The sequence below is a fragment of the Ptychodera flava genome, chromosome 8 (assembly GCF_041260155.1).
Source record: "Ptychodera flava strain L36383 chromosome 8, AS_Pfla_20210202, whole genome shotgun sequence".
Taxonomy (NCBI): Eukaryota; Metazoa; Hemichordata; class Enteropneusta; family Ptychoderidae; genus Ptychodera; species Ptychodera flava.
This window is the reverse complement of record NC_091935.1, coordinates 39,331,658-39,475,836: the sequence shown is the minus strand read 5'-3', so window position 1 is coordinate 39,475,836 and position 144,179 is coordinate 39,331,658. Positions and strand designations below refer to the sequence as shown.

The window sequence follows — 144,179 nt, the reverse complement described above, 5'->3', positions numbered from 1 at the left end:
CTTCCAACCTCATGAAAGGTCCATTTGTTTTGCAGTATCTTTGCTGAAAAGTGAATTTTTGAATTGAAAGAATTCTGATATAAAGAATTATCTTGTAAACTATCAATGGCACCATGCTGTCAGAAAAATGTAAAAATTGAAGCAAAAAAATAAAACTTAGTTTGATTAAAAACTTCCACAAGTGATTCTGTGCAAGACACATTTTACTCATCAAACTTAATTCCTGAAAAATATAATAAATGAATGAATTTAAGACTTCCCTCTTTCATTATTTTGAATCAAAAGAAGCACACCCTGCCTGGTAAGATGATCTTTGGATGAATGGAATTACCATAATGGCTCTTGATCTGACTCTGCCTCACTGTGGGTTGTAAGAATGACCATGGTGAATGAATGAATGAGTGCTATTCTCTGTCTTCTATGCGTGATACTTTCAAATCAATAAAGCATGTATTTGCTACTGAGGTATCATATCGTGGTTTCACTGGCATGATTGTCATTAAGGTAGTATATGCCTGGAAATTGAAAAACTGAAACATTTGCTCAAACTTTCCACAATGAAAGTCAATCATTCCCTTTCGAAATCAAGGATAAAACTGAGTGGTCACAATCGCCCAATATTTACCAATACTTGAAATTCAAAATCATGGCCACCAACCCTTCACTTACTCTTTGAGGAAAAATCACTTTTTGGATTTTCACAAAACTAAGCCAATGGAATCTTTATTTACTCCATGAGCTTAAAGTATTGTAAACGATTGAGAGTCCAAATATCTATCTTCAGTAAGGACAGGCCTATTTTATGACTAGATACATTTTAATAGGTCTTTTGAAGTTTTTTCCAGTTATTAGCAATGGGAATGATATTTTTTTTCAATTTGCCATATGAATAGTTAAGTGAATTCTTATAACTCGTACATTCTGTCTGGAAAGGGAAGGTTTGTAAATATAGAAAGAAAACATAAATTCTCAGTACTGACATCTTGATGCTGATTTTCACATGCACAGAATAACCTAGCTGTGGAAACGCAGCTATCTGTGGTGGGTAGCCAGCGATGCTGAAGTTAGACTCGGTTTCGGATTCGGTTTCGGAATCGGTTTCGGATTCGGTTTCGGATTCGAGTGACTGAAAGAAATTTTATATTTTCAGCCGATTTAGTTATACTGTGGAATACTTTATTTTCACTTGGAATTTATTTTCTTTACTTTCGCCGGACCTGTTTTTCTGCTACAATAAAATCCAATCAGACTAAGCAAAGTGAAAATAAGACAGTGAAACAATGAAAATCTGTTTTCAGCTAATATAAATTTCAGTGAAAATAAAATAGTCTTCAGTACTTTCATATGAAAAGATAAATACTTGTCGTCAAGAACAAGTTTTTACTGGATTACCTACCGGCATATGTAGTATATATTTTAAAGCATAACTTGTGTGCATATGTTCACAATCAAAATGGTTAAAAAATAGAAATTACAGAAAACTTCGAAGCACTTTAATTCGAAATTGAAAGGAAGTGTCGAGCAAGGACAATGACATTTACAAAAACATTTATACTTTAATTTGTTTATATGTCACAATGTGTGTCACATGGTATAATGCTAATGTGCTGTATTACTTTGCTTTTTTGGTTGATGTTGTTCTGCATAGATTTCATTTTTAATGTACCATACCAAACCTGGACTAAACTATCAGTTAATATGTTGTATAATAAAGATTGCATTGAATGCTTTTCTTTGTATTGTGCGAAGTACTGTTAGCTTGAATAGTCTAAACTGCATAATACCCAAAATTGCTCATGAGTTGAAACTTTTGACTAATTTTCCAGCAGTTTTGTTTGGTTTATTCATGCACTACAGTTTCTTGCTCTACTGCCTAAAGTTTTTTGTATTTTAAACTGTATAAAGTATGATTATGTGCGAAACATTTATGTAATGAAATATATACTACATGTGCAGTAAGGTGATCTAGTTAAAAATATCTCCTTGTGTATATCAGTAGTTATCATATTTTCGAAAAAATAATAACATAAGCTGGAAATATAAAACTATTCTCAGTTATTCGAATCCGAAACCGAATCCGAAACCGAATCCGAAACCGAATCCGAAACCGAGTCCAACTTCAGCATCGTTGGGTAGCCAGCGTCTATGCGGGTCATCAAAAGGGCAACCCCGCCAGGGATATCCGTGGTCGGGTTGACCTTTTGAGGACTCCGCATAGACGCTGGCTACCCCGCCATAGATAGCTGCTTTTCCACAACCGAGAATCACTATGCGACCACAGCCGAGAATCACTATGCGAAAGCCTTGTGATGCAAGAAGTGTCACAGTACTTTTGCATACAATTGTTGATACCAATATTGTGTTTCGAAATGTTTATAAAGGAGCGTGTTCTCCATCACCTTTATTTCTAAACAAATCAGTTGTAAGACACAACTTTCCAGGGAGAAGAAAAAACTAACACTGCGTGAACAGTCACTGTCAACAGACCGTATCCGAGAAACGTGGAACGAGGACTCCCAGGCCAGGTGGCTTCAGATAAAAACAAAAGCATCAATCGCGTACACCACTGGAGGACACAAAACAAAATGGCGGTGACTAGGCTGTGAACGACACTGGTAAACAAACGCGATCATGCCATCGTAAATGTACACTTAACCTGGTGGCATCAAGCTACTGAAGTAGGACGTACTTGTAAAGGAGTAGACTACTGTCAATACGGCATATTGGCAAAATCTAAGTTGTGGAACACTTCGTCAATCCATTGGAATGATCTAATGCCATGAATCGACGTACGGAGACTGTCGTCGCAGCTCAACGCAACAAAGTTCTGTAGTCGGAAGCTTGCGTTTCCATATCAACAGCCGAGTACCAGCCTAAGGAACAATACGGATGTGTATTCGGTAAAGAATGAGTAGTCCAATATCCAGCTTAAAGAAATCTAAAAAGACTGCGTTGCCCGGCGGGCACGGGTGAGTTTCAGTGTCCATTTTACATGCAAAATGATTTTGCAATAACGTACTACATGTACCTTATTGATTACCAGTGGCACTGGCATGTCTGCCTGCAGTTAATACTGTGACGGACTACAGCCAGCGGTTTAATTCTACTGTCGTTGTGACCAGCTTGTACTAGTATAGGTATAAAATGTACCATATCGCGGACAACATGGTCTTCAAGAACTGTACAAATCATATTGCCAACAGGCATGACACATACTGTAAATATCACTCATCCTGTTGCCAGGATAATGACCCACTGTATCCCCCCCCCCCCCCCCAATATGTACCCCTTGGAGGTTTTAAGATCTGTACAACTTTCATCTATCAATAACTGTTTTGTTCCTTTATTTCAAGGCAAAGAGCAGTACCATTCCGCTTTCCGGACTACACAGGTAAGTTGAAATCACATGTTTTATATCTTCTGTCACACACAAGATACAAAACGTATTGTTTTCTTGCGTTGATGAGATTAATTAGCCATAAAGTTTTTCGTTTATTACCTCATCTTGCATTTCAAAATATCTGTAGATTGTTGGAGCTGATGTGAATGGAAAGGCAATCTACCCATTGCATATGCAACAATAAAACTTCCTGTAAAAATATTTCTGCTGCTATTCATGATGCATATTTGCAGATATGATGTCGAATCATGTAATGTATAGTACATGTTTCAGACAAGACAGGTAGATCACATCATTTCTACCTGACATACAGTCAGTAATAATAAAGTCTATAATGATAATAAAAACAATGATAATAATTAAATTTTCTTTTTGTCTAACATTCAAAAGACCTTTGCATTGATATTAGTTAGACTGTCACAACTGATTGATTTCATAATAGTTTCCATACTTTTAAACCCTTTCTTTATAAAGTATACTAACAAAACAGAAATAACTGTTTAAATCTATCAGCTGTACATACCTTTTCGTGTATATTCCACAATTTTTGTTGTTTCTAAAATACTGTGTTTTATTCTCAAATAATGTCAAAATGCTTGATGCTCAACTTTGACATGGAGCATGTGGTACATGTATGTATGTACAAGTATACTAACAAAACAGAAATAACTGTTTAAATCTATCAGCTGTACATACCTTTTCGTGTATATTCCACAATTTTTGTTGTTTCTAAAATACTGTGTTTTATTCTCAAATAATGTCAAAATGCTTGATGCTCAACTTTGACATGGAGCATGTGGTACATGTATGTATGTACAAGTCCAAGGTAATTTCGGACAAATTAATTTTAGTCCAGACTATAATCATAGACACTACTGTCTATGCTAGATTTCAGTTGTCAAATATGATAGACATCACATTTATATTTGTATATGTAATGTGTTTGCTTGCAGGGCTATTTCCCTTGATAGCCTTAATATGTTACATTAATTTATATTTATATTTATATTTCAGTCCATCATCCATAATTGTTTTAGAGAGATGATGATTTTATCAATCTCCATTTTTATGACATTCACTGCCAAGAATACTGTTTTCTTACATCTGCAATGGTCTGACAGTGACTTAGAATTTGTTCAAATTACATAAAACTCAAAGTAAAAATTAGTTGATGTAAAAAATTGAAATCAGTGCATGGTAATGAATACAGTACAGTAGTATGAATGTTTGTCACAATGAATCCTTCCAATAATATTGCAGTTACATATGCTGTTTTATCTTTCTAATGTTTTATGATTTGCCATGGTTAATGTGGATTTACCATGTTATGTTTTGTTCAATATTGCTAGAAGATGAAGAGAAATTGCTGACAGAGATGACGGGCCAAAGTCCAAGTTCAAGATTGAGTAACTACAGCCTCCTAAGTGAAAATACGAACAGAATGAGAGAGAGTCTACCAGGACTTCAGTTACCAAAGCTTAGTAACACATCATCCTCAAAATCAACCTCACGTAAGTATTGGCATCGCAGTAGAATGTAGGGGTGATGAGCAAATATTTCCTCTGAAGAGATTCTGACATTTGTCAGCATGGAGTGAATTTTACCAGATACAGTTGCAATCAAGTTTTAGAAAAATGTTCCAGTATATGTAAATGAGCATCAAGACAAAATGTGATCAGTACATGTACATTAGACAGTGTGAATGATCCAGTACAATGCATGAAACAGAAAACTTTATAAAAATACATTTCCCTTACAGCACCAAATGATTATGAATTAATGACAAGCATGATGAACAAAATTGCTCTCTTGGAGAAAAAAGTCACATTTTACAGCAAAGAAATCATAGAAAAAGTAAGTTATCATACATTTAATGCTATCTATTCGATGACATATCACAGTATTGGTTACTTTAGTTATGTTTTTCAGCCATATCTGTTCATCACAAAAGTTTCACAGCCTCAGAATAGAATTTAAGTTTCTGCAGCATACACCAGACTGCTAGGCATGTTCTGTTATATCATCTTTTGTTGACATTTAAGCAGACAAGATTGACATTTTTTGCTGCAAGTTCAAACCTATCGTACTGTTTATTTCTCAGAATGCCAATGTCAAGCAACATAACTACCACACATGGAATATCATCCAAATTCAAAAGTGAATAGTAGGTCTGATATGCTCATATTCACACACCATTGCCTACCTGAAGTACATACCTAGCTTTCTTTACACAGGATAGGAAAGGCTCCATAGTCAAGTCAAACATTAAGCAATGTAAATGTATATTCTTATGAGGAAGACAATGAAAAATCTTATCCATTGTCCATTTTGTTAATCTTTTAAATAGCCTGTCATTTATCCATAAATTTTCATTGTTGAATTTGTCAACTTTGATATTATAGGATAAAAAGATCAAAATTCTTGAAGAAAAGTGTCTTCTGCTTGGCAAATATAAAGGTGAGAGAAATAAAATTGTTGGTAATCATGGCAAACCTCACATGGGGAGCACAAACTTGGCCTGAGATCCCTTCACCTCAAAACACCTCTGGTGCAAGTCCTGCTTTTGAGCTACCGCCATACTTGTTCTCATCATGGAACTTTTTTAATTTAATCCCAAATTATCCCACAGTACTCTAGTAAGACAATGTCCCATAAAAATCTAACGTGGCTGCATTGACTTCTCTTCAGTGATAAATTTGAACAGTGAGCACCATGCATGCCTTATATCATAACCCAATAGGACAGTTGTTTCAGTCCCATAGGAATCACTGGAGATTTGTATGGGATATTTCTGTTAGGGATCTTTTTCAAATTAATGGTGAGACATTGCCATCTATGACTCTACATTTCTGTATAATCTAAGTAGTGCCAATTTATTGAAACCAGATAAACTTTTGAAAGGCAGGACACTTCATGAGTAACATTCATCACATAATGATTGCCATGTCTTTGGTGTGTAAAAATCCATGTGTGTATCAATACCTATGAGTTGCATCTGTGCCATAGGTCACACACATCACAAGCCTGACTTTGTACACATGTGACTTTTGATAGTACTACACTCATACTAGTTTCATTCTAATTTCATATAGGTAGTAATAGTGAAGAGAGTGCTCGCATCAAAGAATTGGAACAAAAATGTCTTGTTTTACAGAATCAAGTATATGAAATGGAGGTAAGTTTTCCCATAATATGTAACAATGATCAAAATGAGGAAACATCAAGTGTGTTTAGTTCATGTAGCTATTACTCATATTTATATATTCAAGTGATCTTTAAATAGTTGGATTTGTTTCCTTTGAATATCCAAATGTACACATTACATGTCAAAAGTGGATCATATCATTTCTGGTGGTTGGTTTGGAGGAACTTCAACAAGTAAAATTATTTTTTTCATGACAGCATTTGGAGACCAACTCTGAATATTTATTGAAAAATTTTTACATTTCTGTGTTATGAATAGATTGCATTTCTCTTTACTTTGGAATAAATGCTTGCTCTTGATAGGATTGAGAACGATAGTTTATGGTTTGTCCTTAGATTTAAGATCTCAAGCATGCCGGTACTTTGGTAATTCTGCACTATTGGCTGAAGGCCCAACTTTGTTTCAGAAAGATTGAATATGATTGACATAATGTGTTTTAAACATACTGATATTGTCATCTAGGCCAGTGTATTATTTATCATTATCAACTGCATTTGTAAGTGTGACTTTGTATGGTAGATATCACCTCTGGACTAGCACACTCCATTCTACTCAAACCTTTTGTGATGCATGCGATGATCTGGACAACCAGACAAATATTCTCTCCCTTGCTTTTGGCATCATGTCACAGCCGTTTGTGGTTAGGTACCATAGAACGCCCCTTGGACATCAGAGAGTCTTCACCCACAAGCAACTGTGACCCATATCTTCTATATCATGAAATGTCAATTGCTGGAAATCACTGCTGATTGCCTTTCCATACATTCTCTCCTTGTGTTTTTCCATTCTATCGATTGATCATTCAAAAGTAATAAATATAAGAAGCTATGACAATTATTGTTTGTCTTCTAAGTCTTTTCCTTTTCAGACTGATAGCCAGGACTGATAGTTATGACAAATAGTGTGCGCCTCAAATATATAATGCAACAGCTCTATTCAACATTTTTTGAGCATGAAGAGAAAAATGAAAACATGTCATGTGTGTGTGCATAAATTGTGAAATATAAATTAAGATAAATTGTTTCATTTCAGTCAAGTATTTCTTTGTATTCAAAACTGTAAACCCTGGCCTGGTACAAGAAATCTGTGTATGTCGAACAGTGAAACTCCAAAGTTAAATGACAAGCCCTGTATCATAATTAGTCTTAAGTTGATGGAAATTATACATCTCATTGAGTGTGGTCGTCTTTTTCAGCGATTTTTAACTCCTTGACATTTGTTCATTTTAGGAGTTCTTAGCAGATTACGGTATGGTGTGGGTCGGTGACAGCTCCAAGACAAATGAAGATAACAATAGATATGATGTGTTGACAGAATCTTCAGATGAAGAACATCAAGACACTGATGTATGGAGACCAGGTATGGGTACTGTAAAAGTCTTTGAATTAGCTGCATGCTTTTTTGCGATTTTGGACTTTCATTTCAATAGGTATGTTTATATTTAGTAGCTGAAAAGACATCTTGACCCTAGTAAATACCGGTATGTGGAAAATTTTGAATTAACAGTGTCTTAAGGTGGAGTTGCTCGCAAACAACAGGTTTTTTCACGGGAATATTTTTCATCTAAGATGACAAGGAAAACCCGTCATACTATATATTTTCAAAAAGCAGAGAATAAAAAGTTTAGTGTGGTAGCAATAGTTTACTAGAAGGATGAAGGGATATATATTTTGGGTAAAAAACCTCAATTTTGGTTAATGATAAAAATTAATTTAAGTCAAAAACTTGATTCTGTTTTATGAAATTTAATATTTCACTTGAAATGAGAGTATATGTAGTAAAAAACAACCATTTTATTTTGCATTGTCTATCCTCATTCTAAAATGGCAGGGGTTGGAAGACTGACACTCAAAAAAGTTATTAAGATCATGATAAGCAAAATTGAAATGCCTCTTGTTCAAAAGGATACTTACTAAAAATACTTGTTTTACAGTACAGGTGTGTCTTCATTGGAATCATGGGTCTTGCTGACAAGTAGCCTACTTAACTCACTCATCATTTTTAGCTCCCATAGCCATATGTATATATGGCAATGGAAGCTATTCTTATAGGCTAGGGAAATGTCTGTATGTATGTATGTCTGTATGTCTGTATGTCTGTACGTCTGTATGTCTGTATGTCTGTATGTCTGTATGTCTGTCCGTCAACATCAAAAACTCCAAAACCGCTGTACATTTCATCTTGATATTTTGTGTGTACATGGATGATGGGCTGTAGATGAGATTTTGTTCAAATGAAGTTGTCATTGCCAAAAATATGCAAATTAAGTGAAAAAATGTAAAAACAGTCAAAATTGAAAAAACTCAATAACCACTGAGCAGATTACATGAAAAATTAGCATGTAAGTACTTTGGGCTGACATGAAATGATTGTGCACATCTTGGGTCAGTATCTTGGACTTGCTATTTTTCATGAATTTTTTTGTAATTTTCTCCCATTTTTGGTCAAAAAATCTCCTGCTCTGAAACCACAAGTCCGATTGATTTGAAACTTGGTATGGAAGTGCATAGAAGTGACCTTTCCCAAATTTGGGCAAATAGTGGTGAAATTTGCATATTTTTAGTTTACACGTCCATAGACTCCCATGTATAAGGCAGATCTCCATAGACTCCCATGTATAAGGCCACGAAAAATAAAATTTAGTTTCTCATCGTATTCATATTGCAAAAAGGATGCAGTGAACAATTTTTAGTCCCCACGGATGAAGTCCAGTGAGCTTATAGATTGGGTCATGTCCGTCTGTTCGTCCATCCGTGAGTCCATCCGTTCACGCAGATATCTCGGATATTTTGACAAAATGTCATGTGACCTTGATGACCTTTGATCTCAAATATACATATTTGTCCATAACTCAGTAACCACAAGTGCTACCACCCTTCATATATGGTATGATGGGACACCTTATGACGCCACATATTGTACCTCATTAATTATGCGCATATCTAATTTTGAGCGAGCCAATAGAGCTAGAGGTCTGATTTTTGGTATATAGGGATAACTTAGCAATACAATATTTTTGACAAAATGTCACGTGACCTCGGTGACCTTTGACCTCAAATATACATATTTGTCCATAACTCAGTAACCACAAGTGCTACAGCCTTCATGTATGGTATGATGGGACACCTTATGACGCCACATATTGTACCTCATTAATTATGCACATATCTAATTTTGAGCGAGCCAATAGAGCTAGAGGTCTGATTTTTGGTATATAGGGATAACTTAGCAGTACAATTTTTTGACAAAATGTCACGTGACCTCGGTGACCTTTGACCTCAAATATACATATTTGTCCATAACTCAGTAACCACAAGTGCTACAGCCTTCATGTATGGTATGATGGGACACCTTATGACGCCACATATTGTACCTCATTAATTATGCACATATCTAATTTTGAGCGAGCCAATAGAGCTAGAGGTCTGATTTTTGGTATATAGGGATAACTTAGCAATACAATTTTTTTGACAAAATGTCACGTGACCTCGGTGACCTTTGACCTCAAATATACATATTTGTCCATAACTCAGTAACCACAAGTGCTACACCCTTCATGTATGGTATGATGGGACAGCTTATGACGCCACATATTGTACCTCATTAATTATGCACATATCTAATTTTGAGCGAGCCAATAGAGCTAGAGGTCGGATTTTTGGTATGTAGGGATAACTTAGCAAAATGTCACGTGCCTCGGTGACCTTTGACCTCAAATATACATATTTGTCCATAACTCGGTAACCACAAGTGCTACACCCTTCATGTTTGGTATGATTGGACACCTTATGACGCCACATATTGTACCTCAATAATTATGTGCATATCTCATTCTGAGCGAGCCAATAGAGCTGGATGTCTGATTTTTCGTATATAGGGATAACTATAGGAGAGAAATTTTTTGACCAAATGTCATGTGACCTCGATGACCTTTTACCTAAAATATATGTTTATGTCAATAAATAAGTAACCACAAGTGCTATGTCCTTTGTATTTAGTAGGATGGGAGACCTTATGACAACACACGCTTTACCTCATTAATTATGTACACATCTAATTCTGGGCAAGCGAATAGAGCTAGAGATCTGATTTTTTGGCATATAGGGATTAATTAGCAATATAATTTTTTTTTCTAAATGTCATGTGACCTCGATGACCTTTGACCTTGATTATACATATATATGCATATTTCAGTAACCACAAGTTCTATACCCTCCAATTTTGATAGTATATTAGACCTTAAGATGTCACATCTTGTACCTCATTTATAATGCGCATATGTATTTCTTGGCTGGCCAATACTGCTAGAGGTCTGATCTTTTTCCCGATTTAGAACCATAACGTAGACATGCCTCATGTGTTTTAAATTGGGAACAACGACATAGACCTATGTGCCCATAGATCTCAACATATACACTCCAGTGATACTTCTTAATGACCACATTTTCCTGCCCCATCAAGGACTAATACTCCTATTACAAGTGGGGACTATGTCATTGTAAATGACTTGTTGAGTTGATGGTTGTATCACAGTATTCGATATATCTAATTCTGTATTTTTCCATTTTATATTCTGAATAATTACATTAAACATATTTCACTGTCTCCAGTACATTCCATTTAAGTATTTTCACTTCATGCACTTTATCCCTTTCACACATGTTCAAATATCTGACCAGAGAACAAACACTAAATAGTCCAGGATGGGAGCTACAGTGTCATTGACGCTATTTTTTGGACAGTGTTTTCATGAGAAGCAGATGGCATGCAAAATTCGATTGATGTGGCAGAGTTTTCATATATTGAAACTTTTTTGTCCTTTTCAGCTACATCATTAGCTAAGCCAGCATTCCATGTAGATTTTAACAAAGTCATTGAGAATATCAAAGAGCTGAACATCCTTGCTGGTGAAGGTGTGCAAAGAATACAGAAGACCATTGGTGGGGCAAGGCTACGAGCCCCTGAACCAATAACTCTAACTTTGTATGCAAATGGTATCTTCATGTTTAATGGACCATTCAGATCCTATGAAGAGCCAGAAACACAGGTAGTAATATGATTTGAATTTTTTGTCAATCGGTTCTTTCATTGGAAACTTTGAAATGTAACATGGTTGATGTAATCACACACATTAATCCAGGAGTGTTTGCCAAGGGACACAAATAAATCATTATCATAATTAATTCTGCACAATTTTTCAACAAACTTAGAAGGGCCAGCAGCTGCAACTTTTATTTATTTTCTCTATTTTTGTTTTGTATGTTGATTGCAAGTTCTTGTTCTACTCCCCAAGCATGTCGAAACACCAACTATTTTATATCAGAGCTGTGTCTGTTAAGCTGAAAGATCCGTTGCTCGAGGACGCTCCTTGGGGGAGCGTAGAGAGTGCCGTTAAGTGACAGATCTTTCAGTCTAAGTGTGTATTTGCATAAAATGCACAGTTATATTGTTTTCATTTGAATTCTAGTTTGGACCAGAATTCCCACATCAGCAGTAAGAATGCTATTACCACTTGCATAGGCTGAGTTGACAAGCTGAATACTGTGTATGTCAACATGCTTTCGGGAGTAGAACAAGAAAATGTAGTTGACATTAAAGACAAATGAAAAAAATCATCAAAAGTCCTCCAAAGCCACACAATAAAATAATATTCATTACCTTTACTGTATCATCTTTGAAATATCCATCAGACACTATCAGTCATCCAACTTGACTTTGTTGAGCATAGACTGTGCCATTAAACATAAATGCCACTGAGTTGGCCACAAACTTCATCTTGGAGATATCATATTTGAGTTTCACAAGCAACCGACTCAAACATTGTCAATAACATGCATAAAGTACACAGTGTTGTGACTAAACTATTTCAATCAAAGTATATGCACCCAGTACAAAACATTCATTGTACCAATATTAATACAATGTGCTTGGCCTTCTTACAGCTATGTGTACAAGATTTAATGGATGGATATTTTCCATCAGAACTTCAAACAAGATATCCAGAGGGTATTCCAATGTTGGTAAGTACATTGCAGCATTTCCATAATCAATGACTTGCAGGTCTGGCATGATACATTTGATAGCTCACTATTTGGATAGATTAACTATATTATATGTATTTACTGGTATGTGTAACAGATGGTACTGTTCACTGTATAGCTAGAATTCCATGAGAAGATTACAGTACATGCTAGTAACAGTCCCTGATCAGTACCTGTTACAGGCTGGGTTTAACAATCCTTATTGCACTGTCTGTAATTTTGATACACTTAGGCCCATTTCATGGCTGTCAGTACATGTCTGTATAAAGTCGTGTAATTTCAGACTCTCTTCATGACCGTGACTACAGATCTAGAGAGTAGTGTACCATACACTGAGAACTGAATCCGTTGCTGAATATCAGAGCATGTGACAGGACCCATGTGTATATCTGTAAAATTTGGACTTTTTAACATTGTAAGCAAATGACACTGATAGAGTTATCATCTGACAGCACTCATATATATAGGAATATGTGTAAGACAGGTATAAATTTAAAACTGTGTCCCACATCTGTTGGTGTAAAGCTGTACAGAACTACATGTATATACAAATAGTGTGGGTCAAATTATACCAGTGTGAAATTCAGCCCTTATATTACACTTATATTCACAGCACTGTTAACATCAATGTCTGTACAGAACAGTTTCTATAGCCCTGTGTCACCTTTACAGATACAACTTGTATCACAGATTTGTGATATACTGAGCAAAATCTATTACAGTGTGATGTTTTCCTGTGAACCATTACTTTTTTCAAAATGCTTGTTATTGTGCACGTATTGTTAGGTCAGGACAAAATTTAACTCTGTGGCCAAAGAGCTTAATATCATTAAGAATACAAATTGTAACCTACTATGGAAACTTTCACAGAAAATGACATGTTTTTTTACTTTCCCTTCAGGTGACAGATAAGAGAGATGTGATATTTGAAGACAAAAGACACAAAGACCATTTTCCTGGCACTGGTCAAGTACTTGGAGGTGACCATAAACCCTCCGTGCTGCTACCAACTAACCTTGATAAATCAACAAACACAAAATATGAAAGTGACAAATCATCACATGTTACAAGTGATATACCAGGTAACCTAGCTTTGGTTTCTCTCATGTCTCTGCTAGACACTTTGACATAGATCTCAGGCACAATATATCCTGTGTTACATGTACATAATATCTACATGAAGTACAAGTACCTAGAGACTCCACAATTTTATTAAATGTATTTGATGTTGTCATTTTTCAAGAGGATCTTTCCATGAAAAGTAGGCAGCCCTTTTGCACCAAGGAAGATAGATTTAGTAGAAATTTATTTTCAGTGAAGAATTGGAGGTTTATGTCACAATACAATTGTTACATCATCATGTAATCATGTATCAGTTGAAAGGATTTCTGTATAAAATTTCATGAACGCAGTCTTTGCAATGGTGAAGTTTGACTTGTTATCAACAATGTCACAAGGGAGCCATACACTCACACACAGAGGATTAGAGATATAGGAAAGATAAAACAGTGCATGCCACACATTCTCAGAGCTGTGTTTTCATAACTTTGTTATGTTGAGGCAGCAGTGTACTCATCAGGTTATGCATTGTCATGACTATTATGCAAGAGTCTGTACAGACTTTATGGTCGTGTGAAGATAAGAATGGACAGTGAAATTGATCCAAATGTTATCACACTTGTGTAATGGTTTGTAAAGTTGTTCCAAAACTTGCTGCAGTATCAGTACTTGTAATTAACTTGAGGCAAAGAACAGCCGGATGATAGTGTTGTTTCACAGCAGGCTTCAGCTGTAATTGCTGAAGTAAAGCAATAAAACCTGTCGGCCGGTAGGAACTGATTAGTGTCTATGTGTGGGATAAATGTTTCCTACAAGTGAACACACACCACAGTCGCTCGAGAGTTATTCAGCTCTGGGACCACAGGGTCCTCGAGCTCCGGTGATGATGGTGATCAAACATTTAAAAATGAAGGAAAATGTATTTGACTCAGTAAAGTTGTTGCTGTTGTTGTTGTTATTGTTGTTGTTTTTGTAGTTGATAGTATTTTCAGAAAAGGACAAATTATGCGCTGCAAAATTCAATACAGCCTCACTGTACACATGGAGGTAAGCTGCCTCCATGCTATACACATGCGCTGCAAAATTCAATACAGCGATATTGATGTTGATGATGATTAAATATTTAAAAATGGAGAAACATAAAAATATATTGGACTCTGTAAATTTGTTGTTGTTGTTTTTATTATTGTTGTTGTTGTTGTTGATAGTATTTGCAGAAAAGAACAAAGTATGCGCTGCGAAATTCGATACAGCCTTACTATACTATGCGCTGCAAAATTCATTACAGCCTGTGCGTTGCCGCCCAACTATACTATGGCCTATGCGTTGCAAATTCAATACAGCCTAACTATACATGTGCGTTGCCGCCTAACTATACTATGCGTTGCAAATTCAATACAGCCTAACTATACATGTGCGTTGCCGCCTAACTATACTATGCGTTGCAAATTCAATACAGCCTAACTATACATGTGCGTTGCCGCCTAACTATACTATGCGTTGCAAATTCAATACAGCCTAACTATACATGTGCGTTGCCGCCTAACTATACTATGCGTTGCAAATTCAATACAGCCTAACATTACCCAAGGGTTGTCACTTCATTGCCACACACTTTTTTTCAATCGCCAAAAATGCACCTAGCAAGCATCGAAATCGGTAAAATTCGACGTAGGGTCAAAGCACATTGGTCCTTCTCAATCATACTCAAACATTTTTACCTCTTACCGATGAAAAGTCGAGAAATCAGCAGGTTTTTCGGCGCATCTGGTCGTCTCTTACATTCCAGATTTAAAAGACCGCGCGGTACATTAAGTCACATGGGCGCATTTCAAATCGAACCAATAGCAGAGCTGGATGGGCCCAGCGTGAAAACCTGGCAGTAACGTAAGTTTCTTACGTCTTTTGAAGACTATGGGTGACACTGTCTGCGTATGAAATTCTGGTAACTTTAACAGTTGCAGTTCACCCATAGCAAGAGAAAGTTCTTTCCAAAGACGTGAGAAACTTACGTTACTGCCGGTTTTCACGTCGGGCCCATTCATTCAGTACGGGCTCAGCTATTGGTTCGATTTGAAATGCGCCCACTTGACTTAATGTACCGCGCGGTCTTTTAAATCTGGAATGTGAGAGACGACAAGATGCGTTGAAAAACCTGCTGATTCTCGACTTTTCATCGGTAAGAGGTAAAAATGTTTGAGTATGATTGAGAAGGACCAATGTGCTTTGACCCTACGTCGAATTTTACCGATTTCGATGCTTGCTAGGTGCATTTTTGGCGATTGAAAAAAAAGTGTGTGGCAATGAAGTGACAACCCTTGGGTAATGTTAGGCTGTATTGAATTTGCAACGCATAGTATAGTTAGGCGGCAACGCACATGTATAGTTAGGCTGTATTGAATTTGCAACGCATAGTATAGTTAGGCTGCAACGCACATGTATAGTTAGGCTGTATTGAATTTTGCAGCGCATAGTATAGTAAGGCTGTATTGAATTTCGCAGCGCATACTTTGTTCTTTTCTGCAAATACTATCAACAACAACAACAACAACAATAATAAAACAACAACAACAACAACAAATTTACAGAGTCCAATAAATTTTTATTTTTCTCCCTTTTTAAATATTTAATCATCATCATCATCAATATCGCTGTATTGAATTTTGCAGCGCTTGTGTATAGCATGGAGGTAGCTTACCTCCATGTGTACAGTGAGGCTGTATTGAATTTTGCAGCGCATAATTTGTCATTTTCTGCAAATACTATCAACTACAACAACAATAACAACAACAACAACAACAACAACTTTACTGAGTCCAAATATATTTTTATTTTCTTCATTTTTAAATGTTTAATCACCATCATCATCGTAGCTCGAGGACCCTGTGCTGCGGCCTAGTCGCCCCATAGACGAGTATACAGAAGCGAGAAATACCTCAAGTCTGGAAACAGAATGGCTATTTCGTATAGGGATTGTGCCACCATGTCAACTTCGATGTTCGATTTACCGTGAAAAGTAGCAAGTTCATCTATCATGTAACCGTCGACCGTTCCCTAGTCATTCTCAAAATTAATACCTGGTACTTGATTTGCTTCACAAACGCTCGTTTCGTGTGATTTTCGGCCGAATTCGACGGACACCTCGCTAAAACATAAGCGTGAGCAACATTCCGGTCACCTCACAGTGGACGTTGGGCACCTCCACTTTACTGACGTTAGCGCCGCGTACCCATGAGGGGTGACTGGAAGGTTGTTCATGCCTTATGTTTTGGCGACGTGTCTTCTGAACTCGGCCGAAAATCACACGAAAATTTATACCTGATACTTCATCTGCTTACAAAATGCTCATTTCCTGTGATTTTCGGCTGAGTTCGAGAGAACCTGGCCAAAACATAAGCGTGAGCAACATTCCAGTCATCCCTCATGGGTAGGCGGCGCCAACGTCAGTAAAGTGGAGGTACCCAAGAGGTGACCGGAATGTTGCTCACCCCCAGGTTTTGGCGAGGTGTCCGTCGAATTCGGCGAAAATTACACGAAACGAGCGTTTTTGAATCAGATAAAGTATCAGGTATGAATTTTTAGAATGGTAGGGAACGATCGACGGTTGCATGATAGTTGAACTTGCTAATTTTCACAGTGAAATCGGACACGGAAGGTGACATGGCGTGGTTTTTATAGCCGTTCTGTTTCCAGACTTGAGGTATTTCTCGCTTCTGTATACTCGTCTATGGGGCGACTAGTCCCAGAGAGAGCTGAATAACTTCGAGCGACTGTGCACACACTTGTATTTCAGTAGTGGCCATGGCCGAGTATATGTTCAAAGTCGAGTTCTCGTACTATTCCCAAACACGGATAGTGCCCGTCTTCATTTCTGAGGATGACTTGCCAATGCTGTGGCTGTGACACTCAGGGCAGCGGTACGGAATGTAATATTTCTGCATATGTGAATTGCACCGCAGAGTGTACTCCCATGGTGTGTGTTATTAGGGGTCCATAAAAGCTCTCAGATTTTCACCGCAATTATAACAAGTCAGTGCAACTTCTAAGGCAAGTTTTGAAACAACTTACAAACCAATTACACAAGTTGATAACATTTAGATCAATTTCACTGTCCATTCTTATCTTCACACAACAGTAAAAATCACTGATTCAGATTGATTTACATGATTATCTCTGTACTATTCTTTTCCTGCAGTGCCTAAACTTACTGTTGATCAGTTTCTGTCCAAATTGCCAAAATCTGTCATCAAAGAAGGCAAGGTCATTGACATTAGGACATCTATTGGTGAAACTTTCAAGGTATGATAATTCCCTCACTTTACTGAATGTTACCCTCACTTAATTTTAGATGCAGACTTGCTCAGAACTTACGTTATCACCTTTATTCATTTTACAGTGTGCAAGATTGCAATAAGTGTTAAAGCAAAAATGCAGTGTTGCAGATATTAACAATGCAGAGATTATCTCATAATGCTTTGTTTCAAGTTATTTGATAAGCTATCTGTATATTTCTTTTTCTGAGTGTTTCTATATTTTCATTTTCGCTAGAAAATAATGTACTTGAATTGCTAGCAGCAAGTTTGCTTATATCTGGTACTAATAAAGTACACATCATTTTTTTCAAAGTATTTAAAGTACTTAATCATCCCTTGTAATTTTTTGTGTAATTCCATTAAATGCTTATTTCCACCTTTTTTGATGAAGAGTGACAAAGGACAAGCTAACATAACAGTAATTGATACACCGGTATTGAGAGAAATGAAAGAAAGAGTTGAGAAACCTTCAACAAAGAGACCCAAATCAGCCAGAGATGTAACAACACTGAGGATCAAGTCTGAGACTGGAGATAAAACATTCATACTCAGAATGAAATTTACTGATACAATTGGTGAACTTAGACAGTACTTGAATTCACAAAGGTGAGTGTTTTACTCTGATAGTGTCATACGTAAACAGTGTCTTTTAGCTCCCATTGATGAAGTCTTGAGCAACTAGTAGATTGGACACAGTCTGTCAGTCCGTCCATCCGTGCAGTCAATACTCAGCTGCAGCCATGACCAGACTGATTTCATTAAACTTAGGACAGTACACTGTGAGGTATTTTCAACACATTGTAGCAGCACTTTGCCATTAATATGGGTATTTTTCCAAGTTCATAGCCATTGCTCAGACATACATGAATAGATTCCATCAAACCTTCATATAAGGATATACATGTACATCAACTTATCACAGTATCAGAGCCAACATGGTTGCTGGATGGCCATTCAGCCATTATTTTTTTCTCGAGTCTTCTCTCCAACCATGAACATATCTTCATTATTGCAATGAATCTACATCACTAATTAAAACAAGTATAGTTTATGATATATTTTGTCATTCCTTAGCATATACAGGGAACACCACAATACCACACATAACAACATACCAACCCAAATATCACAAAAGAAAACCGACAAGTAGGTCACAGAATAACCAGCATGACAGTACACCGAATGAGATACCGTAGCCATGTGAAGTTTCTCACTTTAATGCTCAGATTATACATAAGTTACTACTACACAAGGACAACTCCATCATTTTGACAATAATTGCACCAATCACATGCAAAAAGTGTCACCTTCCAAAGTAGGATCAATAATCCCCAAAACAGTCTATCCAGCGGGAACTATGTCATCTTCAATGATGTACATATCATCATCTATAGACACAAAAGTGTTGTTTGCCAGTATGGCCCGTATGACGTTTGATTTACCAGTAAGTGTGGCATGTGGACAATTTGCCACAAAGAAAAGACCCACCTTCACCTTTGAATGACAGTACTTGAACCACAATGATGCTTTATGACTGAAACCTGCCCCTTTATGTCTGCATATTGACTGGATCTAGTCACTTGGCTTTCCTTGGGAGTACGCAGCAGTTACTGGCTGGCCAAATGACTGGTGCACCTTAGAAATGCCCTATCGTGTTACAAGTAGTCTGGTGTTCAATATAAGTGTACCATACGCATTGACTGAGATCAACCTTGGACGAATGATGTGATCAGATGCAATCGGTTTATCACAAGAACTAATCTTAATTTGCAGCAGGTAGTTCTCAAAGCTTGATGAGGGTGGTTTTCTTGTCATATTATGATATGAGACTGGCATGGGCATGCAGAAAACGATCAGGCCAGATGACGACATTGCACTCATACTACACAATACAGTGGTGAATCAACATATGCTTCTATCATAGACCTGCTGCCACGTTCCGACCAGTAGATACAGGATTTTTAGTCCAACTCAGTCAAGTTGATAATTTACCCAATTTGAAAAACAAAGGCCACAAAGTTGCTGCATTAAACATTCTTGAAATAGAACTTCCATGATTAGTGAAGAAAGAATAATGGCCCGTCATTCAATAGTTGTGAAAAATTTCTGAGAAACCTCTGCCTGCTTGCCCCGTCATGCAAATTTATATGACCTGAGTGTATGAGTAATATAATTATTTAGAGCAACCCAAATCCTGCAGGGTTCACAAGTCTGTTGGCCATTGTTATCATCCCACCATCTATGAAATAGTCTTCCCGAGTATATTGCGTTAATGTACTCTGTATTGATATTTATATGCCCATAGACTTTGCGCTGCTAGTCTAGACATATTCATTAACATGAATTAAATGATACATTTACCAGTTATAAAGCAATGTAGAGATTGTCAAAAGCTAATGTTATGTGTATTTCGGCATTCATTTCATCGCATTTGATTGCGAAAATGCCAATTCAAGTTCTTGTCTAGACTGAAAGATTCCGTCGCGTGCGGGCTGTGGCGTACTGCGACCTACGACCCTTTACCTAAAGTTTACCTTTTGGTAAAGGGTCGTAGGTCGCAGTGCGCCGGAGCACCCGCACGTGACAGAATCTTTCAGTCTAGTTCTTGTCCTACCCCAAGGCACACTGCAATGCCTACTGGTACTGTTTACTTTGTCAACATAGCATTTATTAGTGTACGGTATAATATATTCTAGTCTAGACCAAAATTCACTTGTCAACATTACTAATGCAGTGTACAGATGTGCAGGCTGAGTTGTCAAGTTGAATACTGTGTATCTCAACATGGTTTTTTAAGTAGTACTAAGAAACTGTAGTTGACTTAAATAAACAAAACCAGTGGAGAAATCAAAAGTTACAGCTTACAGTCCTTTAACAAAGAAGAATCAAATTTCAATAAAAAAAGGCATAATTGAAGTGCACTATGCTTGTTGTCATTTTATACATTGAGCAGTAACAAACACCATAGTGCTGAGTCAGTTTGGGATTGTCCTGTCTAGATTTGACTCTCACTTTTGAAAATGAAGAGTTTCTATCTCTCATACAAATTTAGAAAGTTGGTATTTTTCATCACCACGTCAAAGACATTGAACTTTAGTGATTGCTATGGCAATCCCTGCATGCAGATAAAGTAATTGAAATAATGTAATCCAAGTAGATGGTTCATGACAATTGTCATTGAGTAATCTCTCTTTCCGTCTACTAATTGTTTTCTTTCATTTATTTTTCAGAGCAAGTGCTACGTCTAAGTATGATATCCTTACAACGTTTCCTAACAGGACGTACAGTGACAACAATGCAACACTTGAAGACTGTGGTCTTGTTCCAAATGCCACACTACATCTTAAAGCTAAAAGATAGTTGCTTGGATTTTATTTTTACAGATTTTATTGTTTCTGTGGCTTGTCTGGAAATATCTGCAACAGATGAACTTGTCACTTGAAAATCCTAAAATATACAAACTGAAAATGTATGCATGAAGATAACGTTGTGGAAATGGCATGTATTTTATTTTAAACATATGCTTTCTGTTTGTAAAAACATGGACTGCATTTAAGATATCACACACATGAATTTATTGTTCATGGCAGAGACTTAGTGGAGTCAAGTGCTTTGCAAGTAATACAAAAACACAAGCATTTTCTTGCTTCCGTTTTATGGCGTGATCTTCAAATGTCATTGAAGTTTGCAAGATTTGACGTCAATAACTTGATGATGTTATCTGATTTTGAACAAATACAGCCTTTGTCGTGCATGTTTTACAATAATTTAATTAAGGTTGTACATGCCTTAAAATCAAAGGACTTAAACTTTTGCCCAAACTTCACATAAGTGAACTTACACTAATATTCCTTTTCGAAAACAAGAATAAAAATTAGGGGTCACTGTGCAAGATTTGGTACTAAAAAAACAAACTACCCAATAATTTGTGACCCTTGAAATTCAAAATGGCCACCACCCTTGTATTAATTCTTTGAGATATTAAATATTCGATATTCACTTAAAATAAGCCATTGATAATTTAATTACTCTGTGAGCTTCAAAATTATTCCCCACAACTGGTTGTCTCAATTCTCAGTCCCAAGGCACTTCTATCCTAAATCAACACAAATTTTCCACATCAGACTCCACACAATAAAACTTGATCATGCTTAGTGAAGCCCAAAATTGCTTCCAGCCTTAGTAAATTGGGTTCAGTAACATTTTACTGTACAAATTTGCATTTTCTGTTTTCACTTAATATCACTAGATGACTTCAAAAGTTGTGTAAGGAGAAAAGTCTGCCAACATGAGTAGGTTTAGTTTTAACTTAGTAGTCTTTTTTTTGGTTGGTTGAAAACTCAGCCTGCTCCTGCTTGGATTTACACATCTGTCACAAGGATTTCATTCACTGCATTGCCACAAAGGAAGCTTAAGTGAGTCAGTTTATGAATCAGTTTTGCAGATACAGAATCTCATTCCGGCAAAGCTAGTCACTTTGTCAAGAAACATTGGAGTTAGCTTCAATGTAAATACTAGTCAGCTGGATGAGCTAGTTCTACCGGTATACCTAGCTCAATCATTTCATTGCTTGCTGTGAGAATGTTGTGTAGTTAAAAGAGTGCCAATACTAGGAGTTAAGAGATTTTTAAAAATAAGATTTTATATTCATCATGTGTCCTGATGCTTGTCTTTGTCTTGAGAGCACTTTCTTTAAGACCAAGATTTGAAATGTAAATTCAAAACCAAGTTCATACTCAACAGGGATGGATTTATATTGATATTACCTTAAATAAAGATTGGTAAGCATGTTGAAAATATGTTGACGTGTCAAACTGTGTGCTTTTATCAAAAACAAACTTTAATCTAAGACAATGGAGAGTGGGCAACCCCCATATGAATACCAGTAGCTAGAGTCAAGATTTCAATGCAACTTGTTTCACAAATATAAGAATGATATTGACCAGGTATAGTTTCCATTGCTTGCCTTGGCTGTGAAGTGTTTAGTAGCATTGGCTTGTCCAGAAAATGTTTCAACAATGAAATCAAATGTACTTTTTAGCAAGTTTAAATTAAAAGATTCTAAAATGATTTCATTAATCTAGAATCTTCCATCCCACTCTTTCCATCAGACCACAGATACTGAAACTAATTAAGTTCTGAGCTGTAATAAAATTGAAATTTTCCTTCAGTTATTGAAAGTTCTCATTACATTGCTTGTAAATGTTTCTGTCATTTTTTCACCAGTGAATTAGAATATTGAGAATTTGTATTCATAAAAAGTCCCCAAAAGCCAACAAACTCATAGATTTTAATTTTAATATCTGCTGCTTTCAATTCACACATAACAAAACATCAATGCAGCATTCCCCTTCAATGATTGATCTTGTTGAGACCAGTGAAAATGTTCCTTGGTAAGGCGCTCGACCCTTTGAAGTCATAGGTAACCACAGCAAAATTGAGAAGTTTAAGTTCTACAGTTTTCTCAGTCTAGCTCAAGGAAGAAATGGTGGAAGACAAAATTATGCATCAGCAATAGCGGCCTAAGCCCTGATGGTACGTCCACTAAGCCCCGCCCCTTTACCATATATGGAATATGCAAATTTACGGTGACCGTGTCACAGTTTAGTTTAAGGCCCTAATATGTGCACTGTTAACATCCAGAGTACTGCTTTGCTCTGCTAACACTGTAAAAAGAAGACACATCTTGTAACGTTCACCATCTGCATTGTTTTCTAACAGACCTATTTCCAACTTTGATACAAAATTTTGTTGTACCAAGTGATACAGTGATACCAAATATCAAATCGTCATATTACATATATAAAGGTAAATATATCAGTATGAATTAAACAATGAATTTAATGTTACCAATACTTCTATGGAAATAACCTGTATAAATAGTCATATGGCCATTTAAGAACCGTTTTACGAAATTTAAAAACCAGAGAGAAAAACATTTCCCAAATTGAGATTATTCACCAAAATAAAATTATTCTGAAAATCACAATATCACCAGTTGTATTTAAATTAATATTGTACGAAAACTTTTAGTGATCCTTATATGTAAAATTCAAAATACTTCTTGCTATCAAAATGGTATAATGAATGGCTCTATTGAAATAAAAATTAAAAAATTAAAGCTACTACAAAATGAAAGTATGTGATTGTAATGTGAATAAACACAATACAACATAAATACAACATAGCAACAAATGAACTATCCAAGCAATGTGACCAGTTGTTGAGTTGTAGGCTGTACCATTGACACATTTATTTCAGGTTAATCTGCATATTTTTGGTAATCATATTTTCATTGAAAAAGGTGGAACCTTTTTAAGCCATGACGCATCTCCATGCTAAATGTTGCATTGTAACCTCCGCCATTTTCAAGATAAGACAGAGGACAGACAGCAAGACAGACATGCGTATACACAAGCACCTACATACATATCCTAGCACACATACCGGTATATGTACACCTAAATGTAAATGTGCAGGCATACAGACACTTGACATTCATCCATTCAATATGCAGCTGGGAAAATGGCAGGGGGTTGTTCAGGCTAAAAGTTTTCTGCTAGTCATGTGTAGATGTGACACATCAGCCCTGGTTCCTAGGTCTAAGCTGGGGGAAATCATCACTTGTATCATACTATTTATAATAAGTCACTTCATATACTGTTATCATCCTATCCAAATCATTGCATATGAAGTCAGAGACATTCCTATCATAGAACTTGGTGTCTTGAAGTTTTTAATTGCATTAAATCTACAAACTTGTTGACAGCAGAATTGTACAGTATTGGATTAACATATAAATGAATAAGGTTATATGGAAGTCCCTTCATATCATAACTATGATTATCATGATCAATGAGGAAGATTGTGCTGAGCCCTACCATAGTCTGATAAATTTCATCTGCATATTGGGATGTGGCGGGGATGGTTCACATCAGACCTAAAATTCTTCAGCTAATTATGTGTAGTATATACCAGCTCTGGTTCTTAGATCCCAGTTGACGTAATGCATCACTGTTATTGGACTATTCACTGATATCATCCTCTTTACATCATTGCATACCAGGGAAGTTGTAGTAAATTTATATTAAATGTACCGAAATGTGTATAGCAAATTCAGTACGCAGCAATATTCTACCATTAATATTGAGTTCTTTAATGGTGTAAGTAAAGATCTGCAGCAAACTTGAAGGCTTCCTTTTTCATAAGACAGTGGTGGAAATGTGCCAGAAAAATTAAGTTTGACTGTATGTAATTGTGCAAATGACAGCAAACCCCCCCAATGTTTTATAGTGTCCTGACTAGACAAAGGAATTGCCAAAGTGCTTTCAGTGTCATTGTTTTCTTATCACTGAGATACATGAAGCTTATATTGACAAAATGTTCTTCTCATTTAATGTCCTTTATGATTGTTCTGAAAAATCCAAACTTTTATGAAAGACTGTATCAAATGAAACAAAGCCATATGTCAAAACAATGTACGATAAATGTTTTGCTGATTTGTAATTTGTAAGTAAGGTTGGATTATGATGCATTATGTGTGAGGAGAGAGAGACTAGCTGACACTTATAGTCTGCCCTTACTAATCATAATACACTGCTCACAAGGATATACAAGCAGGACAATATGCTTAAGGTAAAGGGCGACGAATTCGGACGCGCACACGCTTGAGAACGTTTCTGCGCAGGTTTAACTCCCGCCTGCCGCAAATGTGTTATTTTGTAGCGCATGTATTTAACATCACCTGTCATTGTTGAAATTGTGCTTTACCTATTTTTTTACCCACTGTCTTAGACATACATGTGACCTATAACCTTGTCATATTTGGACCCCCTAGGAAGCTGGTTTTTATTCAATATGAGCGAAAAATAACATTTCTCTCCCATTTATATGGCGCAAATTACCCATTCACCTGGAGATATTGTAAAAACCCTTTTATTAAAAGTGTAAACTAAATGGCATTATGTCAGGAGTTTATTCGCCAAGTTTGGTCAAAATGACACCATTCAAAGCGACAGGAAGAAAGTTCGAAAATTATGTAGTGATATAATTTCGATATCGTCATTTGTAATCGATACTTATGTTAAAATTTCTTCACAAACATCATGAAAACTGTACATTCGATAGATATGGATCTTAAGTCTTGGTATTTATTAAAATTAACTCATTTGCTAAGCGTTTTATAATTGCTTTCTTTAGTTTAAGTGAATTATATCATTTTTATTTATTTCTAACGACGCCATTTTAACGTCCGTTTCCATGGAAACGAGCATGGTGACCCCCATTTTTTATTTCATTTTTGCACTTGCACAACTTCCAAGGATATTTGTGCAAAGTTTCAAATGACACCACAACTTAATTTTGACGTAATTCGTAGTACTTCAGCTTAATTTCTAATTTTATATCATCTGGGTTTGTGAAGAACACGATGGTACAGGGTGCACCACAATCATAGCTTATCCATCACTTTATGATTTATGGTGTGCAGGAATTCTCCTATACAGCAGAGCAAGTACTTTCAGATGATTACCTCAAGAGCTGTTTTAAGCTGTTTTATTACATTGTTACCAATGGTGATGAACATACAATTTTTATTTTGTTTGTATTCAAAATCTATGTTAAAGTTTTCAGCCTGCAATACACAATATCAAGTTCAAAAATGTCCTAACTCTGTCCAAAGATGATTCAGCCTACTATAAAAGCAGTTACTTGATGCAGAATCAGTCAGCTGATCACAATGTTGGGTCTTAGAGAACATACTGAACATATACAGACAACCCGAAACTACAAACTATGCATTAGGTGACATGGCTGTCTTGTAAATTTGTAGCATAGTCATTGAAGAGGTTTTCAATCCATAGATTTTTCATTATCAAAAGTTATATGTTGCTGGATACATATGTGTATCAGTAAAAATTTTCAATCAAACTTGAAAAGTTTCCATGTCATATCTATCAGCAATATATTATACTTCTTAATTGTAGTTCAGTATAAATGTACAGATACTTGAATGTCATAAGTAAATACTCAATCAGTACTAGGTAAATTGGTACATAGTAATCATGTTACAACAGAACAAGATAGGAGGCTTGAGATTGACATGATTCCTCGCATTGACTTGCCAGATGAAAACATTATCTTTGTTGGTTTTGGCATTTTGTTGGGGCACAATAATGTCTACATGTCACAAATGCTCCTGCCTTCGTGTACACTCTACAATAATAGTGGCAGATAAATTTCAAGCAGTCACAACCTATGACAGTGAACACTAGTACTGTAGATCACACATGACAAATGGTAATCAATATACTGATGTCATTCTAACTATACTGATTTGTATTTTAATGGTAAATGTTGTCTTACAATTTAGTCATGCTGGATAGTAAACTCATGAAACTTCCATAGAAGTAACAAGTGTCGAGAAATAATATATTGGTGCTGTATTTGTTGTGTTGATCAGCATATATGGTACATCAATATTGCAATGAAACCACTCTTTTCTTTTGAGACAGAATGCTATCTATGGTGTCGGTATTTTATCACGCAGGTACTGCAGCAATGCAAGAGTGCCTTTAGCAAGCACAGCTGGCCGAGGATTGCGGAATAGATTTCCATTAAGTTGAAGAGATCTGAAAAAGAACATAACACCGTAGTGAATACTTATCAACACAGGCCAATTTTAACTGTTCATTAAAGAGACTGCAATCTCACAGTTCCAGTTCATTATTAAGCTGTACATTTATTTAATCATGAAAGTACCAACAGATCCAAGCTACATAATTAACACATGTTAACCTAGCTGTGTGGGTGTACATACACATTTGAAAATTTGGTGTGGCAACAGGTGTGAACTTTTACCTTATAGACATTCAGTATTAATCATCACAAGACATCAGTCCATCATGCTTCATTGGTAAATTTTATTTGTTCTGTTATGTAACAGTTGACATTTACTGCCATCATGAACTAACGATACATGTTGCTGTGTTCAACATCATTGCTTTCTCTTTCCAATGGATATAGTTTACATTTCTGTAAGGAGTTCTGAATGTATCCAGGGCATTAATATCAAACAGTATCATTACGTGGAATTGCTTGCTAAACAAGAAATTTGATTGGCTGATGTAAATTTGAACAGTCAGATAGAATTGAGGGCTTCAGACATTGTGATCATGCTGGGCATAGCACTGGAATAAGTAACACTGATGAAAAATGAATTAATTTTACCTCAATGATGTCAGATTTCCAAGTTCAGGTGGAACTTGAGCAATGCTGTTATTTTGAACATCTAATGTTGCCAATGCTGGTAACCGTAGCAATCCTTGGACATCAAGATAGCTGACTTGGTTATCATTGATCAGTAGATTCTCCAATTTGTTGAACGTGTAGACTACAGGGGGTATTTCGGAGAAGCGATTACAGGATAGCACTATTTCACGGAGATTGGTCAATGTGTGCAGGTCTGGTGGTAGACTGGTTAACATATTAGTCCTAAATGAAAATAAACACATGACAGGCATACATTGTAAATGAAACTAATTAAAACTCATGAAAAGTACAGAATGTTTGAAAAACACAGGACCAAAGTGGGTCAATTTCTTGGTGGCACATTGTAACTGTTACAACTCAAACAAAAAAGACCATCGCAAACTTCTGAACTCGGAGCTAAAAATGTTCATAGTTTCTTGACTGACCCAAAATCCTCTACCACTGCAGTTTTAGCAGGAATTCTACGGGGACAGGGAAATACACTAGCAGGGATTAACACATTTTCAGCAGATTATGTTACGGTAGATGGTCACAATAGCTTATGCTCAATGCCATCATGTACTTTACCTGAGATCAAGATGGGTTAAGTTCACCATAATCTGTAATTCCTTTGGTATGCTGCTCAGTTTATTATTGCCAACATTCAGTTCAGTCACTGTCTTTGCAAGTACTGTAACACTGTAATAAAGTTATGATATGACATTGAAAATTGAGTGACATACTGGTACTCTGGCAAAATCTGAATAAGATTTTTTGAAATACAAGTGCAAGGGAAAAAAAATCATTGCCATTACAGGAAGAATGATACTTTTATCACAAATTACATATCTTTTGCTCTAATATTTGATTCAACTATTATTTTGAATATGCAAATGAGTCTTCCTATATAATAAAGAAATCCAGTTCAAACTTGGGCAGTTGAGGTAATATGCACCTTTTGGAGAAATTATTCGGACTCTCAAACTTTCACAAAACTCTTTTGGTTGACTACTTGTGTAGGTTCATTTTGTAGCTCATGGAGTGATGAAAGTTTTCACCAGCTTATTATGCGAAAATCTACAATTTAATTTTGTCCAATCCAGTTAACACTGGGATGACATCATTTTGAATTTCAAGAGCCTGTAAATAATGAATAATGTGTTCCTTGTACCAATTTTTTCTTGATTTCAAATGGGAATTTAAAGTTTTTTACCGAAAGTTTGCGCAAAAGTTTGTCTTTCAATTTCGAGATGTGTACTACCTTAACTCTCAGTACGGCTCACAAGGAATGATGATGTATAACTTCAAAAATTCTAGAAGGCCAATGATTTGGTGTTACAACTGTAGAAGTCTGGCAGGCAGGGTCAATTCTGCAGCCATTTTTGTTTTTGCTACACACTGTATTTTCAATACTCTTAGCCAACTATAATGGTATAGCAACTCTCTATGACAACTAACCTGTCAGTTTCACTCTATCAAAAACATGATTATGATTGTACAGTGTCATAGGCCTCTCTTGTTTTAAGAACAGCACATTACATTCTTTTTAGAAACTGACAAGTTATGGCACCCCTATTCAACATCACATGATCTACATAGGAAGCCCCCATCAGTCAATTTGCAGATGTGACGAGATATACAGGTACTGCCTGTGCAAGTGTCATGATCACACTTTATCACCATGTCATTCTCTTTGACGTACAACATTCAACTAGCCATCAAAATTACACAGGTGGTACTCAACAAGGTGAACACTTACTTGAGAGGAAGTTCAGGAAGTTGATTTTTACTGAGGTTGACAGATGTAACTTCTGCATCTATAGCAGGTTGCCATAGAGTGCTTGGTACAGTACTTGCTTTCTTATCACTAGGAAAAAGCAAAACAACAGTGATTGAATGCCAATACTGTAGTTTCATAAATATAGGAACAATGTCACCTGTGAAACCTCAACATTCTCATAATATTATGCACAATGCTTCTGCTGTCTTGGTAGATAAATGTACAAGCAAACATGTACCATTATATGTAGTAAACAATATTTGGTATTCGGGATAACACTTCTCTGTGACAGTGAAATACTGTCATCATTCTTACACGGTATGTATTCAGGGATAGAAATACTTTTTTATTTCTTGTGGCAAAAGTTTGCCACCAGATCTGAAATCAGGTGGCAATTATAAAAAATCTGGTGGCAGTTTGACACATCATGTGATCAGTATAATACTCATTCTTAATTCATAAGATCTTGAATATTATGTTCTATTTATTATCTGTGGGTGAGTACACATCACAAAAAGTCAACCCATAGTGGCTTATCAATTGCAAGTTTTTTATTATGTATATCACCAATGTGAATACAATGCATGAAAGGACTATGAACAATGTTACACGTTTTTTTCAACAGTGTACAATGAACATGTCACAAGAACATTATTAACAGGGGATATGTGCAATTCTCTCAGAAATCTAGTTCGGTGGCTATCAAAGTCAAATTCATAGGGGTAATTTGAAAATGTACATTTACTGTACTGTGATTGAAAAAAAAACTTTCTTTGTTCAATCAAGATTTTACCACAGCCAAGGTTCACAGTAACATTGTCATGTCCCTTAATTGACACTTAATCAGAATCTCACCAGAACTAGCACTATCAAAGTCACCCCTTGGGCCATAGGGAGTAACATATGGCCTTCGCCGAGTGTTGCCAGTTAACCACCACCTGTTTACTGCTCTCTGCATTTGACCAGCCAAGTTCTGGTCATGAATTTTGACTCTCATGAGCTCATCTAATGTCTGTGTATTCAGTCTGCACCTCCATCACTTTTGATTGCTTTCATTATAGAAAACCCCTCTCACACACAGCAGTAGACAGAGGATAAATTAGTGTGATATGTATGATTTTCAAAATACTACTGAATTCTTCCCTTTCAGCATCTTCCAAGAAGAGAGTCTCAAATATAGAAAGGGGATGCTTTCTCCTGAATCTCTGTTGAGCTCTAACAAGCTGTAACAAGCAATTTGATATTAAGCCATTCATGCAGAGTAGTTGGCAGATCAAAGGTATCTCCTAAGACTGGGCCATACTTCTCAGCTAACCCCCTGATTTCATCAATGCCGTATGCATGCAAGACTTCTGGCTCTTCAGGCCAGTTCAGGGGATCAAACACCAAGCAAGCCTGAAAGTGGTCCTCATGGAAGCTGTATTATCTGCACCAAACCAATTTGTGCTTCCATTCTACTGGTGTAAAACCAAATCTTGCAAAAGCAGAATCTAGTGCAGCTATGACACCATCCGCATTAGCATGCTCTAATTTTTCTAGTGACAAATAAATCATTGACGGGTAGCCGTTTTTCATAACTCTGACAAAGACAAGCTCACGTTCAACATCACTTCGATATGTGCTACCATCACATTGCACAGAAAAGAAATCACTATCATGAAGGAGTTCTTTGACATCATCAAATAACACACCAGCAATATTTGCCACAAACATTTTGCCCCTTTATCATTGCAATAGTTCTCCCCAAGTTCAGCACCATTAGTGTTTTGTAGTTTTACTAAATCAGGAAAATCAGTAAAGGGGCGCTCATGGACTGCTAAATAGTGTGCTGTATTGAATAGTTTTATCATCTGTATGTTTTTCTCTTCTTCCATCCCCTTAATACCTCTCATGATATCAGTGTGTTCTTTTCGACTTAACTTCTGTTGTGCTAGCCATGTTTTTGTTGCAGCTGCATGTTCCTTTGATTTCTTGTGCTTAAGAACTACATCTTTCTTTATGTTTGTTGTTCCAACTACCAAATTAATGCTTTTGTTTTTAGCATGCTCCCTACAAATACTACACCATATTCTCTTTATTAATGTACTGTCGTCTTTGTCCGTCTCATATTTCAACCATGTTTGGCCTGATATTTCTGGCAACATTTTCCATTTCTGTAAAGTTTTCAACTGCACAGTGTGTGTTGCTGAAGTTGATGAACGACAAATCAGCTGGGTGGGTATTGGTTTAATGTTAGTTGATAAGGAGCTGTCACTACAACTACTGCTAGAAGCTGGCGTGGATAGCACTGGGTTACCACATGCATCAGAATCAACACCATTACCACCATTTTGGTTAATGCCATGCTGGGACCTAACAGCAGAGGGCTGAGTAGAAGGGCTACCATTACCAGCAGATATCTCAGAACTACCACCTTTAAAAAAGTTATTTAAAAAATGAAATGAAACACTACGGTTAAGCAGAGCACAACAGTAATTATAGCAAGCCAATAAAATGCAGTCAGCTTTAAAAAGAAATGTAGATCATAGTAAAATCGGACCCTCATTTTCTTGAGGGTTTATTGTACAACAGAAGCTAAACACAATGTCTGAACACAGAATTGGTTCACCTCCATGAATGGGGTCAAGACTGTACCAGCATCAATAAAAAGTTGATTACCTTCCAAAGTTGTTAGTCTTTTCTTGATGAAAATGATTCAATTGTTCTCTTTGTCGCCATTTCGATTTTGTGCCTTGTGGTCAGCACACAAAAACTGTACAATGCACTTTCACCTAGTAGTGTTCATGGAAAAATTAGACTGCTTATTCACTCAGACAACTTGAGGAGCAGTGTTAAATATATTATGATGTTACATAACCTTGGCTGTCCGTTAAAACAAAACAGAAAGAAATCATCTAAAATAATTCTGAACAATCTCTATTCCCAAAAAAATAAATATGCAACATGTATACCGCAGAACAAGAGGTCTACTTTTAACACAAATTACTATTTGCATGTGTGACTTGAATGTTGCGTCTGGTACAAATTTGCATTTTCTCTTGCCAGTTGTCAGTCAGGTCACGACCTTCAAATGTAAAACGAACTCCGGAACAAAACTCTCTGTTGTTCTCCTAAACCAAATTAAATTGGTCACAGGAATTAAAATCCCGTAATTTTATTACCGTTTTTTGATGTAAACGACCATTAATTTTGTCATTTGAGCAAAGAAAGAGCACAGAGTTGTCAAAGGCAACCGTTATTTTTAGCTTCATGATGAAACACACCGGTAACCGGGCAGCACATACAGTCTCAGTCTGAACACTGCACATGTTTATAGAATATGCAAAACATCGACTTGACAGCTGTAACTGTAATCAAGAACAGCCTATCAAAACATGTAATTCTGCAGTTTGGCTCTGTTTTAAAAAATGTCACAATATGCATTTATTTTATGCCGCATGACTGCATATGCTGCTATCACAGAGGGCAACAATTAAAACATAGGGCCAAAGTCCCTGAAGCTACTATAGACATGGATACAAAATTAAGTATTTCCTGACTGTATGAAATTATCTCACATAGGTCATCCTAGGGACTTGTAAACCAAATATTAAAGCTGTCTGACCAGCGGTTTTGAAAAAACAAGCAACTCAACAGTTGACAGAGCTCTGCTGTGTTATGTAGAGAATAACCTTTTGTGACTCATGTATTGATGAAGAAGGTGGATATCTTTGATAGCTCATTTCAGGATGGCCTGACCAAAAATGGAAAAAAAATCCGTAAAAATTCAGATTTGCATATTTTAACAAATCTAAGTTGGGTTATCCCTAGGGACCTGTATACCAAATAACAAAGCTGTCTGACCAGTTGTTATGAAGAAGATTTTTTACCAAAAACGCCTTTTTTGGCGCTAATTTGCATACATACATAAATACATACATACATACATACATACATACATACATACATACATACATACATACAGACTGACGGTGCACGCCGGACGGATACCCGTCCCAATAGCTTCTATAGACTATATTAGTCTATAGTCTATAGTAGCTAATAAACGAGAGTTAATTACATTCTAATTAAAGTAAACAAGACTTGCTTAAATCAAGATTTACGTCATAAAAAAACAAAGAAAAACAGCATATCTGTCAGGTTATAAAGAATCTTAAGCTGGTTACCTTTATCAGTATTTTCATCCTATTAACCAAGCACATTTTAACTTTCAAATTAACATTGTAAGTAAGTTCTGTTGAATAAGTTGAGACTGTACATACTCAGAGAAAGCACACTGAAGAGACAAATGTTTGAAACTTAAGAAGTTCAAGGTCATCAAAAGCATTATAAGGAATCATGTAACTTTCATTGCACTGTTTACACAGATTGCATAATTGCTATAAATAGCACATTAGGAATCTTACAGCCTAGCTTTACCATAAAAACCCTATCACTTTGACCACTCTTTTAATTGACCACTCTATTTTTTTCCTCCAAAAGTAATTTTATTTTATCCTTACCAAGTCAACCATAAATGGAAATTAGAACTTTCTCTATCTCTATCTCTGTCTCTATTGACTATTTTGAGCAATTTCTTTTAGATAACATACAGGGCACAATAAATGACAGTTCAGAATATGTCAAAGTTGGGATTCAGGAAAGTTGCCTTTACATGTTTTAATCCTCCAAGATGGTAAGCATTTCGCTATGAACTGTCAAAAAAGTTGAACTTTCTAATAATTCTACACTTAAATTATTTTGGCTTTGATGATTTCCTAATTAATTCAATTATTTAAAATCCTATTAATTATTTCTTTCTGGGTGAATTGATAGGGTTTATACAGTACAAGAATTACATACAATGTAAATCAAATTTTGACCAAAAATGGAAAAAAAAATCCTTAAAAATACACATTTGCATATTTCATCACAATTTGAACAAATCTAAGTTGGGTTATCCCTAGGGACATGTATACCAAATAACAAAGCTGTCTGACCAGCGGTTATGAAGAAGAAGATTTTTTACCAAAAACGCCTTTTTTGGCGTTAATTTGCCTATTTTCAACAATATCAAAAAATTAAAAAAAATAGTTTCTCAAAATCATATTTTTCATCTACACAACAAATATCAAATCAGTAAGTACTGCGGTTCTCAAGATATTTGAGTGGACGGACGCCTCACAAACGGACATACATACATACATACAACATACATACAGACTGACGACGGACGCCGGACGGATACCCATCCCAATAGCTTCTATAGACTATAGTCTATAGTAGCTAATGACAAGTGTACAAAAGCTACTGTCATCGATATTAGCCAATCACAAGTTTGGATTCACGCTACGTTTTCATTCATGCCAAAATGCTAATGAGTTTTTCCGCTGTCCCCGGCAAGAAGGGGGTTCAGGGCCGACGCAAATTCATGTGTGTGGATCACATTGCGTCGGCCCTGGTCCCAGTTGACCAAGGCCTCCGCCATGGATCGAGGTTGAACTAGTCACCCTATTCACACAAAACAAACGGTGTCTGAAACTAAATTTTACACATATCGGAAGTTTTCAATCCAGTTTATCATTTCATATATGTAAAAGTTATCTTCCCAACAACTTTTGCTCCACAAGCAAGACCATGTCATTCGATTTACAGAGCACGTACGAGACGTCAGCAACGATGTTAAAAATGCCCTGCATTGATGATTTCTCCACCACCATCGTACTACTACATATACCCTATGCTCATCCAATAAATAGAGAAGGTCTCTCTGATGATTAGAAGGGCAAGTGTGGTCATATTTGCCCTTCTTGTGCGTAAAAAACGCACGAAAATCAAGAACAGTAGAAACGGCGTCTCATTATTCAAATACGCCATTTTGAACTTTAATAGGTCAGAGGTCACATAGGACATCGGTAAATTTACGTCGGCCCTTTCTCTCGTACCGATACCGGTGCGGTAGGTGTGAATAAGTGCGGACGCGGCCCAAATCTATTCCCAAAGGACAACTATTTTGCGACAGCCCAAATTTCAGTTGGATTGCAAATGTAAACGAAGTAGCTTTCTAAGGCCAACGCGTATTCCTTCAGTGTTCCTTCATTCAAGCCGTAGGATCGATGACATGATGACCAAAATGTGGTGGCAGAAAAATACCACCGGAAAAAAAAATTGGTGGCAGATTGACAGGTTTTGGTGGCAAATGCCACCATTGCCACCGATTATTTCGAACACTGGTATTGATTCAGAATAATTTCCAGATCACTGCCTGAATAAGATCACTTAAAACAACTGCTGCTAAACTTGTATAGATCAAGTAATTATAAAAACTGTCAAGCATAAAAAGTAAGTTGAAGGATGACACACACGATTTTCCCTCAACCACTTCCCCTCTGAAAGGTAATCTGACGTAATTGTTGTCTTTCAGGGAATATTGACTCTAATAAAAAATACACATTTTTTTGGATGGGATCTTTGCAAGTTATAATTCCTACCTATACACTCATAATAGAAGTTCAAAATCCAGCATTGATATTATGACGGAATTCCTAGATTTGACTTTCACAGCCAAAGGGTGAGTACCTTTATTCACACCACATTCAATGTGTCTACAGTGTACGTTAAGTTCTCCAAACTGTCAGCCCAATCAACTGATACTAGATAGCATATTCACCTGTAATCCAGTGTCTTTCCCTGTACCGCAGCAACCATTCCAATACTTGCTATGGAAGCACCACTTCCTTCATTGACAGGGCTTCCATCTGTTGTGTCATCGGTTGGTGGTTCCTCTATCCTGCTCCTTAAATGTTTCAAAATTGCCTGGGTTCCTCTCTGTGTCACAAGTCATAGATTAGGATTAGGAGTTGAGAACTCCTATGTCAGCAACATCCTCTTTCATATAACATGATTATATTTACATCATTGACATTAATGTGAGCAATCTTGGAAGTGTCGACAATTTCAAAATATGGAAACTTTAACAGTTCATGTGGTTATCAGGAAATATTGTGACTTTTCATGCAATGTCACTTCAAATAAATATTTCTTGTGGTTGTGAATTTTGATAATCAAAACTTTCTTGATTGATCAGTTCTAAAGTGTTTATTTATGATACAAAGTTTGATGTCAAAAGTTTTAAAATAATGATGTTCATGTTTTTCTGAAGGACACAAATTACTGTACCGTATGTTCTGAATAACTTGCCATCAAATGAACAATGCAGAGTTTCTGAACTCAGCTGGAGATTACTTTGCAAAATTCACATGACAGTGCAAAAATAATAAATTGTTCTTACATTGACAATATCTCTGCGTACACTTCTAAGGGGATTTCCATCTAACACCAAAGACTTCAAGTTGGCAAGGTTGCCCATCTTGTAAGGTAAGCTAGAAAAGTAAACCAGAAAACATGATGATGTCATCTATTATAATTTGCATACAGAAAGTTAAAAACATTAATAGCTCTGAAATACAGGGTCACTGTGGATGACATGTCTTCTGTTTGTACTTCTAAACTGACTTCAAGGAGATTCAAAAGTACAAAACACCAATGATACAGGTTGTGGAGGATGTAATTAATTCAGAGATCAAACAGGCACTTTATATACACTATGGGCCCAAATGAGGGACCATGTATACGCATAGGTATTTAGAATTCAGTGATTCCTTGATTTGATTCACACCACTTTATACAGCATCTAGTCAAAACACTGACCTAGCAAAGACTTCACAGTCAAAACCTCTTGGATAAATCCCATTCTTCAAAACTTTGGTTCAATAATTGCACTAGGTTGTTAATTTTTCTGACTAAGACCCCTCCACACACTGCAGAGTTCATGAAGTACTGGTATATGCTCACTCACTATGGAACATTGCACACAATCTTCATCAAAGAAATGATACATCGCTATACTGGGATGCGACTTGTATCACAGGAATATGGTTCAGCGATGAGGAAGTGTTACTTTTGAACTTGTCATCCTTGGTGCAAAGTCAAGGTCTTTGAAACCAGCAGAATAAAAGATTTGCAAGTATAATACATTTTTACAACAAATTTAATGCATGCTATAGATTCAGTCTTCCATAATGATATTGTAGCTAGTACACTACACTGTATCCAGTCTTCTTTCAGTTAACATTTACATCTATCACTTTGTAGCTGACCAAATAGATAATTGTAAAGTGATCTGCCAGAGCCATGCTATAACATCATGCAGGAAAGCATGATGTGGCTGACAGGGCGGTTTACCATTAAGAAAAAATACCGCCATTAATGGCAGCATGCTTCTAGTTGAACAATGTTTGAAAATGCCACAAATTCTGTTCATGATTTATTTTGCTCATTTCAAAATTACTCATCTGATTACTTACTTACAATAAAATACAAATAATCTGAAATGTGTATAAGAACAGGAATACATCTAACAAGCTTTAAATTTTTCTTAGTTCCGGCAGTTTATGATTTTACAATTTTTGATCATTTTTTACATGTATTTTCTCATTCTAGTATCAATGACTTATCCAACTTTGATTGAACAAAAATGCATCTAGTAAATGCCTCCATGAACATCTCTCTGAATTGGCTGAGCGCTTCCATGAGGACATGTCATATGTATTGGATATTGTTGCTCCGGCCAAGGTGAAAATGGTCGGTGACAAACCACACACCGCTTGGTATGACACGACCCTGCGTGAAGCCAAATGTGATCTTTGGCAAGTTGAAAGGCAATGGAGGAAAAATCCGCTTGAAGTAAACAGATTGATCTTTACGGCAAAACGTGCGAACTATAATAGACTCTGTACTGAAGCACTTGCATCTTATCACAGGAATCGTATTGAAACAGCTGATCAGACTAAACTATTTAGCATCGTTGACGATTTAATAGGTGAAAAGAAATCCTCTGCTTCAGTTTTACCAATTCATGATGATAAAACTCAATTGGCTCAGTCTTTTTCAGACTTCTTTTCAAACAAAATTTCTAAGCTCAGAGACCAATTTCCAAAGTCCCTGGCCTTAGAAAAGGTAATGAGTCACTACCGTATTCTTTTAACGAGTTCACTCCTGTTAATAAAGCCAGTCTTATTAAAATCATTGATGCCATGAATTCTAAGTCTTGTGCACTAGACCCTATTCCGACTAAACTGTTGAAACTGTGTCTTCCTAATGTAATACATGATTTAGTCAAAATAGTGAATGCCTCATTTCATTCGAGTACAGTTCCTAAAATGTACAAGCAAGCTCTAGTTCGTCCTTTATTGAAAAAGCCCAGTCTTGACTCAAATGTTTTATCCAATTATAGGCCTGTTTCTAATCTGTTATTTGAGCATAAATTTCTGGAGAGAGTTGTTTTAATCCAACTTGATGTGTATTTTAGTCAGTTTTCTTTATATTCTAAATACCAGTCGGCCTACAGACATAATCATAGCACAGAAAGTGCCTTACTGAGAGTTCAAAATGACATTTTACGTGCACTTGACAGTCATAAAGAAGTTATTCTTTCACTACTTGATTTGACCGCTGCGTTCGACACTATCAATCACAAGGTATTGTTGTATCGCTTAGAGCACAGGTTTGGCATTAAGGGCAAGGCACTTGCTTGGTTTCAGTCCTACCTATGTGATAGAACTCAGACTGTGTGTATTGATGGTATATTGTCAACCCCAAGTGATCTGATTGTGGTGTCCCTCAGGGAAGCGGGCTGGGCCCAATACTTTTCACGCTGTACGCGGCACCATTAGAAGACATAATTATCAAACATGCACTGGATTTGATGTTATTTGCAGATGATACTCAGTTGTATCTGATATGTGAGCGTGCTGTCGACTCAGCATTCATAGTTGAACATTGTATTGATGATATTCGTCAATGGATGATTGAAAATCGGTTGGTTTTGAATGATGCTAAGACAGAAGTGATCCACTTCTATTCAAAGTTTAAGAAATCAGTTGATCTGTCATCTCTTCGAGTAGGGACCACTGATGTTACTACGTCTAAATCTGTTCGTGATCTTGGTGTTTATTTAAATTGCTGTGCAGATATGAGTACTCAAATTTTGAAATTATGTCAGTGTGCATCGTTCGCTCTACATAGAATTGGTCGTATTAGAAATGTTTTAGATCGTTCAAACACTGAAAGACTCGTGCATGCTTTTGTAACATCACGTCTCGATTACTGCAACAGCTTGCTGTTCGGTATCGAAGACAAATACCTCTGTAAACTTCAGTTACTTCAAAATTCTGCTGCTCGCTAGTTACACGCACAAAAATGCATGAACACATCACACCAGTGAGACGTGAGCTTCACTGGTTGCCTATCCATGCTAGAATTAATTTCAAAATTCTTCTTTTTGTGTATAAAATTTTGCATGATCAAGCACCTGCTTATCTTTCTGATCTTATCACAGTTCACGTTCTTAAACGGTTTACACGCTCAGCGTTCACACCAATTTTGGAGCCGGTGAACTGGGAACAGAAACATTTTGGTTACCGTTCTTTTTCTAATGCTGCTCCCACTTTATGGAATGCCTTACCAAAAGAAATTAGATTGTCACCATCTGTTGCCTCTTTTAAAACATCTCTGAAAACATATCTCTTCAGAAAGTACTATAATGATTAAGTCATCGTTTTGATGTTCGTATCATGTTGCATTGTAGAGTTTGTATTTTTAACGGAGTATTTTAATGTAATTGTTGTATTTTAACCAGAGCATTTTTATGGTACTTTTATTATTATTGTATTTTCATCTTGTATTTTATTGTAAAGCGGTTTGATATTTTATTGATGGAAATCGCTTTAGAAAATAAATTATTATTATTATATTATACCAGCTACAGCTATTTGAGTCTTAGAAATTTAACATTTTCAGTACAGAATTGTTCATCATTTTTAGCTATTATAGACTATAGTCTATAGAAGCTATTGGGATGGGTATCCGTCCGGCGTCCGTCGTCAGTCTGTATGTATGTATGTATGTATGTATGTATGTATGTCCGTTTGTGAGGCGTCCGTCCACTCAAATATCTTGAGAACCGCAGTACTTACTGATTTGATATTTGTTGTGTAGATGAAAAATATGATTTTGAGAAACTATTTTTTTAATTTTTTGATATTGTTGAAAATAGGCAAATTAATGCCAAAAAAGGTGTTTTTTGTAAAAAATCTTCTTCTTCATAACCGCTGGTCAGACAGCTTTGTTATTTGGTATACAGGTCCCTAGGGATAACCCAACTTAGATTTGTTCAAATTGTGATGAAATATGCAAATGTGTATTTTTAAGGAATTTTTTTGTCATGTTTGGTCAAAATTTGACTTACATTGTATGTAATTCTTGTACTGTATAAATCCTATCAATTCACCCAGAAAAAAATGATTAATATGATTTTAAATAATTGAATTAATTAGGAAATCATCAAAGGCAAAATAATTTTAGTGTGGAATTATCAGAAAGTTCAACTTTTTTTGACAGTTCATAGTGAAATGCTTACCATCTTGGAAGATTAACCCTTTCACCCCCAGTTCCCTGTGTACAGGTCTAACTTTACCATAGAAAACAATGGATTTGGGACAAACCATGGTGGTGAAAGGTTTAAAACGTGTAAAGGCAACTTTCCTGAATCCCAACTTTGATATATTCTGAACCACCATTTATGTTATCTAAAAGAAATTGCTCATAATAGTTTGTCATGATAGGGTGGTCAAATAAATAGAGATAGAGAAAGTTCTAATTTCCATTTATGGTTGACGTGGTAAGGATAAAATAAGATTACTTTTTGAGGAAAAAAATAGAGTGGTCAATTAAAAGAATGGTCAAAGTGATAGGGTTTTTATGGTAAAGCTGGGCTGTAAGATTCCTCGTGCTATTTATAGCAATTATGCAATCTGTGTAAACAGTGCAATGAAAGTGTAACATGATTCCTTATAATGCTTTTGATGACCTTGAACTTCTTAAGTTACAAACATTTGTCTCTTCAGTGTGCTTTCTCTGAGTACGTACAGTCTCAACTTATTCAACAGAACTTACTTACAATGTTAATTTGAAAGTTATAATGTGCTTGGTTAATAGGATGAAAATACTGATATTAAAAGATAACCAGCTCAAGATTCTTTATAACCTGACAGATATGCTGTTTTATTATGACGTAAATCTTGATTTAAGCAAGTCTTGTTTACTTTAATTAGAATGTAATTAACTCTCGTTTATTTGCTATTATAGACTAATATAGTCTCATGAAATATGCAAATCTGTATTTTTACGGAATTTTTTCCATTTTTGGTCAGGCCATCCTGAAATGAGCTATCAAAGATATCCACCTTCTTCATCAATTCATGTGTCACAAAAGGTTATTCTCTACATAACACAGCAGAGCTCTGTCAACTGTTGAGTCGCTTGTTTTTTCAAAACCGCTGGTCAGACAGCTTTAATATTTGGTTTACATGTCCCTAGGATGACCTTAGTGAGATAATTTCATACAGTCAGGAAATACTTAATTTTGTATCCATGTCTATAGTAGCTTCAGGGACTTTGGCCCTATGTTTTAAAGATTTACGTTCTCATTTGCTTAATAGTCATCTCATCAACTTGGTTTGCACATGCATAAATTTTTGCATGAAAATAGGAATATACCTACCAATTTATAATTTCAAAGCCCTACCTCCCATAGTGTTTGACTTCATTTTTGACAGTTTAGGCCAAGGTAATTAAATTCTTTGTTTTGCGTCCACTCTAAATGGGAAAAGGTACGCGTCTAAGCGACTGAAAAACACACACGAGAAAATTAACACAATGTAATTTGATAGCAGCAAATAAATAATTGTAACAAAATTTTAGTTCAGAAAAGCTAAGCAGTTATGTCCTAAAATTTCCTATTCAAATACACTGTGTCTTTTTCATGAAAACCTTAAAAACCTAGGCGGGTAGGGACGCAAAACAAAGAATTTAATTACTTTGGCCTTATCACATTTATATTGCTCATTTGCATATCAGTCATTTTGCCATCTTTGTTTTGAACAAAATTGTATTAAAATACTGTTATTATTCTTTGAGCAAATGCTAAAGTGAAAGGAAAAATTTCTAAGTTTGGAATTTTTCCCATTTTTTTGAACAATTTCTGCTTATTTGCTTATAACTCATGCGTACAAATTATCCCAGTATCATGAGAATGCTTGCAAAGAACATCAATGACAGCTTTGATACATAATTCTGGAATTTTGACCAACCATATAGAAGTATTGCTCATGATGTACTGTATAAGTGGCTACTAAGAACATCTATAGAAATAGTCCAAAGTTCAAAGGTTCAACAAATAACATGTCAGCATGTACAGTTTACCAAAGGTGACTCATCATTTTACAAGGACATACCTGGTGATATCATTATTTGTCAGATCCAATCTCTGAAGGCTTTCCAACATTGCAATTTCATCTGGTACAGTTTTGATTTTATTATCCCTCACATCTAAGACGGAAATACAGCCCAGATGTTGTAAATGTGCCTTGGATAGCTCTGTGATTTGGTTATTACCAACATGCAACTCCTACAAGAAACAAAGAGACATGGTGAAAACATTCAAGTGATGTTTACAATTAAGTCTGACATGACGTATGACAACACAAGATAAAGGTTGAACTCTACATTTTAATCAAATCAACTAAATCAACTTATAAACTGTAATTTTTCACTTTCCTTTTACGATTAACATTGATACTCTCACCTGACAATGATTTAGAAAAGCCAAATTGACAATGTCTTTATTAACATTACATGACGATAATAACAAATTTAAATTTATGAAAAAATATTCAAAGGATTTTCTGTTTCTTTTATCCTGACTGAAAGTTTTTGCTCAAGAATATGGCAGGTACTTTTAGCAATCATGTTAGTTTTCCATAGGCTGCATGTTTGACTCTATTTTATGTTTTCATGAAATAATCACTGCAGAATAAAATATTGACAAATCTGTGCTGTTTAGTTTCCACCAACCATAAGTTTAGGGACAAATGAAGGTAAGCTGTTTTGACACAAGTGTACTGAGGACTGACGAACCTTGTAGGAGATGGCAAAATTACTAGTACTGCTCTTCACTATTGCAAAGATAAATTTCTTATCACTTTTTAATTTTTTTACTTTTGCAAAATGGCGCTATAATGCTTACTTGTTCACTATTAGATGAGTGCTTGCCACACTGTACTAATACTGACCTTTAATGATCTACAAGCTGGTAGCTCTGGAAGTTCTTGTAGCTGGTTATGTCTTAAGTAAAGTTGCTCTAGTGACTTCATTTTGCCAATTTCAACTGGGATGTACTTTAACTTGTTGTGATTCAGATCTAATATTCGTACATCTGTTATGTGGAATAATAATAAAACATGATGCAATGGATGAGAATATGACCCGGTTATAATCTCTAAATCATTAGACTACTGATAATATGAACAGTGATAGTGCATTTCACGACTTCTTAATGCAGGACAGTTTTTTTATCATTGGAAGGAAAATATTTTAACCGCAGTATACTTCTGCAACATCAAAATACTATGAAACCTTTCACAAACTATCAAAGCTACATCATGAACTGTCGCTGAATTCTTGTATTTTTATCTGTTGTAAAAGATGTAAAAGTTTGTAAAGGCTGCCTGTCAATTAGAAACAATAGAATTCCACATCCAGATGGACTGTGACAGAATCTCACAAGTGTTTGATGCCAGTATAAATTTTGAACCCTGACATCAAAGTCCATTTACAAAATAATACTATTTTCTGCAGAGTATGATGTTCAAAACTTGGTCAGTTTGTTTTGTTTAAGTAAGTAGAATAGCAAACATTAGTTGAATAGTTTTGAAAAACAAAGAAAAAATACTTAGGTTACATCTACCAGTACAATCCTTTGAACTTTTCCTAATGAATCATATGGAAAAGTAATTGGGCATGAACAGACTAAAGCTCAAAGTATTTCTTGATTGTAATTATTGCTATGAGAATTGTCAACTTACTTTCCAGATTTCCTATTTCAGGTGGCAATGTTTGCAATGTATTATTTGATAAGTTCAACTTCATCAGTCTTGTCAAGCGTCCTATTGTTGTTGGTATGGCAACCAAATGATTGTGAGACAGATCCTAGTGATGTAAACACAAATATTACCTTCTTTCATAAATGTGACGACCATTTAATAGGTGATGGCTATACAGCAACAAGACTTGTAACCATAGCTACTGAAACATTTTAGAATTTGAGAACTGAGAATATCTGACATGCAGAGTACTGTATGCCTGATCTCACTTTGTTGTGTCCTAAATATATTGTATGTGATCTTGGAAAGTACCTAAAAAATAAATTGCACAGGTACAGAGTGTGCTCTGTCAGCTAACTTGATAAGTTTGCCACTTATGACTTAGGCAACACATTGCTGACTGCTGATGCCTTTCATTGAGAAGTGCTGTCATTCAGGAAGGATTCATCTGCCAACAACTTGTTTGCTGGCTGCTATGATAAAAGTTTGGATTTGAAATTTCATCACGAAAGCTAAATTTAAATCTAAAATATATACTTCTTACCAGATCCTCTAGACTGCGAAGAGTGCCTATTTCATCTCCTAATTCACAAAGTTCATTATGTTCAACATGTAGAAATACTAAGTTGAAAAGGTTGGATATTTCACTTGGTAGAGATATCAGTTTGTTGTGACTGAAATAAAATGAAAAGAAATCAGCATTCAAACATCTGCTTTCTTTCATGGTAAGGCATAGATAATGTATAGGCAAGAGATAGTAGGAATGTTTTGGAGATACAAAGTAAAAGACTTAACATTTATGTAGTGTGACAGCTTTTTCTCTTTGTATATCAGCCAGCCGTCATTATTGCATTTATAGAGGCAATGTTAATGAGAGAGAGAGAGAGAGAGAGAGAGAGAGAGAGAGAGAGAGAGAGAGGGGGGAGAGAAAAAACAAAACAAAATAATTTTAGACAGGTCAGTCTGGAAATGTTATGGATAAATTTGAAGCACCATTGAATTATAATTTACTTATAAATTCAATGTACTTGTTGAATCTATAGACCCACGATAAAAACATCTTCATTTCAACACTTTACATATTTTTGCACTGTCATTCATCCAAATTTTATATAGAACAACGCGCATATGCAGGAGAGGTTCATCAGTGTTTATATCAACTATTCAGGTAGTGATCTTTGTCCTTTTCATAATATCGACATGCTTTCAGACAGGCAGTGATGTTTTTGCTACATTGCTATGCACATAAAGATTTATTGTCTGCTACTGGTATGGTAAGTGAAAGTCAACGTTTTGAAACCTAGGTTACTTCAAAAGTTTGACAGTTTGCACATTATCAGGCATAGTGGGACTTATAACGTCTTATCCTCATTGCATAAAATTTGAAAAGAACAAAACAAAAACCAGATTGATAAACTTTGAAAATGGGGGAATATTATCAATAATGATAAACTCTTAGCATGCTAATTATGTACAGATGCATAGTAATTTCACCAGGGGTCTTGAACTACGGTATTCTTTCATTTCACATGACATAAAGAATCTTTTGGGACCCTAGCGTCCCCAGCACATTTATAGTATATTGTCATTCTGCCATGATTAGTCACTGGTCAGAGACAATACAACAGATTATGTCATTAACTATAATACTCTGCTTTTGGGCAAAGATTTCTCAAAAGTGGTTGAGTAACAATATCTTAGTTTATATCATATAAATTAATATAATATTATATAATTAATATACTATTAATTCAAGTTTTATACGTGTCCAGTATTCACTACAGAACAGTTGCATCTTTAAAGTGAAATTCCACTTCATGGTAGTTGTCTATACAGATGCTGGAAATACTTGAAACATTGCTTCCATTTTGATGCTAGGTGCCATAGAAATTTTATCATTAAAGAGCTTGAAATATGAGTGATAGTACTTGACAATGCTCACCTCAGATTAAGTCTTTGTAAATTGATCAACTCACCAATGGCTTCTGTTATGGATGAAAGTTGGTTATCATGAACCTACAAAGCAGACAATACAGCAAGTAGCTATGATGTGATATCATTGATCTACAGAATGCCAATGTGAAAGGAAGCAATAAGTTGATTGGTTGTTTAGAATAATGGGACATGTCCTCTTCATCATTTTACAGTGATATGAAATTGGGATTTCTGGTACAACATATATAGACAATGAAAAACTGTTCATATTCATGCAGCAGAAACAATACTTCCAAAATAATTTCTTTGCAAGACCCCGTATTGTACAGTCATGCTCAATATTTCACAAAGTTTCTGCAGTTCTACTTACATCTAACACAGTCAGGGCTGGGAGTTGTGTGATGTCACTTGATATTTCTTGTAATTTATTGGAAGCTAAGATAAGTTTCACCAAATCTACTTGTTCCCACCAACGATCTCCGGCAGTATCCAAAGACACATTTTTACCTTCTTCAGGAACATCAATGTTAATCCTCCAAACTTCCTGAGGAACTGTACAAAACAAATTGGTCATGTTTCCACTGTGTAACACAGAAGCTTAAAAATGTGACATTGCTATGATGTATTTTGCCAAGACATATATTTTGCCATCATTTATATGATTATAAAGGGAAATCACAAATTGCACACAAAACTGCCATTATCATATTACACGTAAGTGAAAAAATACCGCAATTATACGGTGTGGCTCGAATTGGTCAGAATTGGTACATACCAGTATGGGTACCAAAGATCAACAATAAATGTTGTTTCTATCTGTTCAGTGCAGGAAAATTCTACGTTGATGTTATGACAATGATTTCTGCACAGTACAACCAAAAAAAACAACAAGAAATATCTAAACCAGAAAAACAAGAATGACAAAAGTAATTAAGGTCTGAAACTTTAGGTACTGGAGGTCAACTTTAGCAACATGCATAGCAGAAAGGCAGCTAGCCCCCTTAGTTTGACCATAGACGGTCTTCCTCCCCTCTACTGTCTATGGTTTGAGCAGGTCTGTTAATATGTAACAGTTCATAAACAATGACAGGAAATGACTCAAGTCAGTGGAGTATGCCTGTTTCAAGCCTGTTCTAGGATTTCGCTTTTTCTTACCTCATTTGCACATTTTTGACACTGATGTGTTCATTTGAACAAATTCAGATCTCAACCCCTACATCTACCTGTACATCAAATACTGAGACGGTAGCTTTGGCAGTATGGGAGCCTTTGTGTGTGACGGACATACAGCCGCACATACCCACAAATATACAGACATACAGACGCCACTCAGACTCATCATATAAGCTCTTTTTGGTATTTATATATAAAACCAAATGTGAGCTAAAGATATACTGTATCATGGAATTGGCTGTATCAAGATATTGACAATATGAACTTGTTTTCACATCAAACACTTAGCATACGTAATTTTCACCACTATTACCTTGTTAAAGTTGTTTCATTGCACACAATTGTAGGCATACTCTTGTGCAGAAGCAACCTATAAGGTCAAACTGTACACCACCTCTCCTTTTTTAGCTCCATGAAGCATGTATGTACTGGTACAAGTCATCTTGTACAATGGTACGCGTAAGGTGTCTGAAATATCTTGACACAATCGCACAGAGCCCCCAAAGTTACATGTTATCCGCCTTACGTACATTGTACTCAAATAAGCTCAACTGGAGTGGAAGTCAACATGCTTCTGGCTAACGGAATATGTTGCTGTTACAGTTATGAATGCTGTGCAAGTTTTAGGTGAAGTGGGCGTGTCATAGCGATTATGATCAGATAGCGTTATGCATGTACCCATCACTCAACAACGCAATCATGGAATTGAGTTTTCTTAAACATAGATTCTTCTGTCTACTACATAACTGCGACTTCGAATCGGATACATATTACACGGTACAAGGTAACAATTGTTCGGGCCAACTTCTTCTGTCGTATGTTGTCCGTGTAGCGCCACATCGGCCATACACAATTATTGCAGTTACACAGTAACAATTAACATGCAAAATGCTAGCAGCAATACTGTAGCTCGAGGTGTGTGGGGGTGTGTGCGTCCGACCCACACCCAGAGTAGACAAAACCACGAGCTACAGCACTGTTGCTAGCTAAAGTCTGACTACACTAACCTTCGGTGAGATTTCTGTTGGACAAGTTCAGCTGTCCACTTGCTCTGGCCTGTTTGATAATGGCATAAGGCGTCGCCGGTTTCTCTTCCTGTCTTTGAAATGCTGCACGATTGAATTTGGCTCCCCTCCGCGACATAACTGCTGTAAATTCCTAAATTCCGGGATTACCCGTGGGAGCCCAGCAGTGTCGTCTACTCAAGAACGAGCAAATGGTACAGGAATGTTGAATTCAGATTGGGATTCACTACAATAAGTTAGATATTCCTGCTGACGCTAGACAAAGAGGGCGCTACCCCTCCCTCACTTCGCGATTGCTGGCGCTCAGACTATTTGAATTCGGGGGGGGGGGGGGGGGGGGGGGTTAGGATGTTAGGACTGTAGGAAATTGGCAGCAAGATTTTTCTCCTACAGCTCACTCTTACTTTTTTTTTTTTGCAGCAGAGAAAAATAAATATTTTAATGATTTTTGATGTGTTATAAAATTTTGCTGACACATATTTGACAAACAATTACAATGTGTTGTTAAAACTCTTAGCAGTATTGCATTTGTAAACAACTGGCAAATATACATAATACAAAATCACTTATATGCATATTCAGGTTTCTGCTTTTATTTGTATTTGCATCCTACTACACAGGCATTTTTTTCTCTTTAACTTGCCAGAAACACTTTTTTTTTCAAAAAAACTCCCATTACTCCATGAAATCAAATGATACACCTGTAAATAGGCAAAGAAAGTATCACCATAAAGAAGACAAATGGGGAAAAGGAGAAAGTGTTACCATAATTATGCTAAAAAAGAATACCAACCACTCGGCAAATGCAATGTGATTATCTTGGCCAACAACACCAGAACAAAAAGAACTCTTTTCACTCTTAAAACTGTTGGAAAGTATGTACAGAGCTTTTGGAAGTAGAAGTTGGAATGATAGGTATGCGCTATGGTGCATGGAGTGTTCTGTAGGCTTGGCTTTTTGCTGACCAAATCATTGTAATTCACATCTTTTTATTGGTTTTTAAAAATTATTTGGATGAAAAGACAAAGACGGGTAGTCATGGACATGCATTTAAATACACTGTCAAAAGGGAAATGTTTTTTTTATTACATTTTCAGTAACATTCATAAAGAAAGACATCTTTCAGTAAATTTACTTTAATAATACACAAATATTTTTGGTGACATTGAATTTCTTGAATTTTGCATCTTCCTGACAAGACCAATAAGTCCAGACCTCAAGTAAATATCTTGCACTTATACTGGTAATAAGTAAACTTGTATTTTACATTCAGGGCACTAAATAACGACTGATATTTCAAGCATTTCTCAGATTCTGAGAATGTATTTCTAATAAAGAATGAATGGTATGGTATGGTATCACAGGTAAAAGTTTCCTTTTACTACAGTCAGACCCATCTCAGTGGTCCCCTATCTCTAGTGGTCACCTTGTTGGTGTCCAACGTAGCACTTTACATAAGAGCCACTTCCCGTATGTGGTCAGTAGCCACATGAAATTGCTCCAATTTGGTACAAAACTCAAGTATAATGTTCAACAAATTCTTGGACTGAAAGCAAGAAAGGAGTCTATTTTGACCAATTTTTATAGCTGCATCACAATTGTTTCAGAAATTAAAGGCAAATGTTATGCTTTTTAGAGATTTATATTGAATTTGATTAAATTACTGTTATCTTTTCCTAAAGTCACCACTCAGCACACAACCTACACCTTAAGTAATGCCACACCAAACCTCTATAGAAAGGCCACCTCCACAGTGGTTACTTTTTCTTGGTCCCCTGTATGACCATTATACACAGTTTGACTGTATACACACAATGAAAATGCCAGCTGAATCCTACACATCAATTTTTACTACTGCTCTACCAATAAAATTTGCCAATGATTTGAATTAGATGTGCAAACTGGGTGAAAAAGTTGCAAACAAAAATGATACCATAGAAGTCTCCAACTGAATTAATAGATCGCTATTTTCAGCCCTAATTCAATTCAATAATCCTTTCTTCATATAAAAACTGGACAATCAAAATGGCATCTCTCAAATATATACAATTACTAGCACTATGCCCAAGCACTAAAATCTAACATAATTTACAATGCACACTGCGTTTAAATAAAAATAAAATCAGCACCACTTTGACCTGCAAGTGGGAGACTTAGAAAGACCTGAAGGGGGTAAAACAAACTCTGAGGATAAAATGTGAATATTTATTTTTTGACAGGTTTTGCATCCAACAAATAAAAGAAGTGTTCTTCATAAGGGACCGTCTCAGATTGTCGCAGAAGTTCAAGAAACGAAATTTCTTCGTTTAGATCAAAACCCCCTCCCCCCTCCCCCTAAACGAAACTTCAAAAGTGCGAAATGTTCATGTCTGCCTGAGAGTACAATGTTGCATTATGCTATAGCTACTAAAGACGTATTCCCCTTGCCACATTACAATTAAAGTAAACGATCAGATTTGAGTACTAACAGGGCATTTTACCACATAAAAGTTTCATTTTATTTTACTTTCCCTTTTTGCATCTCTTGTGCTGTTCTTTGTCTTTGTGAACACGCAATTTGTACTTGGTAGGGGCGGTAAATAAGCAAAAAACTTTGACAAGGGGGCCCAGGCATGTTCAATCATATTAAAACGACTATGACCAGGTGCATAACAAGTGAGAATAAAGACATCTAGTGGTTAGAGCAGACGCTTATAAATAGCACATTTAAAAAAAAAATGATACGGTACTTTTTGTCTTTGTATAATTTGATGAATGAAATGTTTAGGATACAATGTTCCTATTCAGTAAATTGTGTTTGGGGCACAAACAAGAGGGAAACAGTTACAAATTTGTTGGCACGAATGTGCAGTTTTTCTTTAATTTAAAATAAACACACAAAGACTTGTGATCACAAAATAAAAGTGCGAAAGTGAAGTTCACTAATTGAATGGAGGTCAAACCCCCTCCCCCCCCTAAACGAATACATTTCGCTTTTCGAACTTCTGCGACAATCTGAGACGGTCCCTAAAGGTTTTCTAAAACTGGGATATAATTTTCTATCAACCCTAAACTCTCACTTTCACACCCAATTCACATCATACACACAGACGGGGATATAATTTTCTATCAACCCTAAACTCTCACTTTCACACGCAATTCACATCATACACAGAAACATATGCTACAGCTTACACAACATCTGATCTCTTGGACAAAAGAACAAAGGCAATTTTAAGATGAGATCTGTTTTTATTAGATTGATACCAATTATTGTATGGTACATGCCAACTATACACATGGTTTATTGAGCCCCGAGACAATAATACCAAATCTTTTGATGTAAACTTTGTACATATTTGTATCATCATGTAACACATCGACAAAGATTTTACAAGCTTTCAGATGTAGTCAGTAGCATGCATGGTATCTCAGGTCAGACTGACAGGCTATCACATGAAATTGTTGGAATAAAATGATTCATCTCTGACACTAATTTCAAGGGGAGATTTTGTAGTACAACATTACAATGTTTTTACTTGTTGCTTGAAATCAGTTCAATGAGTATGAAACAAGTAAAAAACAATGTGTTTTGTGCAGTCTTTTTGGTGACATATCTGCACACTGTTAAGATTATTCCAGTCAGCAAAATTTGTATGTTACTCTGGATTTTCATATACAAACCCTGATTGATAGAGTTTAAATTACTTAGAAAACACAAAACCTATACAAATGAAGTAATTACCGAAATAACATTGGATGGGAATCATCTATGTTGTGAAACAGTAATGGTGTCTACACAGAGTGAATACATTTCATGGATAGCAACAAAAATCTTGGACTGAAAACTGGAACCTTGATGTTGTTTACATTGACATAAATCATATGGCTGTGATGGATATTGACCGTGCAAAGACTTTGTCATCATATGGTGACAGGTATATTCATATAATAAGTTAAATCATAGACAGTTCCCTCCTCTACTGTCTATTGTTCAGTACATCACCTGGATATTCCTGAATTCATGGAAAATGTGCATGTACAAATGTAGACTCTCTCACAGCCCCTCGTCCGCTACGCAGCTCTATCCTAAACCATCGGTGATGCGCCCTCAACGGTCTTTCTAGCAAGCAAGGCTCACTGACCAAGTCACCAGCTTCACCGGCTTGCTGAGCCGAGCTTCGCTCGGCTCATTCTCTGAGGGCGGTATTGTGGTCAGAGGTGAAGCAGGCGAGGGGCTGTGTGAGAGTCTAGTACAAATGATAACAGACCAACCTATGTGTGACAAACTTCATTTCATTTTGTAAAGACCTACAATTGTAACTTTTAAAAATATTTTTGGCATGTCAGCTCCAGTTTCTAGGTCTACTTCTGACAGCATGTTGAAATACCCAGTACTTGTAAACATCGACTGTATATGCGTGTCCTGCATTGTTAGCGTTGATAATTGAATTCAGGTCAAGACTAAACTTGATTGTCAACAATAGCAGTGCATGTTACACACTGACTGCCACGTTGGATTGACAAACCAAATACGGGGTATTTCAAATGCCATAGAAGTAGACCAAGAAACTGGTATGAGACAAAAATACTGAAAAAATATTCAAAAGTTATATTTACTATAGCTTTAAGCTTCATGAGAGTAAATGGCATGTGTAATGTTTGTTACAAATTGCATAAAACCTAAGTTGATGCAGATTCCTCTGTTTCCCCTGGCATGGGTGGATGTTCCAAGACTTTGTCTATCAAACCAAACTCCAAGGCCTCTTGTGGATTCATAAATTTATCTCTTTCCATTGCATTCTCTGTGGAAATAGATTGGAAAATATAGAGTAGAGATAGTGAAATAAAGCAGAAATGCAAATTCTGATGAGGTGTGTGTGACATTTTGCAGAGATTTCAGCATCTATCGCTGTTATACCAGAAAGTACATTTTAAAATTGGACTACTCTATCGAAACCAAAGTTTCGTAAAAGCCATCTACTACCTTGGACTATTCTGTATCTCAGTAGAAAAGGGAAGCTTGATATCAGGTACAAAGGGAAATGCTGTACATTGACCAATACACAGAATTATACCTCTACCATTTTCTGGGTTTCAAATGTGCTTATGATGGAAAGTTCTCAGCACATTTTACCGGGGGTGGGGGTGGGGGTGGTGGGGGGTGGTGGTGTAGTGCAGACTAGATGTTAAACATGGTCCATACACTCAAAGTCGCTTCAATTTCAAGGACTTGTTAGTTCTAAAATACCATTTTCCAGGTATGAATTTTGCTTTATATCATATGTATATATCATTATACATATCATTTTTATGATATCTCAACTGATAACCTTGTCATTTTTCCTAAATTGTTGGTGGATTATCAATTTTCCAGGACTTTCAAGGACTCTATTTCATTTTCCAGGACTTTCCAGGAAGCTTTGAAATTCAAGGATTTCAAGGGCTTTCCAGCAGCCTGTAGACCCTGTTACACTGGAATGTGTGACAATTAATGTGTAAAACACTCACCTATATAAGGCAAAGGTTGTTTTGTGTGTTTCACATAGAGGTTATTTATCTGTTTCTTCATCTTAACAATTTCTTCTGCTTGAATTTGAATGTCTGTGGCTTGACCCTTGTGGAGGACAAGAATATCACATGACTGAACTGAAACAGTCAACAACTACAATGCAGCATTGTGTTTATAGTTACTTCCGCAACAACGTATCTCTTCCCACACCATAATGCAAACTTTGCACAACATAATGTACAAGGCGAAGCCAAGTACATTATGTTGTGTAAAAATGGTTTGAGGGGGTACACTAATGCTATTATGATATACTAGTAGTTTTGGCAATAGCAGTGATTTTGTAGATGTACAAAAACACATCTGGGGCCACAACACTCGATAATTGGTGACATAATCAGTAACAATTTGAGGGGATGAAGTCACAAAATTCACTGGTATTGACAAAGTTGTAATATTAGGTACAAATGTAATTATCCATGAGACATGACAGGTGACATTGAAGTTCCTAATACAGTCAAAAATATCATAATATCAGGTTCAATATGGTAATTCCTGAATTTACTGAATTTATTTGAAGAATTACGGTGGCCCAAAACTACCTGTTCTCCGCATTTAAAGTCTGCGTCGCATTCAATTGTTTCTCTCTCACATATGTCTCCGCATTCAAAGTCTGCGCCGCATTCAATTTTTTTTCTCTCACATAATTTTATGTCTCCGCATTCAAAGTCTGCGTCGCATTCAAGTTTTTTTCTCTCACATATGTCTCCACATTCAAAGTCTGCGTCGCATTCAAAGTCTGCGTCGCATTCAATTGTTTTTCTCTCACATAATTTTATGTCTCCGCATTCAAAGTCTGCGTCGCATTCAATGTTTTTTCTCTCACATATGTCTCCGCATTCAAAGTCTGCGTCGCATTCAATTTTTTTCTCTCACATAATTTTATGTCTCCGCATTCAAAGTCTGCGTCGCATTCAATGTTTTTTCTCTCACATATGTCTCCGTATTCAAAGTCTGCGTCGCATTCAATCGTTTCTCTCCTAAATGGGCCACAGGCGGCCCAAACCCTATCAATAAGCTTATTATTGAGTTTTTCTCAGTTTTCTCTATCAGTTCTTCTGTTTCTTCATGCTCTGACTGATCATAGTAAATAAAAAGAAATTACTTTATAGCCTAACCTAGCCTCTTGACTCTTTATTTTACACCCCATTACAAGGACGTTTATCTCTCATATACAAAAATCTTGTAATTAATTAGTCAACATGACTAATTATGTTAATCCGTGGAGTTATCAGGGATTTTATAGGTTAGTCAACATCGCGAAAGATAGGAAAGGTTACTAAAGCTCCTTTTTCATTTACATCTCTATCTTTCCAATGTTGACCAACCTTGATAGGTCCACGGATTAGCATAATTAGTCGTGTTGACTAATTAATTAGAAGATGTGTATATGAGAGATAAACATCCTTGTAATGGGGTGTAAAATAAATAAAGAGTCAAGCGGCTAGGTTAGGCTATATAGTCATTTATTTTATTTACTACGATCAGTCAGAGCATGAAGAAAGGAGAGGGACTGACAGTGACAGAGAAAACTTAGAAAAACTCAAAATAAGCTTTATTAATAGTGATTGGGCCGCCTGTGGATGGCCGTCGCAGTCAATGATTTTGTCACCAACACATGAAGGCGCTGGCAAGTTTTGGTGAGCGTGACCCTCGTTCCATGACCAATGATTGCATCCGGAAAAAGTATCACTCTTTTAGTGTTCGTGATCGCGAAAAGCTCATTTTTGAAGGTAAGTGACAAGATATTCATTGTATTGTAAGCTTATGGGGTTAATGATCTAGCCAAGGGATACGCTGCTCACCAGTATGGACGCATACTATGGAGTATGGGTCCCACATGAGCGTCCAAATGTAAAATGGCAGCCCGTCCCACAACTGCCATTACATCCAGGGCTAGACGGTGGCAAGATCATTAACCCCATAAGCTTACAATACAATGAATAACTTTGTCACTTACCTTCGAAATCAATGAGCTTTACGCGATCACGAACACTGAAAGAGTGATACTTTTTCCGGATGCAATTCATGGGTCATAGAGCGAGGGTCACGCTCAAAAAAACTTGCCAGCGCCCTCATGTGTTGGTGACAAAATCACTGACTGCGACGGCCATCTAGGAGAGAAATAATTGAATGTGACGCAGACTTTGAATGCGGAGACATATGTGAGAGAGAAACAATTGAATGCGATGCAGACTTTGAATGCGGAGACATATGTGAGAGAAAAACAATTGAATGCGATGCAGACTTTGAATGCGGAGACATATGTGAGAGAAAAAAAATTGAATGCGACGCAGACTTTGAATGCGGAGACACAAAATTATATGAGAGAAAAACAATTGAATGCGACGCAGACTTTGAATGCGGAGACATATGTGAGAGAAAAAACATTGAATGCGACGCAGACTTTGAATGCGGAGACATAAAATTATGCCAGAGAAAAAAATTGAATGCGACGCAGACTTTGAATGCGGAGACATAAAATTATGTGAGAAAATAAAAATTTAATGCGACGCAGACTTTAAATGCGGAGACATATGTGAGAGAAAAAACATTGAATGCGACGCAGACTTTGAATGCGGAGACATAAAATTATGTGAGAGAAAAAAAATTGAATGCGACGCAGACTTTGGATGCGGAGACATATGTGAGAGAAAAAAAATTGAATGCGAAGCAGACTTTGAATGCGGACACATATGTGAGAGAAAAACAATTGAATGCGACGCAGACTTTAAATGCGGAGAACTGGTAGTTTTGGGCCACCGTAAAGAATCCTTAAATACAAGACAATTTTAATGAAGTAAAATGAGACAATGATTTGTTACTCCATACAAGAGAAAATTGTCATATCTCAATTTTTGTAGTTATGTAACATTATGTTATTGCTCAGTACTCAGTTCAACCAAAACTGATGTTATATGTTGAACATACACATCGTGAGATTTATCCCCTAAGTATTGCAAGTGCCAAATTTCTGTACACTGTTGACAGTTCACATATGCAGCAGGTAGGAGCTCTAAGCTGTTGATGAAAGGGATGTCATTAGTTGTTCCATGTGTAAATACTTACCACAGCTGAACCTGAAGGTTGATGGACCATAATTCTTGAATTTGGTAAGCTATGTCTCATCCCTGGAGTGCCTGCACACAAAAGTAATGAAGCCATACTACATGCTTGACCAACACACCATGTGGCTATAGGGGGCAGTACATATTGCATTGAGTCATAGATACCTAATCCTGCCGTGACCGAGCCTCCTGAAATGTAAAGAAACACAGTCATTGAACTTTAAGTGATAATTTCCTTTCATCTTCTTATAGTTTCTGTAACATCTGATGATTTTTTCACCATTTTGTTCTGAATGTCAATTACAGTTTATTGTTCTGCTACCCCCAAAGTGAAGATACACAGTATTCAGCTTGTCAACTCAGCCTGTACCGGTACATGTATAGACTGCATTGTTATTGTTGAGAAGTGCATTCTAGTCAGGACTACAATTCAAATATATATGATGAATGTTTTTTTAATTGTACAGATGCTATCTTGACAAGATAAATATTAGGTGTTTTAACATGCTTTGGGGAGTACAACAAGAACTAGCAATTGACATAAAAAAACTGGGGGAAATCTTCATGTACAGCTACTGGTGGGAAATTACAGGACCGTGGGCGCACAATAGGGAGATAACTGATGATGCAGCGATTTGCATACACTGGGCGGGAGTTTTTGAATTTTAATAGCATCGCTTTGACCGTATGATGAATTTGAATAATCATGATGGGCACTTTAGTAACATATGCAAAAGAGGGGTCAAATGGTTGTACAGGGAACACATTTTGAATTCTACGACAAAAAAACGGAACGTATTTTTCAGTTTATATTTTACTCAAGTGTAGTCGCTATGTATTCACAGACATCAAATGCAAGATTCGATTACAATGAACGCCTAAAAGATGGCAAAATTATGGGATTCTGGGACCAAAGACGGCACCTCCGATCAGTAGCGTGGCTTTTTACATTCGCATGGATTTACGATAATCCGGCTTTTATAGGGGCTTGTCCTTGCACATTGTAATGTTTGAGTAGAAACACTAAGGTCACAATATACAATGGGGATTAGCAGTTTTCAATCAAGACACTGCTATGACATTTTTTCCCCATATCCAGTGCTAGAAGTTCTTATGTCAGTATTGCCTATTATCTGCAATAGACTGTGTGACAGATCTGCCAAAACAAGTTTTCCTATACAACAATGCAATATACTAGACAGAAAAGCACTCCATTTTTAACCTTTTTCCTCAATGCTATTTGGAAGTTCACACTAACAAACAGGGTGGACTAGGAGTGTGTGATGAGAAAATTAAAACTTACCTGGACTATTGATGTACATATGGATGGGCTTTTTATTACTTTCTGATTGTAGAAATAGTAGTTGTGCCACTACGATACTAGATATATCATCTGTGATCTGTAAATGTAACAATTAAAATATATTAATGTTTCATAATAATATCAGAAAAGATTTGCTAGTGTTGATTACAAATGGCTTGGTTTTGGAGGTTTGGTTGACTGGTTCCTAAGTCGCTTGGCTTTTCTCCGCAGCAGTTACTGGTTGGCCTAGCCAATGCCTTCATCCCATCATCTGCGCAACAGCCTACCACTAACGTGACAGTCTGCTGAAGTTTATTCCTTCAATTTATTCTGTTTTGATATTTATATGCAGTGTTGCTGCCAGGACGTGCCCTTTTGACAATGTCCCCCCAAAACAGAGCCTGTTGTCCCGCATTCTCGTGTACTGCGGATCACCTTGAGCGCACTCATGAGTCGTCTGTGTTGGGTATAGTCTGCAAGTAATATCTGATACAGACGACGACCTTTATTTTGCATGATTATTTTTAGGCTTATACTAACGTACTTTTGGAGCTATGATTTAAAGTAATTAAAATGCTCCACTTGGTATCATAACTTGCTTGTAGTCTGACTGAGCTGTGATTGGCGGCAGATACGGTATGCTGCTATAATTGCCTGAAATCCAAGCCTAGCAACATGGTCCCGGTTGCTTGAATTTTGTTCTGTGAAACTTTACAAAATGACACATCTTGTCCCCAATATGTGCAAAATGTCCCAAAAAATAAACGGTAGTGGGACACAGTGTCACAAGGTTTAAAATTCCTGGTTGCAACACTGTATATGCCCACAGATTTGGAGCAAGTCTAAGGATATGGGTGTACTTATGACTTATTTTTATATATTACGATATCGTACGAACATTCTCAAGTAAATGTAACAAAAACTTTTTGAGCAAAACTAAATGATAACGCATAACTTTAAAATATCATATTTAAAAACTAGCAATGGTCTTGTTTTATGATAATACAAGAGTAATCATGCATTATGCACCAGTCTTACATCCTTGTACGTATAAAAATATGCTGCTTTTGTGTAGTCTATAAACAATTTTCAAGGGTTGAACATTCTGAAAAATATCAGTTGCATAGTAAAGAATGATTATATGATCTGATGATTTGCTTATAATGTGGAGGATGTGTAAACAGTTGCGGCTAGGTATCAGCAACACTGTTAAATATCCTTTAATATCACTTCAAACACCCTGGAACAAAGTAATAAACAATTACACACAATATGTAATTACTCACCGGCCCCATCAAACATATTATTCTTTCTTTTAAAAGCCTTGAATAAATATCATAGGCTCTCTCACCACGGCCCTGAACAAAAAATAACAATAAACAGAAATATTTGATGAACAAATGTCACCATGATAACAATCTAGCATTGAATACCTGGAAACTACTAGTAATTGGTAGTCATATGTATACAAGTTACAGACCAGGTATTTTGTGAGGGATGGTAAGGTAGCTAGATCTAAGTCATTTTTTCTGTATCAATGCTTGTACTCAGGGACAGCTGAAGTGTTGTTGTAATTAACAAATTCAGCATCGATGATCTTTGATTATACCATAAAGATATATGAAACAGCACAGATGAAAAGCTTATGAATACATTTAATTGACTTTATCAAAATGTTATTTTCAGTATCAGTATCATCATGTAGCAAATCAAATACGGGTAAATAATGTGACTGCCAAAGCCTAGATGAAAGGTACTGACACAAACACAGTAAAAACTTGCTCTATAAAAATGATTTGAGTTGAAATTAAATTATGTATCTTTTGAACACCTACATTTGAGTAGTCAAATTCTGTTCCATCAAACAGATTTCTAAACTGCTCAAAAGTTGATGGTTTGAGATGTAAAGAAAGTATAGAACTTGTCAAGTTTTCTAATGAAACACAATAATACTCACTGTTTGTTCAATAACAATAGGAACCATTGGCAAGTGCAATCTACTTGTTTGATGAAGACATCGTTTCCATTGCGTAATTGCACTTGGCCGTACTAATACCTACATGGTGAGAAAAGAAAATATCCCACGCACAGTAAGATAATCTGCTTGACAATTGGTTTACTCATCAGAACTAAGTATCATTCTGTTTACACAGTTCCACGATGGCAGCATACCCAGTATGATCACTTGTAAATATAAGTTGCTTATTTTTCACCAATAGCTATATTTTTTCATTATCTTTATGACAAACTAGTTGAACTGTTCAGTCAGTCAATATTTTTATCTAGTGCTTTCCACCTGGAATATCCTTAATGCTACAACCACTAAACACCAGTCTACTTAAAATCAGAGCCAGTTCACTTGCAGAGAAGTCAAAGATGTTGACTTTGTGGACTTCACGGTAAAATATTGACTAATGATGATGTCTACCTGGGTTGAAAAGCAAATTTAAGTGCCATTGCCATAGAGATTTGTCAAAGGAATTGGATGTCATGCTATGTGAACTCAAACACGTATAATCTCAAAACAACATCTTATTCTCTTTCCAGGAAAACAAAACTTGCCACCTACTGATATTGCATTAAATGATTTACAAATAAAAACTAAACATTCACAGATATTCATGTCTGTAATCCATGCAGTGAATTCAAACATTGGCATGTTGCTGTGAATCTCACAAAAAATTATCTATTTCCTGAAACCACAACAGAGAACTGTTTTGAGTGTTCCTCAATTACTCAGCCATTCAGTGTGATACTTTCAGAAAGGGTTGGGTCCAACGAGCTAAAGAACTGACAGGTGTCACTCAGCCTGGCAACTTAATTAACACACACCTTTGGTATGTCTATGCTGGAGAATTCAGCAAATCATTGTGCGTAGAATGTAGCATTAAAAGTCATAAACATTGCACAAAAGGAAAGAGTCTATTGTGGATCACTATGTTGGTACTATGTATGTACTATTCTTAAATAAGAATGTTAATATGACACAACAAAGTTTATGAAGAAGTATCAGGTGATTTGTGCTGACTTAGAAGGGTGTGAGAAAGTTCTGTTGTTAATAAATGTGTACAATAAATTGCAGTGACAAAATACACAACTGTGGACGTGTTTTTTAATTTTTCTTTTATATGACTTTTTGAAATATTGATTCACTTTTTTTCAAGTCTCCTTTCAGTCTCACAGTATTTTCAAGCCCCCTCCCCCCCCCCCCCCTCAGCCTGTGTGAGAGATCTACTGCAAAATATGATTACAACATTCTTTGGCCCTTTATAGCTTGTAGATAGACTCTCATTTCAAGTTAGTTAGGACTCAGAGGTTCCGCAGCTTGTAGTACTAGAGTTGCCCTGTCGCTTCAATCTCATGGTGCTGTAAACAGTGGAGTGGCACTGCCACTGCCAGATTGATTTGTACCAGTAGTACTTGGGAGTTGCATGATTTTGAGAACGTTTGTGCATTCCTGGTGACGGTACTGCAAATTTAAAAAGCTTTCCTCTTACAAACGGACATACCTGCACTGTACGGCGGATCATTTTCAAACTCAACGCTACAAAACTCCGGTGATTTTCAACTTCGCTTCGCTCTGGACGGCGATGGTATTATACAATGTGCATACTCATTTAACCTCTGACCCTCCACGACCTTTCTTATTTTCTTTATTCCCTTCCGGTTTGCGCAGAGTGACCTGAAACCATTGAGTAACAGCGCATGCACACGTTGACTTACGAACATCGAAACTCTCATAGAAAGTGGCAATCAAAGGACGTTTTTCTTTCCTTTCGGAAAACGTAGATCATCATATTGTTTGCTTACCGATTCTTAGATGATTTAAGGTACGTCCCAGCATTGCAGATATACTTTGTTTGAAATGTAAGAGTAGTCATGCCTTGTGCATGTGCATCACTGATTCAATCCACGTACGTTTAATATCCAAGACTCTTCATCCCGTCAATTATATAAACTAATTGCTATTACTGTGGGGGTATCTCCAGGTTGAGCTTGACGGGCCAGGGTCTATGGTTAGATCCGTTGCTTGTGATAATTCATTACTCTCTGCCAGTTCAAAACTGTTCTAGGCATGCTGTATTTCGAAGTACCAATTTAATGCTCTAGTAATGATTGGGGAATCTGTTCTCGTTAATCATCTCTGGCCTCAGTCACCACAAATTCACACATCAGTAATGTCTTTGTTTTAGCTGGTTTTACATGGTGAAATTGAGATGCGATCGTTAGTACACGAAGTATTTGCAAAACTGTGACTTTTATCGAATTGCAAATGAGTACATATAATTACCTTTCATAAAATCAATCACAGTCACTCCACTCCTGGATGTACAAAAATAGACTCCACTCCACCAAGAACTGCACATGTGTACCATTGCCAATCAAATTTTTTCAAAAACCTTCAAGCTGAATGGCTTTTGCTGCAGTGCCAATACACACTACATTATCATTAAAGTAGTTTAATAGGCCTTTGCAAGATAAAAGTACCTGAGAAATGATAAATCATGCGTAACCTACATATAAATGGCGATGTACAGTACAGCACAGTCCCTCCACACCATCCCTCCTTGTGGAGGGACCATGTGTAACAGCTTAGTCGGCACGGTTTGCAGCAGTACGTATGCCTAGTAGTAGGATTTTCAAACTCTCTGAGTCAGTTGAATATCTTGAAATGGTTCCCAAACACTTCGCACCAAAACCACTTAGCACCATACCATCTCTTCCCATACCATTTCGCACCAAAACCACTTCGCACCAAAACAACCTCGTACCAAAACCACTTCGCCCCAAAAGTCATGTCCCCCAAACCACTTTGCCCGAAACTTATCGCTAACTGGTAAAGCTGAAAATAACCACCTTCCTGTCATCCTGGGACTGAAATCTTGAAAGTGTACGCATTTCGCGAAATTGACATCGTGCAATTCCGCGCACGGCACCTGAGTTGTAGCATTTGCGTGTTTCTTTTTTTCTTATTCTATCGTTTATGGTTTCATGCAACAATAACACATTAAGCTTCCAAGTTGTAGGTAAAAACAACCTTATGATACGTCGTAACATCGTTGTTTCAGGACGAGTTGACGGTACTATACTTTGGGCGAAGTGGTTTTAGTACGATGTGGTACTTGGGGCGAAGTGGGGTTGGGCGAAGTAGTACTTGGGACTAGATGGTTTAGGTACGAAATGGTTTTGGGACGAAGTTGTGTGGGGCGAACTGGTTTTGGTGCGAAGTGTCTGGACCCCCTTGAAATTTGCTCAAGCTTAGCCATGTACAAATGTGTAAAATTTTCATGAGTCTGAGAAAAAACTCTGAGCAGGGCTTGTGTGAAATTGGCTCAGAGGGCACACTGGAACACACAAAGTCAGAGACATGTCTGTATATATGTAAAAGGACCCTCCTCTCACAGTGAATGTATGCCTAGTTGTGACTTGATGTTGTGCAACAATAGTTACAAGCTTTCCAGTTTACAAGGTACTTATACCTTAGTATTCCACTTAATTGGTAGTATAGGAAGGGCAATTCAATTATTCTTAAATCAACAGAGGCTTGTATCATCACAGGCCTATATGGGAACAACTACAATTGCATGACCTTGATTCTTGCATAGCATCATGGAGTGGAAATGGTGCTCTAGCTCACAAGAATGCACAGGCTAGGCAACAATACCTAACCTGCCCCTTAAACCAACCCACCCCTATTTTTGCTACATGGTCTGACTTTAAAATAGAATACATGAGAGTGAACCAAAATTTGCTTGTAGAGGGCTTATGTTATCACAGCTGTAGGTCATGATATTTACCAAAATGCTAGCTATACACACTATCAGAATAAAATCACAAAGTTGTTTTAGAAATTATGCCACAGTAGGTGTTATTGACATCATCTTTGATAATTATGCCACAATCTAATTTGTCAGTGAGTTTGTATATTAAAATACCATCTTGCTCTTAGGAGCAAATGTTAAAATTATACCTTGAAAATTACCAAATTTGTTTCACTTTTCAAAGAATGTATCTGTATGTTTATAGAATTACAGAACAAGATGTCAGATGTCAATCGATTAGTCTTCTCCATCATAGAGTTTCTTGAAAGTCAGTTACAGTTGGGAAGTCTCTCTTCAGATTCTGCTGAAAGTGTAGAAGGTGAGCAAGTAACACAAGTATATAGTGGTTTGCATTGAACCAGTGGCAATACAGGAATAAAACATACTGACTTAATTGAGGAGTTGCCAACACTGTCAGGCTTCATTATCATCATTCAGGGGTAATATCAGTCAATAACAAAGAAATCAACTCGGTTAAAGGCAAAACATTGTCTGGAAGGAGATCACACTTAGTCAAAACAACACCAAACATCCTGCTAACCCTGCTAACTGTCAAGAATCCAGCATTTGCAAACATTGTTTGTGTGGATGTGGTGGTATTGTTTTGATGACGTCTTACCTCCTTCCAAACAGTGTTTCAACTTTCGCGAATTGATTTCTTTGTCATCAACTGATATTGCAGCTAGACGATAATTAAGCCTGACAGTGTTGGCAACTCCTCAACTGTCTATTTCCTGTATTGCCAGATGATTCAACGCAAACCACTGTGAAATGCACATTCAACTGTATCAACATGTTACGTACAACTGATCAGTAGCTTCCAGGTACTTTTAACCTCTTTGCATTGAATTTGACCTTTTTGCAATGAAAGTGATTCAGAGCAGGAAGTAAGTTTAACACACAACTGTACTAGTTTCACAATAACAGTACATTTGTACATTATTGAACATTGCAAGTTATGTGTTTTGTGTCTATTGGTACCATGAGATATACTTTTCTTTTCACAATTTAAACAGTGGCCATTCAGTGCTTAGAGACAGCCTATGGATTGAATACCAGGGATGAGTCTATGGCACCAAATCTTAGAACAGGAAGACCACTTCTAGAAATATTCAATGCAGCTGTCAGTACAAATCAGGTTGGTTCTTTCATATTACATATATTCATACCAATAGTTTTATACATGTATGTCCGTCAAACCAGATCATACAGTATATTTCACAGGGATAGGAATAATTTTTTATTTCTTCTGGCAAAAGTTTGCCACCGGATATAAAATCAGGTGGCAATTATGAAAAATCTGGTGGCAGTTTAACACATCATGTGATCGGTGTAATACAGCATTTTGTCATTGCCACATACTCATTCTAATTTATAAATTCTTGAAAATATGGTGAGTACACGTCACAAAAAGTCAACTCATACTGCAGGCCTCAAAAAAAATTTTCAAACTTTCTAACCGTGGGACACGTGAATTTCATTTTTACTTGCCCGAGAGGAAAAATTACTTGCCGTAAATTTCTAATAACTGTACCAGTAATTTGTAACAGAGAGCAAGAGTTTGGCCATATGAAGTGAATTCAAAGAGGGAAAAAACAGATTCAAACATGAACTACATGTACATCTTGTTAAAATGCAGGACTATTACCAAATCTGAAATGTAGCTGAAGAAATGTGAGAATACTTTAGTCTTTTCTGTAGATTTGGCCATCTCGAAAACATCCTTGAATTTGGAATTTTCCCACAACCTAATCCAAATTAAAATCTTTGCATAAGAGTAATAAGATTGTGTGATTTACAATGTGCATGGCTGGCTGCTGCTCTTTATTATCACGCTGAGATCACAAACAACTCACTGCTCTGCTTGTAGTAGTGTTTATCTTCCAATGCATACGCACATGTACATCTGCAACCCTTTTAACTGTTTACATGTTTGCTCACTGAGCACAGCAGTCTTTCAAAGTTTTATTGTGATAAATGTATTCGTCAAGAGAGCAGATTCAAGTTTCGTTTTCGTTACTCTTCAGTGCAGATTTGTTTTCTGTAAGTGAGAGCCGATCCCTAACAACCAAGGTCACGTAATTTGAAACTGTCTGCATCTCACGCACTACGTAGCTGCAATATGTGGCCTCCTTGGTCGACTGAGCCCGTTTTGCCGAGATCCATGGCTTCGAATAAGTTTACATCCATTTACCAAGCACATGATGCAATTACACTATCGCGTAAAGCCAATCGCGATCGACTGTCATACGACTCATACACTTGCACCAAAGAGAATGGCAACCACTGTCAAGAGCATACCACTTTACGGCACACATACAAAACAGTGAGTTCACTCCGTGTCGTCGGAGAGAACATGTCGCAAAACTCTATTTTTACGACTTTTTGTGTTTTACAACAGCAAGAACGATTATTTTGCGATGTCGGGCCGATTTTCAAGGGTTTTCAGAAAAAACTTCTGAGAGTTGAAGGACTTACAATGATTGTAGGCGTGTACAGACCTAATGAAATACGTTTTCAAGCTTGAATTGTCCAGAGCTAAGTTAATTCAACCGCTGGTGCACTTGCCCGTCGGACGGGAAGCATATTGATTTTACTTGCCCGAACGCAAACTTCACTAGCCAGGGGTGTCTGGTGATATGAATTTTTGAGCCCTGTACTGGCTAATGAATTGCAAGTATTTATCATTATTTAATTTAATTTATGCAGGCTGCAGTTTGGCTTTGTTTTCAAAATGTCACAACATGCTTTTATCTTGTGCGGTATGACTGCATATGCGGCGATCACTGAGGGCAACAACATGTCAAGTGTACAAAAGCTGCTGTCATCGATATGGAGATTAGCCAATCACAAGTTTGGATTCACGCTATGTTTTCATTCATGCCTAAATGTCGCAATTTTCCGCCGTCAGACAACGCGTGTTCCTTCAGCGTTCCTTCATTCAAGCCCTTGGATCAATGACATGATGACCCAAAATTTAGTGGCAGAAAAATACCACCAGAAAAAAATTTGGTGGCAGATTGACAGTTTTTGGTGGCAAATGCCACCATTGCCACCGATTATTTCGAACACTGCGGAGAACTCCTATTGATTTCTTCACAGCCAGTTCTGACAAAAAGGTCATAAGACTTCATGTACTTGCCTAATCACCAAGCTGTCATTTAAGTTGGTCTGTTAAATAAGATAGAAGCAGGATGGAAGTGCAATTTTAGCGCAAATTTGAAACTACACATACCGTACACTGTGCTGATTGTAGATTTTTAAGAATGTCGGGAAAAATTAGTATGTAACGTACTGGTATATGCCAAGTATAATACTTGCTAGGTTATTCCAGAAGTTTCTGTAGAAATTACTTGAACACTTCCAGGTCTTAATGAAAACACTGGGTGTGTTGTTACTGACTGAATAATGTATTACATCATACATATTAGTATTCCTAATGGACAATAAACATAAACTAATATGTGATTTGTCATTCAAACAAAGTATAGACAATTTTTCAGTGTTTTATTGACTTCATAAAGCCAAAAAAAATGGATTTGTTTATGGTCATCGCACGCATCATTTCAAAGCATGCACGTCAACTCTTTTTTTTCCTGTTTTTCATTTGCCCCTATAGAAAAAAAGGGGAAAATGTATCAAATTAACAAAAAAAAAATCACGTCACCACATCATTTTTGCCACCTTGTCAATGACCAGAAACAAACCTATTATTTTTTTTGGCCTAAGATCATGATTTTAATCTCACTTTCTGATGAATGTGACAGGAAGCTGAAGCCAGTGGTGGTGCATCAGGTGGTACATCAACACCCACATCAGAATCAACAACGAAAAAGCAAAAGACACAGTTGAAAGAAATTACAGCTGAAGATAAAGCTAAAGCTGAAGATTTAAAAATAGAAGGTAAGAAATTAATTCAATATTGATAATTGAAATATGACTCAGATATACTAGTCTACTTTTCCAAAATACACAAATGTGCTCTGAAAAATTTCCTTATACACCTATGAATATCACATTGTCAGATCCCCAACTGGAGAGAGAATTTACAATGTATACTGTAGGCAGTTCAGAGTTGCACATTTGTTACTTATTATAGCTGCATGTGTGCAATATTGGACCTTGCAACTAAAATGTTGGACAAATTATACCAGTGTTGGATGCGTGACTGTTGTAGCTGCTTGTAGTCTTAGCCATTAATGTATCTTCTCTGGTGGTCTTTGTAATGTTGTTAATTGCATATGCACTTGTATTCTCTTGCATTCATAATTTCCAAAACCGTGATCTAAATTTGGGGACAAGTATTTATTTTTGCAAATTAATGAAAGAAAATAGCATTTGCAAGCAGCCCTATTAGCTGACTCACTGCAAAATTGTAGCATGTAGGGATTGCCAACGTTAGTCTCAATTAAAGCATGTATAACTAGTTGTAGAGCATATTATTTTACTATGACAAACATCTTTGATTGTTTTCAATGCAGGAAATAAATGTATGAAATCTGAATCTTTCAAAGAAGCATTGGAGTGTTATACACAAGCTATTTCAATAGATGATGGTAATGCTGTGTATTACTGTAACAGAGCAGCTGCTTATAGTAAACTAGGTGATCATCCACAAGCCATAGAAGACTGTAGAAATGCACTAGAAATTGATCCTAAATATAGCAAAGCATATGGAAGAATGGGGTATGTACACTGCTAGGCATCAGTAAGTTGCATATCTCGCACTGCAATATTCATTCTGTGCCAGGCAACAAATCTAAGTTTTGTATTGGAGTTCTTCATTTTCAATGATAATATATAGTCGTAATACTAAAGACTTAAAGGGGAAATTTACCCTGAAAATTAATTTGGCATATTAAACTGATATGGTCATTGAAAGGCTTTCCAGTCGATTTTATTCACTTTCACTCACTGGCTAACAAACAGCGGTGTACTAAAGTACCGGAAGTGACGTCGTAAACTTGATCATTGAAGCAGTCGACGTGTGTAAGTGTAAGCTGCACACTTACAGTGTATAGAATGGCTACAGAATATAGGGAAGCACTCGGTGTCGATGTTAAAGTCGAGCAGAAATAAAGTTTTCTGCGAATACCACTTTGAGAAGGACTGCTTTTACCGAAAGTTGCAAGTCCAACTACTGAACTACTAGCCTAAAAGAAAACTGCCCGGGGCATATCCAGCCCCAAGTGCTTTGCTTGTACATATGGGACTGTGCGTACGCTTAGGCACTAGAAACGGAACGCTGTAGACAGGACCGCTGGTTCTATAGACTTATCATGGCTACATTGAGGTGTTCTGTAACACATTAAAAATGCTCGCACTCTTAGAACTAAAGTCGATCTCTTTAGAGCATTGGCATTACTTCAGTGTCGGCATGATTTCACAGCGATTGGGTTGATAATGACAGGCATGATTGATCGCCGAGAGTAACTTGAACTTCGTCATCGGAGCTAGAATAGTCACTTTCCGAACTCGAGCCGCTGTAACTTTCTGACGATGTCAGTCTTGGATCATCGATTGCTCGTTCAGGTTTGAAGTTATTACCTATTATCTTCGCCATTATGCTTTTTAGTCGAGCGCTGAGGTTTGCGTACCGCGTACGCGTACTCTACTTGGCCTAGAAGAGCTTGGTCATAAGTGACCTCGCTTTGAACCCGCTGTGACCAGTAAGTTTGATACGTCACTTCCGGTTTCCGTGCGTTCAGCTTGTGGCCACTGCGCTAATACGCGCAAGTGAAAGTGAATGAAACCAACGCTATTTTGTTTATTTTTCACTAAATAACGACCTGATTACCTAAGAAAGTCTGGGTAAATTTCCCCTTTAACACCAAGCCGGAAGTAGTTTTCTTTATTCAGTCACAGTGTTTTTGTTCAGGGTGTTAAACAACTGAACTCTACTGGATGTGCACATATTATATCAATACAATTATATTAGGGAACAGTAAAAATGGTACCGGAGTTTCCAAACAATTTAGCAATCTTCGAAAATCTTAGCAAACAACACTGTCGTATGCCTCACTTGATGATTTCATCATTTGAAGTTTGGTTTCTACCATGTCTCTTTGTTTACAGATTAGCATATACAAGTTTACAAGAACATGAGAAAGCTAGAGATGCTTACAAGAAGGCCATCGAACTAGACCCTGACAACGCTAGCTATATCGCTAATTTAAAAATAGCTGAACAGAAACTTAGAGAAACCGGTCCAGGGGTAAGTTATTTTATAGTTCATTAAATTGTAAGAGTACTGTACTCATTGTTTCCAGAAAATAGTTCTGTAGGTCGCAGTATTTTGTGTAATGTAATAGCGGCAAATCTCACACAAAGGTTTGTTTCCAGATTTTTGTTCACATATTCTCATTACTCTTGGTTATGATGATGACTGCTGGATAAAAAAGTGGATATGGTGATAGCACTCCATAGCTTACATGCTGACATAAGTATTGGTATATTTACAGCATAAGTGCTCAGTCTGTGGCTGTCACATTGCTTTTTGTTGACATTGGCTTTTTCCTCGGTTAGTCCTTTAGTCGTTCTGAAAGTTTTATGTGTTTTTGACTTATCGAATTTCTCTGAAGGTAGAGCTGATAAGCAACCTAAGCCTGTATCCAACATGGCTGCAAGGCAGTTTGTTGGACACTATTGTTACCTGTCCAGACAATATGATTCTATGGATATTCCAACCTGCCCTAGGAAAATCCATTCCTGACTCTTCATAAGAATGATCGATTAAACAAGTCATCATAAGGCTTATCTGTTCATTTTGCTAAAACTACCGGTACTCACAGTTTACTTATGTGGTTAGATAATTATATTTCCTTCAAGGTTATCTGGCCGAGATTTAGATAAACTAGCTGTTAAGCCTACTAGTTTGGTGCAGAGTATCACACTATATTTGATTTTCTTTCCATCCAATCAGGGTGGTCCAGCAGGTCTTGGTGGCTTTGGTGGGCTTGGAGGAGCTGGTGGAATGCCAGATATAGGAGCTTTATTAGCAAATCCAGCATTAATGAATATGGTAAGATAATATGGTTCTATGGTGCAGATATGAAGACAGAGTGATGTAGAAACAAACATTTCTAAGATGAAGTATTTCACAAATTTACAGTTAATGTTTCAGTTGATTATCATAATGATTTAGCAGATTTGAGCTGTATGTATACCAATTGGTAACTATTATGCAAATAATACATTAAAGAGATGTTCTCATTCTGAAAATATATTCACAGGTACTAAAAAGAAAAAGAATGTCTAAAATTACAATTTTCGTTTTGCCACAAATTGGACAATAAAGGTAGAAATAGTGGCACAGTTATGCTGTCATTTTATTCAGCTTTTTGCTTTCAAAATGAGATGTTTTGAATATTAATGAGAGCGGATGTACTTATCTACAATGCAGTGAGACATATTAGCAGCAGTATGGTATCTAATAACGTTCAATGATATTTGCTTGTACAGGCATCTACCATGATGCAGAATCCAGAAATGCAACGGCTGTAAGTATTCAATATTCTTTCAAATACGGCCAAAGTGAGTCAATGTTTTGTTTTGCGTCCTCCCAAAAATTTTGAAAGGTAGGCAAGTAAGCAGTAAAAAAAACATACACACAAAATCAGTTAGCCTTTATTTGACAGTTTAACTCAAACAACATGCACATTTCCCATTAGAGGGTACTGTTTTATGTCACCACATTGTTCAATGCTTGTTATATGAGTGCAGCAAAGAAGTATTTTGTCATGGCGTAAAATTCACAGCTTTGTTTTGAGATAGAATATCACCATTAATGGAAAATTCTGCTGGAAAAATGTTTTTTCCAAAAATCTGAAAATGTATGCGTGCAGATGCAAAAAAAGAATTTACTCACTGTGGCCTATTGTTTTATTCCATCAACTATGTTATTGTCATTAAAAACAGGTTCAGAGGAAAATATTTTCACTGCCTTGCGGATACACATGTATGTCAGAGACTGTTTTCAAATAAGTCCTAACCTATAGTTTGTTGGTTTTAAAGAGAATAGTGTATTAAATTTAAAGAAATAATTTCAAAACAATAACATCAGTGACAGAGCCTTCAGGAGCAGAAAGAGTCATACAGGTTTTACGTTTATTGAAAAAAACAGGAAACACATTGTGGATGTGGCAATGCAGCCTTCATAGTTCCATCAGGTATCTCTTACAGACACTGTTTACAGGTCATCACAGAAGAGGAGATGACATTGCAGTCGTCTGAACATCTTATGTTGACATGTAAAGAACCTGATTAATGAATAGAAAATGTTTAAATTAGGGTTGTCCATATAATAGTCACGCCAGCGGCTTACTGACTACGCATGCGCGTATTCACAATATACTATGCGAGTAACCGGAAGTGTACCCTTCTTTCGTGGGCACCGCCATGTTTTTTTGAGTGCTCGTAAATAAACAAATTCGAAATGTGCTCTCTATTATTTTATAACATGCCATTAATAAAATATATCTTTCTTATAAGCGAGTAATTATTATTATCCATCCTGTCGCTGATACAAAATTTCTTATCATGCCTAAAAATTAAAAGAAGAGAGAAAACTCTCGTGCATATGAACGAGAACATTTGCAAAGAATGCTGGGATGGAATCTTAGAAAGGCGCCCTCTGTGTCAATAATTATGTGCAAAATTTACCCGTTTTTAGAAGTAACGCTGGTTTTCAGCTTACAATATCGGAAGTTGGGCGGTACAGTTACTATTGCAAAGTTAATGATGGTACAATATGTCCCTTGTTACACACAATAGATAGTAATCATGGTAAAAATTGCAAATTTATGTAAAACTTCTTTACACATAACAGAAAATCTATACCTACAGGGTTTGACATCGTGTACGTGAACTGTCATCAGAGGGTAAACCGGTAATACTTGTACAAACGTATAAAGAAAGTAACAATTAATTCTATTTTATCCTTTATGATTACTAATCATGAATCGATACAAATAACATGTTTAATCTCAACGCCTGGCGCGACACCAAGAGCTGAGCCCTATATAATATTAATTTAAAGGACAGGATCATGGATTACTAGTACATATCTCACTCTCAACAATATGGTACAGTGGTTTGCATGGTTACAAATAAAAGTAGGAGCAGTAGAAAAGTCACCTTTCTTTCAATAATGCTCGTGAAGTAACAAAGTTAAAAAAATTATATTTTTGTAGACCTGTAATACTAGTTAATTTCACTTTGTTAATTTGCATTATCTACAGCGTACCAGAACTATTCTGAACAGATATTGTATTGATGTCATACTTTTGATATTTCTAATGGCATATGATATATAATATGTTGTCATTTCTCAAAAGACTTTGTTTCACATAGAGTTCTGTTCATTATGTCTACAGAATGCAAGGCATGTTGGGTAATACAATGCAAGCCACTGCAGGAGCCCCAGCTGCGGCCGCTTCTAGTGAAAATGCAGATCCTTCAGCAAGTATGGCCAATCTGTTGCAAGCGTAAGTATCAACGCAGTCATCCTGGTCTCTTTAGAGTTTTGACTTTCTTTCAATGAGGGATTCAATATTGCCTTTAATAAAGCACAATTGTTTGAATTAGGTCCTATTGGGTTTTATCATAATGTTAAATCACAGTATGAAAGTTGTGACTAAAAGTTAAAGGTATACTGTCACCTGTTCCAATATTGCCACGGTTACCATGGACAGAGAAAATCTTACCAATCACAGATTTTAAGCGGATGGCCACTTTTTAAAAACAGCGCCCTCACATGGACATTTTGAATACCAAGGAACGCCCCTTTGACCATATATGGGCATATTTAGATTAAAGGTGACTGTATACCTTTAAGAGTTCTAATGTCAGTAGATTAGAATATTGCTTGAATTGAGTTAGCATCCTCATGTTCACATATCACAGTCATCACCGTCTTAGAAAGGGACACTGACGTGATATACAGGGAAACGAAACACCTTCACTCTACAATAGCAGACTAACAAAAAAATACCATGACTTTTGTCAAGGCCATGCCTGGTATAGCTTTATGCAATCCAGTTTCTCTATCATGAATGGTTATAGCAAGGACACACTATTCAGCCATGGTGTAGGTACAGTTCTGTGGGCAATAAATTTCCATTAGAGAACACATCTACTGATATCTGGCTTGCCTTTGTAGTTTCTGTTTATGTGCAGCTACTTTGATGCCTATAACTTGCCAAAGTATTAATTAATGCTGACAAGAATGTGTGGTAAACAATTGAGGCCATTACAAATTCCACTGACATGTGAAGTCCGCTTTCTGTTCAGGACAGAGCATTAACCCCAGAACCCCTTCACACTCCTTTCTGATATAAAGTGTTGTTTCACTGAACTAGCATGTTCACATATTATGGCATACTTAGATTTAGAAATATTTCTTTCCCCACTAAGAAATACCATTTCTCTCCACTTGTAAACTTGATGGAGTAGTCACATGCCAGTACAGCTACATGATACTTAGTAAAGAACTGCTAAACATTGTAAATTTCTATCTGGATCGTATTTAGACTCACTTCATGCTTAAATTGTGCCAAGCTTGCATCAGATTCATCTTGGATGATTTTGAGGCACTTGACACAATCATTTTTTACGAATACAATACAAATATGGCCATTCGTAGTTGCACATTGGTTACTAAACATAGCTGCAAGCTTGTGACATCAGACGTTACTGATAAAAATTTAAACAAATTTTCCCATTGTTGCATTCATTACTGTTGTTGGAGATTGTAGTCTGAGCCATTTGCAGTATCTTTTGCAGTGTTCATCGTAACACTGGCAGTTGCCTATGAAATTATTTTTGTTGTTCTTGCATACGTTAACTTCCAAAAAATGTAATCTAAATTTTCAGACATATATTGGATGGCCCTTATTTGGAAACAAATTGCAAAAAGATACAACTATTGGGACTTTGACAGAAGACAATCAGATAAATTCCATTTGTGTTTAAATGTGCAGTGCTGGCTATTGACAGGACTTTGAAATCATTACGAGTTATCACAACCTTGTCTTTTAACCACAGTGCTATCATTTTATCCCAGAAAGATAAGCAAATATTACCCTTCCTGAAATTAAATTCTGGGATGCATTTCAAACATAAAACTTTTTGACTCGTTTCAACTCAGACTCTAGAAACTTTCAATTTCCCAAATTCCATGCATGAAATATTGTCCATTGAGGTCCACTTACTGAATGAATTCTGATGTCAATACTGTGTATCTTTGTCTTTCAAGACATAGTCTAGCAAGTGATTGCTTTTTGAGGAGCCTGACGTCTTTATTTTGATGCTTTCAGGGGACAGCAGCTAGCAGCACAAGTTCAACAAACTAATCCAGAATTAGTAGATCAACTTAGGCGAACAATGTCACTACAAGAAGGTAACAATCCAAGTCAGAAAGAAGGTAAGGCTGACATCCAATGATGCATAATAGTTATTGATCAACAGTAAGAAGAACATGAGACATAACGGAGAAATCCATGACAATAAACCCCTTGACTTCTAAAATAGTAAAATTGCTGTGCTAAACAGATAGGAAACATGTTTAGAAGCCGACTGGAATTTTCCAACACTCAAGATATATAGCAATTCATTATTATTGCATCAGAAATTTTGGCATTCAAGGTGGTCCTCTTAGTGAGCAGGCTTTGTCCACCTGTGTGTCATTAACCAATCCTTGCAATAGTTTGGAGTAGTTGCTCTTTCTGCTTACATCTTATATACAAAATAAAAGTATCTGTACAGTGTTTTGTTCATTATTCCAGTTCTGCTTGACAAGCCAACTTTGCCTACCATGAGTTTTAATGGAGTGATCCAACTTCATTGTAAAGCTTTTTCTGCATTTCTAAATATATTCCATTCCTTCAATTTTCAACATTCTTCAATTTTCTTCTTAACTGTTACAGAACCTGAACAGAAATAGAACAGTTTATGTGAAGAAGACTATGGAAGGATGAGGGATGCAGTAATTTCCAAAATATTATAAACTGCAAATTAAATTTACATTGAAGTGTACATCTGTAGCATAGCAATGCAAATGCTAGGTTGTCATTTGCTGAATGTTATTTTAATCAGGCAATACATACCAGACCATAGCAACCAGTTGGCAAGTAACAGTGTTGCTCAGTATTTGTTGTCATAGTGATAGTGAGCGGCCTCATCAAGGGTGCTTGTTGCCTTCCAAGATTTGGTCACAAAGTTTTAGGCTGTTTTCGCCTAACAATGTTTTCCATTAATAGTAAACACTTGTAGGGGTAACAGTAGACTTCTAAAATGATGAGTCATACTAACTTAATTATGAAATGGTTTTTATACAGCATTCCCACCTTCCTTAGTGAGTTGCTGATCAATTTTATTTTCTCTATACTTTTTTGAAATCTGCAGAAGCAGAGTATTTTTTGCATAGTAACAGCCATTTTGCTAGCAATGTATTTATTAGTCAGACTTCAAAGAATTATCACCATTCACAACTTCCATTATCACTGAAGCAAACATTAATCCAAGTTAATTATCAGTTGCTCTTTTTATTTATTTCCTCGTATGAAACCCTGCCATGTAAGACCTGTACCAATTTGATTTAGAGAGACAGTTCGTTTTTAATTTATTAGACAGTCTCAATGTGCTTGCCAAGTTTGCACGAGTCTAACAATTTGTAAAAAACAAATATTTTTTCTACACAATTGAAGATGGCACAGTGTGGAATGATAATTACTATAGTTCTCCTGTCATGTGCTTGTTACAGGAAATAAAATGTGCTAAAATTTTGTCGAACTACATGTACTGTTAACAGCCTGTTTTATGATTATTTTACACATTTTCAATCACAATCTGAACTCCAACTTCTAAAGCAGCTCAAGTATGGTGATAATAGAGTATTGAACTTGTTGTTTGTAAAAGACAAATTTTCTGAATTAAAATCTGATTTATAAACTGCTTTTGTGCAACTGATGTACTCTCCATGCATTCCTTTTTCAGTTTCCAAATTGATAAATTTCTGTATCCGTATCCTACAAAGAGTAGCATTGATTCATTAATATGTTTACCTGTGTGGATTTCTTCGGTCTTTCAGAGACATGGTGTACTCTTACTGCTAATGCCGTGCTCTTACAGGTACAAAGTGTATATTGGATTGATCAGAAAACTCAATGGTATCAGTGCTCAAGGATAGTATACTCTCAGTTTAACCAGAGTACTTTTTGATATACTGGTTATAAACATTAATTGATATAGATATAGAGAAACAGAGTAGGAATGTCATATTTGTAGACATGCACTGTACCGTATGTTGACAGTTCGGGCAATGCTAGGCAGAGTTAGTCACAAGTAATCACAGTGTATGGAGGGACTGTGTATCATCATGTTGTCATTTCATTACATTGACTTCTCATGTCGTTCATAAAACAATTTTTCATGATTAATGAAAGGTTATGTTTTGTGTAGAGACATTAATTTGTTTTGCGTCCCAATATATGGTAGTGTAAACATTTGTGTTATGTCATACCATGGTAGATTGCTTTTATTCGCCTTTTTAGATTGAAGAATTCTCTTGCCCCATTGTTTACAGAGTTTATGATCACAAAGATGTATTCTGTATAGTGCATATTTCAATTTATTTGACGCTGTAACGACAAGTAACCACATAACACATAACAGCTGATTATTTTTATTGATAGTGTATATCTGCTTATCCAGTAGGTTTTCTGTACATTACTACCGCTACGTACTGAGTACGCTTTGAGTGTGGTGGACAAAAACTGCCACTCTTGTGACATCATACATTTGATGTGTATGGTTTCATACATTCAAGGCCAGTACTAATTCATTTTGAAAGTAGAAAGTGTAGTAATAGGTCAACGGAAATGCTAACTTCAGTGTTATCTGTCAGTAGGGTAGGACAGAGTTTTTATTTTATCCAATGTGTACAAGATTCTTATAATTTTTGAGGATGAAAGTAGCAATATAGAACTTAAATCTGAAACTCAATATGAATGTTTATATCAATCTCATTTCTAGCATTGTGTCATGCGATGGCCAAATAGTTTCATGGTTTTCGGGGTTTTTTTGTCAAATTCATTGTAAAGGAGAATCACTTGGCAGGGTTTTCACTCTTCCACAAACAAACTCTTGTATTTGCAAATTGCTTTAAGAAAACTAATCCAATGTAACAGGCTGTACATCAGTGTCTGTCCTGCTTTCTGAAATGTTCTCCATATCATAGGATTGTTTATTTCGCATAATTTATCAACATATCCAAATGTTTTTGAATAAGTTTCCAGTGAGTAATCATAATTCCTTTCAATAAATTACACAAAATTGAGTGTGTTCAATTTGTGATTTTACTATGCTCTGTAAGACTAACTCTGAATAATATCACTGCACATGACTTTGGTGCAACTTTCCCTTCAATGATAAGCTGCCTATGGCTGTATGAATGAGAAGCAGTGAGTGTTCATGGAATGAGTGCATTCTCTATCAGCATGGATTTATGTATGACAATCCACTGTGGAAACTTTTAAGGTGCTTGCTGTATCATTCAAAAGTGAAATTGGTGGATCAGATATCATACAGATAAGCTGAAGAAATTTGAAAAATTCAAAATGTAAACTTACTGGTCAGATTACTAGAATTGTTAGTTTGTTGTTAAAATAGGCTTACATAAATTTGTTACATGAATTTATTCATATGTTGCTGACACCTCAGACAAATGTTGTCTTTGTTACTCATCTGTATTACTGCTGCTTGTACCCGGTACCCAAATCATGTGATATGATTTTCATAGTTTCAATGAAAACACTGTAACAAAGAACATATTTCCCATTTCTGTATTAAAGAGTAATTTACATGTCTCGTCAAAACTTATGGCCAAACATTTACATTTTCATAGTAACGATGGAGCTGGGAAGTCAAAATAAAATCAGCCTTACAGAAGATTTTTCTCTGGAAGCACCACCAGTCACTATTGTCATTATGTGGCATTTCTATTGTGCCCATTCCATATCTCCCAAATCTAAGTTGTCTTTACGAGTGCAATGGTATTGGATAAATGCTTGAAGAAGATTATGTCAAGTGAATGAATTTCAAAACAAAATGCGAAATGTTACATGGACTTGCCACCAACATGCCTTTATCTGCGAACAGAAAAATCGTATGATTGGTTGGTTGGCATTGTGAATAGAAACAATGATTTCTCACTTGAAGGCTTTCTTTCATAGATATAACTCTGGTTTTATTTTCTGAAATTAATCTCTCTCTCATTTATGTGAAGACGCGACCACAATAAATCCAAGAATTGATGGAATCTTCCAATATGGCCATAGAGGGCGCTGTGATGAAGGCTGTTTGTAAAATGTTTACATCCATTTCATGCAGATATTGATTAAAATCATAGCACATCCCAAAAAATAAAAACCCATTTCCTGAATCGTCTTAATGCTGTAAACAAATTACTTTGGTTTACAAGTGATATTAGTCTAGTGATTATTACCATAACATTTTCATGCCTTGTTTTCCTAAGACTACATGTATATTGTAGTATATTGTAGTCATTCAGGTACTGGCTGAAAAGAAAACTGAAGGAAAGTGAATCTGACATGGTCTGTTGCTGTAGTATAGATGCCATTTGAATTTCAGTTTTCATATAGATGCATACTATTAAGAATGTTACACATTGTGCATGCTAGATCCAATGATATTCATATCATCAAAGATTGTAGAAATTTAGTCCCACGTTCCTGGCAATGTAGGTCAAACCTCTGAATAAATATTCAACCTAATGAACAAATCATTGGAAAGACTGACTGGGAAAACTTCACAAAATATAGATCAACAGTCACTGTCTTTTTGGAGTCTAGCTTGTAACTGATCTGACTAGAGAGAAAGATTTCCAAAGAAACTCTGGGTCCACTGCAAAAAGTCATTTTCTATTGTTTTCCTGGTGGAACTGAGTGCTTTTCCATGTAGAAGTTGACAAAATTATTTTTTGAAAAATCTATTCACAGATATTATTTCAAAACAAAATAAGTCAATTTAAATAAATAAATATGATCTGATAATGTATTACGTTGTTGGCAAAGTTTTAACAGTGCAAAGATTAATTTTTGTAAGGATAAATTTTTTCCATGCCATTGACATGCAGAGTGTGGGTTGACTTTGTCATTTTGAATTTTGCCCTGAATTTATGACTTTTCCGGGCATGGGAAGAGTTTTAAGTTGAAGACTTTCCATTTAATATGTTAAGTGTGCCATTTTTCAGTATTTTCACCATGGTATGATTTTAGACAATTCTTACAAATATATTTTATCATGGTGACACCAGTCGGTCAAAATAAAAGCACCACCAAAATTCAAATTATAACTTTTTATTGTTCTTGTTTACATATTACATGTACATATACATTCCATGCCCTTATTGATATCCAGCAGAATATGAATTTTCAGAATATGTTACAGTTACTTTTGTTTGACTGATTGGGAATCAAGTTACTTCAGGAGAGTTGGTGTGACAATGACAAAGAACTTTTGAAATGGCTAGATATGATAATTGAGATGAAGAACAGGAGTCCTCAACAAAGAAGTACATGTAAAGAGTAATTCATGAAACAATAGCAGCTGAAAGTGTAGGGTGCACTTGTATCTAGAATTAAAGGATGAAATTGCTATCTTTGAACATTTTCTTGCTATTTGTAAAATACAATGATAAAGTTGTATTTCAGTCCGGCATCTTGAAACAGGCTGAGAATTGACAATTGATGCCTTCAGCACTATTTACAAACAAAGGAGAAAAGATATAATGACATGTGTACCAAGACTCTCTCACAGGCCCTTGCTGACCATTCAGTGTAACCCTCTCATGCCTGAATGTTAAGATGGCATAGTCTCTGGCTACATCAGCTCAAAATCATGGCAGAAGAGGGCCCCCATAGAGGGCCACTGTGCATAGCCAGGGTAGGGCTGTGAGAGAGCCCAGTGTGTACCAGGGTAACTAGGATTAATATAAACTGACAGTTGCTTCAACAACCTGCAGACCTTGACATGAAACACAGCAACATTATACTGGACACTTACATATATCATACACTGACATCTGTATTCAAAAATTGCTTGTAGGAAAGCACATTTTTCTCTTGACATGCAAATAATACTATAAAAGAGTGAAATTCTTCATCTTCTTCTCTGAATATACAATATTGTTTAATCCTAACATATGACCAGGTTTTGAAAATATGATGAATATGTATCCAGCAAGTTGTACATCAAACTCTTCATGGGTATGTACCTATGTATCACTGATTCTGATACAGTTACTGTATTCGATATTTACATCGTTCTTGCTTGTATCAACTGTCCAAGGCATCATTAATTATGTTTACATCAATCTTTCCCCAAGGCTGTAAGTTAAACATATTTTGGTAATGCCTAATAATCACTTATGTCAGCACTTCATTTCTTATATCAACATTGCATACTGGTGTAGTTCACACAGGTTTCTGTATCTCTATATGCTGTACTGGGTAAGTGAGTTCCATAGTTGACACTATGGCAAATATGAGCGGTATCTGATCATGGAGGGCAACAGTAGGAAATACTTAGGGAAGTCTCTACAGTTGTTGCCATATGTCCAATGACACTCATAGTTCTTTTTCACATCTATACACTGCATGATACTGTTCCTAGCTATGTGAAGAGTATCAACTTTACCAATATTAATATTCTGCACTGTTTATGCTCCAGTTTCTTGCTGTGAGTAGACAAATATCTGTGCAATGTCGTCATGTTCATAAGTTCTCTTCAGGTAGGTATCTGTCAGCCTTAGTCCTGATATGCTCTAGACATGGAAGAAGTAGAAATACAGTGAGAAAACTGTTTGCGGTCTATAATGCAAAGATATTGCAATGGGTCATATAGATGAATTCGCACATAAATTTCAAGGATTGAGAGGTGCTGTTGACGACATGTTTTCTTGCAGACAAGTCTTATATTACTCTATCAACTCCAGGTAAATGTAAAATATAACACAGCTATTGACTCCTGAATCACAGAACACGGTGTGTATAAGTGAAATTCACTCGCCATAAATTTACAGTCAGCAGTGTTATCAATCATTCTCCAGTTCATTTTAATCTATCTTGTGACTTGATGCTGGTATTTTGCACGAGAATGCACACATAATCCAGGGGAGAGCTGATACAAAGCAAGGCTGTTTGTGTACATCACTGGCTATATGATCTATACCAGTACATCTCTTCATCATTGTGCTTACCTTTAATAGGGAGCTCATCGTAGTAACATTCAACAAAGTTTACAAGTATGTTATGTCACACATGGTAAATTATACAAGGTTACTCACCAACAAACCAGGTATTGATGCCAGTAAGTTGAGAGTTAAGACCATGCTATCACTGGGTTCCAGTTTACCAAGCTGTCTGCCAGATATACCACACCAATGTAAACCATTATTTTGGTTTTGCAATACCAGTAATAGATCCATGGTACGTTCACTGGGGAGAATCACATACAGATACAATGTATATCATATTAGGATAAAATGATCCATAGATCCATAAATACTGAACACTAGTTGAACTCTACAGTTTCTTAGAGAAAGTGTACCTACATGGAATTACACAATGTACCAATACTGTACTTATAGGGGCAGGTTTCTTATCAGCTCTGACTGAACACAACTTTAAAAGGAAAACAAAGGACTATAATCATATAGACAGTCAATGTCAACAACCACTAATGCAAGAACCAGGGATTGAGAACTGTCCCCTTTAATCAAGTGTCAAGATTGCGCTAATAGCAGACCACTGATGCAACTCAATGTCACTTGGTGACATGAGAACACTTTCTCCTATCACAAGAATGTATTTCAATCAGCATCGCACTCATATTGAAACTGTCTGAATATTGTGTTTTTTTCTGAAAAGATACGGTAGATGTAGGTTCACAACAGGAACATCACAATATTACTGACAGCACAGTGAAACTCATAGCTCCCTTCAGCTCTCTGATTAGTTGGCTTGACGACTTAACACACTGCTTCTCTGCCATCTGTGCATTAGGGATATGAACATGTTTGAAGAGATGTCTGTTTCTCTCTTCAACCAGTACAGACCTGCTTGTTCATTCAATCATCAAAATATAGATCATCTCACTTACCAACAATTGGTAACTTTACATTTGACCTCAAATGACTGTTCTAATTGTACACCATCAGGAATCTGTTCAATGGTCAGCCTGATATCACCATACCCTGGAGCCTGAAAAGGAAACGAAATATTAAAATCATATGCTCGTTTTGATCAAATTTAATATTTACATAATCTGCAATAGTTTAATATTACCGGTACTTCTAATCCAATCCACATTAGTCTGGATGGATTTGCCAGTACATGTATGTACAACATACAACAGGCCATGGAAAGGAATCTACTTGTTGTGTTATGTCCAGAGTCAAGCTGCTTCAAGTTATTATTAATGCTCTACACTGAAAGTAAACTGTAAATTTATGAAATATTCAAATACAGCCAACATCGTACAGGGACATGTATGTACTGGTACACAACCGACTGACACCAGCTGTCATGAAAGACAAGCAAAACCACCTGACATGAAGAGCCATGTGTCTCTATCTGATCACCTGTGTTTTTATTATTTTGCACTTATTTACACATTAGTGTAATATGCTAGCAGGATGACATACATGCCCAAACAGTTACAAAGTGATGATAAATCTTAAAAGTTATAAATTCAAATTTTTTACCATTCTCTGCAGCTGACTTGTCTGCAATCTTCCTCTCTCACCAAGATGAGTCTTCCACACAATATCTAATTTGCCAATGTTGGTAACACCCTTTGTGGTACTCTTGTCATGTGTCTCCACTGACTTTGGAGTCAGACAGAACAGATACTGTCTTGTATCCATTGGATTCAAATAATTCAAATTACCAAATGTAGTTTCACTGTAAGTAGAAATTACAACAAAAATACACACAATGTGACTTCCTCTTTTAATACTGGTTCGGGTTTTGAACATTTCAGAGAATGTCAATGCTATGAGCTACAGAATATAATATACTCCATATTGTGCGGAAGTTTCACCAGATAAAACCTTGAAATTGCTTGGAATATCAATATCATTCCTCATTTGAACTTCTGCTGTTTTGTTGAATGGCTGCAGTTGAAAATGGTCCTCTTAGGATGTCATAATTTGGAAAATCTGCCATGTTTAATAAACAAAAGCAACCAGGGTCACAACTTATACAAAATATTTCAAAGGGAACCTAATTTGAAACCCTTTTTCTTTTCTCATTGTATTTAAAAAACAATGACATATAACTTCAATATTGAATGACATCACCTGTTTGGTTGTGGGTTTCGTTATCTAACCCACTGGGTGGTTAAATTATTATCCTGAAACAAAACTTTTTAGCTATTGGTCTAGTAAGCACTCACTGTGGGAAGTGTTCCATTTTAAAGCACTCTTTTTCATGATGTTAACTTCTGCATTGAACTAAAAAAATATTGAGGTTTTCAGGAATATCAAATTTAAACACTTACCCTTCAGAACTGTTCGGTACTGAATTGAGTTCTTGAGCTGTATACAACGCTGATGGTTCTAACGTTACTTTGTCCATTACCATTGGACCATTTGTTATATTTTGAATTTGGGCTTCCAGATATACTGCATTGGACTGTAAATACAAACAGTTCAAGACATGTTAGGGAATGTCTTGTGGAAATGAATAGATCATATTTCCATGAATGAGAAGAAGAGATTGATAGAATCCCCAAGGATACCATATTTGCACCAAATCAGATAGATGTACCAAGTATCTTGTCATGCTGAAACTTTTCATAACTGATGAATAATGATGATTACTTCATGTGAAATTATGAAACAGACAATTGTAACCCTCAATTTCAATGAAAACCCTGTGCTTGATTTGCCATAGAAATAGTATTTTTCACAATGAGAAAATACTTCATTGGACAAAAGTTACAAAATTTGAGTCAATCATCAAACTATCACGCTTTACTGTATCTTTGTTATATTGCCATCACAATTATGTACTTGTCAACGTTGCATTGATCTCAAAATAAATTGTAACTTTTCCATTACTGGACTTGTAGATTTCATTACACTTTTACACATAGCTCCTCCAAAATCTATTCTTTCTAATTTTCAGAAGAAAACTTTGAACCACTGTATTATTGGAGATGTTGGTGCATAAACAAAAATTGATATGTTATGTAATCTGCTGTAATACAGTCTACCTCACCCATCGCATTCATTATCAAATGGTCCTTAAGGAATAAAATGATGATATTTTACCAGCACATTCGGTTGAGATCATTCCATGGGGTGAATGACATGAGTAATATTTACATACAGATTCATAAAAAAGACATAACCAAATCACAGCCAGTGTTTGAAATAATTTACCATCATAGCTATCGGCCAAAATGTGGCATATATCATCAGAATTTACCAGATAATTGCACTGGAATATGTCTAAGTGTGTTTCTACTGGACGAAAGGCAAATTATGGCTGGGAGTTGGTTCTGCAAGATGACTAATTATAAGGTCAAAGGTTAAACCATCACCAATTTTGAACTACTGGAGGAGTTATCACCCTTACAGCTCAGAAAGTAGGCAGAAGAAGAAGGTAATTGTTGTGGATAGAACTTAAAGCATTTTAATTGTTATGGTCTACAACTTACTACGTAGTCCTAGACATGGAAATAGGATCAATATGCAAGCAATAAAATATAGGGAAGAAGATCTGTGTTATTAGTTGCTGTGTTATAAACATGACACGCGCATCTCTGCTGTAAGATGACAGATGTTGTAGGATTGTAAGAAACACAGATGTATATATTGGGGAAATTCTTGATATTGTCAGGATACTGGTCCTTTGTTAACCCTTTGAACCCGGCTCGAACAGAAATGTCCGATGATGTCATAGAGTACAAGGGGGTCAGGGTGCAAAGGGTTAAAAGGCCAGTAGCTGTACCTTTTGATGATTCTTTTCACTATTTTTATTTTTAATGTCAAGCACAGTTTCTTGTTCTACTCCCCACAGCATGCTGAGATACACAGTATTCAGCTGGTGAACTCAGCCTGTACATGTGCAGATTGCATTGTTATTGTTGACAAGTGAATTCTAGTCTAGATTAGAATTCACGTGTAAGAAATAACAGTGCATTTTACAGTTGTAGATGCTATGTTGACAAGTGAATAGAGGGTGTTTCAACATGCTTTGGGGAGTAGAACATGATTTTGCATTTGGCATACAAAACAAAAACCATAACAAAAACAGTGAAAGAATCAGCAAAAGTTGCCTTTATATTGCAGGCTGTATTGATACAGGCATATTATGAAATTTCAACTTGTAAAAGCAAAGTTGGAATAGATTTTATGATTAATAAACATAAGGATGTAAACAAAAAAATTACTCGTTTAAAGGCGGAGCCTCCCTTTAAAAGGACGCCAAGGTATGGCGGCGTTCATTGTGTAAGTGGACACCAAACAGGCAACACGCAGGTACACGCTCCTGAAAATGTCACTTTTTAGTTTTCCCCGGCCGCAAAAACACAGACAGACTGCCAAGCGGTCAGCGTGAGGTTGTTGCCAATTGAACTCTGTGGTTATATTCAAAGTTTAACGTGACTGGAAGACAATTTTTTAGGAAATTCGAGCGTTTGTGGTGGGGAATCAATGACCATTGGCGATTTGAACCGACCGTCAATCAAAAGCTTGCATAAACTCTGTTTGCAGGATTAGCAAAATGTGAAGAAAGGTTGAGATCAGTTTGTGTAATTAATGTTATAGAAATCAAACATCATACTGGCCATGTGTTTTCATGACTAGGAGGAGAACTCACTAATGCGAGAACCTGGGATTGAAAAGTGCGGCTTTAATTAGACAGTCGAGAAAGCTGTCTATTGTTTAAGAAGATGAAGTAATATGATGATGTTACATACTCTGTACACACTTTATAACAGTAGTGTACACTTTCAAGTCCAACTTTATGAATTGCTGGAACAGGTAAAAGTACTTAACTGGACCTTAGCCTAAATATAAATGCCAAACACTGTATATACTGGCAGTGCTCAACTCATGGCTATGTACTCATTCATATTATAGTAATCCACTGTGTACTAAATGTTAGGCAGTGATTGAAATGAATAAGATTAAATGTTTAAATATCTCACCTCTGCATTATAGAACTTTGTCTTCACATCTAAAGGTTTCAAAACCTAAAGTTGAAACAAGCAGTATACATATATTTAAAAAAAGTGATGATCAGCTCACACTTATAATAAAGAGATTGACAAGTAAGTTGCAGTGGGTCTCCTCATCAGGTGCATACTGTATATCAGTGACACAAACTCCCCAAGCCATTCAATTTCAGAGAAAGGACAAACAGTTGCACCAGGGGAAATCCCAAAGTGGTAAGAAAGACTGGACAGTTTTGAAAATTTTCAGTGTAGTAGCCAAAAACTTTCTTGGGCTTTTGGTGTGGAGAATGAAATGGCAAATTGTAAAGAGAGAACTGTGAAAGTCCCTGTGCAGTTTGGCCCATACTCATAGTCTTTCACATGTATTTAATGAACTACCTTACAATTTAGTTTGCCGCTGAATTTTAAATATAACTGTAGTGACCATTTAATAGGAATCACCATGTAATATTTCAAAAAGGGCCGAGAAAATGTCCCATTATTTTTTAACAAAGCAGTTTATTTAATCTTCAGTGTAACTTGTCTATAGTGCTTGTTTATATAAATTTTCCAGATGCGTTTCTTTGTATCAAAGTTATGCCATAGCTTCATAACTTCATAGCATAATTCATAACTTGCTGCAGACAGCTAACCATTACCTCATTTAACTATCAAGTTATATACCTACCTGAAATTTGAAAAACTTCCTGAAATACATTTTTTCTCCCATAGCTGTTGTGTAACTCACTGCACAAACCAATCTAACAACAACAAATAAAAATGTCAGTCTGAGAGAAATATGTACAAGCTTTGCTTTCGACAAAATGACTGCGAACACTTGCAGTACACTATATGATCTTTCCTGGGCTCAAAATTAAAGTTAATGCTACTGTCATACAGTCTACTTGGCTAATCTAGCATAAATATCTGTTCATCATAATAAAAGTCATGATTCATAGGTCCTTTGGTCCAGCGCATAGCTCTGAGCAAAATATTTCTCCATCCTTGACCTTGGACCACTGGCTGACTACTGGCTATCCTCACATCTGGTATACTGAACCTCAGTGAAACCAATTCTTCTAATCATTTGTATACTGCTTACAAAGAAATCTTGGAGGATTGATACTTACAGTATAAATTGGTACATAAATAGGTCATTAAGATGTTTTCATACAGCACACTTGTGTACTGATGGCAGAGATTAGCACTTTCATTACAATTAGAATAAGATCCAGACAGAGTAAACATACCTAACTTGATTCTGAATGTAGAACTTACTGTACATGTACAGTAGGTTTTATCTCTGACGGGTTATATTTCTCAGTTGAAAATTGTGTTAATAATGGGAAGTGAACTGTACAAGTAAATTCCAATAGTTGCAAAGTAAGTAAATATCTTTGTTTGATTCCAATAAGAGAAGGCGAGTGGGTCAGAGGTTAAAAAGCATGAATACAAAAAATGAACACAAAACCAGTGTGCGTTTATTTGACAATATTCTCATATAGTCTAGTCGGAAGGTAGGGTTCCCATGCACCCCATGGATGTATTTTTTTAACCTACATTTTTGTAATCCTTAGGGTCTATATTTAATGAATTTTGATGTTCCCAAAATCAAATCGTGTCCCATGGGGTTCATTTGGCGCCATCTTTGCCGCCATCTTGGCCGCCATCTTGGATTTCAACAATGGGGTAGGGGTCACGTATCTACCGCTCGACGGAAACAGAAACAATAAAATACTATAAACGTTACATTTTTAGAAAGCCAAGATCGTGGCCTTTTCATTGATATATAACTTAATAGGGATTAATTAATATTCGAATGTCGATTAGACTTTATATTGGCCATTGGCCGTAAATCGTAAAATTTGCTAAATTTCACACTCAATAATTAAGTTCCCGTTCCTCCAAACAATTTTTCATAAGGTATTTATATATTTTTTGGAAGAACTCAGTGCAATAAACAAGAAAAACAACATTAAAAGTATGTGTCTTGAGATTTAGTGGGTGCATGAGCTTGTTTTCTTATTACGCGGTATTCCACATATCCGTGTGTAACATAAGGGGTAGGGGTAATGTTTCCCGTTCTGTTTCGAATCATGAATGATGAAACCATAAAAATGTTACATTTTTTGAAAGTGCTGCATCAGACCTTTCTAAATTTATATAGATTTATGGGGAAAAGTTGCATATTTAAAAGAAACAAAGCTTAAACCTTTCGGTTTGTGTCGATTTCAAGTAATTTTTTAAGAACGAAATTACAACATATGGGGTAGGGGTAATGTTTCCCTTTCTACCTCGAATCATGAATTACGAAACCGTATAAATGTTATACTGTTTGAAAGCTCTGGAATGGGCCTTTCCAAACATGTATAGTTTTATTGGGAAAAGTCCATATTTTAAACTTACAAAGCTTATGCCTTTCAGCTTGTGTCAATTTTAAGTCATTTTTTTAAGAACGAAATTACAACATATGGGGTAGGGGTAATGTTCCCCTTTCTGCCTCGAATCATGAATTACGAAACCATATAAATGTTATACTGTTTGAAAGCTCTGAAATTGGCCTTTCTAAACATGTATAGTTTTATTGGGAAAAGTCCATATTTTAAAGTTACAAAGCTTAAACCTTTCAGTTTGTGTCAATTTTAAGACATTTTTAAGAACGAAAATTACAACATATGGGGTAGGGGTAATGTTTCCCTTTCTGGCTCGAATTATGAATTATGAAACCATATAAATGTTATACTGTTTGAAAGCTCTGAAATGGGCCTTTCCAAACATGTATAGTCTTATTAGGAAAAGTCCATATTTTAAAGTTACAAAGCTTATGCCTTTCAGTTTGTGTCAATTTTAAGTGATTTTTTAAACAAAATTATAATATAAGGGTAGGGGTAATGTTTCCCGTTCTGCCTTGAACCATGAATTATGAAACCATATAAATATTATACCGTTTGAAAGCTCTGAAATTGGCTTTTTCAAACATGTATAGTTTCATTGGAGAAAGTTGCATATTTGAAAGTTACAAAGCTTAAGCCGTCCAGTTTGTGTAAATTTTAAGTGATTTTTTGAACAATATGCACAAAACAGTTAGTCCGTTGGCCAGGTATCGAAATCATCCCCTCTAAGGTATTTTACCCACTATGATTTTCTGTTAGCTAGTATTCTCAGCTGTCATAATTTGCTTATTTTCCATTTAACTGATGGTGTGTGATAGTGTTTGTGAAGGGCTGTCACGCCCTCCGTAGTAAAATACGAATGGGTTAGGGGAAAAACAAAAAAGTACCATAAACAATACATTCTTAGAAAGCCCAGATAATCCCCTTACCATTGGTATACAACTAAATGGGGATAAATCGATATTGAAAAATCGATTAGATTTTATATCGGACATGAAATGTAAATTGTATAATTTGCTTAATTTCAAACCCAATAATTAAGTTCATGTTCCTCCAAACAATTTTTACAAGGTATTTATATATCATTTGAAAGAACTTAATGCAATAGAGAAGTAAAAAACATTAAAAGAGTGTATCTTCTTGAGACTTATGGGGTGCGTCGATTGTTTACCTAATATATGGTATGCCGTACATCCCTCTATAATATACATTTAAGGGATAGGGGTATGGGTAATGTTTCCTCTCCTACCAAACGCAGCGAATAAGGAAGCCACATAAATATCATATCTCTGAAACACTAACGCAGTTGTTTTTCCAACAAGATATGGCTTGATGGGGTAAACTCAAAAATTATGCAGTGAAAATGCCTAAACTCAAAAGTTTGTGTTACTTTACTGACATTTACTTGTTAAAAGGAACATAGAAAAATACTCTATAGGCATTGAATAGCACTAAAAAGCTAAAATGGTGGTTAATAAAAGACGTTTTACTCATTTCAATAACTCAAATTAGGGAAAGAAAGTTAACAGCTATAATATGTCAAAAATTATATATTCCAAACCCACAAACACTAAATTGGATGTCATAGTCGTCATGCAAAGTTGATATGACAGCAGCAACAATCAATCCCTTTTCTTTAATTGTATCGCGAGAGATATATAAGCAATAAAGCACCACTTTGAAAGGATACCACACGGTTTTGACCGGTAAACAACATATACGCACGAACTTCAGTCGTGTGTATAAGGAGTGAAATGGTCAAAACCGAGCTCGAGTGGCGTACCCAACTTATAGGGGTTGTTTATCGCTATATTATATCAGTATATTGAAACTTGTGATAAAAATACAAACAATGTGAAAGAAACCCACTTTGGAGACAGAATGGCCAACTTTACAGTATATCGTAAATACATGCACAGTCACGTGACCGTCTTGGCAAATCAGAGCTCACTATTAATAGTGTTACTTTTAATACCACACGGGAACACGAGAGAATCTTTTATCGCTGAAAACCAATCACCATTAATCCACATAGCTTCTTCATAATAAGATAAGATGGATCGACAACACTTTACCTTCCTTACCAGAAAACAAGAGATCATAACCAATTTTTCGAAATTATTTTACAACGCAGAACACTATATACTCCCAATGAGGATTACATTTTCGACTAGGTACTAAAATTCAATAGCAAAATAATTCTGGAACTAAAACCCGAAAAGCCAAATGTCACAGAACGCATTCAAATTACGCAACTAAATAGTAAACAGAAGGCGAACAAACACTCTCTACACCAAGCAATAAGAAGGCGAGACAAACCTCAGAAAATGACTAAAAGGCTTATATTCCCATTGACACCTCAATGTTTAAAATGCCTTGTGAGTGAATCTATCATTAGTTTCTTATCATGGATGACATTTAACCAATGTTAGACCCTGACGTCTTTGAAGCAAAGACCCTACAAACGGACATTTTAGGGTCAATGCTTGAAGATACCATTCCCACCAGCATGATCGAATCAGAGAGACTAGATTGATCTAACTTTCGAGCTAGATCAGCCACCAGCAGTGAGAAAAAAATAAGTCAACATAATCATCAGAGTCAAGCGAGCTTGACAACGGCTTCACACATTATACTCCACAGAGAGGACATTCTTACACAATTCACAAAAAGCGTTCAATAGCTTCGTTAAAGGCATTGTTCGCGATCCCAGGGACGGGCATGGCTGGTTGCGTGGCAAATGCAAAATGTTGGTCATGCTGAATCAAGGTGTAATCAAGTAATAGCTTATTTATAGATTTGGAAAATCCTAATCCTGATAGTAATGATGGAATATAAACTTTGTGAAAAGTTGAGAAAATTTGCCACTTCTTTGATTTGTATGTTTTACATTCCATGTTGTACTAGCCTGTACTGTACATGAACAGTCAATACATCCGGCAAGTATTCTGTGCTGTTCTTTTATAGTTAGGTCCCCGCAATCCGAGATAAGTCTTTCTATAGTGTCAATCATTCTCTTCGATTACTGTAATCTACTCCAATAAATTCCCATTTAACTCATTTGTATGATTACAGGGAAGCCTAAGCCTATCTCTTACAATCTAAGATTTGAGATATTTGACAACAATATATATGCAATTTTCATATTTTTCATAGGCCTAAATAACACACAGAAGAAAGTCATACACAATGTTTTGTCCAATTGAAAGTCAAATTTTCACCGAAACAAGTAGAGGTGGCCATCTGTAAGCCAAACGAGAATTAATATTAGCAAAGATGGATATTAATTAAGCCTTTCCCATTTCCGATCCCAGTTACTCATACAACGGGGTATAAGCGAAAGCCAAGAGTATCGAATGTGTTGAAACCTAAGTGGCCCCTATTCAGTACCACGTAGCCTACAGGTACACCTTAAAGAATACTTACCAGGCCAAAATACCGAGTGTTGAATTCCTTCAAAAGTGGCAACACCTGGAAAGACACTGCGGCAACCAATTTATCACCCTGATCTCTAACTCTTTACCTCTACACCCAATAAGCACCGGGACTCAAGACAGTTGTACATCACAAACTTAAGAGAGCGATCGAAGACACTCGCTACACAGAACGCAGGATGGAAGGCTGCAAAGACGATTCTTCAAATAGGCAAAAAAGAGGCTAAAAACAACACAAACATTCACAGCAACGACGACAGGTCGGGTTTTCTTCCTATACTAAGGTACAAAACAAACCAAAGGGCCTTTCAAAGGCCACTGCACTTCCCTTAAAGCCCGGCTCGAAATGGACTGGGATCATGATTAGTGCCAAGTATGGTTGGGCGTTTTGGGGCATGGCTCTGCATAATGAGTCTGTTGGTAACGGTTGCGATCGTTCGCATTATCTGCGGATCTGTTTGCTCTCAGATCACGCTCAGGCTCGGACTAATATAGATACGTACAGCCTTCGTTTCAAGGTTCGTTTCAGTCATGCCATGGCAAATACTCGAAATAAAAAAGAAAGGAAAACTATCAACTTAATCAAACAAGAGTTTGCTTGAATGAATTTACCGAAGTTTCAGGCCATATCAACGTTCGTTATGTGAATGATTCAGCTGCTGACCGCCATGTACATACGGAATATTGGCGTCATCTAAAGTCGAATAATTATCAAAAAAGTAAAAAGCTTATATCTGGGCTTTCTAAGAATGTATTGTTTATGGTACTTTTTTGTTTTTGTTTCCGACTAGCGGTAAATATGTTACCCCTAACCCATTCCTATTTTACTACGGAGGGCGTGACAGCCCTTCACAAACAAGTCGTTACACTCTCACACATCATCAGTAAAATGGAAAATAAGCAGATTATGACAGCTGAGAATACTAGCTAACAGAAAATCATAGTGGGTAAAATGCCTTAGAGGGGATGATTTCGATACCTGGCCAACAGACTAACTGTTTTGTGCATATTGTTCAAAAAAATCACTTAAAATTGACACAAACTGAAAGGCTTAAGCTTTGTAACTTTCAAATATGCAACTTTCCCCAATAAAACTATACATGTTTGAAAAGGCCAATTTCAGAGCTTTCAAACAGTATAACATTTATATGGTTTCATAATTCATGGTTCAAGGCAGAACGGGAAATATTACCCCTACCCCTTATATTATAATTTTGTTTAAAAAATCACTTAAAATTGACACAAACTGAAAGGCATAAGCTTTGTAACTTTAAAATATGGATTTTCCCCAATAAAACAACACATGTTTGGCAAGGCCAATTTCAGAGCTTTCAAACGGTATAACATTTATATGGTTTCATAATTCATGGTTCAAGGGAGAACGGGAAACATTACCCCTACCCCTTATATTAAAATTTTGTTTAAAAAATGACTTAAAATTGACACAAACCGAAAGGTTTAAGCTTTGTAAGTTTAAAATATGGACTTTTCCCAATAAAACTATACATGTTTAGAAAGGCCAATTTCAGAGCTTTCAAACAGTATAACATTTATATGGTTTCGTAATTCATGGTTCGAGGCAGAAAGGGAAACATTACCCCTACCCCATATGTTGTAATTTCGTCCTCAAAAAATCACTTAAAATTTACACAAACTGAAAGACATAAGCTTTGTAAGTTTAAAATATGGACTTTTCCCAATAAAACTATACATGTTTGGAAAGGCCCATTCCAGAGCTTTCAAACAGTATAACATTTATATTGTTTCGTAATTCATGTTTCAAGGCAGAAAGGGAAACATTACCCCTACCCCATATGTTGTAATTTCGTTCTTAAAAAATCACTTAAAATCGACACAAACCGAAAGGTTTAAGCTTTGTTTCTTTTAAATATGCAACTTTTCCCCATAAATCTATATATTTTTAGAAAGGTCTGATGCAGCACTTTCAAAAAATGTAACATTTTTATGGTTTCATCATTCATGATTCGAAACAGAAAGGGAAACATTACCCCTACCCCTTATGTTACACACGGATATGTGGCATACCGCGTAATAAGAAAACAAGCTCATGCACCCACTAAATCTCAAGACACATACTTTTAATGTTGTTTTTCTTGTTTATTGCACTGAGTTCTTCCAAAAAATATATAAATACCTTATGAAAAATTGTTTGGAGGAACGGGATCTTAATTATTGGGTGTGAAATTTAGCAAATTTTACGATTTACGGCCAATGACCGATATAAAGTCTAATCGACGTTCGAATATTTATTAATCCCTATTAAGTTATATATCAATGAAAAGGCCATGATCTTGGCTTTCTAAAAATGTAACGTTTATAATATTTTATTGTTTCTGTTTCCGTTGAGCGGTAGATACGTGATCCCTACCCCATTGTTGAAATCCAAGATGGCGGCCAAGATGGCGGCAAAGATGGCGCCAAATGAACCCCATGGGACACGATTTGATTTTGGGAACATCAAAATTCATTAAATATAGACCCTAAGGATTACAAAAATGTAGGTTAAAAAAATACATCCATGGGGTGCATGGGAACCCTACCTTCCGACCCGACTAATATACCTTGCACTTTCCTGTACTCAATGGTAAATATGCTTCTAGAAGGTACTGTTTTGTGTTGCCGCACAATTCTACTGTTATGATATCACTGCTACAGAGAATCGTAAAAATAATGACTTAGTTTTGTGACAAAATGTCGCTAATGAAGAAAAAATCTGCAAGTTTGTGATATTTACCCGGAAAACTCTGAAAACCTACACAGACAAGGACTCATACAGTACATGTAATAAAGAATTTACTGACTTTGGCCTAGTAGTCTACAAATCAAAATTAAGTTTGTCTTACATGTGAGTTCCTAATTCTTTGACTTCATGATACACCACTTCATCGATGCAATTTTCAGGTTCTAAACTAGGACTTGGTTTTGCATTGCCTCCAGATAAAGTAAGCCTTTGTGAACTGGTCTGTAAGTCTGTCTTGACAAGTATTTCTTGCACAGCCTGGTTACTATCATTGTGTACACTGATATAACATGAAAATGTTTCTCCCAGGAAAATGTTCCTGTATGAATCAAAATCAGTATAAACTTCTGATTTAGCATACAAGTTCCATTGGCTGCAATGAATCATCACATCAACAAACAAACCAGGGTATAGAACAATTTCAAAATACTGTACCACAGAGGTAAAACTTAAGGTCCCCTTACTGATCAAAGAAATGACCACAATAACTTAAACAATCTTCCTGGAATGCATATTTGCAGGTCAATATTAAACTTATAATATTACATCAGAACTGCATTCTGCCTTAAGCAGCAACAGTGATTTCAATGTTTACAAAAAGTTTATGGTTTTATGACAAAAAACCAACTTTGTACATTCTACATTTTTGATGGTCGTTGTCTACATTTTTGATGGTCATTGTCGGCTTTGTAAAATTGATGATATTTAGACAAGATCATCAAAGTACATCATGGTAACCATAGAAGCAATATTACAGCGGTTTCACTCACCCAAAGTTTTGTGGAAGTGTTAGTAGCTCCCCAGTGGCAAATGACTCAATATTTTTAGTGGCAGCCAGGTCTGCTTGTAAGGCTTGTACAAAGAGATTGCCTGGAAGGTCTCTGTCTTCTGATATCACAGGAATGGTGGTTGCAAATGATGGCTTAGTCAACCTCATAACTGCAAGGAAACATGAAACAAGATCATGTATTAATACTTGTTAGAACATATCTCATAATATACGTATCACCATCATAATCCAACTACAGTATTTATTTTATTAGCCAGATTGCTGTTTAAGCACATTCCAAGATTCTGACTGATAACTGACTTTTCAAATAATATACCATTTGTATGCCTTGATGAGTTGCTAGTCTTGCAAAGCTATTTTCATCTCCCTTTTTCATCAGTACCCGGTCTTTCTATCAATAAGATTTCCACACACACCATAGCACAGGATGTACTATTGCTAAGACTGTGCACATCACAGTTAGAACAAAGTAATAACATTTTTTGTTTTGCGCCCACTCAAATGTTTGAAAACATGAGCAGGAAGGCGGTAAAAAAACACATACAAGAAAATTAAAACACACAAGTTATATTTTCTTGATATTTCAATGTAACAACATAAGTGTCATTACAAAAATCATCAGAAACTTCTTTCATCGTGATCATCATAACTTACAAGATGTGAAATTTTGTAAACAAAGAGTTGTAGGCAGAATAGCTGCTCAGTAAAATGCTATTCGAACCATAGACAGTAGAAAAAACCTTTTATGTGCACACAGATGCAAAACAAAGAATTAAATTACTTTGGCCTTAATTGAGATCTATTAAATGCAGTGTATACCTATAATTATGGCAGATTAAAAAGATAAACATTAACAGATTATTAGTATGAAGTATCAGTAACTGGTTTTTTCCATACTGGTCCCACTTCACAAATTGGACATGTCCCAACCCTTTTCCTGCCAAGTCCATATTTCACCACCAGGTCAAGATGGTTAAAATTAATGAAACACAACATATTCAATATGATGTATTTTAACATAATACTGTACATTTGAAGGCTGTTGAAAATATAATACTGTAAAGTTGATTTTTTTTGGACAAAAGATGCTATAACATACCAAGCCAAGTGGGTGAAAATACGTCATGTTTTGGCTCAATACCGCTTTTTACTGACTTGGCTGATGGGGAAGTGATACAGTTATTACTGTCTGGCAGGAAAAGGGTTAAGTGAACTGGGACAGATCCTGGTGGCCAAATGGGACCATGCAGTCCCAGAGTGCATTTTGAAGCCAACTGGGACCGGTCCTGGAAGCCAACTGGGACCAGTCCTGGAAGCAGTCCTTGAAGCAAACTGGGACTGGTCCTGGAGGCCAACTGAGACAGGTCCCAGAGTGCATTTTGAAGCCAACTGGGACCGGTCCCAGAGTGCATTTTGAGCCAACTGGGAGTCCCAGTTAGCGGTCCCAGTTAGGGGTTTGACCTACCCTTACATACCGGTACATGATGAATGACATGAATGCATGTATAAATGACTTGAATCTTTTGCAAACTAAGGGGTCAGTCACAATCAGGGTGCGCTAGAGTGTGTCACTTAGGTCAAAATTTCAAGTTCATGATAACTGTCCAGTTAAATAATATGTTGAAAGGTTATGGTATGGGGCATATCTTCCTAAAATTTGGTGAAGCAAACGTCATTAGTTTTACCACAGTGCACATGTTTTATATGGTCGACGCAGTGTCACGGACGCTACAGAAATGTTGTACATGAAACACAAATGTCATAATAAAATTTTAAACAATGATTTGTTAATGCTTTCTTATGTTATTACAATATAAAAGATGCATATTGGCATTAAAATAAGCTATACTTGGTATGATTTACTTAATTTTTCCATGAATAACACAACCTCAAGTTTAGTGAGAAATACAACAATATTGATCATATTTTTTAATAGGACTTTCAACTTCTCTATGTCCTTCCACTGGTATGCTGTACTTAAAAGTTTTATTGTCATGAATTAACCATGCTATAGCAACAATATTAATACCATTTAGTGTAATCAAAATGAACTTCTTTCTAAAATATTTTCTGTTTAGTATGATATGTAATTTTGTCACGGACGCTACCAAAATCAAACTTGAAAGTTAGGTCAATTTGAAATATAAAAAGCAATCAACAATCTGGTTTTTTCTTTCTCTTTTCTCCAAAACTTTTCTCTATCAAACATTTAAATTGTGAAAATTGTGTCAAAACATTGACAATTTCTTTAAATTGAACAAGAAAGCTATAGCAACTACTACAAAAATCAGAGTATGTGAAAAATGTCTATACCAGTAATAAACTTTCAATACGTCAAAAAACACAGAAGTTAACATTGCTTGTGCCTTAATTAAAGTGTAAAACCAAGATAAAACTAGACACCTAGATCAGGCTAGAGCGACAGGTTGTTAAACTTTGACCTGTGGTCCCACAATAAAATTTGCTACAATGTATCTGACACACCACCCCAGAAATCCAAATGGCTTGCAGCTGTTCTAACACCTGTCAGGATGGGGCGCACACACACCTAGGTGAGGCTGGAAATCAGAGACGTAGTCTGCCAACCTTTGACCTCTGTTCTATAATATATCTGTACTCTCTGACGAGCGTAAAGTTGGCGTCATACTCATCCTCATCCTCAGCCTCAGGGGTCACGCAAAAATGAGGATGAGGATGACGCTACAGCGTCAGCTCCACCGGCGTCAGATCCGATTATTCCCAAATCCGTCTGATGGAATGATAAGTGAAAAATGTCTTTAAAAATGTGCTCCAAGTTTCATATCACTGCAAATGTTAATTAAAACACAGAGGGATTTGCATTTCATAATATTTAGTTACCTCTCTCCGTTTCTCATGTTGTAGTTATAACGCAACACATTCTTAGCCCTTATTTCCTTAAAGTTCAAAGGTTTTATGTTTAATACATTGACTTTTCAGGCCTCAAGTCATAGTTATACAAGTTAATTGTTTTATATGTCTTTTGAATAATTAGGGCTTTCATATCACCTCTCATGGTGGCGATTTTTACACATTTCGGACCATGTCTACCTTTTTTGCACCAATTTTTGGAAAATCTTAACGCAAGAGTTAAGAGGATACCAACAAACACATCCGCGGATCAATGGACTGAAAATTACGAACATTTCCAAAAAACTATTCCATATGAGATATTCAGACGATAAAATATTACCTGCAAACCAGTTTTAGGATTCAAAAGAAAGTTGAGAAAGAATGGAGTTGTACCGGTGGCCGAAAACGACACAGACCCTCTTCAGTTTGTAATTGCGTCGTTCTGTTAGAGCTGCGTCGTTCTGTTTTGATCTGCGCTCTTCAGTTTGTAATTGCGTCGTTCTGTTTGAGCTGCGTCGTTCTGTTTTGAACTGCGCTCTTCAGTTTGTAATTGCGTCGTTCTGTTAGAGCTGCGTCGTTCTGTTTGATCTGCGCTCTTCAGTTTGTAATTGCGTCGTTCTGTTAGAGCTGCGTCGTTCTGTTTGAGCTGCGTCGTTCTGTTTTGACCTGCGCTCTTCAGTTTGTAATTGCGTCGTTCTGTTTGAGCTGCGTCGTTCTGTTTTGACCTGCGCTCTTCAGTTTGTAATTGCGTCGTACTGTTTGAACTGTATCGTTCTGTTTGATCGTCGCTCTTCAGTTTGTTTTGTTGTAATAAAGGGAAAGCAACTCCACACATCGTTCATATCTGAGTTGTTTGCATTCTGTGTATGATATTGTGTATATTGTGAGTGTGTATCATGTTTGATTGTTTTATGTGAGTATTGGTCAGCCATGGCGAATGTAATAAAGGGAAAGCAACTCCTCATATCGTTCATATGTGAATTCTTTGCGTTTTGTGTATGATTCTATGTGTGTGTATATAATGTTTAGCTGTTTTATGTAAAGGGTTGATTAGCCATGGCGAGACGTACCCGTAATTTACGTGTCTTCAGTGTCTTGCTGTTAACCCACATCGGAGCGGAGAGACTAGCGTTACACTGCGATCCTTTGAAGCTACGTTTCGAAAACAGAGTTTTCTTCATCAGTCACTTAAAATTCATTTTTGATTGGTGAGACATGTTGAATGATTGATTGATTTTGTGTGTTAATATGTTGTTCCACTGAAGTTTGTTGTTCAATTACGGAAGCTATGTCCACGGTTTAGTCTTGTTGTGTTTGCGTATGCTCATTTGAATCTGAGTGCGAGCTATTGTAGCTTTGTGAAGTCTGGCATTTGTAAGTGTATCGCATACTTCTGTTCCTTCTGTATGCGATTATTGGTTGCTCGAAGGTTTGCAGCATGAAAAAAATATTTTGGACAAGATTTCACTGACGTTCTTGATCCAAGGCTTAAATAGTATAAAATCATGGATTTTTGTATAAAATACAGCAAAAACGGGCTAAGTGTCAAAGACACAAGGAAAAAAAAGCTGGAGCAACAAAAAAGGACTTCGAAATTAAGAAAGTGAAATAGATAAAACATGAAAAGACATTGATGAAGTTCAGAGAGCTTTAGATGATATTTACGAAGTCAAAACACAAGGTATTATTCAACGTGCTAGAGTAAGATGACATGAGCTTGGTGAAAAAAGCAATGCTTATTTTTTGAAGCTTGAAAAGAGAAATCATTACAAAAATCACATTCGTAAACTTCAAGCATCTACAGATTTAAATGAAATTTTAAACACGTAGAAAAATTTTATCCAAATTTATACCAGACTACACATTGTTTTCCTGAAGAAAAACCAGAAGAGTTCACTGGCGATTTGCATATTCCTTTACTGTCAGAATTATAGAACAATATTTGTGAGGGTTATTTGAGTCTCGAAGAGGGCTACCAAGCTTCGAAAAACATGTCCAGTAATAAAAGCCCGGAGAATGGCGTTTCTGGCCCTTTATATGGTAATTTAATTGTACTGAGTTTAAACTATATGTACACGTCCATATGGAGAGTTGTCAGTGTCAGTTTCCCCAAAGACAAGCAACCATTACTTTGATTGATAAAAAAGAAAAAGATCGTCTGCAGCTGAAAACTTGGGGACCTATTTGTCTTTTAAACTTTTATTATAAAAATTGTTGCCAAGGCCCTTTTAATTCGAATTTCAAAGTTTTATCGGAAATAATTTACCAAAATCAAGCTGGTTAATATGTAAAAGGTCGCTACACCGGTGACGCTGTTGACCGGTCGTCCCCTTCGTCGACCATCAGACCAACTTCATGAACTTTCCGAGCGCAAGGTGAATCGTGGCAGAAATATACAATTACACTTACTTGAACTAATTTCTACACAAACTGGGAAAAGTTTACTTCAATCAGTTGACAAAATATGTCTCCGAAAAATCTAAGCGTGTCAATAGCCACCTTGGCTATTGCCACGCGCGTGGCAATAGGCAACTTGGCTATTGCCACTCGCGTGGAATAGGCAACTTGGCTATTGCCACGCGCGTGGCAATAGACACTCCGAATATATATATATATATATATATATATATATATATATATATATATATATATATATATATATATATATATATATATATATATATATATATATATGTCTAGTAAACACAATACGAACACAACCTTTAACACAATAGAACAAAGTTAGACATCCTAGCTTCCAGAATGAAAGAATACGTACAATCTGCCGTTTATATACCACGAAATTTATCCACTGAACCTGACTTGAGGCGATTGATAAAGAAAGTCTGGCAAACTTTCGAAACATAGCGTTAGTGTCGTACGCAGTGTCTCTACTCTGGAGTACAGACTGCACTGACATTCATATTTAGCTGTCTCGCCGTACCTAAATTGCCATTGTACAGACTGCACTGACATTCATATTCAGCTGTCTCGCCGTACCTATTCTGTTCTGTACACAAGACAGTGAAACAAAAAATACACACCACCATACATTAAACGCAAACAACCAATATGTGAACGATGTGTGGAGTTGCTCTCCCTCTACTACCTATGACTCCACGGGCACCCATGCCAAGTTGCATATTCTCCAAGTGACCGTTCAATGTTTGTTACAAAATGTTTACTCCAGTACTTCCGTGTTATGCTGAAAACAAACTGAAGAGCACAGATCAAACAGAACGATGCAGTTCAAACAGAACGACGCAATTACAAACTGAAGAGCGCAGGTCAAAACAGAACGACGCAGCTCTAACAGAACGACGCAATTACAAACTGAAGAGCGCAGGTCAAAACAGAACGACGCAGCTCAAACAGAACGACGCAGCTCAAACAGAACGACGCAATTACAAACTGAAGAGGGTCTGTGTCGTTTTCGGCCACGGTAGAGTTGTTATTTTCTTAAGTTATGGGGAATTTATCATTTATCCATCATCGGGTAGCGTAACTTCGGCAATCTTTGGATACGACGCTGAAGCTGATGCTGAGTAGCGTCATTTTAGCGTCAGCTAGAAAGGTCACTGAGGATGAGGATGATGATGATGCCAACTTTACGTTCGTACTCTCTGCCTTCATAATATGTGAAAGTAGCGGAGACAGAGTTAACACAAATGTCATTTCTTACCCCCTTGATTTTTAAAATTCAAACTATGATAACAAAACAATAAAATGTGGTGGTTATTTCACATTCAGATTGGCTTATAATCTGAAAAACAATGTTTGCATTTTATCGTAGCATCCGTGACATAATGAATTGAAATGGAATACACAATAATAAATGCATATACAGCACAGAATTCATTGTTCTTTTCACTAGAATTCTAATAACATATTCAATATAATTACTGCATTCTTAAAAAACACCAATCTAAGTGTTACAGTTGAGGCTCAACATAAATTTTTGAGTGTTTTATTACTTTTTAAAAATCAATTTGTGCAAATGTACAGTTTTATGCCTTGAAGACATTTTGTAACTCAACTCCATGTATGTACACCCAATACACACTAGTATTTATGTTTCAGTGGATTAACTGCTTTAAAATGTTTTAAATATAGTTATTAATTATGACTATGTAGTAAACACCGTCACGGACGCTACACCGTCACGGATGCTACATTTCCATATTTTTGGAATATTAATAGTGAATGCAAGGGACAGTAATTATATAATTTGTTTATTTAAGGTAGGCACCTATTGACACTTAGGCCTGTGACATCAGATCTTTTATAACTCCTGTTGTCCTTAAGATATGAGTGTGTCACGGACGCTACAAGAAATTCCGACCACAACCATCTCCATTTTCATTATTCACAAAACAATACAATATGCAATTTTATTTTAATTTTGGTGTATAAACTGCTTGCCATGGATGTTGAGGTTGGAATTAAATTCAATATTACAATATTTTACCCATTTTTCTACATAAAAAGTAAAGGTATATGTACTTATGGTCATAAAACACAAAAAACATAACGATGTTACAGTTTTGGTAAAAATACCACAGTTTCTGTTCCGATGCACATAATCACATGAAATAACTTGTGAAAGAAAGATTAGGTATTCTGCAATAACATATGTAAGCTAAAAATTCCACAATTTTAACACTGTGTTCCAAAAAACATTTTGAAATTAAGTACATTTTGAAGTGAAACAGCATAACGCTACTTTTTACAGTTTTTAAAGGCATTTTGTGGATGTACAACCAAACCTGCACAATATATGCAATATTTCTTTATGTGACCAAGTTAGATACAACTATTACTATTTATTAGAAACAAATAAGCAATATAATATCAGTCTGAATAGCAGATATATGTCCATAACAAATGAAAATCATCTAGCGCACCCTGATTGTGACTGACCCGTAAGTTGAGATGTCAGGCTATGTAAGCCTGCCATTTGAACAATGCAGGAGGCAAATATACGCTGTACGTAGTTGCATCCTAACACAGATAAATTTCAATGCAGAAATGTGCAGAAAGTATTCCTGTACATTCTAATATTTTCAATTGACCTCAATGATCATATATCACACAAAAAATGACTTTTCAAAATGAAAACAAAATGCTTAAAGTACAGCTGAATTATGTGTATATTTAGCATTTTGTACAATCTTCAGTGATGCACACAGGATTTTCAAACCAGGGGACACTGTGTCCTGCTACTGTTTATTTTTGGGGACATTTTGCACATTTTGGGGACAACATGTCAGTTGTCAATCAAATTTTGTATTACTCTGTACAAGTCAGTTTCACAAAACAAAATTCAAGCTATCGGGACCGCATCTCTATGTTTGAATTTCTAGCAGGAAATTGTAGTATTACCCATATCTGCAGCCAATCAGAGCTCAGTTCGACTAGAAGCAAGTTATGATATCAAGTACAACGCAATAATTACTTCTAATCACAGCTACGAAAGTATGTAAATATAAGCCTAAAAGTAATCATGTAAAACAAAGGCCACTGTCAGTATCATATATTACCCAAAGACGTTTTCAAACACAGTCGACTCATGAATGCGCTGAGGTGACACACAGTACAAGAGAATGCAGGACAACTGGTTCTGTTTTGGGGACACTGTTGCAAGGGCCCCTTCTGGCCGCAACACTGTATCTATACAATCTGAGAACATATTGGTATCAGATCATGTTGGAGACTCCAATTTTGGTAAGGATGACTGTCTTTGTAATAGGGGGAGGGGGTAATTATGAGTGCCCTTAAAGTCTACACTTGTGGCTACTCATTCGAGTGTCAAAGGTGTTTATAAATCATGTAATAGTGTGAATGACTTGTGTGGGACAAATAAGAACAAAAGAAAAAACAAACCAAAAAAAGATAAAAACATGAAATATAGCATCTGTCCAGGATTTGTTAAGTTCCATAACCTGAGACACGACTTTTCTTGAATTCTTCTAACTTTGATATTGTCTCCTTCCCAAAAGCTTTGCCCTCCCCTCTCAGTGACTGGGTGGGGACGCTCCTCTGCCCGACACCGCTGACAGAGAGCAGATTCTCCTATAGCTGTGGTATCTGCCACAGGCACTCGACTCAATGCAAGAAACTAGCGCTGATGCAACCAGTATTAATAATTATTACTGGTTGTATCAGTGACGGTTTGCTGGCATCGCATCGAGTCGCGAGTGTCTGTGGTATCCGCAAGCTATGGATCCCAAATCAACGGTGATTGGCAGTGGGATGAAGTACAAACTAATTTCGTGCACAATTTTTTAGAAGTTTCACAATTCCGAATTTGCAAATACGAATATTTGATAAATGTGATTCGATAAAAATAACACTGCACTCACCCTTCAGAGCAAGTAGGTGTTCCTTTTCTCGACCGGCTTCCATTTTAGTTGTCATTGCGCTACTCTATATAGTCGATGGCTTCAGTCGTTGCCTTTATAGAAGCTAAGGGTACCAGATTCTTAACTCTTACATGTATGGTGTTGTGTTACCTGCTTCACTTATTTGAATCGATGGGACCTGTGTGTGATTATGATTTACAAAATGCAGCAGATTGAGCTCGGAGATGTGCGTACGGTGTTTCGCGTTCTGGTACGAATAACGCCACCTATCGGTGGAGTTATTACATCTCAGTTTCCTAGTTTTTGATTTCATGAAGTTGTACAAAATTTTCCAGCATATTTTGAACACAACTTGTTAACTTATTGACTGAAATCAATTATTTGATACGGTGGTTTTTACAGTATTCGACAAGTCGAATACTCCGTGAAATTCACAGCGGCTAACTCACTATTTGCATAAAGATAGCCAGGTCAGGTCACTAAGGTCAACGGTCACCAATGTTTTTACTGAGGCCTTGTTTTGACAGTGGATTTGACCAATTCGCGCGGGTATCGCGAAGGAAAGTGGAACTAGTTATGGTTGAAAAATATGGTTTTGTTCGTATCATATCATACAATAATAAAATAATAGTTTCGCGTTTCAAATGTATGGGCAAATACGAATTATTTTCCTCTCCCTGCAACGGAAAAACGCTCTTTGGTGATGTGTACATGAATGACGCAGTTCAGTAAATTACAGCAGCCTAGGTGGTCCATTCTGCGATAGACAAAATGGCTGGCATAGACGGGAGAATCACCAGTAGATTCACGTCAAGGCGACCAAGAACTGGCAATGCAAACGTAAGTATTTATCAACTCATAAGCACATGCTCGATGGGACGATGATCTCATCATAACTTGGTAAAAGCCGCAAATATTTTGCAGGGAAACGGGTGAATATGACCCTGAAACTTGCCCGAGCGGAAGCTACTATAGTTGTCTGTTCCACCAGGCCTATCCATTTGGAAGGGACGGGGATTATGTAGTGTCATGTTGCACAGAACGTGTACAGTGTTTATAAGCCGATTACGCTAAGGCAAAGCCAAAAATGTTATAATTTCGTAGATTTGTAGAGTTCTTTTTCCGTTGCAGATTAATTTTCCTTGATGAGTATCTATTTTTGCACACTGTTGTTGTTGTTGTTGTTGTTGTTGTTGTTGTTGTTGTTTTGACTTGGACTCTATATGGAAGATAAAAATGCAGCTAGAAGTATTTTATTCGTTGATTGCATTTGTTTCAATAGCTCCATAAATCGGTTCTGATAAAATATTTGTGTGGCTGACTGTAAGACAACACTTCCATTTCTGCTATCTCAGTGTCACATAATTAATTGTACACTTTTACTTAATTTAATTTCCCTACAAAGTATGTACACACATTACACACATCGCTTTGCAACCATTTCTATGAGACTTGTAATATTTTGGTTGGTCATCTGTGAGTGTTTTATCCCAGCAGTCATAGAAGCTGGTATTTATTTGAAGGAAATAATCTGGTGCATTATGGGTCTTAAAGTTTTAATTAAGGTGATAATAAAACATTAAAATATTGTATAGAGGAATGATGCAATGAGAATTAAGTAATTTTGTAAGTTTTAAGTGTAATATTATTGTCAGAACCCAAAGCAAGGTGACCTGAAGATATTTTGTGGTGCAAACATATTGCTGCACATTTTTTCCTAGGAGTCATAACTTAAGAATAAGATACACACTCTCTGCCTCGAATATGAAGAATGCAAACACAGCGTAGGTTGCAATCAATGAAAATAATGTGCCAGATGAAATTGGTATTGAAAAAACCAATTGCAATAAGTTTGTAAATTTGCTAATATGGATCATAAATGTAAAGAATCTTGAAGATTTTGTTGTAAGGCCCCCAACTTATAGGTTTGTTTCTCGTTCTAGGTTTTGCAAAAATCATGTGGTGACAGGTTTTTTTATTTCTCATGTATTTTTTCCATTGTTGTTTTGTAAGCTCACAAGATCTAACAACCAAGGGGAAATTTTAAATCAAGAATATCTAACTATAGCAGTAGTTCTGACATGCAACAAGATGATGTACATGCAGTATACTTACTGTTCAGAACTGTTGTTTATGTACACGTGACCCTCAAGATAATATTTTGTGCACTGTATAGTGCATTGTCATTTTGTACTTTTAATTTTTCATGAAGCATCAAAAGAGTTGGTACTGCTTGTCTAGATAGACAGGATTGAGGATGAGAAACAAAACTTTCTTTTTTGGCCCTACACAAGTTTTTTTTAGTGCTCCTTGATTTTTTAGCATCTGAAGGGATAATTGATTGCAGTCAGTTATAACTATGTCTTTTATACTATCAATATTGCATTTAATTATTGCCTGAGAAAACTCTAACTTTACATACTTTGTTTCAAATATCCTCATGCCTTTTCCAGTCTTTTGATGTGTACCTCTATTTATTTACAGGTATTAGAATGTGGTGTATGTGGGGATGTGTTCTTTCTACAAGGAGATAAGGTTCCCAGACTCTTACTATGTGGTCATACATTCTGCCATGACTGTCTGACCAGATTACCAACACATGGCAGGCTACTTCACTGCCCAATGGACAGACAAGTCACTGAACTTGGAGACTCTGGCATCTGGGGACTTAAGAAGAACTTTGCTCTGCTGGAATTGTTGGAAAAATTACAAGAGGAAACTATCACATTGAACAATGATGGAACAGCAGACAATGAGGTATGTAAGGTGGATCATTATAAAGTTAATCCTCTTTCTACAAGGCTCCATAGACAAATCATAGAAATAAATACAACTTGGGAGAAAGAGAATTAAAATCAATGAAGCATTTCCAAAGAATCTCTCTGAAAGGCAAATCGTTTAACTTGCAACATGGAAATGAATCCATACATAGATGATAGAGCCAATTTCACTGGACCTGTGCAATACAGTGTCTTGTGTACACACATTGTAAAGTAAAGTAAAGTAAGCCTTATTGAAATCGTATCCCAGTTGGGATCTTGATTGTATGAATGGAACCCACTATGCGTTTATCACACATAAACTAACAGAAAATCTCATGAAAGAGATGTAGGCTCAATTAAGTAATTAGGCATACCGGTACCAGTACAGTGGATACACTTGGGATTAGAGCTAAACTCCCCATGTTACAAAAGAATAAAGTTTCAAATACATTACATTTAATGAGACAGCATAATTTTTATGAGAGTTTCTTTATAAAATATCACTTGACAGCATGATGGTGTCTGTACTGCTTTCTTTCAGGTGATTCCCTGTGATGAGAATGAAGACCACACTGCCAGCGTCTATTGTCTAGTCTGCAATACTCATCTTTGTGCTGAATGCTCAGAATCAAGCCATTCAACAAGAACATTGATGAAACACAAGCGTGTTCCACTGTCACAAAAGCCCAGGCAGAGACCCACCTGTCCTGAACATCAAACGCAGCTGTTAGAGTTTAGTTGTTTAGAAAAGGATTGTGAGAGAAATCCCTTGATGTGCGTATTCTGTAAAGACTACGGTAGACATAAAGGACACAAGGTAAGATGTAACAATGTATTTGTATGCTGTTGCTGTGCATTTAAATATTGAGAAGTTTTGTGGCAAGATTGTGAAAACACTGGGCTCATACTGAACAATTCTACAAATCAGTGTAATCATGGGGAGTCCAATAGCATCATAAAGCAATGGGAGGCACCCTAACGAAACACTCCTGTTTACATAATGAAGATTGAGCTCAGGGGTCTTGAGGTCTACCAAGTCATTCATATGCGTTCCATATACTGTTCCAAGGAACCCTTGTGTGCTGCCATAAACAATCACACACGTGTTAAACACAACTGCCAACTCAAATAAAGAACTGCTATGGTGATAGACCAATGAAAGAGACATTGTTGTAATCGGATTAAACTGTTTAATACATGTACCTACAGTTATCAATAATTGGGCTTTGTACCATTCCACATTTATGACAAACCCTGTAAACTTTTACTAATGTTATAGGCATTACCATAATTCATTGTCAGTGATTTGCTTGCAGTGTTTTGTTCATTTACATTGCTAAAAGAGTGTATTTGATAAGAGACGGCCATCACTGAATCTGATATGTATATGTGCTGTACCCTGACACACGGAAAGAAGCCATAAAATTGTAGATCATCTGCATAATATTTACCAAATAATGAGATCTTTGAGTTGAACCACCCTGTGAAAAGATTCACCAAAGTTCAACCAGTTCACAACATACTGGTACTCTACTCGTAACCTTGAAATCATGAACCGAGAGTGAAGGGTTCATGTCAGAATTGAAACTTCATAAGAAATGTAGTGTCAGTGATTCACTAAATAAACAGTGGCCATGTTATAGGGATCATTATCAAGTATCACATGACAGTGTCAGTGGTGAAAGATTTCCATGAATATAATAAGTATTTCCTGATCTGAACAAGTTAAAGCGCAGTGGTCGTCGCGCTGCGCGTGCGTGATTTTTTTGTTGATAAACATAAATTTTTGTAAACATAAGTCTTCTCAACTTCAATCGGAGTGAGATGGGAGCAGTCCCCCACTTTGTTAAGGCCTTTGTAAGACTCAACATCATAGTAAAATATTAAGATCAGAAACGAACTTCAGTGGTGTATTTCTATCTATAAACTTGTGTAGAGCTACGAACTCAATGATCAAATGATCAACATTGCCTATATATGTAGACCAGCAACAAGCACAATGCCTAACACAAAAATTACACTCAAGACCATCGGCAAGCCAGAGCAGGACACGTGAGATGTTGGTGGGAGACGGTCACCGCGTTGACGTACACGGATATAGCTAGAGAATCCGGTCCCACAACGTACCGGCCCGCTACGACTTGGCCCGCAACCAACTGTTGATCACCATGTCTTACTTCTCCCAGTATTACGTGGTAAGAAATAGTAAAATGACAGGAAACAATAAACAAAACGAGCGGGTTTTCGCGGCATTTGGCAGGGAAATTGCACGGCTACGCCGTACATAGACGTATCGAGAGATCCTGTGCCCCGGTCCTGTGCAAGGTCATGGCAGTGATCCAACCGCTAGCTGGTGTAGGCCTACCGGTGCTGGGCAAACTTCGTTGTTGTACCTCCTGATTGCCGGTAGGTCTGAATCTTCTTTCAAGTGAGATAACCCCTACATAACAAGAAGACTATGAAAGGTCTTTCGCTTGACTTGATACCTGTACTCGGAATTCTCGTTTGCACCCCCAAACGAGGTAAACTTTGTAGTTGAGTTGGATTCTCCACAGCCGAGTGTAGCGCGTCATATACCTGGTTTGACACGGACGTTCATACAGACCACGGAACGGAACAGATGCAGAGATGCTTCTTGCTGCAGCGGGCATTGCTCTGCGAGCTGTAGATTTCTGTAGTTTGGGTTGTTGTCTTTGTACTCCTGTCGGGCCTATTGAAATGAAAGCTCTCGTCCTTGCTAGCGATGTCGAAAACTAGAGCCCGGTCGTTGACGGTTGATAGTCTGTTGGCGTATACATGCGTACGTCTAGCTCTATGGCTCGAGCGATAACAGTAGCCGAGCCCCATTCAACTGATTCAAGAAAATCATGAGCAAATGTGATCTCAATCCAGCGTGCAATCATTGTTCAATATTCAGCAGATATTTAACTTAGATTAATTGAACTTTTATTGCGTGTTACATTTGGATAGTTGGTATGCTTGTGACAGATCAGCCGCCATTTTAACAAGCGGCAATATCGCAAACATTACAATCAACCCGTAACATGTGCGGCGTTCTTGGATTTGTTTACAACAGAGGGGGACCCCCTCAGGAGGATGCGCAGCGCGACGACCACTGCGCTTTAATACCATTGCAGGATGAACCCACAAAAGCTTGGAATTACTCTGTCAGTTAATTCACTGAATGCACTGAATGGGATCCTGTAAAGATTATACAAAAAGAATTTTCTATCTTTACAGCTGACAAGTATCCTTGCATATGTAGGGTACACATATATTCATCCATGGTTACTCTACAATAGATTAACTTTGACTCATCATACACTATTAGCATTACACATACATGTATGATCTGTGTATGTCTATGTCTATATCTACATGTGTTAAGATGTATGCAATGAATTTTGTTTCATTCTGCCAATGTGGTGTTTTCAGCTCTTCAGCTTGATGTAACATCAACTATGCAAGGTAAACCTGGTCTTTTCACTTCTGTTAAAAGCTGTTACTTAGCATTGATTTAAAAAATTAAAATACGTTCTCAATTTTGCAGCACACTCTGGTTGAGACTGATGCGGATAATGTGAGACTAGCAATTGTTGAGGCTACACAGCACATCAAAGTGTTCACTGAAGAAGTCACAGAGGCAGCAAAGAGATTGACGTCAGTAATACAACAAATAGAAGGTGGCATGCAAATGTCTGAAGATCGTGACAGTTTAACAGAATTTAGACAGGTAGGGTGTAAGCCAGTGTTGCTTACTACTGTGGAACACATTTACTAATAATTAGATCTTGATACACTTGTTGACAGATGCATGTAGAAAATCTGATTATATATCACATCCTATGAAATGTATGTACTAATTTAATAACATCAGACAGCCTATCGAAATTTATTGTGAAATTTAATACTTTCCTCTGTAATCTACATGTGCAACAATTTTCTTAAATGTTCTCTGACCTATTTAAGAATTACATGCAATCACAATGTGCCCCGACCCTTTCAACTTCCACAAAACCATTCTATGTACAAGTAAACATATATATACCTAAAATTCAATTGGTTATTGGAATTTCATTGTGAGCTTTTCAAGGTTTACATACACAATATACAGCCATTTTCAAGTGTTACAAGCCGTTTTCCAGTCTGAAATATGTTTAGCTAGCAAGTCTGTGAATTAATGTAGATCAGCTTTTAAGATATAGTTTAAGAAGCTATGAGTAAATAAAGTCATTTTTGCCCCCAGAAAATTTGTCACAAATCATATAGTTATGATGTTTGTGTAGTTTGACTGTGGACCATTGTACTTGTTAATATTTTCAAAAGATACTTCACTTAAGTGTACTGAATGCATTTCAGTGTAAACATTTGTTAGTTGCCTGGCAAGATGTAAACCCTGTATATTGCCTTTCCATAGGTTCCAGGGACAGCAGAATTGGCAAGGACCAGAGTGAGAGTGTACTTCAATGAATTACATGAGTCTCTATATCGTCAAGAAGAGGTAGCTATCAGTGTGGTGGACAGCCATGCCAGAGAAAAACTAAGAATTCTGAGACAGCAACAGGAAGACTTGGCAATTGTACTGTCTCAGACCAGTGCAATATGTTTACAATGGGAAAGAGTGTTACAACAGGTATGTACTTCGTATCAAGGTAACTCAGTACCAGTTTGCCATGTAACTCACAAACCTGTAGCATCAGTGTAGAAATTTATTCAATAATCCTTTGCATCAGCCCAGTACCAATAAATATAATTTGTACAATTACAGAGATAATTTTTTTTTCTGCCATTGATAGATCATCTTACGTACCACCATATCTAGAAGATGTTTATAGCAGAGATATTGTTGATTTGATACAATAAAGATGTGTGTCATTTTGGAAAGAAATTACAAGTAGAAACAAGAATCATCATATTCACATTAAGCTCAACATATTGGTTTGTGTGTGGAGGGTGTGTGATTGCATAGGACTCTGGTTCTTGCCATGATGCATCTTATGTATACATTTAATACTCTAAAGAGATTTCTTGATTTTATAGGTGCATTTCAGTCAATCTTTAGTATAGAGAGATTGCTTACTGGTGTACTGTAATGTGTTGTAATGAGAGTTTGCCTTTCATCTTTTATGGGCAGTGATTATGATAGTGGCAAAGCAAAGTAGTGTGGATCTATGTATTCAGGCACTGTGAGATGAAACTTGAATCAATTAGTGGCAATTAGTTTGATCAAAATTTGTTTGTCGAAAAATTCATTTAAAACCATGTGTGGTAAACATCTTTACAACATTAGGAAAGACAAACCATAGACCCTATGGTGCTTTGTTGTTACACCTGTATGGTAGATGTGTCAGTCTTTGCATTTGTGTATTAATGACCACTCAAAGGTAAAATATAGAGGGGTTATTGGGTGGTGAAATATAGATTTTTGTTCTACCAAGGTCTGTTATAAAAGCAAACACGAGTCTAAGCTTTTATCCAAAGTTACGCAAAATCCAAACCTAAGTGCACTCACAGCTTTTGAATTTAACACTGTTACTGTATGTTACCCTAATAATGCCGTTCACTCATTCATACATGTATTTAGCCTTACTATTGGTAACAAACTGATCTCATCATGGCTTTATCAATTTGTCTTTTAACAGGATAACAGCCGTGTTGTCATGGCCAAACAAGAAGTTAGCGGTTTAGTAGACACACTGGGTCAGCATCAACAGCAACTGAAGGAACTTTGTACACATATACCTTCAGATGGTAACATACCTATCACATTTACCAAGGTAAGATTGAAACATTAAATCATACAGCTTCCTGTTATGTGTGATGTAAACAGCATTTTATTTGGAGTGACATAAAATAGTAGTCACCTTTACAGAGCGGTCACCTCCCTCTACGATATCACCTGCAACAGTCGCAAACATTTTACATGTTAAAGGCACTCTGAAGAAGAGCTACCTCTCAGAGGTGGACAGTGGCCTTTGGTAATGACTCCAGTTAGCAATAAAACATGTTTACATTGATCAGCGTATCTGACTCTGAATGATCTCTGTAAAAAAATGCTTAGGCTGAAAGTGAGAAGTGAGTCTATTTTGACTGATATTACATCTTTATCACAATTGTTTCAGAAATTCAAAGCATCAATCATGATTTTCAAGAGATTCATGATATTGAAATTTATTATTACTAATCACTCATCACCTACACCCAAAGTAATGCAACATTCACCCTCTATAAAAATGCCAACTCCATATAGTGGTAACTTTTTCTTGATCTCTTGCCTGACCATTTTACACAGGTTTGACTGTATTTTACGGAAAGATAATTATTACCAGGTACTGATACAAGAACAACTGTGAACATCCTACAGCTGTGTTTTGCATAAGGGGTGTAATACATGCACTTTCTTGTAATATGGCTTCTTTTCCTGTACAAATTCTGTCGATTTGATCTTCCACGATAGATTTCTTTCTTCTAAAAAAAAGTTGCTCTGCACTTTTAAAGGTATTGCACAGCTTGTCAGATTCTAGATTAATTTTCCCTGTATTACTGTAGGATAACAGAGTCCATATTGGACCAAAGCTTGAAATGAGAGTTGTAATCCTGGGACTAGACAGTGCTGGCAAGACTACAATCTTATTCAAACTCAAACAGAATGAGTTCATTCAGAGTATTCCTACAATAGGTAAGTGTACAGAAATATTTTCTTTGGTAATCATCTACCTTTTAGACACTCCTTTAGAACATGACTGGCTAAAGAAAATGGATGAACACTCTTCCCATATCTGCCAAGTTCATATGTCACCATCAGGTCAAGTTGGTCACAACTAGTGAGACAAAACATTTCCTGTGGGTTGCATTTTAAGAAAGATTTGAACATTTGAAGGCTCCTGAATACATAGATACGGTAAATATGATTTTGATTGACTAAACCTGCTATAACATACAGGGCCAATTGAGTGAAAATAGATAGGTTTTTGCTAAATAGCGCTTTTTGAGGTTTTGGCTGAATACCGCTTTTTACTGACTCAGAGTATATTGTCTGGTAGGATGAGAGTTAAGGTAATACAAGCAAAAGATTCGAATGTATACACATATTTTTACTTCATGGAACCTTGCATAGGCAAGAGTACAAAGTTTAGAGAAGCAAAGAATGTAAAGTTTACCAATATATGAAATTCAGAATGTTTCCTATCCGTTCGTGAACTGTATGGGGATAACTGAAAGTTTGTACGATGTTTTTTCACAAAAAACTTCACAAGTCAGAGTCCCATTTTACTGTACCAGGTACCTTTACACTGGTAAACTCCCTGTCTTGATTGATGGTGGAACACGATGAGTTAAGGCATGCAGCATATCAGTGTTAAGGTACCTGGTACAGTAAAATTGAACACTGAAAAGATCCCGAGGCACACTGTATGTTAAAGGTTGCCAGTGACCCTAGGAAGAAGAAAATTTGTGAACAGAACAAACAAATATACCTGTGCTTGGCACTTATCCATCCCTGTTTTAAACTTCACACAGTTTTAACTGATGAATGATGAGTCAATGAGGGCATCTGTGATGTCATGATTTTAATGCTATGACTCGTAGGAAACCATGGCACACATTTAATATTCGCTCACATAAATAAGATACATACTGCAAAAGTGACAATATGCCAAAAAAAACAGAGTTTTGTATCATGGTTGGTCAGGTACAGCCTGGTGGCTTCTAATTTGATAGTACTTTAACAATCCTTTGATTTTGTTCCATTTCAATTTTAATCGTAATCCAAGCTCTTTACACATTCTTGTGTAGCCAAGTGCTTCAATCTGACAGACCTCAAATATTAAATCTGTGCATTGAATTATTAGAATTATTTCTATATGATCCTGACACATCATTGATGATCAAAACCGACCAAAAACTTGCCCTTTCTGAACGTGTAAGTGCAGTTGACCTATGAATGGCATTTATGGGTAGTTTACGAATACTGATTCAACTTACAGGCTGAGGAGATTATAGTGCTTACCGTGCACATTGTGATTTTAATAGGATCCATAAGCTTCCCAGTGTAAACATGTCCAGCAGGGACAGACCAGGCAATTTAGGTTCAATACGTAATCATCACACATTTTTATTCGCAGGATTCAATGTAGAGACTGTTGAATACAAGAATCTTATGTTTACAATTTGGGATGTTGGTGGTGATACCAAACTGAGACCGTTGTGGAAACATTATTATCTCAATACACAGGGTATGTATCCAAAACAAAAATGTTAGGCTTCTATGTCTGTCCTCACTATATTCATGCAAATTTACTTCAGGAAATAAAAAATATGTTGAATAGCCTATTGTGTTTTAAGTAACTTTACAACATTTTAAGTGAGATATGCTAATTTGTGCAAAATTTTATTTTAGATTCAGTGAATATTTTACTGGTACTGGTACGTGTTGTATCAATTTAATATTATAAACTCACTAACTGAACTGTGTGTGACCTAGTTTGGCAGAATTCAAATATTGATATTATGAAAGAATTCTAAATTTGTTAGAGAATGGCCTTTGACCTGTCAGTGATATGATGAATATTTGTGTTGTGTGATTGATAATGCCATGGCAGCTGTTACATGCAATGCTTTGATTCAGGCAATGATTAACATCTGTCACAGAATATTCAGTACTATTACAGACAGTACTTGGTTTATAGTTACAGTGGAGGTTACTCGATGCATGACATGTCAACTGTGATCTTGATTGATTGATGAATGGATGGATTTTATTTGGTAGATTATTCAGTAGTTGTCATGGATGAGAGTATTCTAGCATTCCAATTTATGCTCCACTGAAATTTTTACCTACCATGTACTAATACCGGTACATTGTGGTTGAAATGGCTCTCCAGGTCATAGTAATTTTGTGTAATCTTAAAAGAGAATTAGCATTGGACATTGCAGTCATCAAAACTGGTTATAAATTTGTATGGCAAGACAGTCCAAATGTTGTTATGTTTTATCAAATATTCTACTAGTATATTTGCCAGAGAGTGATTTTAATCAAAGCAAAAAGTCACAAGTAATCATTTCTGATTTACAGTGTGTGAGTACAAGTTAGATTACAATAAGTATAGCTAATAGGTCCCCTAAACAGATGTTGTGGTGTTTGACATATAACCTGTTAAAATCCAGACAAACGAAAAATGTAATGGTGGACACACATAAAGCAATTGTTGACGCAAAACATGAGAAACTCAAACGAACAGATAAGGACTTACAAATTGGTCTTGAGCATTGAGAGAGTACTAAGTCTTACTGTGTTTGTTCTGTACTGATATTTGTATACAGTTGTATGTCAGTGTGGATATACATTGATATCTGCAATTCTGTACATGATAATCCACGCTGACATGTTACTGTATATATTTACTGATAAAGACTAAACGCAGTAATACTTAGAACACTTTCATATTGATATCTGCAAAGCTGTACATGATGGTAGCATTAATACTGTGTAATTTCATTATATTACAGCAATTATATTTGTGATTGACAGCAGTAATTGTGACAGACTATCAGAGGCATATGAAGAACTCTCTAAGTTACTAACAGAGAAAGAACTGAGAGATGCATTGGTGTTAGTCTTTGCCAGCAAACAGGTAGGAATATGTCTGTCACAGTCAAATTTTGTAACTGAGTCAGTGTTTTTTAAGATTTCATTTAGTTAGGAGACTTTACATTCATATCTGACATACAGAATTTTACAATTGATATGGTGTCTAAGTGTTTGTTCACCATCTTTGACATAGCTGTAATGTCTCCAATGCTGCTTTACCATTTTCATTGTCACTGTATGGATTCTTTATCATGGGTTAAGAGAACCTCAAAGATAACGGTACAAGTATTGAGCCAGGCATTGCATACAATGTGCATCCAGGATGCTACTGTCTGTGAGGGGAGCTAGGAGGGGAATTGTGCCCCCTCCCCCCTCACAATTAAATCTTCCTATTAGAGACCTCAGCAAAGTGAGATGAAGAACCTTGATTGTCATGTCAAAGAATGTTAGTGGTAACCATGGTAATTGTATAGCTCTGAATGTGATCCTTAATCAGTGTGTTTGAAGAGCTTGAAATGAAAGCTACCAATTTTGTAATGCCTATTTACCTTCACCAACTTACATCTTCAGTTTGAGTTGGAGGTACATGACTTTTCAAGGCCCTGTAGCAGTACACATGGAATTCCATAAATCCAACCAATGTAGATAATTGCGTTTTCAGTGGAGAAACGACAGAAATTCCATGTCGAAAGACATTTGTCATTTCCATTAGGGCATAAGTCTACTCCACCATTGCATCACATGAAACATTCTTACAGTTTCTGGTGATACACAGAAATTGTGAATTATGTTCATGGTACTGCCGCAATTCAAATAGCTACACAGGATGCAATTGAGGTCATTTTCTTGACTTACCTTCATACTCACATTAACTCAGCCTGTTACACGGCCAGTTTAAAAGTCCACTGTATGATGATAGATTGCTTCAGGGTTAGCAAAAGTTGAAAACAATGGCTGGATTCTAAAATCACATGTATACCATGTCTTACAAGGACTGTCTCAGTTGTTGTAAGACTACCAGCAACCGTGGATCTGATCTTTGAACTTGATCAAGTTGTGAGCTCAGAATCATCATCATGTTGTCAATAACTGCACTGTACCACTTTCTTGTTGTAACATTGACCAAAATTGCAATTTTCAGGACATCGCTGGGTCACTGAGTACTGAAGAATTGGCACAGAGACTAGAACTTCATAAGCTGTGTTGTGGCCGTGTGTGGCATATTCAAGGCTGTGATGCAAGGAGTGGAAATGGATTACTTGATGGTTTGGACTGGTTGTCAAGGCAACTGGTGGCAGCAGGAGTCCTCGACGTTGCATAATAAACTTTCCATCTTGCAGCAGATATGTCTCATATTTCTAAAATGAAATGGACCCCTGGTAAGAATAACAGACCTTTCCCACCAGTGCTTGGTGTGAAGTTGGGTTCCTATTGTTTCTTGGTTTGAAATGAATCCCTATATGTTCTTGGTGTGAAATGGGTGTCTATCAGTACTTCATGTAGAATGGGTCCCCATTGTCCTTAATGTGAAATGGGTCAGTAGTGCTTTGTGTGAAATAGATCCCCTCTAGGAATATCGCTCTTGCATTTCCTGGCTATACCACTCTGTATCTCGGTAATACTGTATTCCCAGTATACACCAGTAATTCTGTTTTAGCTGTATAGTGTATTTCTTTTGCCATGATCTTTCCAGTGATTGCAGCTTCAGACCTTTGTTTTACATAGTACCCAAATCTAGGTACACGTAGCAGTGTGCCCACTTTCAAGGTATTTGAACTCTTTTTTGAGCCAACTTGGAATTTCTTTAAATCTAGTTTAGTCAGCCTTGTAATAGTGGAAGTATCAAATAACATTCAATATGTGTTCTAGTTGCCATCAAATCAAAGATCACGTGGCTGGCTTTCAATCTGTATTACACCGTACATTTCTAATGGTGAACATAACAATTATCTTGGTACCATTATCAACTTTAAAATTTCACATCTGACTTTTACATGTATTTTTCACTGTAATGAACAACAGGCAATGATACACTCAAGTTTGCAAACTGCAACTGTCAGGCTTACATGTTCTGAGTTGTTGCTTACTTCCAAAGACTAAGGCCAACACAAATATATGGCACCATCTGACATTATGAAAGTGACAATGGTTAATTTTGCCATGATTGTGATCGTGTAGCTACAACAACTCAGACACTGACCTTTACCAGTATATATCACTACAGAGATGAGCAAATCGATGTGAAATGTGTTTGCTGACAGGACCAGCATAGGGGTAGACTAGTGGCTACTTGTGGACAACCTTATTTGGGAATCCTGTTTTTAATGTAACACTACATTTGCGTTCAATTGACCGCCAGATCAGTTAAATGGTAAGCAATTATTTGCTCCAAGGATACAAAGCAGGCCTTGGTTTACTGAGTACCTATAATGTGGTGTCAACCGATACTGCACATCAAACTATGTCCCATTTTGGAAGGAAATTGTTTTCAATGATACAGAGCAAAGATCGGCGTAAACTCCGACCAGTGCCAACCCCAAGACAGTCGGATAAAAAGGCATGTAAAGGCATGTAAATGCTAACTTTTGCTGAAACAAAATTATACATGTTTAAACATGGTCACATTGGCCAATTTTTTGAAAGGAATATGGGCTCTGTTGACTAAAGATTCAGCCGTATGCTGGTGCCCTGGGCAGAGGTTGGGAAGTGCTGGAGAGCCCATCAGTAGTCTAGTGTTCAACTCTCCAGCGTATACTTTGGTACATGTACAGCTGTAAACCAGTATAGAATTTTATGTTATACTGTATGTGTGTTAATGGTCTCAATGTATGGGAAACTTGACTTGCTAAAAAATAGATTGTGCTTGAGTATTTCCAACGATTTGCACAGCTAAATCACTTAATCTAGATACCATATGTTATGTATGGCATTGTTGTACAGGCAAATGCAGTGTATTATTGCAGTGTAATTTCACTTCAGCTTTTTATAGATGTGTATTTATGTCTATCATTATCAAACAAAATACCATTCTTTGTGTGAAATTGGTAATTAGGTCATATTGTTTATTTGTAAATAACTTCTATTTTTACTGGATGCAATTCTGGTATTTGACCAAGCGATCTGTATTCTATATCTCTGTTACAATATTAGTACATTTTGGCCAGAGGCCATAAGTACTAAAATAAACAGAACTGAAACTGACAGTCAACAAGTATGGTTATAGTTCATCAGAATTAGTGTCAAATTTCCCTCTTCAGGGACTTTCTTAAAGTTTTCAAGTACTTTTACTTAATATATCTTCATAGGAGCTATTGAGGATTGAAGCTGACCGTTTACATAGGGAAAATCTGATGCTTGCCAATTTGACTTGTATGTATTTACTTTACAATTTTACAAAGAATCTTGGTTTTAGGTTCTAGGCATCTGATGTGAATGCTAAGATACATGTATAGCAATTGCCTTTGTTTGCTAGATTTCTGAACTTTAAGTTATGGTGTTTTCAGGAGTTAGAAACTTTGCATTATTTATTTTTCTTTAAGAATGATGTGTAGTTCAGAGATATTGAAATCAATAGTAGCATTCAGAGTGTGATCTGAAGTTTTGCTTGAGCAATTATTATTTGGAGCTAATCTGAAGTTTATGTGATGTCAAACGTTTGCAACATGAAGTTAGCCAACCATATTTGTTTAAAATAAAATAATAAATGCAAATGACTTTGATTAAGCTGTATTGCAAGAAATACAGTGTTTGTATTCGTCTGTTCCCTGGATACTCTATTTACTGGTACATTGATCACTACATGAATTGTGTGCTAGCAGCGCCCTCTGTATGGGAGTTTGCAATATGTTACTGTGTACATATGCATGTTTCTATCAGTTCCTATGCAGATTTTTGCATACGTCAATGCCACAGTATAGTTGGACCTGTCTGTACTGGCATATGTATAAAATCTGTTCATCGTGTCAGTGTTTGTCATGATCACCAGTGTGTTTTCTGACTTACATGTATGATCTTTGTAGACTCTTTTTGTGTATTCAGGAATTTCTAGAAATGTCTGTACATCAGCCTTACACCTTACACCAGAATATGAAATATGAGAATCTTTCTTGCATCAAGATAACTTTCTTGAATCAGTCACATGTCAGGTTTTTCTTGCAGGGCATACTATTGAACATTTAAGTGGAATTTTGCATCACACACAACACAAGTGATCATACTGAATCCACACAGCAAACAAACATTCATGTGTTGTTGTGGTTAGTTGCCTCTTATAAAAATTTGATATCTTTCAATCATGTTGTGTTGGCATGTGCAACAGACACCATAACTAGTGTCTTCACCAGTAACCATGTTACACTTGGTTCAAGTCTGTGCTTTCAGTACTTTCATTTGAATTTGTGATCATTGAGTGAAATGTTTGAGAGGGATGAACACAATACAGTGAGTTATTGTCAAATCTGTCGGCAAGTAGCTGAACAATGTTCACACAACCACACAGATACAGGGTTTTCTCTCGACCACACAATTGCACATATTGTGCATTTTGAGCCATTTAGCCCTTGAAAAGTTACTACCACTGGGCGAAAATCGCGCACGCAAAAAAAAACACAGCAAGCAAATACGCCCATATGATGGCGACCCAAGCTCATGATAGTGTAGTGACCTTTGAATTTGCTGTTATTTCTGCCCCTAAAATGTCAAATCTGCCCCTAATTTCGATGAATGGGGCAGAAATTGCCCCCTTCAGTGAACATGGAGAGAAAACACCGCAGATACGCCTTTCAACTATAAGCTGAATTAACTTAGTAATTTAGTTCTCACTGGAAAAGGACAGTGCCAAAGTCAAAAAGCATTGCGTGAAATAAAGAGAGATACACATGAGGTTGTTTTAGACATCTTGTGATTTATTCACCAACTTGAACCAAGTCTGTATCTATGTTGATTTTTGCATCAGTTATTTCATAGGTATTTGCACTGCACTGCATAGAGAAATGCATGTTCACATTATTTGCCATGTGAGTGTTTGTAATATGCCATGAGTGGATCACAGAACTTGAGCTCAATGTACAGTTCAGCATTAAGTCATTGTAATTCCAGCTATGTTAGTTGTTTTTGGATTTGTATTTCCTGCAGGAATCATTACAAAATGTATATAATTATATTTAAAGTCCAAAGATTTGCCACTTTGTGTAAATTTTTTACTGGACACAAACACTGAATGATACATTTCTAGGTCATCACTGTTACATTTTAATGTGTAATAAAGTTATCACTATTACCATTTCTGAAGGAAGTCTGGAACTACTTTCAAAATCAAAATTAAAAATCAGGTTTCAAAATGTAAAGTTTTTTGAGGAGAGAAGAGAACTAAAAATTATCTTCATTTGAAATTTACTATGGCCACTATGCTATGTTCATGCTAATGGGAGAATCAAAATATATGCCTTTCTAGGAAACAGGATGGTACTACCTAACTTACTCTGCAGGTTTTGAAATTAGACAGCACATTTGCTTTGCACAAAAGAGAACTATAAAAGGTTGCAAGAATCTCTGAAAATCTGATCCAGAGATTATGCCTTGAACATCATTCCTTGAACTATTCCAGAATGTGTGAGGTCATGGTACATGAAATAATGAGTCAACCTTTTTGCATGCATGCATTGTCCTGTGATTTGATGTGACCTCTACTGTCATTTGATTTCAGGAAAATTCAGAAATGTTTGGAAACTGTGAACAAGTTTTGTAGTATGATTAGAAAAAAAGGGTTGCCATGGTAAACCAAGAAACATTAATTTCCAACACATTCTGTATTACGCCATATTTCCTAATTCCTTTAATACTCTCACATATTTCCACAATGGATATCTCTCTCTCTCTCTCTCTCTCTCTCTCTCTCTCTCTCTCTCACAAACACACTCACATTGTCAATTGTGTGTAGGACTGCTAGTGAAAAAATGAAAATCAGGCTACAAACACATATTCTGGAAATTGCATGATGCAGTGTGTAATCTGGATGATACTTGAGGTTATATAGAGGCCCAAGTGTGTCAGCACCTGTTTTCAATAGAGTACCATACGCAATTTTTATTTACTATTCAAAAAAACAGGTGTCAGTATCATAGACAGTAGAGGGAGAAGACTGCTGTCCGAACTCAAAAATGTTGGTTATTTTGTGTGTTTTCTTTTTCATTCAAAACAGCATAAGGAACAATAGACTACAGCTCTAGATGATTCGCCACGGCAATTGACAGCTGTGTATACTGGGGGAAACATGGTCTTGGAATTTCGGCTTTTCTTGACGTTCCTCACAAATCCTCATTTTTGGGCAGTTTAGAAATTAGAGAAATGGTATTTTAGATATATTCATGCACTGTCAACCGGCAAAAAATCAGGGCAGATCTTTCCAGGTACCGCCAACATATACCCATCGTATAAGTACACCCTGCCAAAAAAGAACGGAAAAGAGAAAATCGACTATTTGTGTAGACGATCCGCGCGTCTCACAATACATGCAAGTTCCAACCCGACTTAGGGACTGGTCAGTTTCTTCGGCCTGGGGGGGGGGGGGTTGGATTATTTTTTGCCGACGTCAAAAAGTGGCTGACCCCCCTATTCCAAATTTTGAAAACAGGGTGACCCCCCTATTCCAAATTTCGAAAACAGGGTGACACCCCCCCCCCCGGGCGCGACATAGGTAAAACAAAAGGTGGACATAAATTATATATATATATATATATATATATATATATATATATATATATATATATATATATATATATATATATATATATATATATATATATATATAAATAAACAAAATTACTTCAAGTACAAAGTAATGAAATCTATTACTTAAGTTTCATGCATCTTGCAATCCTCAGATAGAGTGAAAGGATTACTAGCTCGACACTCTTACATATATGATTGGGACGAACCATTCTATTTGTAGGTAGTGTTAAAATTCGATAAATGATATTTGTTTTGGTGGCGACATTTTAAAACCAACTCAGAGCGTTTGTTTAACAGTGTAGATTCGTCAGCATTGATAATGTGCAGCTTTTCTGATATACAAAGATTACATCGCTTGTTCATGTTAGAGTAGCTCAATGCTTTATCAATGATTGACCATGAAATGTCAAAGTCTTGTCCCTTATATCTCAAGTTCCATACATATTTTGATAACTCGGTGTCGTTTTTGTATCTCTCGTTGCGGAACGACTTCATGTGATTAGTGTAGCGCGTCTTGAAGGTGTTATCAGTGAGGCCGATGTAAACCCTCTCTCCGTTGTCCTCCGTGGATACGTTGGCCTTGTACACCACGCCTTTGACTTGACAGTTACCCTTTAAGGGGCATGCCGACTTAAGGTAGCGGTAAAGGCTATTTTTGCACCAATTCTTTTCTCAGAGTTAATGTCAAGTTTCAAGTGTTAGAATCAAGATATTTAGTTCAAATTTTCAGGATAACTCCCTTAGTTAATACTTTCTCCAAAGAATATAAAAATTGTATATTTGTAGCCATGATTTTGAAATATGACACCAATCAATATTAAAATTTAATTTTTCATATTTTTTTACATCTTTGAATTTAATAATAAATTAATATTACCAAATTAGTTATAAATATGTTGACACTATTAATTGTAAGATTTGTACGGCAGGATTTGTAAATAAAATTTGTTTTTATGATTTTACATGGGTTTACATATCAAAAAATTATTAAAAATTCTTTCAAATTTCAAAATGTGATTTTTCAAAAAGTACTTCAATACAGGAAAATTGTGCCGTACAAATCTTATCTGTAACCTTGTTAATAGGCTGTAAAAATTCCATGTCCATATCTCATTTCAAAGGTTGGATTTAATTGGTATAAAATTATGTAGGAAAACTGTTATTCTGTCTAAATTGTTGAAAACAAGCCATATTTGCACCCCTCTTTTGAAGTCAAAGAGCAGTCTTTTTGGTTAATCGCACTTTTGACACCTCTTTGACACTCAAAGAATCTAAAAATGCATTTATAATAGCAGTCACGCATTCTGAATGCAAGCACTGCCTTGTCAAACTTTCCTAAAAACAGTAAAAAATGACTTTCCCTTTTCAAACACTTTTTAAAAGCTAGGGGACCTCTACCATAGTTAATACACTAAGGACTCCCCAACTTCCTCTTATTTGGTCAGTTTTTCAGAAGTTTCAATGGGCTATAACTCTGCAATGCTTATGACCCCAAAAGTCTAGTTTTTTTTATTCCACAGAGAATGTTGACTTCTTTCATGTTTAATAGTTTTATTGAAGTTTATAACTGACGCTCTAGCGTTTACCGCTACCTTAACCCTGCAATTGCAATCAGCTGGTTGGTCCTTACGCTGTTCTCTGGAGATTACCCTCTTATTGTGCGATTTGATTATGCTTGCCATATTCCTCATACAGCTATAACTCACTTTAATTGTGTTTCTGTTGAAGATCTTGTGAAGTTTAGACCCCTTTGGAAAATATTTATCGACAAGTTGGAGAAATTTCCTGCCGATGTTAGTTTCCACATTCTTGCTGAAAGGGGGGTTGAACCACGTGATATGACGCTTCCTGTTATTGCTTCTCCTCGTTGATTGGTTGGTCTTGGTGAATTCAATTTGTTCGTTGTAGCCGCTTGCCTTTAGCGCTGTATTGTATCGCCCTTTATATTTATCAAAGATGCCCTTATCACAAGATGTTGTTGAGATGCGTTTGCTTATTGCGTCAGGTATGTGATTAATAATGGTTGGCGGGTGATTAGACTGCTTATGGACATACATTGTTTGGTCGTTCGGTTTACGATACGGGTAGAACTTGCCATATACATATATATATATATATATATATATATATATATATATATATATATATATATATATATATATATATATATATATATATATATATATATATATACGGTATATATATTATATATATACACATATATATTATATTTTACATTTTACATATATTTATATTTTAAATAGTCATTCTATGTTTTAATGAAATCGTTGACATGTCAGTTGTAAGATAGGAATTTCAAAGTGTCAATCTTAAAGTTTGAATACAGTACAATTTGAATGAGCTGTATTTTGAATGAGATGTGAATGTATTTCACACTTTCTATGCCTAACCAGATGTCCTGAACTGTTGTACAGAAATGGATGTCAATCATTAATATCAAAGAGGAAAAAGCAGTGAATCAAAAACTTTGATGGGTGTTAAGACTTGCCAACCATCCAATTAAATCTCCTGAGGAGCCATAGAGAGCCTTTTTAGCCAAATCTGATGTGTACAGTGCCTGAGAGGACCTTTTCTTGTAACATTGAAACCATAAAAGCACAGCTAATAATGACAAAAACTGCCTTTTTTAACTGCTATTTTGTTCATAAAAAAGCATCTTTCTACAGAAAACCTGTGAAACAAAGGAAAATAATTGCATCAATGAGAAGGAAAGATATCTTGTCATAATAAGTCACTGTATCAAATATATATTGTGAAGTATTTGTGCATGTTGCTTTCTCATACTGAATTCTCATAGAGAGAACAGAAAAGTATCAGGAATTTGTCATGAAATGCAGATTTCATAATGGTACACTTTCACTTAGCAAACATCAAGATATCTCTGATTTATTAAAGTATGGCGCCTGAAGGGCGCGCCGAAAAATATGAAACATCCTGATATCTCTGATATATATGCCTTGTATATTAAAGTCATGCACCTGAAGGGCATGCTGAAAATGTCTGATATATTAAAGTAATGAGCTTGAAGAGCACGCTGAAAAATATTGAACATACAGATATCTCTGATGTATGTATGCTTGATATGTTAAAGTTGGGCGTGCTGAAAAATATGACTGATTATTAAAGTTGCGCGCCCAAAGGGCGCGCCAAAAAATACAACTGAATGATGAAATTTGTGGCTGACACTAGCATTTTAGGCAATGATGAGCCTGTGTCAAAATTCAAAAACACACTGACCCCCCCCCCCTATTGGGCATTTCAAAAACATGGTGACCCCCCTATCACCAAAGTCAAAAACAGGGTGACCCCCCCATGAATCCACCGCCCCCCCCCCAGGCTGAAGAAACTGACCAGTCCCTTACATACTATTTCTTTCGAACTTCTAGTCTACCAAAACCCTAGCATCGTCTGGTCTGCAAGGCTACATGCGCTACTCAACAGCTCTCAAAATCGCCGAAAACTTGCTTTCAGCACTGTGCTACATAAACGGTGGATGGCTGCTAAAGGTCATAGGCCTATCATATGGACTGTCATCATCACTCCTTTTTCAGCAACTTTCCGATTTCAGGCATGTAGTGAATTGAATCTGAGTCCGTATGAGTAGCGAAGGTAGATAGCGATACCTGTTGGCATCAAGAAAGTATAAGCTTTTGACCAAGGCTGACAGTTGTATGTACCGGTACACTGTTGTCTGACGACTACAATCCGGTCACTAGATTTAACGGTTAAGTATGATAAAAAGTGTCAAAATTTGTGTAAAACAGTCATTCAGATTATTTATGGCATAGCCTTCGCTCATTTTTTCAGAATTCAACACATTTTCAAGTTTATGGTCGTGTGAATGTTTTCTTGCAAAATAGCAACGAGACTGAAAAGTTTTATGCTTCTCTTCACATCATTTCCCGACTTTAAAGTTTCATACCTTATTATGTGATTCAAAGCAAGATTTTAATTCCACATATGGGAAAAACGTCATCATCTTAACATCAGAAAACCACGTAATTTTGCTTCAGTAACTGACCTTAGAGACTGAAAAAATGAGAGATAATCGTACGAAAAAAATATTCTTAGTTTGAGTTATCGATGGTTTTTTGACATACTAAAATTTACCACAAAAGCACAATGTACGGGGTATGGCCTTCCTTTAAACAGTAAAAAGTTGGTCCGCAATATGTTAGGCAGTCATTAAAAATGTCTGAGAACTAAAACATTGCGGTACAGCTAGATAGCCTGACCAGTTTGAAAAACTTGAAGAGAGGAAACCGGGAATGCAACTCCAGTCTTGTCGGCACTTGCCTTGATGAGATGAACATTCACAAGGAATGCCTCATGTCGAACAAGTAGAAGTGTTGAAATCATATCCCGCAAAACAAATGAGCAAACCAAACTGTGTCGAAATGGTTCTCATTATGTTTGAACCGGGATAGATTTCATTCGCCGAGTCATTGTAAAATCATACAGGTATGTGTGTGATTTAGTCAACCCATTGCCGCTTTCACAGTACATGTTTGTCTTTGAGACTCTAGCGAGTTGTACCAGTCCTTACCATCTCAGAACACCTACATGCACTGGCCTTTCCGGTTTACCCTTTCCATGCAATTCCAAGCCCTTACCTTTCGAAAGTTAAAGTCTAGTAGAAGGTTGATCTTATCGGACTTCTTGGGACCCACTTTGTTTTGCCTCTCTACTTTGGTTGAATAGTCGGTAGATTGGCTCATCGGACTAAGATGGGTATATCGGCTCATCAGACAATATTTAATGGTATATTTAATAGCTCATCAGACAATAATGGTTAGTAATGGGACAATCAAGTCAGCAGATCCGTTAGGCTTGTAAACATTTTAAAATCAAATTCTACCTTTTCTAAGCTGTATTTGAGCCGGTGGCGAAGACACTATAGGGACTGGACAGAAATTACAGCACTGTGGGGTGTTTTTTTGAAATGACGCTGCACTGAAAATAGTGACCCTTCTTAATTAAGTGTTCGCAAGACAAATAGTAAGCTCCCCAAATTTCCATTTGCAAGCAGTGCCCTTCCCCCTGCATGTTACAATCCATGTCAATAATATCTGCATCGACAATGGTAAATACACATTTATTTGTCATTGCTTTAGCATTGCTGGCAATCCGGGTGAGAAATAGTAAGGTTGTTAAACGTTCAACCACGGATTTGTTAGAGAACCACATCCCACGATATGCTAATGACAGGAATTTTGCAGTTCAGCCAATTGTTTAATCACCGTCATTCCACCCAACGGTGGGTGGAAGGACGGTGATTTAATGCTTTACTTGATATTTTGAATTATTTTTCATCGGTTTCTGGTTTGAAATCTATATACGATATCATACGATAAATGTAAGATGCTATGTATCGGCTCTCTGAAATCCACGAATTTCCATATCAAAAGTTCATGTACTTTAGAATGAACTAATGGTGCTGTTGATGTTTTTGTCGTGCATATTCCGATAGATGTATCACAACTTATCACTGTCGACAGTAATCCTCGTCTTGAAAAGGCAAGGAATTCTGCAGCCATGGAAGAGTCCGGGTCTCACCCAGTATGGGAAAGTAACTCTTAATAAATCCTTGGTCACTTCACGTTTAACATATCTTTTTATGTCCCTTCCATCACCGGACATCGACTTGTTAAAGAAGTATGACTTTTCTATGGGAAGGAAAACGAGATTGGGTGAAGGGAAGTAATATACACAATATCAAATGAATTTGGTGGTCTCAATCTGTCTCGCGCTCGCGCTCCCCTCCTCTCACAAGAGGGGGAGCGTAGAGAGCGCCCTCGAGCGACGGATCTTTCAGTCTAAATCTGACCAACCTACAGGCGTTTAACTTTGTGTCAAAAGCAGCTTTTTTATCAGGATCGTGCGCAGTACATTGTAGTAAATAGTACAATTTTGTAATTTCTAAGTTTAATTCTAGCATGTGCATTAATGGGATGCCAAATTTGTGGAATTATTTTTCTGAGAATGGCGTTGTATTTATTAATGATCTTCTTGATGCTGATTGTAAGTTTTATACATTTGACAAATTTGTTGGAAAATACGGAAATATTTGTAGTAATTATGTGTATAACCAAGTATCACCTACTTGGAGAAAGGTGATCACAAGATCATATGCATCAAAGTTATCAGTCTGTAAGCAAAACCTTCGAAATGATAAATGGATGTCAAGTGTAAAAATGAACTTGAATGTTATGAATTTAGAAACACCTGTCGGTATTCTTTCTAACATTTTAATGTACTGGCACAATATATCGGATTTGTTATTCCGTTAAACATAGTATTTTTACTTCCTTTCAAAATAAGCATTGATACTAAACTGCGGAAATTTCAATACAAACTTATCATGAAGATTATACCATCAAATCGCTTATTACACACTTGGGGTTTATTTGAATCGCCAAAGTTTTCATTTTGTAAATAGGTAGAGGGAGATTCTTATCATGCTCTGTTTTCGAATTCAGTAATAAAGAAGAAGTGGGTTTACGGTGTTACACAGACCAAATTATAGTTGAATGCTATGATTTGCTTTCATGGTGACATAAATCCTATGACTAGCAAAATTATCAACTTTGTTTTTCTTATGGGACGATTTTGTATTTTCAGATGACGCATTGGAAAAACATTAAGAAATGGAGAACTTTAAACTTATTACATATTGTGCCACATAGATTAGAATTTTATGTTTTGTTTTGTTTTTCTTCTGTATGTTTTATACCTTTTTTGTTTTGTACATGTTAAATAAAAAAGATTAAATTGACAAATAATTTCTCATTTGATCTTTGAATTTTCAAACAATATTTTTCTAACCTTTACAAATAATCACATATATGCAAGATTTCAATTAATATCATGAAAACGACATTTCATATTAACAATAAATAAATTTATTAAGTACATATAGTGCAATATGCATTTCAAAATGAAAGAGACAATAGCTGAAATGTTTACATTCATTTAAAGTTAGTTTTGTAGTTGTTCAGAGAGCAATATTAGCGTTTTTTCAAGAAACTTATTACAACCCAAAAGTCCATATTAACCGATAAATACTTGCGAATGCACCCATGTAGTAAGTTTTGAGGATATAAAATTTGATCACAGTTCCCTCATAGACTCCCATGTATAGTGATATGATTGCTGATTTGGTTGAAATGAAATTCTAATCTAATAGTTTTTGGTCACATCTGCACTTTCAATCACCCTACTCTTGTCAATTATATATATATATATATATATATATATATATATATATATATATATATATATATATATATATATAAAATTGCGCAGATTTTATGTTGGAAATATGGGAAAATTTGCAGCATTCAAAATAATCGTGAACTGAATCTTAAAAGGGACAAAAACCAGGCAAAATTCGTCGATGTAAATTCTCTATGGGACGAGGCTCGCAATTGGAAAGTGAAAAGCTACGGCCGAGGCAGGAGATACAAGCCATCTGATTGGTCCAGTATGAATTTAAATCATAAGATAATCCGCTAAAGTGTGGTATATACGTTTCGTTGAAGGAGGGCTTGGGTACGATGTGAAAAATCGCCAATTTTTGATCTTTCCAAAGGAATACAATAAATTAAAGAGTTGATGCAGTAAATAGAGGTAATGTTCTCTGTACACATACGGTATTTTATTTGTTAGTCATTTATCCAGTGTTTTAGCTAGACTTTAAAAAGGATGGTTGGGTCAAATGGCAAGCAAAGAAGCTCCCCTTGTGAGTTATTAGAAAGGGTGAGTATTCATACAGAGTAGTGGACACACACAAGTCCTTGCTCCTCATGGCAAAGAAGGGGTATGCCTTCTTTCATATGTAAGATTTTATCACAAACTTTTAAAGTACATGTAAAATTTATTGACTATACTTGTAAACAACAAAAGACAAATAAACAAACGCCTTTCTTTATTGACAAACGGAAAATACAATTCTTTAATAGCTTCTTTATTGTACGGTACATGGAATCAGCACGCATAAACAGACAAACAAACAAACACAAACAAACAAGGAGCCAGAGTTCCATGAGGTCAAATGTGGCAGTTTGCATTAGCTTGTACAAAGAGTGTTACGTAAACCCCGTCTTATACTGCAATACTTGGATGTTATTGGCATAAAATTACAATATTCATCTTTAATTGATTATACACTATGTGTTCTGCGATATGCTCAAAATACCTGCAGGATCATAGCTTTTGCTAAAGGAGGGATGGTAATTCCAGCAAACGGTATTTCATCATTATGCGTGAAGTCTTTGTATGGGAGTTCCCCAATGTCCTTATAACCCAATTTCGTATACACTTTTTGACTTCCAACAGCAGTAGCGATAAGGATGATAAATTTTAAGTTTTTCTTCGCCGCCAGATCTCTGCGCATGTCGGCCATTTTTGTAGCGACACCACGACCTTCGTAATCAGGGTGGACACTTAATTTGATACTCTTCAAAATTTTACAGTCAGGATTATCTCGCAAGTGTGGACTCTGAAAGAAACACGGTTCGAGTTTTTCAGCTAAAAGTGCGAATACAATATAATAAGGTTTTGCTTCATCTGGCAGGTGCTTGATAGTATCCAGCATTGATTTGTTTTCGGTTAACTCCATGATAGTACCTACTGCAACTCCGACCACTTTATTCAACTCCTTGTCAATGGCAACCACTGACACTCCATCTTGCGCCGCCTTGCGGCAGATCATTCGATTGACTGCAAGTTCTACATCGTAGGGCTGTTTCACCACGCTGCTTAGTGGTTCTCCATTGATGAATGTGATTGTCAAAATTTGAGCAGCTTCTTCTATGTGATCCTCTGTTAGCACGGTGTAGACAATCTCATGATTTGTGGTTGACGAAGACATTTTGAAGCTGTTATTCACAACCTGTGAGAAAAAATATCAAACAGGTGAAGTATTCAGTATTAGATTATAGCTTCGTAAATCCCGGTAAATTTTGTGACGTCATCCCCCAGATTATCAGTGATAATGTATCCGTTTTACCAGCATTGTGGCCCCAAATGTTTTCTACATCTACAAAATTTATACATATGCATTGCCAAAACTGTAAAATAATGGCAAAACTCCCGACCCATAATGGACCTAAGCAAACTTTGCACTCTATAATGTACTAGCTTCACCTTGTACATATCGTTCAAAGATTGCTTTCGTCCTTCATGGGCCAGGGGAGGGGGCACATTACTGCTTAATTATAACAAAACTTCATAGAAATGATAATTTAAAGAAACTTTGAAAGTGCAATTTTAATCGCAGCTTCTGCGAAATGATATGCAGATGCTAAGAGAATTTTGGCAGCCGTTACGGTTAGTTTGTACAGACAGGATTTGCAGACTCCCCTGACAAATTCCTAGAAAAACCGTTAAGGGAGAAATTCTCCAATATCGTTGCGTAAAAGTATAAACTTGCTTGCCGACCGAGTGGATCGAGCTTACTTAAAATTGTCCATACCAAATATTGGGTTACCTCAACATTGCGTTTGATACGGGAAGTGACAAGAAACAAATAAGGTATTTTCAGCTTTAAACCTTTCACCCCTTAACTTTATTTGTAAACGTACCCATATGCCAACTTTGACCCGTGTTCGTGAAGGACAACGTTCTTGTGTGAGATAATGCAACAAGGCGAATCGAATTTTCACATACAGCGTTACGGCAAAAGAGGAGTGGGATGTCATTAGAACTACAACTACACGGTACCCTTTCAAGATTTGATTTTACACAGCTTGTGTACAGTTCCAGTAACAGTGATTTGAATTTCCACCAACGCTTGTAATATGCCTCGTATGTGATGTTTCTCTCTTTGTCATGCTGAGGTCAGTGCTGTCATTGAAATCGTTGTTCAAAATGAAGCATATATCGACCTTGCAAGAAGGTCGGTCAATAAGGGTTGAATTCATGAATAGAATACATTTCATTGTTTATGTATCTACTTGTTTGCCAGTAAATTGCGCCGACAAAACTCGAGGGTCTATGGTCATATCAGTAGTTGAGCTCAATCCGGTTGGCCTGTCTGAGAGCAATCCCTGGAAATGTGTAAAAACGGTTTCAAGTTTTGCTGTGTGGTTTAACAGATTTGAAAATTTGCCAGGCTCTTTAAAGGGACATAAGCTGTAACTTGTGGCAAGTTTTTTTTTCAGTATTCTGAAGTTTTTTCAGTATTCTGCTTCTGTATATCAACTACCGTGTCTGACACTAATCTGTTTGTCATGCCGGAAGTTTCGACAATTCTTTTTGTCAGCACAGCTTGTATGTGTGTAGTGATCATTGTTTATTGCTTACAAATGAATTCTAGTCCGGACTTGAATACAATTTTCAACAATGACAATGGAGATTATACTCATATAGGTTGTGTTGATATGCTAAATACTTGGCATCAAATTACAGTTTAGAGATTCAATGCAGAAAGTGTAGGGAGGGATAGAGGGACTGTGGTTACAGGAATACCTACAGTGAACTAGTTAATCATAATAGTCGTCACATCATTGTGTAAGAATTTTCAGGAATACCTCGCTCTGATATCGAACTTGTATCATATACATATAAATAATGTTTGTAGAACTCTTTGTATAACAGCGTACGTGTTAACCTAACTAATTTAAATTTTGTAAATGGGCCAGGCTCGACTAGCGAACAGCTATATTTTCTGGCTCCACATTACCACTGAAATGTAAATTTTGTATTTGCTTGTTATGACTTGTGAAGTGTACTATTACTTTTCATGGTAATAAACCAAGCTACCAATATCTGTGATATGCTTGACCGTGTCTCTGCAGTGACTTACCTGGCGCGAGATTACCGAGGGGGACAAACTCACAATCTCAGATCGTCTCGAAGTCTGAGGTGCTCCGAATGTGAACGTTTGTCGCGTAGTTGTTCACTGGTTGCGTATGTCTTGCAAGCTAAATTAAACAGAATATATGTGTCCTGGTACCTTTCTATACCTGGCCACGTCCTGCTTGCGAAAGTAGGGTCGGGTACGCGCTATTTATAACTTGCTGTAATTGGATAGCGAATACAAAGGGAAAATTCCAATGATTATGAGGGGGAGTTCGGCCATGCAGGAGTTTCTGGAGGCGAAGGGTGGCTCTTTAAACATTCACAGCCTGACTTCTGGGAGAACTGTCTCTTGCAGAAACTGGGCTTAATGCATTAATAATGCGATGTGCTTATCGCAATGACAGAAGAAGCAATACACGTTGTATTGTCAAAGAGTGTACTGATACACAAAAACATTTCTACCTTGACATGTATTTGTAAAGAGGCTAAAATGTGAACTCAATTACGATATTTAGCTGATATACAGACAATTAAAGAATTTTCCAACAATACATACCATACTGATATGTTTTAGTTGTCAAAATAATGACAGGGTCAAAAACATTCATACCAAATATACGGCTTGTCAGACGTAAATGCGAATATATACAAGTGCAGTAATGTTGCTTGTCAAACGTTACACTATAAATAACAACTAAAGGACGTGTGTGAAGGACCTTCAAACGTTTTGATCTGACGGTCATGGTCATTTCCATTGACTTAGAATCTAGTAGAACGAACTTTTCATGATGGTGTACTTGGCCTCGCCAAACCACTTTTCTGTGTCAAAAATGAATGGAGTGGTACTGTAAAGCAACAAGGGGACTGACTGCCTATCAAGCTCTGCTGTAACACTTCACTGAGAATAGGTAGGAACAGTCGGGTATCGAATATAAATTAAAAACAAAGTTTATCAACTGCAAGCCAGGTCATCGGTGTTGCTTATTTCGTAAGCCTTGACGGGCCCGGGAGTCTGAAAAATTAACAAAAATACAACAGCAATTAGAAGATATGTTCTAATGGCTGACTGACTGACTGACTGTCTGTTAAAGTTTATGAGACAAAAATGTAAAGCTACCTTGCCATTTCATTCATTGAATTTCCACTCGATCATCGCCTGTCACTTTCCAATGGGACCACGAGTCATCTACCAGTAAGCTTATCATTTGATACTCATATAATTCACTGGGTCATAACAGAGTTTACATGATACCTGAAATAGCCTCACCCGCTATATTTGTTCACGTTTCACTACACTCGAAGAAGCAAGTTGTAAAAAATATAATATAAATGCCATGTTAAATAAATAAAATCTATAAAATTGTCAGAAAGAAATTGGAAACATCCTTTTAAATTCACTATTATAACAAATTGTCATGAGAGATAGTCCAATAGTTCGTAGAATATCCATTCTCATGTAGATTTGTTATATTTTAACCATAGCCCACAGGGCCTCACAAGTGGCTATTTAAGTCAATATTACAGCGTTTTTCTTTCTTTTTCAATGTTACAAATAAACCAGCTGAAGAGCACAACACTTGTGTAGCTGTCTTTTGTGTAGCTTGTATTGGCATGTATAGTGCGCCCTCAACGGGAATGTGATCATATGTAAATGCGACCTTTAGTTCCGTGACCTTTAGCTATGCCTACTTCCTCACCATGGCCATGCGTACGGACGTCGCTGTGTTTACTGTACTCTTAGTACAGTAAGCATAGCGAGGACAGGAAGTAGGCATGGCTAGAGGTCACGGAACTAAAGTTCGCATTTACATGTGATCACATTCCCCGTTGAGGGCGCACTATACATGCCAATACAAGCTACACAAAAGATAGCTACACAAGTGTTGTGCTCTTTAGCTGGTTTATTTGTAACATTGAAAAAGAAAGAAAAACGCTGTAATATTGACTTAAATAGCCATTTGTGAGGCCCTGTGCATAGCCTTGAACGATAGGAAAGTCTACATGTCATCCTTGAAGAACTGCACCATTGGCAACCACAGGCTAATCAACACCAATCAGATATTCTTTCGCCGCGATTTCATCATATCATTCTGAATTGTGCAAAGTGACTTTAGAGGTCTACTTCAAACTTCTTCATACAAGCACAGAGAGCAGTTGACATGTCTATCCCCAGAGGTGGGGATGGGGGTAGGGGTGTCTCGGTGCTATTGTTTATTTTATTTTAACACGTTTGACTATGATATGTATTGCCAGTAAAGGTTAATACAACAAACCTTTTGGTGTCTTGGTCTTACGTTAGCACTGGTTTTACAAAGATTTCTTTTTCTCCTTCACTGTGTCATGTATTTGTCCTATGACAATCTTATGCGAGGTTCTATCACTGTGTGGTGTCTTTTATCTGATACGTTCGATGGCCAAATACCCCAAAGCAAGCAAGTGTAAGTTACTTATCTGTGGACGCTGTCACCAGATTATCACTGGACTATTAAACTTTGACAAAGTCAACGACGAAAGCACCAGCGAGGGTATCCACTGTTACAAATCTTTATTGGCAATAGTCAAACATAATAAAATAAAATAAACAAGAGCAACAAGAAACGTGCTGAGACCACGACACCCATACCCCCGTCCCCACCCCTGGGGACGGATATGTAAATTGCCTCTATGGTTTTACGATGCAAAAAAACCTGTTGTTGACTACCCTCTATGAACGCATGGTTATGATGGTTGGAGTGTCACTGTCCGATGACATACGCACTGTCGCGTATTATCGTGCAAGATGCGAGCAAGTGTACACCGGGACACATGTACAAACTTTCCATCCCACTGTGTATGGGTATTTCATCGTAAAACGAAGCGTTGTCTTCGTAATTTTGACATGGTGTTATGCTAATTGTCGGTGATTCCATTTCATGTTGGCTAATATCGATCCCGATGGGTACCCGTCTATCAAAAAATTCAGGTGTTGGATTCTCGTTATAGCTGTAACCTCAAATGAGGTGACACTGAGTTGAAAAAAGCAAAAGTTTGTTCATCCTTCACTTCAGAAATTGAATGAAGAATGCAGACTTCAAAATGGTTGCAGCCGAGAAAGTGTGCTTTTCCTTTTGAAATTAAGGCGCTTCCAAAACCATGTAATGTTATAGTACACGTAAATTAGGTATTTTAGATGTTGCCGTACTATTGTGACAAGAGAAAAATTAAACTACCTATACGTATGAAACATTGACATGTCACTGGACTCATATAGTTATCTACAAGTGTCTTCTGGATTTTTTAAATTTTGTGTTTGCGAATACTATGTAGTCTTGGTTCATCTCCTTTTTCCAACCAATCTTTAATATTTTCTATTTCTCTGTTAGCGCCTTCATCATCAGTTCTAGCAACACACATCGTTTGAGGTTTGAATTACCAAAACTGCAAGGACAGTGCTCGATATTGATCAGTCTCCAAGTTTGCCAGCGTTTTTGATATCGAGGAGTTAAAATCTTGCTTTGGATAGAGTGGTGATTTCAAGTTCTAAAAAATGTATTCTTTAATGTGCCGGGACAAAAACGTAAACATCGAAACGTAGAAACAATTAAACACTCTCATTTCCTGTTTGATTTCACATCTTTTGGAGGCCCAAGTGATTACAATGTGGCAATTTCGTATTGCCATCTCTTATACGTGTTCCAGGTATTAAGTGCTGCCCAACAAAAATTTAAAAAATTCAACGTTTGAAGTATTTTGAAGTTAATGATACGGCTGTATCGTCTTCAAGGGGAATTGATGTGGTGAGGTACTAAAAGATCAACAAAGTAGAGACTCACAAGTAGTTAGACTGGCATTAGAAGGGTTTATTGGCTTGGTATCAAGCTAAACAGTAACTTGCCCAGCAGTATCGTGCTCCGCCTTTTTCTCATAAAAGTCTCCCTTTTAAAGAGAAAATAATAATCTAATCGTATTGATTCGCGAAAATAGGCGTTCACTGGGTATAGATTAAAATGCATTTCCATACAATGGCAAGGTTTAAAATTACATCGAATGATTCGCCTTTTATTGTGTCGATTTTGTAAATTCAATCGTTCCTTTAGATATACTTTCTATTAAAGTATACGATAAAGCCCGAGTACGAGGGCTTTATCCGACTTAAAAACTATCGCCCCTAACTGATATATTTTCGTTTTCAATGTGTTTACGTCAACCGTCCCCTTTGTCATTGTAACATGTTTAGGATATGAATTAAAACTTTCATTTGTGAAATAGCCTTCCAGTGTAATGGAACATCCTATAAATGCCCTAGGGCACATTATATAAATGCCCCAGGGCACAGCAGATTTTGTGTTGCAGCTTGTTTCCGCTGTGTTATCAAATTTGAATATTATAATGTACCAGATGTCTACAGAATATGACATGTTCATTTTTGATTGGACAGTACTTTACTACGGCGCTGTCATTCGCTTGTGGAATTTGGTGATCAAGGCTTTACGAGTAAATAAAGCACCCTGAATTGAGCACTCTGATTGGTCAATCAACAGTAGATAGTTTTTAAGGAAAGATATACCTTGTAAGATAAAAGTTTGTTTGAATGACATGGTTGCAAGACGTGATCCAGAAAATAATCATCATAGGGGAAAGATTCCTTGACCTCTGCTCATATTGCAGTCTGTTTTAATAAGTCCAAGGTGATCGGCTTATGATTATAACTACTAAGAATACATGACTACATTCTCCTGTTTAGAGCAATGCGCCCCGCTTTGGAAAACATCAGATATCGTGAAAAATACAAAGAGAAAAATTGTTAAGGTAGCATGCGGCTCGAAAGTACAAGACTTAAACTTTTTCTCAAATTTTCCTCAAGAGTATTTCAAATCAAGAATAAAAATCAAGGTTCACCGTGCAGATTCTGGTACAAGACCGACAATTACCCAAACTTTACCGACATTCGAAATACAAAATGGCCGCCATCCCTTGTTAAGTCCCTGAAAAAAATATATATTATTTCCGGTTTCCGAAAAAACTAAGCCGGTAAAAAGTTTCCTTACCCCATGGCTTTACAACGAACCCCTACAAGTGGTAGATCAGAAATAAATTAAAAGTTTGAGAGTCGGAATATCTATCTATCCCCGAGAAGCATTCTACCTTAAAAGAAGTTGAATAACAGTCGTAAATATTACAAGACATGTTGTTGAGCATTCAAAACAGATTACATAAGTAGGTCACATAACAAGTCTTAAGTATATAAAAGTGAAATAAATGCCTAAATCGCTACTAGATAATAACAGTCCGTGAATATCAATATAAGAGTCTGTAAATACCCATAAAAGAGTAATTCTTGCCCTGTGACAGTAACACAGCCTCCAGCTTTGTGTGATATTTGATATCAACAGCGTGGAACACGTGAAGACATGCATGACAAGTAAAATGCTGCATCAATAATATTCAAAATAGTTTCAAAAGTGTTCATTATAATTCATCCGTATAACAAAATGTCACGTAGAACCCATCTGCGTCTCCAGACCGATGGTGGAAGGACTATGTGTAAAAGATAGAATTTGAAAGGAGAAGCGTTCTTCTATCATTCGGGAAGCAACTCCGTTTCATTCATTCTGTGACACTAAGACGTTTCGCATGACAATAGCAAAGTAATATCAGGCCTAGCCATGTGCAAATTTAAGACGTTAAACCCTGTCAGTTTGACCAAGTAGACCAAGCTTTAAATGACATTTGTCCCTTGCAAGGTAAGCAAGAAATTTCAAACTCGTTTAATCTCGGTAGGTCGCCTTGAAGTTCGCACAAATACACGCATTATTGTTTCGAATCAATAAAAGCTTAAAATTCAGATGCATCACTTCGAAATCACACAAAATACGACATTATGTTGCACTATGTAAGAAACCGTAAAAGTATTCCTTGATGGCTGACAGACTTTTCATTTGAAAAATATACCCTCTTCTATCACCACATGAAGGTTCGTTTATTTTCTCATCGGAAATCTTGTGTGCACCTAGAATAATTGCAGTACCATGGCTTTTGCAGATGGAGGGGAGATGATCCCAGCCAATGGCTTGCCATCCTTGTACATGTATTCTTTATACACGACTTCCCCTATTTCATTGTAACCAAGCTTCCGGTATAATTTCTGACTACCAATAGCAGACGCAACAACCAATATAAATTTTAAGCCTTTTTGCTCCGCCAGACTTCGTCGCGTGTCGGCCATTTTCGTGGCAATACCGAAGCCTCTGTAATCGGGATGGACACCTATTTTGTCACTTTTCAAGATTTTGCAATAAGGATTATTTCGAATATCGGGACTTTCAAATAAACATTCTTCAAGTTTTGCAGCTAAAGGGGCAAATACAGCATAATAAGGTCTTACTTCCTCTGGAAACAGAGGGAGGTCATCTAGCATTGTCTTGGTGTTTGTTCCGGCCATGATTTTACCCGAGGAAACACCAATGACCTTATTCAACTCCTTGTCAATGGCAACCACTGACACTCCATCTTGCGCAGACTCAAAACAAATCATTCGATTTAGAGCAAGTTCTGCATTGCAGGGCTGTTTCACCACGCCGCTGAGTGGTTCTCCGTTAAGTAGAGCAATAGTTAAAATCTGGGCAGCTTCTTCGATGTGATCTTCTGTTAACTGCATGTAGACGATCTCACGATTACTACTCGGCGAAAGCATTTTGAAGAGTAACTCTGAACCTAGACGGCAAGTAAAATGTAAGAAAAAAATTAACTTATTTAAAAGTCATTTAACTGTGGTTAACTAGAATCTGTGTGTATTTTACATTATCGAGATTATTACGAAATACCGCAAAGGATGCACGATGGCACAAGCGCAATGTGTTCTTCGACGCGAAGCGGAGGGCTATGTGTTGCAACGCTAAATGCACTGATTGCATACTCTGATGTGGTTCAGCACTGTGAAGCTAGTTCATTTTATATCTCTTCATTAGTTTGAACTGATATGCAAGGTTACAATTTTTCATATTTAACTCTATAATAAATGTAACTTTAAATCATTATATACTGATTTACATCTCTAATTCACTCTTACAGAATTATTCGGTAGGCCGATCCAAATGCCTATTTGGACTCATGGTGATAAGTAAATGCAGAGATCAGACTCAAAACAATATGAGGTAAACGTCCATTCTTCGTCCTTTGTGCGAACTGGTCACGTTTTGTTAAATAACTTGTCAGTTGTCATATTTTAGTTCCAGGGAAAGGCGTCCTGTAGTAGTGAGAATGCTTGAAATTGAGTACATGTACTTGAAACCCAAGCTTTTAACACACACCAGCATGGAAGTTAGCTTACACAGTCACATCCGCATTCCCCATCTCTCAACTGAACTTCTATGAACTTCATATATGGTTGGTTAGCGATAAGGGTAGAGCTAGGTTGGGATTCACATCGATAGCAACACACATTTCCTTTATTCAATCAAAAAGCCGGAAAGGCAATTGTAAAGTAACTGTTTAGACCTCTACGGTACAGGAATTGTAATACTTCAGTCCTAATTAGCTC

General features: G+C 36.5%; 6 protein-coding genes and 3 long non-coding RNA genes across 11 annotated transcripts in view; 4 read left to right on the top strand and 5 right to left on the bottom strand.

Annotated features, from left to right (window-relative positions):
* The first annotated feature begins 2,562 nt into the window (after positions 1–2,562).
* On the top strand, positions 2,563–22,817 carry LOC139139315 (UBX domain-containing protein 11-like). Of its 2 annotated transcripts, none has more exons than XM_070708194.1 (13): positions 2,563–2,969; positions 3,354–3,391; positions 4,750–4,911; positions 5,160–5,254; positions 5,803–5,857; positions 6,493–6,575; positions 7,835–7,964; positions 11,432–11,652; positions 12,548–12,625; positions 13,548–13,728; positions 17,901–18,004; positions 18,410–18,624; positions 21,249–22,817. In XM_070708194.1, exons 1-13 carry the CDS (start codon positions 2,908–2,910, stop codon positions 21,376–21,378), a joined length of 1,554 nt encoding a protein of 517 aa, XP_070564295.1. In that variant the 5' UTR covers positions 2,563–2,907; the 3' UTR covers positions 21,379–22,817. The 2 variants fall into 2 exon arrangements, with proteins under 2 accessions (XP_070564295.1, XP_070564296.1); XM_070708195.1 differs by having other exon boundaries at positions 2,566–2,969; positions 4,753–4,911.
* Positions 22,818–26,534: 3,717 nt separating this feature from the next.
* LOC139139314 (leucine-rich repeat-containing protein 40-like) lies at positions 26,535–49,421 on the bottom strand. The gene is made up of 13 exons (XM_070708193.1): positions 49,143–49,421; positions 47,333–47,514; positions 46,970–47,043; positions 45,572–45,701; positions 45,010–45,133; positions 44,218–44,360; positions 43,381–43,553; positions 37,317–37,407; positions 36,696–36,853; positions 30,026–30,133; positions 28,855–28,965; positions 28,246–28,509; positions 26,535–27,647 (listed from the first exon to the last, which is right to left on the bottom strand). Exons 1-13 carry the CDS (start codon positions 49,276–49,278, stop codon positions 27,539–27,541), a joined length of 1,803 nt encoding a protein of 600 aa, XP_070564294.1. The 5' UTR covers positions 49,279–49,421; the 3' UTR covers positions 26,535–27,538.
* Positions 49,422–52,371: 2,950 nt separating this feature from the next.
* Positions 52,372–62,736, bottom strand: LOC139139309 (ATP-dependent Clp protease proteolytic subunit, mitochondrial-like). The gene is made up of 7 exons (XM_070708183.1): positions 62,589–62,736; positions 61,037–61,135; positions 60,366–60,437; positions 59,080–59,176; positions 57,778–57,965; positions 54,651–54,756; positions 52,372–53,944 (listed from the first exon to the last, which is right to left on the bottom strand). The coding sequence occupies exons 1-7, from the start codon at positions 62,607–62,609 to the stop codon at positions 53,823–53,825; spliced, it is 705 nt and encodes a 234-aa protein (XP_070564284.1). The 5' UTR covers positions 62,610–62,736; the 3' UTR covers positions 52,372–53,822.
* LOC139139307 (small glutamine-rich tetratricopeptide repeat-containing protein beta-like) lies at positions 62,735–79,263 on the top strand. Its single transcript, XM_070708182.1, has 11 exons — positions 62,735–62,909; positions 65,107–65,220; positions 65,918–66,039; positions 68,669–68,804; positions 69,383–69,587; positions 70,977–71,115; positions 71,824–71,922; positions 72,363–72,400; positions 74,276–74,386; positions 76,217–76,323; positions 76,826–79,263. The coding sequence occupies exons 2-11, from the start codon at positions 65,121–65,123 to the stop codon at positions 76,840–76,842; spliced, it is 1,074 nt and encodes a 357-aa protein (XP_070564283.1). The 5' UTR covers positions 62,735–62,909; positions 65,107–65,120; the 3' UTR covers positions 76,843–79,263.
* Positions 79,264–81,261: 1,998 nt separating this feature from the next.
* Positions 81,262–107,202, bottom strand: LOC139139306 (trafficking protein particle complex subunit 13-like). Its single transcript, XM_070708181.1, has 10 exons — positions 106,757–107,202; positions 97,504–97,672; positions 96,837–97,052; positions 88,834–88,906; positions 88,140–88,184; positions 85,482–85,615; positions 84,685–84,883; positions 84,081–84,181; positions 83,266–83,416; positions 81,262–82,743 (listed from the first exon to the last, which is right to left on the bottom strand). Exons 1-10 carry the CDS (start codon positions 106,809–106,811, stop codon positions 82,639–82,641), a joined length of 1,248 nt encoding a protein of 415 aa, XP_070564282.1. The 5' UTR covers positions 106,812–107,202; the 3' UTR covers positions 81,262–82,638.
* A 32-nt stretch (positions 107,203–107,234) lies between these two features.
* On the top strand, positions 107,235–124,390 carry LOC139139305 (E3 ubiquitin-protein ligase TRIM23-like). The gene is made up of 10 exons (XM_070708180.1): positions 107,235–107,596; positions 109,241–109,513; positions 110,060–110,335; positions 113,069–113,251; positions 113,936–114,151; positions 115,161–115,295; positions 116,068–116,197; positions 117,642–117,752; positions 119,026–119,150; positions 120,249–124,390. The coding sequence occupies exons 1-10, from the start codon at positions 107,528–107,530 to the stop codon at positions 120,426–120,428; spliced, it is 1,698 nt and encodes a 565-aa protein (XP_070564281.1). The 5' UTR covers positions 107,235–107,527; the 3' UTR covers positions 120,429–124,390.
* A 9,371-nt stretch (positions 124,391–133,761) lies between these two features.
* Positions 133,762–136,859, bottom strand: LOC139139304 (uncharacterized). The gene is made up of 2 exons (XR_011553774.1): positions 136,665–136,859; positions 133,762–134,750 (listed from the first exon to the last, which is right to left on the bottom strand). It is a non-coding gene; the product is annotated as an uncharacterized lncRNA (long non-coding RNA).
* A 4,422-nt stretch (positions 136,860–141,281) lies between these two features.
* The window catches only part of LOC139139302 (uncharacterized), a 14,537-nt gene continuing 11,639 nt past the window's right edge, over positions 141,282–144,179 (bottom strand). The window contains exon 2 of the long non-coding RNA XR_011553771.1: positions 141,282–143,353. This is a non-coding gene — a long non-coding RNA (uncharacterized lncRNA). The remainder of the gene's footprint in view (positions 143,354–144,179) is intronic.
* The window catches only part of LOC139139303 (uncharacterized), a 12,235-nt gene continuing 11,289 nt past the window's right edge, over positions 143,234–144,179 (top strand). For both annotated transcript variants that reach the window (XR_011553772.1, XR_011553773.1), the window contains exons 1-2: positions 143,234–143,371; positions 143,711–143,793. This is a non-coding gene — a long non-coding RNA (uncharacterized lncRNA). The remainder of the gene's footprint in view (positions 143,372–143,710; positions 143,794–144,179) is intronic.

Bases quoted from the DNA above. Each gene is read 5' to 3' on its own strand.
- LOC139139307 (XM_070708182.1), top strand. From the start codon at position 65,121: ATGTCAGATGTCAATCGATTAGTCTTCTCCATCATAGAGTTTCTTGAA. The intron at 71,923-72,362 runs GTAAGATAATAT...TTGCTTGTACAG, and splicing joins ATCCAGCATTAATGAATATG to GCATCTACCATGATGCAGAA. The intron at 72,401-74,275 runs GTAAGTATTCAA...TTATGTCTACAG, and splicing joins AATCCAGAAATGCAACGGCT to AATGCAAGGCATGTTGGGTA.
- LOC139139305 (XM_070708180.1), top strand. From the start codon at position 107,528: ATGGCTGGCATAGACGGGAGAATCACCAGTAGATTCACGTCAAGGCGA. The intron at 109,514-110,059 runs GTATGTAAGGTG...GCTTTCTTTCAG, and splicing joins ATGGAACAGCAGACAATGAG to GTGATTCCCTGTGATGAGAA. The intron at 113,252-113,935 runs GTAGGGTGTAAG...GCCTTTCCATAG, and splicing joins GTTTAACAGAATTTAGACAG to GTTCCAGGGACAGCAGAATT.
- LOC139139309 (XM_070708183.1), bottom strand. From the start codon at position 62,609: ATGATCCGCCGTACAGTGCAG. The intron at 61,136-62,588 runs GTATGTCCGTTT...CTCACCATGTAG, and splicing joins TGATCCGCCGTACAGTGCAG to GTATTAGTACGGCCAAGTGC. The intron at 57,966-59,079 runs GTAAGTTTTAAT...TTTACATTTCAG, and splicing joins TATGTACATCAATAGTCCAG to GAGGCTCGGTCACGGCAGGA.
- LOC139139315 (XM_070708194.1), top strand. From the start codon at position 2,908: ATGAGTAGTCCAATATCCAGCTTAAAGAAATCTAAAAAGACTGCGTTG. The intron at 3,392-4,749 runs GTAAGTTGAAAT...CAATATTGCTAG, and splicing joins CCGCTTTCCGGACTACACAG to AAGATGAAGAGAAATTGCTG. The intron at 11,653-12,547 runs GTAGTAATATGA...GCCTTCTTACAG, and splicing joins ATGAAGAGCCAGAAACACAG to CTATGTGTACAAGATTTAAT.
- LOC139139314 (XM_070708193.1), bottom strand. From the start codon at position 49,278: ATGTCGCGGAGGGGAGCCAAATTCAATCGTGCAGCATTTCAAAGACAG. The intron at 47,044-47,332 runs GTAAGTAGAACT...TCTGCTTTGTAG, and splicing joins CAGCCCTGACTGTGTTAGAT to GTTCATGATAACCAACTTTC. The intron at 36,854-37,316 runs GTAAGAACAATT...CTTGTGACACAG, and splicing joins TACGCAGAGATATTGTCAAT to AGAGGAACCCAGGCAATTTT.
- LOC139139306 (XM_070708181.1), bottom strand. From the start codon at position 106,811: ATGACAACTAAAATGGAAGCCGGTCGAGAAAAGGAACACCTACTTGCT. The intron at 88,907-96,836 runs GTAAGACAAACT...TGTTGTTGTTAG, and splicing joins AAAGAATTAGGAACTCACAT to ATTGGTTTGTGCAGTGAGTT. The intron at 88,185-88,833 runs GTAGGTATATAA...TTTCAACTTTAG, and splicing joins GGAAGTTTTTCAAATTTCAG to GTTTTGAAACCTTTAGATGT.